The sequence below is a fragment of the Peromyscus leucopus genome, chromosome 4 (assembly GCF_004664715.2).
Source record: "Peromyscus leucopus breed LL Stock chromosome 4, UCI_PerLeu_2.1, whole genome shotgun sequence".
Taxonomy (NCBI): domain Eukaryota; kingdom Metazoa; phylum Chordata; class Mammalia; order Rodentia; family Cricetidae; genus Peromyscus; species Peromyscus leucopus.
In genome coordinates this window covers 127,189,818-127,332,405 of record NC_051066.1, presented here as the reverse complement: position 1 = coordinate 127,332,405, position 142,588 = coordinate 127,189,818, and the positions used below count along the sequence as shown (strand labels likewise).

General features: G+C 45.9%; 4 protein-coding genes and 1 pseudogene across 11 annotated transcripts in view; 3 read left to right on the top strand and 2 right to left on the bottom strand.

The window, feature by feature from the left end:
- Positions 1-9,247: 9,247 nt before the first annotated feature.
- On the top strand, positions 9,248-36,343 carry Rad21l1 (RAD21 cohesin complex component like 1). Of its 2 annotated transcripts, XM_028893433.2 has the most exons (14): positions 9,248-9,335; positions 11,682-11,857; positions 12,203-12,332; positions 14,004-14,097; positions 16,207-16,313; positions 19,536-19,706; positions 21,493-21,585; positions 22,442-22,555; positions 23,783-24,009; positions 24,382-24,478; positions 25,612-25,736; positions 30,163-30,252; positions 33,176-33,253; positions 35,783-36,343. In XM_028893433.2, the coding sequence occupies exons 2-14, from the start codon at positions 11,714-11,716 to the stop codon at positions 35,969-35,971; spliced, it is 1,659 nt and encodes a 552-aa protein (XP_028749266.1). In that variant the 5' UTR covers positions 9,248-9,335; positions 11,682-11,713; the 3' UTR covers positions 35,972-36,343. The 2 variants fall into 2 exon arrangements, with proteins under 2 accessions (XP_028749266.1, XP_037061182.1); XM_037205287.1 differs by lacking the exons at positions 9,248-9,335; positions 11,682-11,857; positions 12,203-12,332; positions 16,207-16,313 and having other exon boundaries at positions 14,011-14,097.
- A 2,043-nt stretch (positions 36,344-38,386) lies between these two features.
- Positions 38,387-39,911, top strand: LOC119087797 (annotated as a pseudogene).
- Positions 39,912-60,875: 20,964 nt separating this feature from the next.
- On the top strand, positions 60,876-104,283 carry Snph (syntaphilin). Of its 6 annotated transcripts, XM_028893451.2 has the most exons (7): positions 60,876-61,009; positions 61,211-61,317; positions 90,748-90,775; positions 91,547-92,210; positions 92,843-92,950; positions 95,920-96,069; positions 100,254-104,283. In XM_028893451.2, the coding sequence occupies exons 4-7, from the start codon at positions 92,029-92,031 to the stop codon at positions 101,419-101,421; spliced, it is 1,608 nt and encodes a 535-aa protein (XP_028749284.1). In that variant the 5' UTR covers positions 60,876-61,009; positions 61,211-61,317; positions 90,748-90,775; positions 91,547-92,028; the 3' UTR covers positions 101,422-104,283. The 6 variants fall into 6 exon arrangements, with proteins under 6 accessions (XP_028749284.1, XP_028749288.1, XP_028749281.1 ...); XM_028893455.2 differs by lacking the exon at positions 90,748-90,775 and having other exon boundaries at positions 92,114-92,210; positions 92,744-92,950; XM_028893448.2 differs by having other exon boundaries at positions 60,876-61,317.
- A 521-nt stretch (positions 104,284-104,804) lies between these two features.
- On the bottom strand, positions 104,805-125,087 carry Sdcbp2 (syndecan binding protein 2). Of its 2 annotated transcripts, none has more exons than XM_037205286.1 (9): positions 124,610-125,087; positions 115,011-115,065; positions 114,681-114,750; positions 113,832-113,932; positions 108,710-108,868; positions 107,946-108,121; positions 107,692-107,863; positions 105,562-105,653; positions 104,805-105,301 (listed from the first exon to the last, which is right to left on the bottom strand). In XM_037205286.1, the coding sequence occupies exons 2-9, from the start codon at positions 115,044-115,046 to the stop codon at positions 105,247-105,249; spliced, it is 861 nt and encodes a 286-aa protein (XP_037061181.1). In that variant the 5' UTR covers positions 115,047-115,065; positions 124,610-125,087; the 3' UTR covers positions 104,805-105,246. The 2 variants fall into 2 exon arrangements, with proteins under 2 accessions (XP_037061181.1, XP_037061180.1); XM_037205285.1 differs by having other exon boundaries at positions 114,993-115,065; positions 124,610-125,082.
- A 13,546-nt stretch (positions 125,088-138,633) lies between these two features.
- The window catches only part of Fkbp1a (FKBP prolyl isomerase 1A), a 19,757-nt gene continuing 15,802 nt past the window's right edge, over positions 138,634-142,588 (bottom strand). The window contains exons 4-5 of the mRNA XM_028893417.1: positions 140,686-140,850; positions 138,634-139,702 (exon numbers count right to left, since the gene is read on the bottom strand). Coding sequence (XP_028749250.1) covers positions 140,722-140,850 — 129 coding nt within the window. The 3' untranslated portion in view covers positions 138,634-139,702; positions 140,686-140,721. The remainder of the gene's footprint in view (positions 139,703-140,685; positions 140,851-142,588) is intronic.

The following is a 142,588-nucleotide window of genomic DNA, read 5'->3' as shown; positions in this document are numbered from 1 at the left end:
GCTAACCACTCAGGTGCAGGAAGAACAGCAGTTCAATACAAGAAACCCAGAGTGGCTTGAGGCAGTGGGGCAGGGCTCACGCTGGACTGATGATAAATGATCAGGTTGGGTCCTGGTCTTGAGCCATTCATGCATGACACATGACCATGTATGCATCAATGTGTACAAACTGCCCCAAACTCAAATGACAGCAATTGTCTTACACACAGCCACTGCTGACAGGTGTAAACCATCTCACCTGGGCCTGGGAGTTGCCTGGGCTCTGCCCAAGCGGGTCTCCCTTTGGGTCTCTCTCTCTCTCTCTCTCTCTCTCTCTCTCTCTCTCTCTCTCTCTCTCTCTCTCTCATTCTTTCTCTCTCTCTCTCTCTCTCTCTCTCTTGGTTTTTCGAGACAGGGTTTCTCTGTAGCTTTGGAGCCTGTCCTGGACTAGCTCTGTAGACCAGGCTGGCCTCGAACTCATAGAGATCCACCTGCCTCTGCCTCCCAAGTGCTGAGATTAAAGGCATGCGCTACCACTGCCCGGCCTCCCTTTGGGTTTCTCATGTGGTTACAGTCAGATAGGCCTTTGGCTCTACACATCTCAAAGGCAGATTCATTCGCAGGTTTAGCAGGTGACACTGGCTGTTGCCTAGGGCCTTATCTGAAGCTGTCACACATGACCCTCACATGGGCTGAGTTTCCTCGCAGCACAGGAATGAGCTCCTTTAATTCATAACTGGGATGTCCTTTCTAGTATTTTTTTTGTGCATTTTCTCAGTTCTTTCTCCATTGGCAATGAATTCCACTGTCCTGCTGTATGTGTGCACACAGTATATATGTGTATACATATATACACAGTATATATGTGTATACATGTTCATAGATATGCAGGTGTGTGCGCATGTGTGCAGAGGTTGACATCCTGGTCTTCCTCTGACAACCTTGTTGTTTTCTGAGACATGGTCTCTCACCAAACTTCTCATCGACTTGCCTAGACGAGCTGGCCAGCAAGATCTAGAACTCTGCATGTCTCTGCCCTGCCAGGGCTGGGGACACAGACACACACTACTGCCCCTGGCTTTTTTCGGGGATATGAACTCAGGGACTCATGTTTGCACAATAAGCACTTTCCCACTGAGCCATCTCCCTGACTCTCCTGTTACTTCTTTTTTTTTTTTTTTTTTTTTTTTTTTTTTTTTTTTTTTTTTTTTTTGGTTTTTCGAGACAGGGTTTCTCTGTGTAGCTTTGCGCCTTTCCTGGAACTCACTTGGTAGCCCAGGCTGGCCTCGAACTCACAGAGATCCGCCTGCCTCTGCCTCCCGAGTGCTGGGATTAAAGGCGTGCGCCACCACCGCCCGGCTCCTGTTACTTCTTAAAGTCGAAATCTGTAGAGAAGGAATCTGACTGGTCATCTCCACTTTTAATACATGGACAGGATGATGGGTAAGGTACAGGTATATCAGCTTCTTCCTCAATGTATAGGGAACAAAATCAGATCAATTAAAAATGAGGGTTTTCACACTGGGCTGCCTGAGTTTGAATTCCAAGCCTACTATTATAGGTTTTGCCATCTTGGGTAAGTAATAGAATTCTTAAATTTATTATCAATTTTCAAAAACTTGTGTTGGGGTATGCATGTGGGTATGTACGTGAGAGTACAGATGTTCACAGAGGCTAGAGGTGTGAGGCCTTCTGGAGCTGGAGTTACAGGTGGTTGTGAGCCACCTAGTGTGGGTTCCAGGACTCGAACTCAGGTCCTCTGGAAGAGCAATATGTGGTCTTTGACTTTTTTAACGTGAGTGTTTTGCCTGCATGGATGTCTGTGCACTACATGCATACCTGATGCCTATGGAAGTTAGAAGAGGGTGTAGGATTCCCTTGAACTGGAATTGTGGATGGTTATATGTTACCATGTGGGGGCTGGGATAAAACTCAGGTCCTCTGAGCCGGGCGGTGGTGGTGCACGCCTTTAATCCCAGCACTTGGGAGGCAGAGGCAGGTGGATCTCTGTGAGCTTGAGGCCAGCCTGCTCTCCAAAGTGAGTTCCAGGAAAGGCGCAAAGCTACACAGAGAAACCCTGTCTCGAAAAAAAAAAAAAAAAAAAAGAAAAAAAAAGAAAAACTCAGGTCCTCTGAAAGAGCTACAAGTGCTCATGAGCACTTAGCCAGCCTATCTTCAGCCCAAGTAATATAATTTTCCTGTGCTTCTGTTTGTTCCTCTGTAAAGTGGGTATAATAAAAGAAATGGCCTCATAGGACGCTCGAGCAAATGCAGTGTGTCAGCACATTCCTGGCACATAAGAAGAACTCAGTATATCTTTGGCCTTATTAACGGAGGATGAGGAGATGGCTCAGCCAGTACAGTGATTTCATGCATAAGGACCTGAATTCAACCCCCAGCACCCATATAAAAAGCTAGGCACAGTGCATACTCCTGTATCCTGACGAGGTGGAGAAAGAGGATATCTGAGGCTCCCTGGCCAGTCAGTCTAGCTGAATCATCAAGCTCCAGGTTCAGGGAGAGACCCTGCCTCAAAACATAAAGTGGAGAGCAATTGGAGAAGACACCAGATGTTAGCTTCTGGCTTTCACACAAGTGTACACATATGAGAACATGTACACATATACACAAAATAATGACAGCTAGCTTTTTTTAACCTTTATTTTATTGGGGGCAGGGCACATGTATGTCACAACTCTTATGTGGCGGTCAGAGGATAACTGGCAGGAGCCAATTCTCTTCTTTCATCATGTGGGTTCTAGGGATTGAACTCAGGCTGTTCTGATAGCCACAGCTTTTACCCACTGAGCCATCTCAATGACCCTGACAGCTACAACAGTCAGGATGATATAGCAGTTAAAGGTACAGCTTTACTGCCTGTCTTCCAATCCCAGCTCTGTCATTTACTAATTGTGTGCTCTTAGGCAAGCCATTAAACACTCTGTGCCTCAGTTTACTCATCTGTAGAACAAGGCTAATACTGCCTGTCCTCTGAGGTTGCTGTGAGGAACAAATGAATTAATACACATGAAGTATTCACACCAGTGTCTGGTACCTAATAAGGACTACATAAGTGTCATACAGGCTACTCATTGTCACCTTGAATCAGTCACTCTTACTTCCCATTCCATGTACAGCACTGGAGTGTGATCGTATTTGAACTGAACCCAATCAACATCTCCGCAAGAGTGATTTACAGCCCCATTTTATGGGTGACTAAGTGAGCGACAGGGTGACACAAAGTCTCAGCCCCATGTCCTGTCTAAACAGATCTCTTGTCATGCTGCTGAAGCTCTTAACAGTCACTGTGGAGAGGCATGCCACGGGATAGAGGAGGCAGAAGTGTCAGGAAAGCATGGCTCCTGTCCCTTCCTTCTACTAGCATCTGGGATAAAGTGGTCTTTGGCAATTGTAAATGGAACTCTAGGATGACAATGCTGAAGTCAGAACCTGGTGTCCCCAATGATGTCCCCTTTCTACCCTCAGCAACCTCAAATCCCTAGTTCCCGGGTGGCACCCCTGCCCTGCTCTCCTCTCTGTCCTGTTTGCCCCCCACCGCAGCCTGAAGTTCAGCTCTTTCACCGAGTAAAAGTCAGTTTTCCTAACCCAAGAGCCAAGTGTCGGCCAGGCTGAATCCCTCTGGAGGCTCACAGGGAAAACTTGTCCCTTGCCTCTTGCTGTTCATGGTGTTCCCGTTCCTGAGACCGCGTCACTCCGGTTTCTGCCTGTCTTCTGAAAGCTTTCTGCAGTGGGTTTGTGACCTCTCCCTGTCTTCCTCTCATGAAAAAGCCAATGGCTCATTTAAGAACTCCTTGCTGCCAGGGCTAGCACAATCCACATGCAGGGGACCCTGTACGAGGCACTGTTTGGAACTGTGAATGCAGCAATGAATAAAACAGGTAGAATTCATGTTTCCATGCAGCTAACACTCTAGCTTTCTGGTTTTTGAGTCATGCATCCATTCATTTACAAGTATGATTCTGATCATTTGTTTCTGAGACTACTAGGGCCTGGGGCTTCCTAAGCCATGGCCAGAGAGAGGATTCTAAAGACTAGAAGAGCCCAGGAAGGCAAGGGGGAGAGACCTGAATGGGACAGACTCCACTTTGTGGGACTTAGAAAATTTAGGTCTTTCGTCAGGAAAATGAATGTGATGTCGAAAATACAGAATGGGATTAGGAAGGGCATGGTGTGTTAGGATGAGGGCACCAACAAGTTTTAAAATTTCAAAAGCTGGTAAACATCACAAACAGCATAAAATATAGACATGGTGCTATGGCTGAGCTCTTAAATGCCACCCATGTGCTGAAGCCTGGTTAGCAGCCTGTAGCACTATTGGAAAGGAAGGGAATCTTTAGGAGACAGAGCCTAGTGGCAGGAAGTTAGGTGACTGAGAACAGTTCTTGAAAAAGATATGAGGACCCTGGATATCACCCCCCCCCACATCACTCTCACCCTCTCTATCACTTTCCCTCCCTCTCTCCCTCTTCCTCCCTCTTCTCTCCCTTTCTCCTTTCCTTCCCCCCAGACACAGTGAGGTAAACAGACCTACTGCTCTTCCAGGCCTTATCACCCTGTTCTACCTCACCAAAGCACCACAACAACATGGATTGAAACCACAGGCCAAAGCAAAACTTTTCTTCTTTTAAGTCGACTGTCTCAAGTATTTTGTCACATTGGAAAATTAACACATAGTTTTATTAATTGACTGGATGATATAGCTCTGTATTAATTTCTACTTTTTTGCTGATTAATCATGACAATGCTTTTGCTGTATTATTTTCTATAAAGAGCCTAGGGAAATACTTCTGTCCTACAAGGTTAAGTTTTTATGTGTGGATAATTTGACAGTTTTCTTTATATTGTAAAGCTTAATGACATGTTAATTCCTAGGATTGTTGTGAATTTGGAGAAATTGCTAAGCTTCTTTCATATTGGAATGCTTAAGTCTTACTGCATAGTGATTAATTCTAAATATTCTTTGAGCTGACAGCACTTTAACCAGCTTATTTCCGGTGTCCCCACTGTAATGATATATTATGAGCTGTCTGTTTTCTTCATCCATGCCAGCATTTCATGTCAAGAAATAGAAAAGCTTAACTCATTCTCAGTACATCTATGACTCACTCCTTTTTTTTTTGAGACAGTCTCACTATATAGTCCTTGCTGACCTAAGCTCATGGTGTAGACCAGGATGGCCCCAAACTAGCAGAGATCTACTTCCTTCTGCCTCCTGGTGATGGGATCAAAGGTATGCACTTTTGTGCTCAACCCTGATTCTCTCCTTTTAATTAATTAATTGATTGATTGATTGATTTATGAGACAGGATCTCACTATGTAACTCTGGTTGTCCTGAAACTTTCTGTGTAGGTCAAGCTGACTTTGAACTCACAAAGATATGCTGCCACCACCCGTGCAGCTGGAGCACGAAATCTGGCGAGGGACACCAAGGTTAACCAGCACTCTAGACACCCAGTTTCAGTTGTCAGGGAAGCAGCTCTCTTTATTCGTACCAACATGGGTTTATATACCCCTCCAACAGCAGGAGTCAAGGAATGGTTACTCTGTATCCGAAGGCAAGCCGGACACTGTTTTCCAAACAGGAAAAACCACAGGGGAACTGATCACCAGCACCCTCTGGAACCCAACTGCACATTTTTCACACAAACAACTGGGACAGGACAAAAAAGGACATTTAAAATTAAGACAGCAAACTTACTGCTGCTGACAGTATGCCTGCCTCTGTCTCCCAAGTGCTGGGATTAAAGGCCTGTTCTACTATGCCAGGCCTTCCTTTAAATTAATTAGATTATTAAATGATTAATAATATACTCATCATTTTGACTTGGAATGTATCTGCTTCTCTTAATGAATTACTAGTTCATTATGCTCTGCAGGACATCTCCTCTATAGGCACCAGACATTGCCAAGGCAGACACGCCACATAAGATTTGACCTACTACAATGAAGTCATACAACCAACACTCCTATTGGCTGCTTGTAGTATTGCTACATGTCTGTGCGCAGCAAGCACAAGTCTGTGCATTTTGGGTTTTGTTGTTTTAATTAGAAAGGAAGAAAAGTATGTATTACACCAATGACTGTATATGCTGCACTGCCAGATTTCTGTTGGGTGTGTCCATGCACATTTATATGTGTATTCCTGCATGCGAATATGGGTATGTTCCTGCCATGACAAGTGTTTGCAGATCCAAGTGATGGTTTTTTTGCACCCTGATAGGCCTCTCCACAGATGCAGCAATCCAAATCAGACCAAATTAGGAAAAGCCCCAGTTTAATGGGTAAAGTGTTCCCGGGTGATTCCCTGGTCCCCCGCAGAGAGGAGACAGGATGAGAGACCAGAAGAACCACATGTCTATTTTCTGGGATGCAGCTTATATACCCTGTGGGAGTGGTCTTGAGCCTCTCTGGGGGAGGAGCTGTGTTTGGCCGGCTTTGAAGGGACAGGTTTGGGGAAAGAAATGGGAGAGGGGAGTTGAGGTGGATCTTCCACCAGATCGTTCCAGACTCTTTGGGCATAGGGATGCCAGGGTGCCAGGGGTTGAGGTGGAGCTCCCACCCAAACACAAACGACAACCCCGGGAGTGAATCCTCACCTTCCATCTTTTTTGAGACAGGGTTTGTTGTTTTTCAGGCTAGCTGTCTGAGAGTTTCTGGGTGTTCACCTGTCTTCCCCTTCCATTTCTGCGTAGGAGCACAGGAGTTACAGACACGTATACCGTGTGTCCAGTTTTTACATGGTCCTGGGGATTTGAACTCAGGCCCTTACACTTCATGGCAAGTACTTTTACAGACTGAGCCCCAGGTTTCTGCTTTAACTGGCCTTTATGAGAGCCAAATCTTCTGCTTAGGTTATTGTGTCTGATGATGAGAAGTTGTTTTCCATAGACGAGCTTCCAACCTTGTTTCCTGCCCTGTGTACACACTCCTGATGCTGAGTATTAACATAGTTTTTGGCCATGGGATCCTCCTTCACATGGAGGTTGAGTCAGCTTAGTGTGTGATAGTTGTGTATCTAGAAGCCATTCCTATACTAAGATAGAGAGCAATGACTTAACCATAGATGGAAACTGACAGTGGCCCAAATGCATGGATCTCTTTGAACCTAAATAAAAATGTGCACTTGGCTGCTTCCTTTGTTTCACCAGTATAGTGGGACAGGGAGTTAGAGTGAAAAAAAAAGATATTGATCTTAAAGGATTACAGTTAAATATAATCCCCCAAAGCTTGCAGAAACACCTGGCAATGATGGTGTAGGCAGCATCAAGGATGTCTCCCAGATATTTGCTGGAGTAATGGCTGTAGCATCAACCCCAAGGTAGGAAATGGGAGCTATACTTGAATGTGAACCCTGTTTCTATCATTCCCAATGATGTGACCTTGGACAGTTTCGTTTCCTCTCTTAGAGATTTCCTTATTTCACAAAAAGAAAACTAATAACTACTATGTGGTTGTTTATAGAGTAAATGGAGCAATCTCCTCCTCCAGGAAGGAGCCTGGGCCATGTTTACAACCTCATACTGGCTATCATTGTTTCAAGATGTATTATTGATACTTATTATGAAGTTCAAGAGAATTAAATTAGCCTTAGATCATTATGTTCCAGTATGATTTTCCTCAGATTCAAGAAAATGGCTTTAGCTATTAAAAGTTATAATTCAGGCTGAAAATGTTTACTGACCACAAAATTGGGGAGAGGGTGAGTCAATGTGAATGATCTTTTAAATAATAATAGCAATAGTAGCCAAATTTGTTAAGCACTTATGACTGTATGTCCTTTACATACATCATCTCAATAATTCTTTTTTTGCAGTTCTCCTTGGTGTAGGTACTTTTATTATCAACATTTCCATTTTACAGATGAGAAAAACTGAGGTTCAAGGGGATGATGTCATTTTTGGGGGGGGGCAGGGCCTCCAGTGTGACAGGAGTAGCAAGGTGACTATGGTGACTCCATTTTGGTACCTCAGACGACCTTTGTCTTGCTGAGTAGAGTGCCAATAACTAACTGTAAGGGAGAATTTAAGAAAAACAATTCCGGGAAGAAAAACAACTCAAAGATGTGGGCTCTTGGCAATGGTCAGCCTGACCTCACCATTTTTGTTAATCACATATTTTAGTTTTTGAAACTATGTGCCTGCAGGTGCGGGAAGGGGACCTTAAGGACTTTCCAGCCAGGATGTAGTTCTCTTGCTTACATATGGACCCTGAGAAAGGCTCGGGCACACTTGGGTCCAGAATACCCAGGCACAGTCGTCAGCAGTCTGGAATAAAGACTTTGAATTGTCTCATAGATTGTGTTTGAGTGGTCTTCTCTAGTGAGAGCCTTGCAACACGAGCTTGTAAGTGGAAGCGATTAGCACGCAGCCTAAGGAAGTTCAGAAAGATCTCACCTTTCACAGTAAGACCATAGGGCCTAAAACCTGAAAACCTGTCTCCGCTCTATCTACCCTCGCAATTTTGTCAGAGATCTATTCCTTTTATTTTTATTTATATTTATTTATTTATTTATTTATTTATTTATTTATTTATTTATTTATTTATTTATTTATTTATTTATTTATAGACAAAGTATCTGCATGTAGTCCTGGGTATACTGGAGCTAGTGTAGATCAGGCTAGCCACAAACTCACGGAGATCAGGGGTATGCCACCACACCATCATGCCTGGCTCTGTTCCCAGAATTCAAGTACAGATCCTGAGCAGGTAGGCTAGGTCGGACGCCCACTCCTCACGCCTCAGCTCCGCCTTCCAGCCACCCTGTACACCGGCTCCTGCAGTCTCAACCTCTCATCCATCACCACACGGCCCCCACCCTCCACGCCACACCCTCACGACCCGCCCCCTCCACGCCCCCTCTCGCCCCGCCCTCCACACAACTCCTCCCACCTCTCATCACAACATGCCTGACTCAGCGCCACATTCTCGCGCCCCGCCCACCCCTCACGCCCCGCCCCTCCCACCTCTGGTCGCCACAAGCCTTACTCAGCCCCGCCCCCTCGCGCCTCCGGCCCTCTTAATCTCTTAGGCTCCGTCTACGTCACTTTACGCCACGCCCATCCACACCAGGCTCCTCACGCCTTGTCCCGCCCCTCCACGCCAGCCCCGCCCACCTCCCCTCAGCACCGCACACTACTGGGCCCCGTCCCGCCCCTCACTCACGCCCCCGCCCCGCCCCTCACGCCCCGCCCCTCACGCCCGCCCTCACGCCCCCGCCCCCTCACGTGCCAGTGCCCACTTGGAGCCTTCACCCGGCAGCCCGGAGCGGCGGGAGACCTGCGTCCGGGATCCCCGTCGGCGTGAGGCGCTCCCCAGCTCGGACTCTACCCTGAACGTAGGGCGGGGCCTGCGAAGCCAGGCAGGCTGGGGGCGTTAGGCGGGCTGGGTGAGTTGGGGGTGGGGGTGCAACTGGGAATTCTCTCGGCTCCTGGCGCCGAGCTCCCCTGAGGCCCGCCTGAGGAGAGGAGGACTTGGTCCTGCTCTGGCCTGGGCTTCCCGCAGCGAGACGTCTGTGGGGAGCACGTGACTGCTGCCCGCACCTCTCAGCGTTCCCATCACCCCTGGCTGCGGCCCGACCCTCAGCCCCTCCACCCCTGACCCCTTCCCTCAACCCCAGGCCCTCCTGTGGGGCCTCGCCCTCCCCTTGACCTCACACTCTCTCCTCAAGCCCTCACCATCCTCCTCACCCCAGACCCTCACCCCCAGGCTTGCTTGCCCGGCCCCTAGACACCTGCCCAGGCCACACCTCCCGGCCTTCCCTGCCCTCTCTTCCCCTCCCGGGATGGGTTTCCGGGAATCTGTCCCATCCCCTGCTCCCGCTTCCTTGTGTCAGCCTTGGCCTCGCCTTGCATGAAGTAATCTGTACAAAAACTAAGGGGTGTTGGTGGGATGGGGAGGAGGAGCACCCGCGGGTGGGGTGGGGATACATGCTCAGTAAAGCAGCGCCTCCAGAATGTAAAATCCCAGCGTTTGGCTTTTTCTCTTATTTATTATTTTAATCTATTGCTGAAAAATTGTTTTAATTGTCTCACACTTGAGAGCAATATATATATATATTGTAGGTTTGAGACAGGATTTTCTTCATGTAGCCCTGGCTGTCCTAAAACTTGCTCTATAGACCAGGCTGACCTCGAACTCAAGAGATCCACCTGTCTCTGCCTCCCGAGTGCTGGGATTAAAGGTGTGCGCCACCGTCTGGCTGGGAGCATTTCTTTTTAAACGTAGGTTTGGAATTAATTCCAAGACACTGAAGGGAAATAGAGCCATTGCAGGGCGGAAGCCATAACCATATCGAAGTGTCTCCCTGGGGACTGTGGTTTGGTACATAGTGTAACCTTTAGTTTGATTCTTGTGGAAATGGGCATTGATCAAAGTTGACCTACGTTTTTAATTCTGTGGCTGACTTTATATTTGTCTTCATTTTGGCTCAGTGTTTCTTTTTACTAAAACTTTGGGTAGGAAAAAAGTTTCTATGGGGCGGTTTCAGATGAGGAATGAAAGCAATAATTTGTACTCTAAAAGTAAAAATGATATGACATCTCTCCTCATTTTTTACTTTGAAATAAAACCTTATGGTCTCATCAGCAGTGCACACTATAAAAGTATCCATTTATTTCCTGTCTTTTTGTTAAGCAAAAATTATATTAGCCTTACTCCAAAATATTAAAATTCAGTGGTGGTTTCTTTTCTGACTTCTGATTCTTTTTCTGTGCATTCTTTTCTTTTTTCATTTTATAGTCCTTTGGAATTCTGTTGTTTTAGCTTCGACATTAATATATTTATTAATTTATTAATAATTATTAATAATTAATAAGCCAGGCATGGGGGACATATGTGTAATCCTAGCACTTGGAAGAAGATCCAAACCACCTTGTCTATAAGCAAGGCCCTATTTCAAATAATAATAATTAACAGTTAATAATATTTTGCCTCCTAGAGAAAAAAAATGAGGTTACACACCTGGATGTAAATTAATGATACGACATCAAATTCTTTTTTTTTTTTTTTTTTTTTTTTTTTTTGGTTTTTCGAGACAGGGTTTCTCTGTGTAGCTTTGCGCCTTTCCTGGAGCTCACTTGGTAGACATCAAATTCTTAATTGTTAGGAATCAGATGACCTGTTTCTGGGTTTTGTCCACTTCTTTTTATTGTTTCCTATTTCTTCTCTCCCCACCCAGAAACCTTGTAACTATTTTGTTACTATATTCTATGTAGAATAAAACAAAATTTGAGATCATTGATTAGAATACATTTAAACTGGGTGTGCTTCACAAGTTTCTAAACAGGGCTTTACTTTAGCCTTAGTTTAAATCATATTCTAAATGAGATTTTCTTTCTTTCTTTCTTTTTTTTTTTTTTTTGTTTTTTTGTTTTGTTTTGTTTTTTGGTTTTTTGAGACATGATTTCTTTGTGTAGCCTTGGCTATCCTAGAACTAGCTCTGTAGACCAGGCTGGCCTCAGACTCATAGAGATCCACCTGCCTCTGCCTCCTGAGTGCTGGGATCAAAGGTATGTACCACCACTGCCCAGCTGAGATGCTCTTTTTGAATGAGACAATAACATTGGATTAGGAGATAATTTGAGTATTATTTTGTAGAATTAATGACAAGTTTTGTTCACAGTAAATGAATACTAAAAAAGTTTTCTTATCAAATTTAAGACTTTTTTTTTGTTCTCTCCAGTTCCTTGAATATAATTAAGGAATACAGGCAACATGTTCTACACTCATGTACTTATGAGCAAACGAGGGCCACTGGCCAAAATATGGCTTGCAGCTCACTGGGAGAAGAAACTCACAAAGGCCCATGTGTTTGAGTGTAATCTAGAGATAACCATTCAAAAAATTATTTCACCTAAGGTATGTTACTGATTAAAATTATAATTTGTATTAGCCATGGCTGCTGTATAAGAATTAAAATACATTTCCAAGACAGTTTTGCTTCTCAGATGATCGTTTTTAATTCTCCCCTAAATTATTGTCTGCACAAAGGCACTCTAATATGGCATTTAAGTGAAGCATGGCTTTGCTAAATAAGCAAAAATAAAAGTCAGTCATTTTAGATGGTGAGGTGAAAAGTGGTTTACTTTAATAAGAATATAACATTTGCTTTTCAAAGAGAAATTACAGTTTCCTTAATTTTCAAAGAACAGAATTTACAAACCTAATGTTTATTATTCTGATGTTTTAAAAAATTATTCAAAGGTGAAAATTGCACTCCGAACTTCAGGACACCTTCTTTTGGGAGTTGTTCGAATCTATAATAGGAAGGCAAAATATCTTTTGGCAGATTGCAGTGAAGCATTTCTTAAGATGAAGATGACATTTCGCCCAGGTATACATACATTGTTCATTTGTGTCACTGTTGATTACTTTCATCACTTTTGTGTTGGGTGATCTCTTAATTAACCCCATGCTATATATAATGAATATAAACTTCATTTTGACTGAATCTTGTTTCCATAAAGATAATTATATTCTTTCCCTTGTTCTTTTTCTGTGTTTGTAGGAAATAGTCATACTGTCCAAAACTTTTATATTTTATGTATTAATATAAAAAATATACTTAAAATCATCACGATTGTATAAGAAACCAATACACTTTTTTTTTTTCTTTTGGTTTTTTGAGACGGTTTCTCTGTGTAGCTTTGCACCTTTCCTGGAACTCACTCTGTAGCCCAGGCTGGCCTCGAACTCACAGAGATCTGCCTGCCTCTGCCTCCTGAGTGCTGGGATTAAAGGCATGCACCACCACCGGCAGGCTCCAAATACACTTACTTTTAATGGGTCATGTAGTTTGCCATACCTCTTTTGCCTTTATGAGAGTGAAATTAGAAACTGACAAAATGTAAATATTGATAATTGTAATTGTTTTTAAAATTCTTGAAACTCTTAAATTACATGGTAATTATGAAGTATTATCAAAATCCCTAGACATTCTGCAGTGCTGTATATTTATATGTGTTATAAATATAATTCCTTAAAATTTTAATTTACATATTTGTTTTACTTTTAAGATATGCATCATTTTCTGCCTTTGTCATATTTGTTTAGATAAAGGTCTTTCCTCCATCCTTAGTCTTCAAAGCTACCCAAAGGAATCATCTTTATCATATACATTTTCCTGATCTCTTACAGTACCTGTGTTAGTGCCTTTCATATACCATCCCTACATCAACATTTGCAGACTCTGACTGATAGCTTTAGAATCTTTAGATAGATTTATATGCATACTGACTATGTTTTATTTGCTCATTTATTATTTATGTATCCCACAAATATTTATTGATTCATACTTTGTGATTAACATGTTAGGCTTTAGAATACAAGGACAAGAAAAATAAATAGTACCTTTTCAGTCTAATGAGGAACTCAGATAATGAAAATGTTTTAAAAACTTAGTATAATAATTACAGATTGTGGTCATGCTGGGATTAAAGGCATGTGCTACTGCACCTGTTAGTGGTCATGTTATAAAGGAAACTAAACCAAGATCTACACCCGAAAATAACAGAGGAGTTCATTTTATAGGTTAAGTTAGGGAAAACCTTTGTGAGGGCATAAAAGTTAAACTCACACTTGAAAAATGAGACGTACTTTGTACATAAGTAGTGACCAAGGGAATGGCAGTATAAGCAAACGGAACTACAAGTACAATGTCTTGAGTTGAAAAATGCTTGCCTTTTTCAGGGAACACAAGGCTAGTATGTCTGTGGAGTACAGTGATGGAGGAGAATGTCCATAGATGATGTATGATAAGAGTGCAGGGCTATAGAAGCCCCAGTCAGAAATTTAAATTTATTGTAGTGAGGAAGGTCTTTAAGCATGAGAATTACCTGATCTGTTTGCTTTTGGAAACTGATATTCTGTCTACTTCATAAGAAGTAGACTGCTGAGGGACAGAGTGGATATAGGGAAGCCCATGAGAGATGATAAAGATTTAACTGGAAGTTTAATGTTTCATGAAGGATTACTGCTTATTATGTTTCTTTTTCGATATTTTCAGGACTGGTTGACCTCCCAAAAGAGAATTTTGAAGCAGCTTACAATGCTATCACATTGCCAGAAGAATTTCATGATTTTGACATCTATAATATGAAGTAAATTATTTTGCTTTCTTTTTTCACATTCAGATTTAATGACAGCAACTTCAGTTAGATAACAAGTGAACAAGTACAGCTGACAAAGGCTTAATTATGGTGTGAAATTTGAAGGACCAAAACAAGAGTGTCTCATATTCACTGAGTGTCAGTATTGACAGTGTATTCGTCTAGTAAATACTTACTAAATAGATGCCTTTCCTATGCGAAGCACATTCTAGACATTGACGTGATAGCAATGAAGAAAATAGTTCCTGGCCTAATGAATCTTATATTTTAGTTGGTATAGATTGATAATAAATAAATATGCAATATGAAGATAAATAAATCTTAAAACAAACAATAGGATTGTCAGGAAAGGATTTTCTGATAAAGTAAGAACACAAGCCTGAAGGAGCTAAGGGAACAAACCTGTAGTAACACAGAAGAATGTTCCAGTGGAAACACCCAGTGAAGTAAAAAGTCTGAGGAAATAAGGCAGATGAAAATACAAGAACCGAGTGGAAAGGCTGTAAGGCAGAGTACACTGGGCATGTTCAGGAACAGCAAGAAAGCAAGAGAGATGGGGTGGAATGAAAGAAGGTCTGGGTAGTAAGTAAATGAGGTCAGAGAAGGAGCAGAAGATGAGGTGACAGGGTTGTAGGCTACAGGAGAGCTTTTATTTTGCTGGGAGTGGAAGCACAGGGAAATTTTGAATAGAGAATAGAGGAGTGACCAGATCTCACTTGGTCTCAGCATGTTCCCTCTGGCTACTTCACTATAATGGGAGGGAAAAGGAAAAGAAAACTTGTCCATAGGAAGTAGTATGTAATTAGTTTTCAAACTCCACTTCATTAAGATGGTAGCAGTCAAATCAATGGATATCTGTGAAAGGCAGAATAATAATGATATGTTGATGAATTGGATGTGGCCCTAAAGAAGAAAAGAATGACTGTTTGATTTGGAGCATGTCCTTAGTTCATATTTCTATTGCTGTGAATAGACACCAGAACCACAGCAACTCTTATAAAGGAAAGTATTTAATTGGAGCTGGCTTACAGTTTCAGAGGTTTAGTCCATTATGACCATGGTGGGAAGCATGGCTGCATGGCTTGAGCATCTGAGACATCAAAGCCCACCCCTAGTGACACACTTCTTCCAACAAGGTCACAACTCCTAATAGTACCGCTTCCTAAGAGCCTATGGGAGGTTTATTCAAACCACCATAGGGCATAAAATGGAGTTACCACTTACTAAAACTAGGATAATGAAAGATGATAGGTTGAAGAAAGAGAAAGAAGGAAGTAAATTAGGTTTGGACAACATATAATTTGGGTCTGAACTCATGTACATATTTCTCTAAGTTCACATGTAAAAACTTAAACCCCATGGTGATGGTATAAATGATGGGAGTCTTTGAAAGTGGTAAGGTTTTAAAAGGAGAGGGCCCTTTTTAATGAGGTCAGTGGCATTATAAAAGAGCCTGAGGAAGCTTTCTTGTACTTCCACTATCTGAGGATACAGTATCAAAGTGCTTTCTCTGGAGAATAGGCCTGTACTAGAGACTAAATCTGTGGTGCCTTGATCTTGGCCTTCCCAAACTCTAGAATAATATGTAATAAATTTCTGTTTATAAATTACCCAGTTCTTGTCATAGCATTAACAAAGGAAGACCAAAGTCAAGATGCCATAAATTTAGAGGCATTGCTTTCTGGTCTTACTACATCTTCACATGGTATAAGGATTAAGATGTTAGTGTGGGGCTGTACAAGCTCTGTTCATGAAAACAACCCTCATGACTTGGTTACTTCCTAAAGGCCTCATCTCCTAATAGCATCACACAGGGATGTAGATTTCAGTATTTGGACTTGGAGGGAACACAAACATTCAAGCCATAGCAAGAGTGACCCTCTATACAAATGCACAAGTAAGGTAACAACTAAGAACCACCACTGGACTTAATAATCTGAAAATTATTTGTATAGACATGTGTCTAAAAGTTCATGTGCATAAAAATACTATTGATAAAGTAAAAATCCTTCTATCATAAACTAATTTTAAGTTTTTTCCCAACATTTTGTAAAACCATAGTGTGCTATACATACATTTCCTAAATATGTTTCTCTATAGTGATATTGATGCTTCAGAGCCCATTGCTCAGAACCAAAGCAGACCAGAGGAAATTACACTTAGAGAAGAATATAGCAATGATCTACTTTTTCAAGATGGGAGCTTTGGTGAGAATATTTGAGAAACCAAAATTATAAGACGTCATCAATAATATTTACATTTTGTGAAAACAGTGGTAATAGAGATATCCATAGAATGAATGTTTTCATGTATAAATGTAGTCTCCAAAATTTTTTTTCTCTTTTTTTCTGTTCTAGATGCTAATACCCTCTATTAGGGGATATTTCTTTATCATTGTACAACCTTTTTTTGAATTTCTATTATATATCAGGTGCTGTCATAGACAAGAACAGTACTAATATTTAAAGATGTAAGTTCTGGGGCATGGTGGCATATGCCTATAATCCCAGCTAGGGCTTTATAGTATGACCCTGTCTCCCTTCTCTCCCCCCTCCCCAAAAAAAAGAAAAGTAGTTTGTGCCCTCAAAGGAGAGATATCTAGATTAACAGTTGGTATAGTTAATATATATGGTTTTATATGTATGCTGCATAAAATTCCTTCAAATGTATTTTGTCCAGTGTATGATGAGTATCAGTTATAAAATAACAGATTTAAGTCACCTTGAGAATGAGGAGAAAGAAATGCTACCACAGTAAATAATGTACAGCTTGATTATGAAACATGCAATGATTTTTGAAATGTTAAAATATGTTTGGAAAAGGCATATGGTTTTTTTAGTTTTTTGGTTTTTTTGCTTGTTGTTGTTTGTTTGGTTTGGTTTTTTGAGAGAGGATTTCTCTGTGTGGCCCTGGCTGTCCTAGAACTTGCTTTGTAGACCAGGCTGGCCTCGAACTCAAATCCACCTGCCTCTGCCTCCATTGCTGGGATTAAAGGCATGTGCTACCACACCCAGCTACTGATTGATTAAAAAAATATATATATCTGAACTGTCTCCCATATCTTTTTGCTTTCTTAGCTTCAATATTATACTGCCTTCCTGGAAATCTTCCTCCATTTCTTGTGATATTTTACACATTTCTGCAAGGCTAATTAATTGTCTTTAAGTACTTTTTTGTCCACCTTTTATTCCTCTCCCTAAGCACTTTGGGTTCCTGTGACTGTATCAAACCCCTGATATTCCTCTCCTCAGTGCCCTTTATCAATTTATCAGCCTCAACATAGGCATTTTCCTCTACTGAAGAGTATGTCTTACTATCTAACCGGTTCTACTTAGTTGTTCACAGTTCTGTTATCTTACATAATTCAGAAAAGTGGAGAAACATATCAGTCTGCAGTTCTAGATTTGAATCTGGACTGTTTTCTATCAGTTGGGTGTGTGTACTCAGCAGATGACCTAACTGAGCCTCATGGCCCTGTCTGTAAAGTTGAGATCCTACTAGCAACATCACAGATTATTTTCTTTATTCTTGCCTTTTGTCCTCTCCACCAATATGTGATTTTCCCCAAAAACCTTAAGAAATGTTTTATATTAATCTATCCTATTATTGATTATAATATAAAATTGAAGGTTATGATTATTTCTTCTCTGTAATCTCAGGTTAGATAGATAGATTGGTAGGTAAGTAGGTAGACAGACAGACAGACAGACACAAATGACAGCTTCACTACCTAACCCAGTCTTATGTGGAACTCAGATTGGCTTGCTGCAGCCTTCTGAGTGCTGGAATTATAAGTATGCAGAACAATAACCAATTTACTTTCAAACTTTTGAAATGCCCAACACTCAGAATTTAGTGTCTGTTCTTGAGTGTTATTCTTTGATTGAGGAAGGTTGGTTTTCCTTTTTGGAAAAAGCTGCCCCTGAATCATATAAACACGTTCTTAGTTCTTTTTCAAAAAGTGACTAAGTCCATTTAGTAAAACTGTTTTAAAAAACAGTTTAAATTTAATTTATTTTTATTTTATGAACATTAATGTTTTGCCTGCATGTATGTCTGTGTGAAGGGGTCGGGTCCTTTGGAACTGGAGTTATAGACAGTTGTGAACTGCCATGTGGGTGCTGGGAATTGAACCCGGGTCCTTTGGAAGAGCAGTTGGTGCTCTTAACTTCAGAGCCATCTCTCAAGCCATTTAGCAAATCTTTAATCCATTGTGATGTAGGTCTATATATGAATGTACAATATGGGTGATACTTCATTATTTTCTTTGCTGTATGAAAATTAACATGGATTATTGGGAGAGAAAACCATCTTCTGTCTCCAGGGTTCAGAATCCTGGACACAGTGACTTTAAAATCTAAAGGTTGGACCGCCGGGCAGTGGTGGCGCACGCCTTTAATCCCAGCACTCGGGAGGCAGAGGCAGGCGGATCTCTGTGAGTTCGAGGCCAGCCTGGGCTACCAAGTGAGTCCCAGGAAAGGCGCAAAGCTATACAGAGAAACCCTGTCTCGAAAAACCAAAAAAAAAAATAAATAAATAAAAAATAAAATAAAATCTAAAGGTTGGAAAGAACATGCCAGAGCTGACTTTGGATCCTCTGTAGCCATCAGTATAACCTAATGACAAATTAGATCTGGCTCCAAGCCTTTCAGTGATTAGTTTTATTATTTGTACAATGAGTATTATGCCTTCTATTACATACTACAATTAACTAAGTGCTCAGTTAATGTTAGCTGACTGGCTATGCTCTTTTTAGTGTTCTATCTCCAACTCCTAGTACATTCTATAAATATTTACTGAATTATTATTATAAGCCCATTCTTCAATATTTTAGCAAACATTGGGGCAGGGGGGATTTCTCTGTTTAGCTCTGGCTCTCCTGGAATTGCTCCGTAGACCAAGCTGGCCTCGAACTCCCAGAGATCTGCCTGCCTCTGCCTCTGCCTCCTGAGTGCTGGGATTAAAGGTATGTGCCACCACTGCCTTTTTGTTGTTTCAGAGACAGCATTTCTCTATGTAGTCCTAGGCAGATTTTCCAAATTCTTCTTAGGCATAAACTGTTCAAGCAGTTGTCTGTATAAAATTATATGAAATAATGCTTGGTCAAACAGAATGTGTCCTACATAATGTATAGGGAATCAGTCTACTCCCATGGCATTTTGACTTTCTAGGACATGACTAAACTATATTATAAGTACAAACTCTACTGAATGCTCTGGCATTTTTTCCTGTTGTATTGGGAGAGTATTAAATTTGAAATCTATGTTGATTAACTGGATGTCTTCAATTGGATAATTCAATAATTTTAAAGCTTTTATTTTCCTCATAGAATGAGGATGAATTATACTAGATGATATATTAGTTTCCTCTAACTCTAAAAGTATATGTTTCGGTGATTAGTTTGTCACTAATGGTATATATTTGTATAGGGGATGAACCTGAACTCCTCAGAAGACATAGCCTCTTTGATGACAACATATTAATGAACTCCAGTGGTCTTGTAGTTGAACATAGTTCTGGAAGCCTCATTGAGGAAAAATCTTTATTCTTTGACAATGGAGATGGATTTGGAGATGAAGGAGCTGCAGGAGAAATGATTGGTATGCTTTCTGGTCATAAAATATCAAATATTTTAATCAAATTACTGTAATATATCTGTTTTGTTACATTAAATTGAATTTTCAGATATATATATGTGCTTGTAGGCCAAATTATTCTCCACATATGTTTTCAAAGTCTATATATTTAGTCTAGGCCTAAGTTAATAGTCATCTGCTTAAAGACATTTCTATAGAAGCTATTAACTCCTGTCTATTTTTATTTGTATCCTTAAACTTTGGAAAGAAGTAAGGTTACTATACTCTTCACAAATGTACTAGACTATATGCTGGTAACATTGTCTTCTTTAATACAAATTGTGGAATAGATATTCTTCAGGGTCAGTGTAGCATTTTATATTAAAATTACAATATTAGTATAAAATATACATTTTGGAGAGACTGGAAAAACAAAAGTATGTATTTTAAAGATTATTAGTTATATGAAGTACATTTTTTTCAGTTTACATTAAAAGTCCAGTTATCACCCAGGCATGGCAGCTCATACCTGTAATCTTAGCATTTGGGAAGCTGAGGCAAAAGAATCATGAGTTTAAGGCCAGCCTGAACTATATAAGGAGTTCTAGGCCAGTTCAATACTTAATGAAACCCTATCTTGAAAGAGAAAAGGGAATAGGGAGCAAAGAAAAGAGGGATGGGAAAGAAAGAAGTGTGGTTACGCTTTGTGTAAATCAGGGCTTCTTAAAACCTTTTCCATCCACAACCCCCTTTTGTCCAAGAAATTCTTATGTGGTCCTGGGTATACAAAGTAAGCATGCAAGGGATTGGAGAGATGGCTCAGCAGTTAAGAGCACTGATTGCTCTTCCAGAGGACTGGGTTACTAGCACTCACATTAAGGTTCACAACTATCAGTAACTCCAGACCCAGGGAATCCAAGGTCTTCTATGGGCACTGTGTACATGTGGCACACAGATATACATACAAGCAAACACCCAATACACATAAAATAAAAAAACACATTGTAAAATTTTTAAAAAATGTCCATACAAACCAAGTGTTTACTGATAGTAAGCCAAATAAATTTATTCTAAAAATAATTGTTTTGTATACTATATAATTTTACCATTTATTAAAATAAATATTTATGAAATTGAGATATATGCTTTCATACTTTTACATTAGAAAAACTAGATCTCTGCTAAAGTTTTGATAATCCAGGATATAGAGCATTTTCAGTGGTTTTCAAAGTTGATCAATATTTCAATTTTAGAATTTGTAATGCTGAGAACAATGAATTGAATAAATAGTCATACAAGATGATAGAAGTATGTTTAGCTATAATCTAAAGATGTGCTAATTTGTGAGGAATGATGGTAGGAAAATATTAAATGTCTTTAATATTTTACTATTTACTATAACTAAGTCATGTTTCTGTTAGAACAGAAAATGTACATATAGTAAAAGCAATGCAATTCATAACATACATTAATCTTTAATCTGTGCCAAGATACTTCAGTCAGTGTGTCTGGCACTGTAAGGCACATGATAGCACACACAGTGCAAAGTGCACATTGTGTGTTCAGAACCAAGGCTGCAGTGAAGTGGCGCAGTGAACTATGGGTGAACACTGCCAGAAATAATTTTGATTTTTAATTGGTTTTCCTTGTTGCCAAAATTTTCACAACACCCCAACCCCTCCTAATTGAGTTATGTGACCCCCATATGGAGTGGAAACAAATAATTTAAGAAGGAGGAATATAATGTCTTGTGTAAACTAATGCTAGTAAATGTGTAGTGAATAAAAAGTATTTATTTATGTTTTTAAAGACAATCTATTGCAAGATGAGAATACCCTTTTAGAAGACATATATTCGAACAAAGAAACGTCTCTGCCTCCTGAGCTTCCTAGTAGTATAATGGGTATGTTGAAATCTTTTGCATATAAAAGGTATACATTCTGATGTTTGGAACTTCTAAGTTTCAGCAGCACTGTAATGAAGAACATTGTCCTTCAAATTCTCTTCACCTAATACTAGACAGTGTAGAGTGTAGAACAGGAAGTTAGATTCTGAAAAAGTTGCTAACCAGGATTGGCTTTAGTAATTCATATTTATTCTTCTCAAGCAGTATGCTTTCAAATCCTAAAAAGTAATATGTTATATCAGAAGAAAAATTATCACATTATGTGGCTTGACCATTGGTATACAGTTGAGAGAAGTTATAATTTTTCAAGTGAGCATATTTTTCTCTACTTCAAATTCTTACCAAACTATCTCAGATGAGTTGATGCCTTTAAGATTTTTTTTTTCCGTAAGTATTAAAAGTATAATTATCCTCTTTTTTGTTTTTTCACAATGTTTGATGTTACATTTCCTTTCTGGCACAATAATCAAAATAAAAAATATAAAAATTATTGGGCAATCAAAACTTAGCTATTGTTCTTTATGAGTCAATTGATGGCTCAATAGAACATAGATACTTTAGTTGTCATAGCAAATTTCTATCGGTCAGTTTTTTGTTTTGTTTTACTTCTGTGTGACTGTAGCCTGAGATATCTCATATGTAAATGAGGGTGATGCCACTTGACTCACTCAAATGTTGTGGGTCCCAGACCATTTATTACTGAACTTCTTTGCCTCTGTAAAATTCATGACTATAAGAATTTATGTATCATCCCAGCTAGTAGCATTTCCTCAATTATTTTTTACTTTATTTCTCATATTGTCTTCTAATGTGTAGTATAGTCGTCATATGCTTCTGTTTCTGCTTTTATTAGTAGAACCAGGTAATTCAGATGACCAATACCTACCTGAAGACGAAAAAGTAGATGAAACAACATTATTATCAAATGAAGAAGAAGGGTTTACTCTTGACCCAATTGATGGTTTAGGTAAGAGGTTTCATGTTTTTATTTTTATCTTTGGTACCCTGCTATCCTAATTGCTTTGAGATATGCAAACAATCCATAGAATGTTATAGAAGGCTGCCAGCATGATAATAGCATTGGGCATTAAATAGGAGAAGAGTATGAAAGAAATCAGAGATAAGTTTTTCATCACATCTAGTCCTATTCAAATCATATGTCCAGTTTGGGAAACTGGAAATTTTTTTCTTTATTAAGAAATTCTTTTATTCATTTTATATACCAACCACAGATCCCTCTGTCATTCCTCCTTCTGCTCCCTCCCAGCCTCCCCCATCCTCAACCTACCCCCCCCTCCCCTCCTCCACAAAGGTAAGGCCTCCTGTGGGGAGTCAGCAAAGCCTGGTATAGTCAACTGAGGCAGATCCAAGCCCCTCCCCCCCCTCCCCCCCCCCCCCCCCCGCCGCCGCGCCGCCGGGGCCCCCCACCCCCACCCCGTATCAAGGCTGTGCAAGGTGTCCTGTCATGGGTAATGGGCTCCATAAAGCCAGCTCATGTACCAGGCATAGATCCTGATCCCACTGCCAGGGGGCCCCTTAAACACCAACAAGCTACACAACCGTCTCACTCATGCAGAGGGCCTACTCCAGTCCCATGCAGGCTCCACAACTGTTAGTCTAAAGTTCATGAGTTCCCACTAACTTGGTTCGGTTGTCTCTGTAGAGGGAAACTGGAAATTTAAAAACTGAGTTCAATTCAAAACATTTTCAGCTTTACTAAAGAAAAGCTTGACTTCTACCTTCTGTGTGATGTGGAATTAGCTACCTACTTTGAATTCATATATGAATTTCAGTTTGGGGAGGTGAAGTACACTGGAGAGATACACATTAATGTTTTGAAACATTATCCTGTTACACATTTAAAAAAACAGAAAAGAAAGAAAAGAAAAGCTCCAGGTTCTTTAACTGCCCATTCCCTCTTTGCCATGTTTCTTTAGTTGCCCACTTAATTAACAAGTGAACAGAATCCCTCCTAAGCCCCTTCAAACAATACCTTGAAAAATGTATCAGCTTTTGACTGATCAGATACTCTAACTTTGCAAAAACCTTGCAAAGCTTATTTTCAGAAAACAGAAGGGTTTCTTCCCAGTGCAACTCTGCGGGTTATTTGTGGTATACTTTCCTTAGATATGTAGTAGCCTAGAATATCATTTTACAAAACTTTCTAAGTCCATTTATACCTGTTTCTCTCTAGACATCACTGAGAGAAGGAAAAGCAAAAAGAGGAGGTTGCTCGTAGATCCAGTGAAGGAGATAAGTAGCAAGACTATGCATAAGCAGCTTACTTCCTTTGTGGACACTCTCATGGTTCTGGACCTTGCACCTCCCACACAAAGACTGATGATGTGGAAGAAGAGGGGAGGAGTGGATACACTTCTGTCAACTGCGACCCAGGATCTGATTCATGATGAACTGAAAATGGTAATTGTTTCCATCCTTTTGCATGAATATGATGCTTGTTTCTAAATTAATGTGTTCATATTTATAATATAATTAGACATGTGGGAAGAAGAAACCATTATTTTAAAACTTAATTTGTGTAATAATTGTGTGTAAATGGCTTTTTTCCCCCAAGACAGGAACTCACTATATAGCTCTCACTATCCTGGAACTTACTACATAGATCAGGCTGGCCTTGAATTTACAGAGATACACCTGCCTCTGCTTCCAAGGAATGTACCACTATGCCCAGCTTGAAAAGTTGTGTATGATTGGCCTTTACTTTTTTAGCATATGAGCTTGTGCTTTATTGATTTGCTTTACTAATACAAGAATATAAATGTGTTTTTACAGTTGTTTGCAAAATGCTTCCTGTCCTTTGACTTTAAACTTGCAAAATTGATGCAGAAGGAGTCAGTAAGGAAAGAAGTGGGAACTAAAAACATTCTAGGTAAGATTTCCTAATTCTGTTAATGTCAAGGGGAATGTTGTATTAACAAAAATTGAACTTTATATTTCAGAATGAAAACTAGGCTCAAATACATATTTACAAATATAGCCACTATTTGTAGAAGAGTATTTTAAACTTAAAATATTACCTTAGTATAGCATTTTTCTGCTTTTTGTATTAATTTCTGCCCCGAGACTTCACTGAAAAGATGAAATATAGGCCATTCCTGGTGTCACAGGCCTGTAATCCCACCTACCCCAGCAGAAGGATTGCAAATTCAAGGCCTGCCTGGGTTATAGAGCAAGTTCAGAGCCAGCCTGGCCAACTTAGTGAGACCCTGTCTCAAACTAAAACACACTAAAAGGGGCTGGTGGTGTAGTTCAGTGGTAGAGTACTTGTCTAGAATGTGTGAGGGCCTAGGTTTAATCCCCAGTATCCTCTCTACACACATACAAAAGATTTTATTTATTTATATTCATATTTATACACACACACACACACACACATACACACAGTGTGGATAATTTTTCTCTCTCTAACCTCCTCCACCCTGAAGGCAGTATTCATCAATTCTTAGAAAAGAAAGTCTTTGTGTTTAGCAGAATAATATTTCATTTTAAAACAAGCTAAAACTCAGATAGTGATAAGAACAGTACATAAATATTACAACTACTCTGAGACAAATATCACCATCTGCCTAGAATAAAGTTCACAGAATGTTAATAATCACTCATTATTGCTGTGACAATTATAAAGTAATGAAACCAACTTATGTGATGAATAAAGTTCCTTTTCCCAGTGACCATTTCTGAAGTCATTGGTATTTACAGAATACTACACCACAATGAGCTTTAAACTGTGCCTGTAGTCCTGTGAGTGAATGTGTGAAAGTGAGTGAGTGAGTAAGGATGACTGGAGGATGATGGGGAGTGGAAATGATAAGGAAACAGAGGAGGGGAAAGAGAAGATATAAATTATGTGAGATGCAGGCGAGTATGAAAAAGTTGTGCACTCCTTATTTAAATTCTTGGATTCCAAGTTACTGGCCAGAAGTTTTCTTTTTGAATAGCCATATGCTAATTCAAGTTTGAAATGCACTTTCGTAACATTTTCTTCACTTCCTTGTAATTAAGAGCTCTCAGTGATAGAAGAGCCCAGTTCCCACAGAGAGTTAGATCAACCCCAGTCTTGGAAGGATGTGATTGTTGAATCTGTGGGTAGCTTTCAGGAAGACATCAATATGAATATTAACTCTGAGGTAAGTTAGCCAGAGATAATCATTGAAATATTTTTTATGCAGCTCTAGTGAAGTAATATTGAGAGGCTGATACATACTCTCACATATATTGTTCATATTTCATCTTATGTTGTTCAACAATTTCTCAAAGTGTCTTTACTGTTATAAGATAAAAATATAATTTTAATCTGCAAGACAGTATTCCTTTAAAGTTTAGGATAGTGAATCACTAGATAAGGTAGTTTTATACTGAAATAATATTTTATGTAGCTTAGTAAATGAGTGATTGTGCTTGAATCTGGTTGTATTTTGAAAACCTTACTAAGCCCTACATTGAATGAGTTATGGCATCTCCTAGAACTCTAACCAGATGTTTTTATATTGTTTTTCATCATAAATTCACCCATATTTTCCCTCTAGAACAACATTTTAAACTTCGCAACTATCTTTGCCTTTAATTTGAAAGACTATCTGAAAGTCTATGACCAAAACAAAATAATTTTGTCACTCTGAAGGAACAGGAAAACAAAAATTTTCTTTGAGAACAGTTTTTATTTGAAAAGCTTAACTATTTGAAAACAAATTTTTAAAAATATTTTAAAATATTTTTATACTAAAATATATAAATAAATATAATATAAATTTTTATATTAATTAAAAATATAGCCGGGCAATGGTGGCACAATCCCAGCACTCAGGAGGCAGAGCCAGGCAGATCTTTGTGAGTTCAAGGCCAGCCTGGTCTACAGAGCGAGATCCAGGAAAGGCGCAAAGCTACACAGAGAAACCCTGTCTCAAAAAAACAAAAACAAACAAATATATATATATATATATATATATATATATATATATATATATATATAAAGTATTTTCTCTGTTGGGCGTGGAGGTACATGCCTTTAATCCCAGCACTCAGAAGCAAGCGGATGTCTGAGTTTGAGGCTAGCCTGGTCTACAGAGTTCCAGGACAGCCAGGGCTTCCCAGAGAAACCCTGTTTTGAAAAATAAAATAAAACACTTTATCATTTGTCACTTAAATATTCGGGTCTTACTTATAAAAATAAGCCAATGCTTTTCAGCTGTGTTCCCTCATCATTGTAATTTTTTTCCTGTGAAAAAAGGAAGGCTTTTATTGGGGGTAAGGAAACACACACACACAAACAGGAGGCACAGTGAGAAAGACTCCCTGCAGAGCAGGGGGTTGGAAACTTGGGAAGCCGAGCCCTCATCAATGTATTTTGATAACCACTCAGAGAATTCATCCACATTGAAACTGGATGCCCTGGGAGGAAAGACAGTTTCAGAATACATTAAAACAGAACATATTCTACTAAATACTTGATAATATACTGCATACTGATATGGTGAGTTGCCATGCTATCTGCCATTTTGGGGCTTGGACATTTGCTAGAATGCACCTACTGAAATTAGGAAAACTTGTTTAATTTGTGATTTTGGGAAGGAAAATATAAGTGCAGTTATCAACTGCTTATTTGCAAGAATTAGATTTTTCTTCTTGTGCTGTACCAGTTCTTTTGACTCTTACTCCTTTATACTATGCTATGCTCTAATCTTCATTTCTGTTCTTACTTTGTTTTCTAAATGGTGAAGAAATAGGAAATATAGTAAAGTATGGGAGCATACACAGTGAGTTTAAAGGGACAGAAAAATGTTGATTCTGATCAATCATTTTAAAATCTCAAACAGAATTTTTGTATATAGTAATTATAAATTTGACATTACTTAAAATATAGAATATTCATAGATACTAGAAAAGACAAAATATATGCTAAAGAGTAAAGAGCAATGCCTTCTAGTCACTAAAATATTTAAAGCTGAAGTGAAAAAAGTATAATAGAAAATCCTCCTGTCTTACTCAAGATCAGAGATGGCAGCTGGGGAACAGGGCTTAGTGACAGGTTAAGGATGGAAGGGACCAATGCCTTACAGCAGTGAGAAGAGGAGGAGATGAGGGAGAGTAGAACATTTCTGGCCTTTTCTCTTTTTCCTTTTTCCCTTGTTTTTGCTCTCCTTCTAGAAGATACAGATCATTTTTTGTTGTTTCAGTGACCACTCATGTGTTAGTCCTGTCACAGTCCTGGTAGGGATACGAGTGCTCTAGCCCTCACTCTCACCTCCTCTGCTTGCCCATGCAGGTTTCTTTCCTGCCTCAGAAAGCTGGTGCTGGCCTGAGTAACCGCTAAACAAGATACTTCAAAGGAAAGCAATCTCAGCAGCGCAGCAGTAGAGGCTCCAATGTGGAGCCTGCATGAAGAGAAGAAAGGGAGAAGTAGTGTGCAGGGTCCTTCATTTGTGGTGGTTTGAATAAAAATGGCCCCCATAGGTCCATAAGGAGTGGCACTATTAGGAGGTGTGGTCTTGTTGGAGGAAGTGTGTCACACTCTCTTATTGCTGCCTGTGGATCAAGATGTAAAACGTTCAGCTCCTTCTCCAGCACCATGTCTGCCATTCTTCCTGCCATGATGATAATGGACTAAACCTCTGAACTGTAAGCCAGCCCCAGTTTAAATATTTTTCTTTATAAGAATTGCTGTTGTCATGGTTCACAGCAATAGAAACCATAAGACAGAAGTGATAGGCCTGACCATGCTTTTGTTTGGAGGAATGTGAACTTTGGGACCAGATTAGAAAAGCAGTTGAATTCTTAATTGAGGCTTAATGGGCCATCCTAGTAGGAGAATGGAAGAGAGTGGTGCTGAGGGCGATTTGAATTGTGAGGGCCTGGCTCAAGAGATGTCAGAGGAGAAGAATTTTAGTATGTGGCCTACTGCTCTTGTGGTATTTTGGTGAAGAATTTGTCTGCTTTCTGCTCTTGTCCATCTGCCTGGCGATAAATTGAAGAGTTTTGAATTAATTGCATTGGCAGAGGAAATCTCAAAACAACCTAATATGGACTCTGTTATGTGGACAACCTAATATGGACTCTGTTAGTGGTTATTAGTGTCCACTCTTATGCAGATTTATAATGAAAAAGAGAAAGCTGATCAAGGAAAAAATACAAAATGTATGATTTAAGGAGAAAAAGCACTAGGAAGTGTAAAAAGATTAAAGAAAAGCCTGATGCTAAGTGGAATAAAGGGAGTGGTGACCTCAGAGCAAGACCCCACCTAGCTTAGCTTCCAACTTGTGGAAAGGATTGAAGAAAGTGAAAAGCAATTAAAGAAAAGCTTATGGCCAGGCATAGTGGTGCACACCTTTAATCCCAGCACTCCAGAGGCAGAGGCAGACGAATCTCTGAATTTGAGGCCAGCCTGATCTACAGAGAAAGTTTCAGGACAGCCACGCTTAGATAGTGAAGGAAACCATTGAAAACAGAGCGCTAGTGAAGATGTAATTGAACGAAAAAGGCCATATTCCAATCCCAGCAAGCAGCAGAATTTGGCAGCTTTGGCCTCATGGTTCTGGCTTTAGAGTCAAAGATACCAGAAAGGGATTAGGGAATCTCCCTCCATGTCTAAGGAAAGTTGCCTAGCCGAGCATATCTCCGAAGTGTCCCTACATGGAGGCCTAGAGAGGCTATTATGTGAAGCTTGCGAAGTTGAAGCTTGGATGATTACCTTGGAGACCCCTAAATGTTGGAGATGACAGAGTTGTAGGATACCTGCCAAGAAAAGCTGTCAGCAGGGAATGGAACCAGGCCAAGAGGAAAAAGTATGTTGCAGTCAACAAAAGGTGAAAGAAGTTGGAGATCTGAAGAACATTTTAATATCAGACAGGAAGATGCAGAGTTTGCCCAGCTGGCTTTTGGGGGTTTTTTTTGGTCCAGTCTTTCCTCATTGTGCTCCCTTTTGGAATTGTAAGGTACATCCTGTGCCATTATACATTAGAAGTATGTGATCTGCTTTTTCATTGATTTTATGGGGAATTACTGTTAAGAGATTGCATGAGTCTCAGAAGAGACTTTGGACTTTACAATTTTAAGCAAGTTTAAGACTCTTATAGACTATGAGGACTTTTAAAGTTGGACTAAATGCATTTTTTTATTATGATATGGCTTCAAGCCTGTGAGGGCCAGGAAGTGGAATGTGGTGGTTTGAATAAAAATGGCCCCCATAGGACCATAGGAAGTGGCACTGTTAGGAGGCCTTATTGCAGGAAGTGTGTCACACTCTCTTCCTGCTACCTGCAGATCAAGTTATAGAACTCTCAGCTCCTTCTCCAGCACCATGTCAGCCTGCATGCCACCATGCTTCCTGTCATGATGGTAATGGACTCAACTCTGAACTGTAAGCCAGCCCCAGTTAAATGTTTTCCTTTATAAGCTATGGTCATGGTGTCTCTTCACAGCAATAAAAACCCTAAGTAAGACAATATGTTAAATTAATTTGAGAAATTATCATTTATGTTAATAAGTTATTTTTAAAAATTGAGCTGTTCATATTATAACCACTAGCAGAATTACCTGTAATTTCTGAATTTTCTTTAGCAGGAAATATTTGAAACAATTTCTCCACCTGCTGAGGGATTATCTTCAATGAATGCTTCCTCAGCCCAAGAAAATTGCCCAGTTGAATTGGTAAATATATTTGTAGTCTTTGGGTAATTTTTTCATATTTAATTAGTTATTTTTAGATTTAATGTAATTTTGGCAATTTCATATATATACAGAATGTACATGATAATCCTATTAACTCTATTATTCTAGCATATCCCCCACCAACTCTAGGAAACCTTAACAAAACTCAGTATATTTAAAAAAGGACATGGAGGTAGAAGGAGTGACTAATAGAGAAGAAAGGAATATTCTTAAAAGTTGTCTTCCTAAACGTTAATGTTTTATTTACTTAAAATTTGGTTTGCAAAACTGCTGTCTTTATTTATAAGTTTATAATTTAAATTTATGTTCTCAAGAAATACGTTTAGCGTGGCTTGGCGGCCCATACCAGGCAGGAGAATGAGTGTGAAGCAAACACTGATGACGTAGCCCAGGCTAGTGTGTTTCAAGCAACAGCTGAGGTATTTGTAAATGATTTGATGAGCTATGAAGAATTCCCACGACTTTTTCTCATACTTAAATTATTTTTGAGACTTTAGATAAAAGCAAGTATATAATTTTATGCTTAGCAAAGGTAGGGTCATGTTTTAAAATGTTGAGAATCATTACTGTTTTAAATCATTCTTGCCTTTGGAGATTATACTATATTCGGATATAACCTAGAGCATTTGAAGTTTTATTTTTTAAGAAATAGTGTGAGCATCTCTTCCTCAATATTGGCACAAAACCTGTGTCTGTAGGAAAATTTTAAAATCAGAAAGTGAAAATGCTTAAAATCAGAAAATGGTCTGCTTAAAGGGTCACATTTTGATAGCAAATCCAGAAATTAGACTCACTGACTCCATATGCATTACTACCTGCTTTTTTTTTTCTTTTCTTTCTTTCTTTTTTTTCCAAGATTTTTTTTTTAATGTACTCCTGGCTATCCTGGAACTAGCTCTGTACATCAGGCTGGCCTTGAACTCAGAGATCTGCCTCCCAAGTACTAGGATTAAAGGTGTTGCATCAACACTGCCTGTAGCTGGAGTTTTCTCCAATCCTGCCCAGCCCCACGGACCCCACAACTGCTTATAGAATAATCACTCAGAAGCTCATTTTAATTAAACTGCTCAGCCATTAGCTTAGGCCTACCATTGTCTAGCTCTTACACTTATACTCAGCCCATTTCTGTTCATCTATATGTCACCACGGGTTCCATGGCTTTACCTGCTGCCTTTACATGCTGCTCCCTGGATGGCAGACTGGCATCTTCTGACTCAGCCTTCCACTTCCCAGACTTCTCCTCTCTCTTTGTCACACCTATACTTCCTGCCTGGCTACTGGCCAATCAGCATTTTATTTATCAATCAATCATCCACAGCAACTGCCTGGCTTCATTTTTTTTTTAAAGATACATGCATGCATACACATAAAATAAAAATAAATCTTTTTAAGATTTAAAAATTTTTATATGTATGAGTGCTTTGTCTGTATGAAAGTACACCATATATGTTCCTGGCCCCTGGAAAGCCAAAAGAAGGTATTTGGTCCCCTGGATCTGCAGTTACAGGTGGCTACGAGCCACCATGAGGGTGCTGGGAACAAAACCTAGGTTTTCTGCAAGAGCAGCCAGTGCCATTTCTCCAATCCCTAAGTTACTTATTTGAACCTTATCCCACAGTACTGAGGGCATTTTTTAACTTAAATTTTATCAAAAGTTGTTTAGTAAATACTATCAAATCACCTATTAAGTCCTGATGTTAAATTTTTAGATTTATTATTTTTATTTATGTGCATGTGTGTATGCCTACATGAATTTATGTGCACACAGGTGACTGAAGAGTCCAGAAGAGGCTATTGAATTCCCAGAATAAGGGGTTATAGATAGTTGTCAGTTACCTGATGTGGTTCTGGGAACCTAACCCAGGTCCTCTTCAGGGGCAGTAAGCACTTTCAACTACTGTGCCATCTCGATAGCCTCTTAACTTGTTCCATTGTTTGTTTGCTGTTGCACACTATGGTCAGAGCTAGCCTAGGAAAACTGATAAAGTAGGTCAGAACTGCGGCTTCTCACTGGCAGCCCTTTGCAGCCTGTTCTGTTTTCCTTGTTGTTGTTGTTACTGTTGTTTTTTTTTTTATCAGACAGATCAATACCTTTCTTGCGACCCCATTCTCAACTCATATGGTGTTAGATTGTAAGAGATTAGACTAAATATCAAACTGTCTCTGGAGTGATTAAAAGACAAAAGAGAAAACCAATCTGATGACATGACAGGCAGTGAGTTAGTGTTATGTAGACGAAATGCCTCAAAGTCTGAAAGGTCTCTTAAACCATTTTTAAGGGTGTTTATGTCACCAACCAAGTTCATACAAAGACCTTGAAACAACAGATTTTCTACAGTTTTTCTGTTTACTCCTGTCACTGGAGTTCAGATTGGCCAGACTGAAAATCCTAGCCCAAAGCAGCTGAGTTTGCTAACTACTTTTCAAAGTACATAAGGGCACAAGCTCTGGGCTGCATCACAATAAAGACTATAGTTTCCTGCTTTGCATCTCTTTATCAGAAGGCATGCCTGGAGGCAAGGTACAACCCCAAACAAGTTTTTGTTGTGTGACAAAACTTTTGCTGGGGATACACAGTGCATACATCTACTCACCCTAGACAAAGAACCTACAATAGACCAAAGTACCACCAAAGCCTAGCTTGGTGAACCAGTGAGTTTTATTGGGATTACTTATAGGAGTATGCATGCCAGGTTACTTAGCTTTCCTGTTTTAATCTTGAGGAAGCTGTTATACAGTAGTTGTCTCATGTTTGTGTCATTCTTCCCTTCACCAAACCAGAAATTTTGGGGGCAGGATTGTGTTACAGTTGTATCTCTGTAGTAGCTAATGCAGTGCTTGGTGAATAGTAAACACTCAATAAAATTTGCTTAAATTAAATATTTATCAATCATTCAAACAGGAGTCATCAGGCAGCAAACAAAATACTGAGGCAGAGAAATGGAATCAAAGATTATTTCAGACATTATATGAATTACGGGTAAGATGGTATTTTTATTTTATTTATTTTGTGTGTATATATGCATGTGTAGTGTATGTACACATGTATATGCATGTTCTAGTATGGGGATACATGTATGTGTGGATGGTTGTGTATTGTAGGCCAGAAATAGACATCAAGTGGCTTCCTCAGTCACTCTCCACTTTATTTCCTGAGACAAGGCCTCTCACTGACCCCAGACTTTACTGATTCCATTAGTCTAGCTAATGAGCTTGCCTTGGAGATCCTCTGCCTCTGAGAATATGTGAACTCCAGTCCTTATAATTGCAGAATAAACACTTTATCCACTGAACTATTTCCCTAGCCCTTGATTTTTATACTAAAAAGTCAGTAATATATTGATTGAGGATCCAGATATTTATGAAAACAAAATATTTTTTATGTTTTGTTGATGACAACAAAAGCCACTGGAGTGAAATGGTTTTAAGTGATATACCTAAGGCTAAATATAGAAAGGTTATTAAAGGATGACTATCAGTTTCTATTTCAAAGATTATGTAATAATCAGTTTTCACTGAGGCTTCATAGTGTGATTACAATTATTTTCATGTAAATTTTGTGGCTGTGTTATTTGGTTTATTATCTCTTTTTAAAAAATAAAAAGTTTGTTTTGTCTGTGTGTATGTCTGGCATCGTGTGCATGTAATGCTTGCAAAGGCCAGAAGAGGATGTTGGGTCACCTGAAACTGGAGTTACAGGTGGTTGTGACTCTCCATGTAGGTTCTGGGAATAAACCTGGCCCTCAGCAAGAATAGCCAGTGCTCTTAACTGAGCTGTCTCTCTAGCCCTTTATTACATGATTGTATTTCCTTAATGTCTGTGTACCTATCTGTAATTATTTTTTCAAATTGTTTGCCAACTTAATAAAACCTCTTATTATGTGTATTGACCCATTAGTTCCCCACTTTGCCTCTCATTATACTCCTGTTCTAATTCCATACTAGTTACTCTTATGTCTCCTCCACAGCTTTTGTCTTGGGACATTCCTAAACCACAGACATAGAAAATTCCTTGTCTCCTCTTTGTTTCTCTGTTTGTGCTTTGATCTTTATCGTAAATCTTTTGTCAGTACTATATCACAACTTCTCAAAATAAATGGTGTATAGGAGATAGCAAGTTTTCAAACAAAGCCTAAAAATCTGTTTATTTTTAACTTGAGTTTGATTAGTTGTCTCTATACAACTTGGAAATACTTTATCTGATAAAGTTTTGTAACATATTTATGTTGTTATTGAAGCCATGCACTGTCTTGTTTTATGATCTTTTGTAGTGATCTTTATTTTCACTCTGGAAGCTTTTAGATCTTTTCTTTGTCCCCAATGCTCTGAAATTTCATGATGCTGCACTCTGAGGGGTTTTTATTTGCTTGTTTTTTCAAGTTTATTGTATTGCTTTGAATTGGGTAGTTTAAATCACTATTTTTATATTCTGTTTTTTAATTTTTAAATTTGAACTTGACTTTTTAAAATTTGAACTTCCTGGTGCTGAAGAGATAGCTCAGTGGTTTAAAAGCACTTGCTCTTGCAGAGGACTCAGGTTTGAATCCCAGTATTCACATGGTGGCTTACAACTATCTGTAACTCCAGTTCCAGGGGATCTGACACCCTCTTCTTGCCTCCAGAGGCACCAGACACACACAGAGCACAACATAAATGCAGGCAAAACACCCAAACACATAAAATATTTTTTAATTAGACTTCCTTCTTGTTGCTCATTATACAATGAAATATTTTACCTATTAATTTATCAAGTATTTTAGACTGTCAAAAGTTCATATTGACATTCCTAAAAGTACTTTGCAGTCATCCAAGGATATGATAGGTATAAGATACTGGCAAATTTTTGGTCCAGTATTTCTGGGTAAATAAAAACTATACTTTTGTAAGAATCTGATTCCAAATCCTAGTCTTCATTAAAGGTACTATCTTCCTCCATGATTTAATACTGTATCTTACTTAATATTGTATCTCACTTATTTTTAGTAGGTATGCAGGCATGATGACTCCAACCAGGAGATGTTTACATAGCTACATTCCCCTGCCACTGAAACTTACAGCATTTCCACATTTACCACAAAAGTTATTTTACAGGCATCTCTAATGCCTTTAAGGTGAAGACACACAATGAACTGATTATTCATTATATGTGAAACCTCACAAAGTCCTGTGAGTTTTTCCTATTTGTAAGACAAAACTAATTGCACTTTCCATAAGAGATATTTATGTTTCCATAAGAGATATATATATCACTTTTAAAAAACTAAAATTTATATAACATATAAATTTGTATAAAACTTAGTAGTTTTGTGTGCATTTTCTCTATAAAACAGGTTTGGTCTCAGTGACCTATGTTTTTAGATGTTTATTAGAGTCATTCTCTTTCTCTTTTTAAAGATATCATAGTTACTTATCAAAAATTGCCATATTTGTTGTTCATTATGCATCCACAGACTGCTTTACTTCTAATAATTTTTCCCTTTTCTTTTCTCTTTTTTAATTATTTTCCCAGGAATTCAACAAGATGGGAATGAAGTCCTTTAGTCTGATAAAGCTATGCAGAAATAGTGACCGAAAACAGGCAGCTGCCAAATTTTATACCTTTCTTATCCTGAAAAAACATCGAGCTATTGAGCTGAGCCAGAGTGTTCCCTATGCAGATATTATAGCTACAGTGGGACCAATGTTCCATAAGATATGAAAGAAATCCAGAGCATGCAGGTTTATGCCATCACTGGCATTTCTGCATAGACTGTTCAGTTTGCTGCAGAAGCTATCAAGAAGCAGCAGATGGTCTGGCCCATTTCACAGACAGTCTGGCCTCCCATTTTCTATCTAGAGGGCAGAACCAATCACAACCAGAATTGGAAACCTATGTGGAGATAGTTAAGTCACTTTTTAACTTAACTGATTTATCATTTCCCTGATCTGAGGACTACATTTAGATTGTGTTTAGCGTGCATTGTAAAATACAGTGTACCTTCAGGAAACATTCAAGTGTGTTTGGGTTTTTTTTTTGGTTGGTTGGTTTGGTTTTTGGTTTTTTTGAGACAGGGTTTCTCTGTGTAGTTTTGGTGCCTATCCTGGATCTCACTCTGTAGACTAGGCTGGCCCCGAACTCACAGAGATCTGCCTGCCTCTGCCTCCCGAGTGCTGGGATTCAAAGTGTGCACCACCACCTCCCAGCCTCAAGGATGTTTTATAAAAGACTGTTTTACATTGGATTATTAAAGTTTGTAGAGTTAATGAATAGTTAATATTTTTTTACTTGTAGACATTAGTTTATTTGAGCTACTTTGTATCATCATTGATAGTACCTATTTCTCTAATTTTAATCTAATATCTTAGTTAAAGAATTATAAAACATTTTAAATTACCTGAGTTACTTTTAGTCTGCTTATAGGCCATGTAACTTTTTCATTTAATATTTAATAACTTTATTGTCACTATTAATGTCTTAGTGAAACCAAAGCTGCTTATGTTAAAAACAAAATAAAACAAAAAACTGGCAGACACTTGTTAATGTTTTACCTGCACATTCAGTCATAGTGAAGACCACTGAAACAGGTGCTCTTTTAGTGTGTACTGAGCATTTTTACCAGTAAAATCATTTGTTTTTTTCTTAGTTAATGTTTGAGTCAAAATTTTTCATATGCTTTATGAACTGCAAAGTACACTGTAAAATGTGGCCTGTGTCACTGTAAATAATGGTTCTGAAGTTACACTGTGAACAGTTCAATTCTGAAGAGATTCTTTGAATATATTTAACTAAGATGCAAATAACAGAGTTGTCTTAAATATTTTTATTTTTAAATTAAAACAAAAAATTTGCTTGATTTTTGGTGTACAGGCCTATAATTTATATATGTGTGTATGTTTGTATGATAGATATCTCCATCACCACAGTCCAAACATAGTCAGATCATATTTTAAAAAATCCTTTTCATGTTATCTCCTTGTGGTAGTCCCCCTATTCCAATAGCTGGCCACTATTCTCCATGACTATACTTTTGTCTCTTTGGGATTGTTATATAAATAGAATTATATAGCATGTAACATTCTGAGAGTGGTTTCTTTCACTCAGTGTAGTTCTCTTGATATGCATCCAAGTTCTTTGGTCTATCATTGTTTTGTTCCTTTTAAATGCTGAGTAGTATTCTGTTGCCTAGATATATTAGCTCATTTGTACTTTTACTCATTAAAGACAGTTGTTATTTCCAATTTTGATGATTATAGAGCTATAAGCATATATAGTTTTATACAGATGAAAGTTTCTCTAAGAGTAGCATTTCTAAGTCATGTATAAATGTATATTTAAATGTATGACAAATTATTTGTTATAAGTTACACTATTTTGCATTTATACTAATAACATATGAGAGCTTCAGTTTACTTGTGATTTTGTTTGTTTGGGGAGACAGGGTCTCTCACTATGTAGCTATGGCTGGCCTGGAACTCTGCTGTAGACCAGACTGGCCCTGAACTCACAGAAATCTCCTGCCTTTACTTCCTTATTTCTGTGTAAAGGTAGTGCCACCACACTTGTAGGTTTTGATATTATTTTTGTTGAGTATTTTTGTATCTATGTTCCTTTTTTTAACCAAAATTTTCTTTACATAAAATATTGAGATACAATCTAATTTCTAAGATGAAATTGTATGTATACAGTCGTACATATAAGTATGCTAAATCAAAAGTTGTACAATAATGAGTAATATCAATGGGGCAAATGTGGGCACAAGTGAAAACACTTTTGAATCCCCTGTGTCATTGAGCATCAATCAGGGGTTGGAGAGATGGCTCAGGTGTTAAGAGCACTGGCTGAACTTCCAGAGGACCCAAGTTCAATTCCTAGCACCCACATGGAGGCTCACAACCATCTATATTTAACTGCACTTTCCTACACCCTCTTGTAGCCACCTCAAGTGCATGGTGCATATGCACAGGCAAATACTCATACACATAAAATTAATTAAAAAAAAACCCAACTATCAATCTCCAAGCAGTCATTGAAAGGAATCAATCTCTCTCTCTCTCTCTCTCTCTCTCTCTCTCTCTCTCTCTCTCTCTCTCTCTCTCTCTCTGTGTGTGTGTGTGTGTGTGTGTGTGTGTGTGTGTGCTCCCAAGTGTGTGGAAAATAGGATGAATCTCAACTCACTGAACGCCATTTGCTATTCTTTTCTTTCTCCCCCATGCCTTGAGTGTTAGTGGGCATTTGTACTTGGATTGATTTTCATTCATTTCTAAATCTTTACACATTTTTTTAGGGTTGGGGGTAGAGGGAAGGGCAGGAGATGGGGAAGGAGGAGCATAGTAATCAAAATGTAGAATGAGGACATGGAATTGAAGAATAGAGCCCTGGAGGAGGTGACAGCCCTTGATAATTTCCTGTGTGTGAATGAGGAAACTGGAGGTCTGGATGACACTTTTAAAAGAACTTGAGTTTCTGAGTTTGGTTAATATGGAATTATGTTCATTTGCTTGGCTTCTCAGCTTAAATAAATGTGGAAAGTTGGAACTTAGTAGCAATTTTTAAGTAATTTCCACTTAGAAGTCCTGGCAGAGAAGTATCTAAACCTTACCTACCTCTAAGAGGAAACAAAATCAAACTTCTCAGGGACCTCGTGGTGGTGGTGCACACCTTTAATCCCAGCACTCGGGAGGCAGAGGCGGGTGGCTCTCTGTGAGTTCGAGGCCAGCCTGGTCTCCAAAAAACGAGTTCCAGGAAAGGTGCAAAGCTACACAGAGAAACCCTGTCTTGAAAAACAAAAACAAACAAACAAACAAAAAAACCAACAACTTCTCAGTACAGTAGAAGCTTTGCAAAATCTTAAAAGAATTGAAGTCTTGAATTGTTTAACTGTAAGGTCACATATCTGGAGGATTACAGAGAAAGTATTTTTGAATTGCTGCAGCAAGTCACACACTTAGGTGTTTGGGGCAGGAGGATAATGAAACACCAGATGTGAAGTAGGAGGAAGAGGAAGAGGAAGCTGGTCCACCTGAAGTTTATGAAGAGAAAGAAGAGGAAGATAAAAGAGGTTCAGAAGTGGGAGAGGGAGAAGTAGGCCTCACACTTCATGAAAGAAGAAATTCAGGATGGTGCTGATTGTATTGATGAAGGGGAAAAGGAGGAAGAGGAAGGTGGTCTTTAGGGAAAGAAAAGGCAACTAGATGCTGAAGGTGATGGAGAGGAAGAAGATGACCAGATTATTCTAACATGGGATTGCCTAATGTTCCTGGGAATGCAGGAGAGTGATCACATTTTTTGTTTCTTCATGTATGATACCTATCTATAGAAGATGGTGTGTAATTTATTTTGAGAAAAGTATGTTTTTACTATTTTTGCCTTATTCTGATTAAGATTTACTGGTTGATTGATCGTAATTATGTAGAAAAGAATTTTCATTGACTTTGCCATTGTGAAATTCTCTAGTATTGTATTTAGAATCTTCATTTTTCTAATTCATATTTACTTACACGATCAGATGTTTTGAGCTCATAATTAAAACGTGATTGCTTTTACACAGGCATAGGGTTCATTTCATTCATAATGTATTAAACTTGTTTATAATTTAACAAATTACAGTCAGCTGTAATATGAAATGACAACAGTCTCCTGACTGATAAAGCTGATTGATTTAGAGGTGATCGGAAATCTTTAGTTTGAAGGCAGTTTTTGGGAGGTGGAGCTTTCTTGTCACAAGTTGGAAAGCAGAAGCACAATAAGGAAGATTCTGTTCAGCAGCATAGTTTATGGATTTAGGGAAGTTCTATTCAGTGATATTGCTCAGGGCTTTTTTTTTTTATGAAAAAAAAAATCATTTTTAAGGAACCTTGCTATGTCAGTCCAGAGGCTTGCAGGCAAGCCTTTCCCAGGCTGTGGATGATGCCAAACAGAAACATCGTTGGGTTCAGGTGTGCATTCTTCTCTCATCAGTTTCTCCGCCATCACTTCCATTCTTGCTTCATCTTCCCCACATCCAAAAGAAAGCTAGCAAAGTTGTGAACACTCGGGAACCTTTGTCTTGTATCTCAGTCACCAATTTTGATCTGTCTGGGTTTTAAACAAGTGAAGTGCAAGAAATGGAGTTGTTGAGATACAATGATGATTATGGATGAATCTTAGGAAACAGGCTCTGCTGCTGGATGTCTTCCTTTGACCAAAACTTGTGCACAAGCACTTTACCAGCTGAGTCCCCCACAAGCCTCCCCTGACTCATCCCCACTAAAATTTTATTGGCTTTTTTCAAGCATTTTTTGTTTCATTTCTTTTCTCTTGTTTTTCTATTTTCTATTTCATTGATTTCTGATCCTGTATACATTTTTTGTTTGCTTTGGGCTTATTTTTCTTTTTCTGGTTTTATTAATGTAGAAAACTGATTTGTAATTGCCCTTCTGATGCGCGCGCGCGCGCGCACACACACACACACACACACACACACACACACACACAGCTGTATGCTTTCCTCCAATCACTGCTTAGCTCTACCATACATTTTGACATTATATATTTCTTTTTTTTTTTTTTTTTTTTACTTTTCTGCTTTCTTTTTTTTTGTGATATATATTTTTTATTTTACAATACCATTCAGTTCTACATATCAGCCATGGGTTCCCCTATTCTCCCCCCTCCCACGCCCTCCCCATACCCCCAGCCCACCCTCCATTCCCACCTCCTCCAGGACAAGTCCTCCCCCGAGGACTGTGATCAACTTGGTAGACTCAGTCCAGGGAGGTCCAGTCCCTTCCTCCCAGACTAAGCCAAGTGTCCCTGCATAAGTTCCTGGTTTCAAACAGCCAATTCATGCAATGAGCACAGGACTTGGTCCCACTGCCTAGATGCCTCCCAAACTGATCAAGCCAATCAACTGTCTCACCTATTCAGAGGGCCTGATCCAGCTGGGAGCCCCTCAGCCTTTGGTTCATAGTTCATGTGTTTCCATTCATTTGGCTATTTTTTTTTCAATATATATATAGCCTTTATGGATCTATGGGTTGTGGTCTGATTGTTCATTTTATATCTAGAATCCACCAATGAGTGAGTACATACCATAACTGTCTTTCTGGGTTTGGGTTACCTCACTCAGGATGATTTTTTCTAGTTCCATCCATTTGCCTGCAAATTTCATGCTTTCATTGTTTTTCTCTGCTGAGTAGTACTCCATTGTGTATATGTACCACATTTTTTTCATCCATTCTTCCGTTGATGGGCATCTAGGTTGTTTCCAGGTTCTGGCTATTACAAATAGTGCTGCTATGAACATAGCTGAGCATGTATCTTTATGGTATGTATCAGCATTCTTTGGGTATATGCCCAAGAGTGGTATGGCTGGGTCTTGAGGTAGTTCGATTCCTAATTTTCTGAGAAACCGCCATACTGATTTCCACAGTGGTTGTACAAGTTTACATTCCCACCAACAGTGGAGGAGTGTTCCCTTTGCTCCACATCCTCTCCAACATTGGTTGTCATTGGTGTTTTTGATCTTAGCCATTCTAACAGGTGTAAGGTGGTATCTCAGAGTCGTTTTGATTTGCATTTCTCTGATGATTAAGGATGTTGAGCATTTCTTTAAATGTCTTTCAGCCATTTGTAGTTCTTGTTTTGTGAATTCTCTGTTTAGCTCTTTAGCCCATTTTTTAATTGGACTGTTCAGTGCTTTGATGTCTAGTTTCTTGAGTTCTTTATATATTGTGGAGATCAATCCTCTGTCAGATGTGGGGTTGGTGAAGATCTTTTCCCAATCTGTTGGCTGTCTTTTTGTCTTATTGACTGTGTCTTTTGCCCTGCAAAAGCTTCTCAGTTTTGAGAGGTCCCATTTATTAATGGTTGTGCTCAGGGTCTGTGCTGTCGGTGTTTTATTTAGGAAATGGTCTCCAGTGCCAATGCGTTCAAGAGTGCTTCCTATTTTCTTTTCTATTAAGTTTAGTGTAACTGGATTTATGTTTAGGTCTTTGATCCACTTGGACTTGAGTTTTGTGCATGGTGACAGATATGGATCTATTTGTAATCTTTTACATATTGACATCCAGTTATGCCAGCACCATTTGTTGAAGATACTTTCTTTGTTCCATTGTATAGTTTTGGCTCCTTTGTCAAAAACCAGGTGTTCATATGTGCATGGATTAATGTCAGGGTCTTCAATTCGATTCCATTGGTCCGTATGTCGGTTTTTATACCAGTACCAAGCTGTTTTTATTACTATAGCTCTATAGTAGAGTTTGAGGTCCGGGATGGTGATGCCTCCAAGGGTTGCTTTATCGTATAGGATTCTTTTAGCTATCCTGGGTCTTTTGTTTTTCCATATAAAGTTGAGTATTTTTCTTTCCAAGTCTGTGAAGAATTGTGTTGGGATTTTGATGGGGATTGCATTGAATCTGTAGATTGCTTTTGGTAAGATTGCCATTTTTACTATGTTAATCCTACCTACCCATGAGCATGGGAGATCCTTCCATTTTCTGATATCTTCTTCAATTTCTTTCTTTAGAGATTTAAAGTTCTTATCAAAAAGGTCTTTCACTTGTTTAGTTAGTGTTATCCCAAGGTATTTTATATTATTTGTGGCTATTGTAAAGGGTGATGTTTCTCTGACTTCTTTCTCAGCCCTTTTATCATTTGTGTATAGGAGGGCTACTGATTTTTTTGAGTTGATCTTGTATCCTGCCACTTTACTGAAGGAGTTTATCAGCTGTAGAAGTTCCCTGGTAGAGTTTTTGGGGTCACTTATGTATACTATCATATCATCTGCAAATAGTGAAAGTTTGACTTCTTCCTTGCCAATTTGTATCCCTTTGATCTCCTTTTGTTGTCTTATTGCTCTAGCTAGAACTTCTAGTACTATATTGAATAAATATGGGGAGAGTGGACAGCCTTGTCTTGTTCCTGAATTTAGTGGTATCGCTTTGAGTTTCTCTCCATTTAATTTGATGTTTGCTGTTGGCTTGCTATAAATTGCTTTTATTATGTTTAGAAATGTTCCTTGTATTCCTATTCTTTCTAAGACCTTTATCATGAAGGGGTGTTGGATTTTGTCAAAGGCTTTTTCAGCATCTAGGGAGATGATCATGTGGTTTTTTTCTTTCAGTTTGTTTATATGGTGTATTACATTGACTGATTTCCGTATGTTGAACCATCCTTGCATCCCTGGGATGAATCCTACTTGGTCGTGATGGATGATTGTTTTGATGTATTCTTGGATTCGGTTTGCCAATATTTTGTTGAGTATTTTTGCATCAATGTTCATGAGGGAGATTGGTCTGTAGTTCTCTTTCTTTGTTGCATCTTTGTGTGGTTTGGGTATCAGGGTAATTGTAGCCTCATAAAAAGAGTTTGGTAGTGTTCCTTCTGTTTCTATTGTGTGGAACACTTTGAAGAGGATTGGTATTAGTTCTTCTTTGAAAGTCTGGTAGAATTCTGCACTGAAACCATCTGGTCCTGGGCTTTTTTTAGTTGGGAGACTTTTGATGACTGTTTCTATTTCTTTAGGGGTTATTGGTCTATTTAAATGGTTTATCTGGTCTTGATTTAATTTTGGTATTTGGTATTTATCCAGAAAATTGTCCATTTCTTCCTGGTTTTCCATTTTTGTGGAGTACAGGTTTTTGAAGTATGATCTGATGATTCTCTGGATTTCCTCATTGTCTGTTGTTATGTCTCCCTTTTCATTTCTGATTTTGTGAATTTGGGTGCTCTCTCTTTGCCTTTTGGTTAATTTGGCTAGTGGTTTGTCTATCTTGTTGATTTTTTCAAAGAACCAACTCTTTGTTTCATTGATTTTTTGTATTGTTCTCTTGTTTTCTATTTCGTTGATTTCAGCCCTCAATTTGATTATTTCCTGGCGTCTATTTCTCCTGGGTGAGTTTGTTTCTTTTTGTTCTAGAGCTTTCAGTTGTGCTGTTAATTCATTGGTATGGGATTGCTCCATCTTCTTTATGTGTGCATTTAGAGCTATGAATTTTCCTCTTAGTACTGCTTTCATAGTGTCCCATAAGTTTGGGTATGTTGTACTTTCATTTTCATTGAATTCTAGGAACTCTTTAATTTCTGTTTTTATTTCTTCCTTGACCCATTGATGTTTCAGGTGGGCATTATTCAGTTTCCATGAGTTTGTGGGTTTTCTATAATTTTTGTTGTTATTGAGTTCTAACTTTAAGGCATGGTGGTCTGATAAGATACAGGAGGTTATTCCAATTTTTTTGTATCTGTTGAGATTTGTTTTGTGTCCAAGCATGTGGTCAATTTTTGAGAAGGTTCCATGGGGTGCTGAGAAGAAGGTATATTCTTTTGTGTTAGGATGGAATATTCTGTAGATATCTATTAGGTCCATTTGAGTCATAACATCTGTTAGGTCCTTTATTTCTTTGTTAAGTTTCAGTCTGGTAGATCTATCTTTTGGTGAGAGTGGTGTGTTAAAATCTCCCACTACTAATGTGTGGGGTTTGATGTGCGTTTTAAACTTTAGTAGTGTTTCTTTTATGAATGTGGGTGCTTTTGTATTTGGAGCATAAATGTTTAGAATCGAGACTTCATCTTGGTGGATTTTTCCCGTGATGAATATGTAATGTCCATCCTGGTCTCTTTTGATTGATTTTAGTTTGAAGTCTATTTTATTAGATATTAGGATAGCTACACCAGCTTGTTTCTTAGGTCCATTTGCTTGGAAAACCTTTTCCCAGCCCTTTACTCGGAGGTAGTGTCTGTCTTTGGAGTTAAGGTGTGTTTCTTGTATGCAGCATATGGATGGGTCCTGTTTTCTTATCCATTCTGTTAGCCTGTGTCTTTTTATAGGTGAGTTGAGACCATTGATATTGATGGATATTAATGACCAGTGATTGTTAATTCCTGTTATTTTTTTGGTTGTGTTGTGTTGTCCTTCTGTGGTGTATGTTGGTGTAGGATTATCTATTGCTTGATTTTTCATGGATGTGTTTAGCTTCTTTGGGTTGAATTTTCCCTTCTAGTGTTTTCTGTAGGGCTGGGTTTGTGGACAAGGTATTGATTAAATCTGGTTTTATCCTGGAATATTTTGTTTACTCCGCCTATGGTGATTGAGAGTTTTGCTGGGTATAATAGTCTGGGTTGGCATCCGTGGTCTCTTAGTGTCTGCATGAGGTTTGTCCATGATCTTCTAGCTTTCATAGTCTCTATTGAGTAGTCTGGTGTTATTCTGATCGGTTTGCCTTTATATGTTACTTGGTCCTTTTCCTTTGCAGCTCTTAATATTTTTTCTTTATTCTGTGTGTTTAGTGTTTTGATTATTATGTGGCGAGAGGACTTTTTTTTTGGATCCAGCCTATTCGGTGTTCTGTAAGCTTCTTGTATCTTCATAGGTATTTCTTTCTTTAGGTTAGGAAAGTTTTCTTCTATGATTTTGTTGAATATATTTTCTGTGCCTTTGAGTTGGTATTCTTCTCCTTCTTCTATCCCTATTATTCTTAGGTTTGGTCTTTTCATGGTGTCCCAAATTTCCTGGACGTTTTGTGTTAGGACTTTTTTGTCTTTATTGTTTTCTTTGACTGACGAATCTATTTTCTCTATCGTGTCTTCAGCGTCAGAGATTCTCTGTTCCATCTCTTGCAATCGGTTGGTTATGCTTGTTTCTGTAGTTCCTGTTCGTTTTGTCAGGATTTCTATTTCCAGCAATCCCTCAGCATGTGTTTTCTTTATTGTCTCAAATTCATTTTTCAGATCTTGGAATGTTTCTTTCATCTGTTTAATTGCTTTTTCTTGGCTTGATTTGATTTCTTCCCATTTTTTGTTCGTTTTTTCTTCCATTTCTTTAAGGGAGTTTTTTATTTCCTCTTTAATGGAGTTTTTCATTTCCTCTTTAAGGGAAGTTTTTATTTCCTCTTTAAGGGAGTTTTTTATTTCCTCTTTAAGGAAAGTTTTTATTTCCTCTTTAAGGTAGTTTTTCAATTCTTCTTTAAGGAAAGTTTTTATTTCCTCATTGAGGGAATGTTTTATTTCTTCTTTAAGGGTCTCTATCATCTTCTTAATGTCATTTTTAGGGTTGATTTCTTCTGTTTCTTCTGTCATGGTATGTTTAGGTCTTGCAGGTGTAGAATCACTAGGTTCTGATGTTGCCATATAGGTCTTTATGTTGTTGCCTGTATTTTTGCACTGGCGTCTACTCATCTCTTCCTCTGTGAGGTGCAGGTGGTGTCTGTGTCTGAGAGTGCCTCTCTTGCTCTAATTTTTAGTCTTGGTTTAGTAGTGGTTCTTGGTTAAATTGGTGCTATTGGGCTATTTCTTCAGGGGCAGTTGATTTCGATCGGTGAATTATATACTTATGATTCTGGTGATCTGGTTTGGTGTCTGGGTAGCGCCTTCTTCTGTGTTCCCAGGTCACGTTTTGTTCATTTGTCAACTCCTCAGCTGATCTTGTTTCTTCAGACTTTAAACTGTAGGCATCTGAATCCTCTCCCAGAAGGGTTTCAGCTGAGCAGAGTAGTCTCACCAACACCTCCAAGTTGTTGGGTTTCACAGGACCAGCAGCTGGGCCCTGGGTTGTCCTCAGACGGAGTGTTCAGATTCGTTCTGGTTCTGACCCACCGAGATAGCTTCTTCCCCAGATGTTGGAGTTAGGGGTGTCCCTGTTCCAAGCTGCGTCTGCTTGTCTCCGTCCCTGGGCCTGTTTACCTCTGCAGTCCGCCACCGGGCCTGTATGTCCCTGTCAGCTGCCGCTGGGTCTGTCTGCCTCTGGGGGCTGCCACCTGGCCTGAATGTCTCTGCAGGCTGCAGCCGGGACTGAATGTCCCTGTTGGCCTTTGCCGCCGGGCCCGTTTACCTCAGCGGGCCGCTGCTGGGCCCGACTACCACCACAGGCCGCCGCCACAGGCCTACCTGCGTCTGCTTGTCTCTGCTGCCGGGCCTGTCTACCTCTGTGGACCGCCGCTGGGCCTGAATGTCTCTGCCGGCTGCCGCCGGGCCTGAATGTCCCTGTCGGCTGCCGCCGCTGGGCATGTCTACCTCAGCGGGCCGCTGCTGGGCCCGTCTACCTCCACGGGCCCCCGCCGCAGGCCTACCTGCGTCTGCTTGTCTCTGCCGCCGGGCCTGTCTACCTCTGTGGGCCGCCGCTGGGCCTGAATGTCTCTGCCGGCCGCTGCCGCCGGGCCCGTTTACCTCAGCAGGCCGCTGCTGGGCCCGTCTATCTCTGTGGGCCGCCCCTGGGCCTGAATATCTCTGCTGGCTGCCGCACGGGCCCCCACCGCAGGCCTACCTGTGTCTGCTTGTCTCTGCCGCCTGGCCTGAATGTCTACTTTTCTCGACATTATATATTTCTACTTGTATTCAGATTAAAATGTTCTTGACTTTCCCTCAGTTTTTGCTCTCTAGCCATGTTGTTTAGTTTCCAATGGTGATTTTCTTGATATTTCCATCAATATATTTCCAATCTAATTTCCTTTCTGTCCAGAGAATATACTTTGGATGATTTTGATTTTTTTAACTTTGTTAATATTTGATCAATGATATAGTATAGGGTAATGTCTTGGTGAGTGATCCAGGGGCATTCTAAAAGGATGGACTCTTGTTAGGTGAGTGCTAATCATGCCAGTCGGAACTAGTTGTTGTCCATGTTGTCTTTTCCATTTCTTTAATGTGAATATACAAACTAATGTGATTTGTTATGGCATCTTCACATGTCTGTGTTCTTGCACTTTATTCTTTCTTGTTTCTACTTGTTCTCTGTCTCCTGTTTCTCTCTTTCATCTTCTCATAGGACTTCCTACTATTCCTGTCAGGCTGCTGCTATTAGACAGATGATTTTTCCGGAAAGCCTGCATGCTTAGACTATGGCACAAATCCATAGGCTACAAATTTTGAACAGTATATTTTCAGCAATCGGAATCCTGTTCCTGGAACTCAATGGAAACTAATCCTTCAGCAGATCACACCCTGTAACCCGAGTTTATGTGAAGCCTTTGTCTTTTCTACTCTGTGACAACAGTTGGTAAGCTGCTGTTCAGCAGTGTTGACTCTAATTTACAAAGGACATTCTTGGGTGGGATTGCTTTAGTTGCTAAAAGAGGAGCGTTTAAAATTATTTCAAATAACAATATTACATCAGGGAAAAATCCCAAATTATTCAGAGCAACAAGAAGCATAAATTGGGGCTGCAGAAGATGGTTCAGTCAATAATGTGCTTGCCATGAAACCATGAGGACCTGAACCTCAGATCCTCAACACTCAAATAAAAGTCATGCACACACTATACTTACAATGCCAGTCCTGGGGACATAGAGATAGGTAGATCACTAGAGCTTATTGACTAGGCGGCATAGCAGAGTTGATGAACTTCAAGTTCAGTGAGAGACCCTATCTCAAAAAATTAGGTGGAGAGTGACAGAGAAAGGCACCCAATTTTGACTTCTGACCTCCACACATGCACACATGGATGAGCATACCAGCACATGTATGTGTGTATGAACAGATGTGTCATTCTTTTATATTAGTTTATATTCCACTATATAGACATGATTTGTTTATCAATTCATCCCCTCAGACATTTTTATTTTACTGATTTTGTTTTTTGAGACAGGGTCTCTCTTTGTAGCCCTAGATGTCTTGGAACATGCTATGTAGACCAGGCTGGCCTCAAACTCACAGAGTTTGTGGTGACATTGTGTTCCCCAAAATATTGTGCACCCTAATAAACTTATCTGGGGTCAGAGAACAGAACAGCCACTAGATACAGAGGACAGAAAATGGTGGCACACGCCTTTAATCCTATCACATAGGAGGCAGAAATCCATCTAGATCTCTGTGAGTTTAAAGCCACACTGGAAACAGCCAGGCATGATGACTCACGCCTTTCATCCCAGGAAGTGAACCTTTAATCCCAGGAAATGATGGTAGAAAGCAGAAAGGTATATAAGGCATGAAGACCAGGAACTAGAGCTGGTTAAGCTTTCAGGCTTTCGAGAAGCAGTTCAGCTGAGATCCATTCAGATGAGGACACAGAGGCTTCCAGTCTGAGGAAACAGGATCAGCTGAGGAATTGACAAGATGAGGTGGCTGTGACTTGTTCTGCTTCTCTGTTCTTCAAGCATTCACCCCAATACTATGCTTCAGGTTTGATTTTATTAATAAGACTCTTTAAGATTCATGCTACAGAGATCCAATTACCTCTGCCCCTAGAGTGCTGTAATTACAAGCATGTACCACGCACCCTCTCCCCCCCACACCTTCTCTCTCTCTCTCTCTCTCTCTCTCTCTCTCTCTCTCTCTCTCTCTCTTTTCAATACATAGGGATGTTTTTATCTGTATTAGTCTGGGTACCACATGCATTCCTGGTGCCAGCAAAGGCCAGAAGAGAGTGTGAGATTTACAGTCAATTGTGAGCAGCCATGTGGGTGCTGGGGGTCATGGTATTGTTGTTTTCTAGCTTTTGTTTGTTTTTTTTCTAAAAATAACATTTTTATTCTATTGATAGATACTGTTTTCTTCTGTAAATACCTTTAGCCTGAGCTGTTCAAGTAGATATATGAGGATGCCTCTCTGTGGCCTTCATTTGCCTTTCCTAATGACCAATGGCAGGATCATTCTCTGTGCTTTTTTGCAACCCATATATCTTTTTTGGTGATGTTTCTGCTCAGATGTTTTGCCCTTATAAAAGGGCACTATTGATCTTACTGAGTTGCTCCAGTTTCTTACCTATTTTGGATTCACATTCTTCATCAGATACTTATATTTGGGGAATATTTTATTCGAGTCCATTGCCTATCTTCAAAGGCCTATGGGAATTTCACACTCAGTTTGAAAAAACAATGTCCCCAAAATCTCATAATAATTTAAGTAAGTACACCATTTTGTGTTGGGGCACATTCATAGTCACTATAGGTCAACACCTGGACATACCTGGAAGGCTCAAGACTGGAGATACTGATTGTGGTACTTTGAATGTAATTAGCCCTCATATTCCCAAAATCTTATAAGGAGTGGCACTATTAGGAGGTATGGCTTTGTTAGAGTAGGTATGGCCTTGTTGGAAGAAGTGTGTCACTGTGGGGGCAGGCTTTGAGGTTCCTATGCTCAAGATACTGCCCAGTGTTACAGTGTTTCCTGTTGCCTTCTGATCAAGATGTAGCCAGCACCATGTCTGCTTGCACACTGCCATGCTCTCCACCATGATGATAATGGACTGAAGCTCTGAAACTGTAAGTCATCCCAGCACTGGGGAGGCAGAGCCAGGCAGATCTCTGAGTTTGAGGCCAGCCTGGTCTACAGAGCGAGATCCAGGACAGACACCAAAACGACACAGAGAAACCCTGTCTCAAAAAACAAAAAACAAAGTGCCACCCCAATTAAATGTTTCCTTTATAAGAGTTGCCATGGTCATGGTGTTTCTTAACAGCAATAAAAACCCTGAGACACTGATTGAATTGATGGTATTGGCACCATCAATAGCTAGTTTTATATTTTTCAAAAGCAGTTATTTAAGGAATTTTCAAAGGGGACATTTTTTCTTAAATTATCTCATACAATACATCCCTACTGCCATTTCCCCTCCCTCCATTCCTCCCACTTACCCCACTTCCCCTCTCCCCCAGATCCACTGCCCCCTCATCTCCCCTCAGAAAAGAGCAGGCCTCTCAGGGACATAAACCGAACATGGCACAAAAAGATAACAATAATACCAGGCATAAGCCTTCACATCAATGTTGGGCAAGGCAACCTAGTAGGAGAAAAGGGGTCCCAAGAGTAGGCAAAGAGTTAGAGACACTGCTGTGGGATGTTCTGTATGGCAAATGTGTTGCTCTGATTGGTCAATAAATAAAACACTGATTGGCCAGTGGCTAGGCAGGAAATATAGGCGGGACTAACAGAGAGGAAAAAAGAACAGGAAGGCAGAAGGAGTCACTGCCAGCTGCCGCCAGGACAAGCAGCATGTGAAGATGCCGGTAAGCCAGAAGCCACGTGGCAAGGTATAGATTTATGGAAATGGATTATTTTAAGCTGTAAGAACAGTTAGCAAGGAGCCTGCCACGGCCATACAGTCTGTAAGCAATATAAGTTTCTGTGTTTACTTGGGTTGGGTCTGAGCGGCTGTGGGACTGGCGGGTGACAAAGATTTGTCCTGACTGGGGGCCAGGCAGGAAAACTCTAGCTACAAGACACCACCACTCCCAGTCTGGAGTTGCACAGAAACACCAAGCCAACAACCTTAACACATGCAGAGGACCCAGCACAGACCCATGCAGGCTCTGAGACTGCCGCTTCAGTCTCTGAACCCCCATGAGCCCTGCTTAGTTGATTCTGTGGACTATGCTCTCTAGATGTCTGCAACCTCTCTGGTTCCCACAATTCCTCTTCTCCCTTTTCCACAGGGTTCCCCAAGCTCCAAGGGGAGGGACCCAATGGAGACCTCCAACCTGGGCTCTTTTTCTCTGCCTAATGTTTGGCTGTGGATCTCTGCATCTGCTCCCATCAGTTGTTGGAGGAAGTCCCTCTGATGATGACTCGGTTAGGAGTATAGCAGAACATTATTAGGAATCATTTAATTCAGTTTTTTGTTTTGCCAGCTGTGTTTGGTTCTACCCCAGGACCTTGGGCTCTCCAACCTTCATTACTGGTCATCCAGGCAGTGTAGGGCATGGGCTCCCTCTCATGGCATGGGACTCAAATTAGAGCAGTCATTGGTTGATTACTCCCACAAATTCTGTGCCACCATTGCCCAGGCACATCTTGCAGGCAAGACAGATTGTAGATTGAGGGTTTTGTGGCTGGGTTGGTGTCCCAGTCCCACCACTGGAAGCCTTTCCTGGTTACAGAATATAGCTTGTTCAGATTCTGTGTCCCCCATTACAAAACTAGGTGTCCCCTAGTTTCCACTAAGGTCATCCTTGTAGATTCTAGGAGTTTCCACTGCACTAGGTTTCCACATTACCGCCCCCCCCCATGCCCTCTAATTCCAGTTGTCTCTCCCCATACTCTCTCCCTCCATCCCTTCTCCCTGACCTGGTCCCTCCTATTCCCAACCCCACCTGCCCCTAGTCCACCCACAAAATCTGTTCTATTTCTCCTGAGGGAGATCCATGCTTCTTCCTTAGAGCCCTCATTACTTCATTTCTCTGGGTCTGTGGATTGTAGCATGATTATCATCTACTTAACAACTAATATCCACTTATGAGTACATACCATGTTTGTTGGTGGTGGCTATTTTTTTTCTTTTGGCTTTTTACTCTTTGCTCATTGGGGGCCTCACCACCTAGCTCCCAAATAAATCACACATGGAGGCTTATTTTAATTATAAATGCCCAGCCTTAGCTTGGCTTGTTTCTTGCCAGCTTTCCTTAACTTAAATTATCCATTTATCGTTTGCCTCTAGAGGGGCTTTTACCTTTCTCTTACTTCTGTAAATCTTACTTTCACTCTTACTCCGTGGCCGGCTGGCTGGGTGGGTGGCTGGGTGACTGGCCCCTTGTGTCCTCCTCTCCTTGTTCTCTTGCTCCTCCTTTTCTTGCTCTCTTTCCCTGGATTTCTCCTCTTTTTTCTCTCTGCCTGCCAGTCCTGCCTATCCTTTCTCCTGCCTCACTATTGGTCGTTCAGTTCTTTATTAGACCATCGGGTGTTTTAGATAGGCAAAGTAACACAGCTTCACAGAGTTAAACAAATGCAGTATAAACAAAAGTAACACATCTTAAAATAATATTCTACAGTATTTCCCCCTTTGTGTCTAAATAAAAAAGAAATGTTTTAACTTTAACATAGTAAAACTATACATAACAAAAACAGTTATCAAGAATTAATTTACAATATTCTTTCCATTTGTAGTTAGCACTCAGAGAAACTAATGCATTATCTATCCTATCTTAGTGAATCCAAAGTTTTACACCTAATTTACTTTCTATCATAACTAAGGAAAACTGCAACTATAACTATCTAGTCTTCAACTCCATCAAAGACCCAGAAGGATGTAATGTTATCTAACAACAGAGACATGTGGCTGCCTGGACAGTCACCCAAAGTTCCTCTGCAACATTGGGGCATCCATCTTCAGCCTACAGTCCTAGGGTATCTGGCAGATTTTTCAGTGAAACAGGAAATTTGAAGGACTGTCCTGCATTGTATTGGCAAAGTCCATCAGTCACTTCCCTTTGTGTTCTGCAGAATATCTGGCAGACTCTACTGTGAAACAGGAATTTTGAAGGACTGTCCTGCCTTGTTTTGGCAAAGTTCAACAGTCTTTCCTGTGTGTCTTGCATGTCCAGTCTTCATAGCACATTGTCAGCAGTCAAAGGCAAGAGTAGTTTCTTTGCCCAGTGGCTAACCTTGCCACAGTGAAAGCAGTTTCTTCAATGCCCATCATCTCTGAAGTAAATTGGTGCTGCCAAGAGCAGATGTATCTCATTGTCATGAAAAGCCCTAAGTTAACAAAACATTTTAAATACCATATTCTATAGGTCTCTGATGTGTTTGAAAACCATTTATCTAAAATATATCTCTATATGATCTTGAAAACATACCAAACATACCTACAAATTTGATTGTTATAGATGACTAACTACTAATCTGTGTTTCTTGATTATCCTAAATAGTTCATAATAATAGCTTTCAAAAACTAGAATTTTACCTTACATTTTAAAATGAACTGCATAGGTATAATACCTTAAACAAGAGTAGAAACATATTTACAATATTTTATAACAAAATAACCTTAAATTTGTATCAATATATAAAAATCCTTTACATAAGAGTAGAAACATATACAGTATGTTATAACAAAAATTACCTTAAATTTGTATCAATATACTATATTCCCCTAAATTATAACAAACATCCATAACCCACCAAATAACCAAAGACCATCCATACACCCCAACTCTTGGGAATGTGGACGTCATTTTCTTCAAAATGCTTCCTGCTGTCTGTGGATGAAGTATCTTTATGGTCCCAGAGACAAAATTTGAGATAATGGCCAAGTCCTGGGAAGACCAGCTATAACATTTGTTGATAGATATCACCTATCAAGGTTCAGGAGGTCTCCCTTGATCAAACCTGATCAATATTATTTCTGAAGGAATCCACAACCTCTCATCTCCTGTGGGAGCAAAACTCCAAAGCATTTTTGTTTTCCATTTGACAAATTTACTTTTTTACTTCATTTTTAAAGTTAAGGCATTTCTAAAGTATCTAGATTGGTTCAGTTAGCAGTCCAGTTCACAACCCCATGTCTCTCAGCAGCCATTGTCTGCTTGTCAGCATTCAAAACACTCAAAACCAACACAATAACATACAGAATCCAGAACCCCTGTGTATTTCCCATCTCTATGTGGCTTTTTCTTTTTTATTATTTTACTTCTCTCTTAAAAGACTTTATTTTATTTTTAAACTATTTCTTTCTTTCTATGACTATCCACACCTCTTTTCTTTCTTTTTTAAGCTATGTACATTGTAAAACACACTGGAACCTGTCTAGAGGGTTTTTTCCACCTCTTTTATTGCATATCTTTTAGCCTTTTTTGACCACACAAGCAAACTTTAGACTGCTAATCTACACTTGGATCCTCCTAGCAGCTCTCAGCTCTGCCCACTTCTCAGGCTTGGAAAGTCAACCAGGTCAGAGGTTTGTGACCAGGAATTACATTAAACCTTTCTAGCTATGGAAGCTGGCACTTGCATTGCCACAGCAGTTTTTACTTAGCTTGCCATTTTTATTTAGCACTGCCAGCTGAACACCAGCGCCTCTTAAAGGATCTGTGTCCTTTTTCTTTTCTTTTCTTTTCTTTTTTTTTCAGCTTTCTCAGGACCTACATGGAAATTTGGGCTCATATTGGAACACCAAAATGTTGTGGTGGTTTTTTCTCTTTTGGCTTTTTACTCTTTGCTCTTTGGGGGCAATGTTGAAGCAGAGACTCAAAGTCTCTGGAACGCCTTCAACATTGTGAGGAGTTTGGTGGCCCTGGGAGGCCTGGGCTGTCCTGCTTACCCAGAGCTGCAGACCTCTTAGCAAGGACTCCTTGTGGCTCATGGAAGGGAGCCTGAGCTGACAGCTTTCAGAATGGCAGCAGCAGGAGCCATGGCATTGACAGACTGTGAGACTGGTTGGGCTGAGGTGGGACATGAAGGCCCAGGTCCCTCCTGCTCCTTGTCACCCCTGTGCTGAATGAACCAAGTCTCAACTCCCTCCTCCTTCAGGCCAAGGGAGCCAGGGACTTGCAAGTTTCCACATCAGGGCCAGGGTCCATCTCAAAATGTGTCTCTAGTCCCAGTTCTTGTAGCCCTGAGGACTCAGGATGCAGGAATCATAGGAACTCCATGATTCTCCCATCCGGACTAAACAAGTTTCAGGGATTGGTGCCAAAATGAGTCTTTTAAACTTCTAAATATTCTGTTTTGTCCTTTAATTCACAATATATAACTCATGACAAGGGAAGTGTTTCCTCTTCCTTAGTAAGTGTAGCAAACATGGATGGAGCTGTATCAGATTGCAGTAATGTACAAAGACCTCATCAGGCAGACGTAATGTTGCTGTCAACAGTCAAAACTGCCATGGCATTGTAAAGATCAAGAGAAGGGTGGTCTGTTGTTCAATATTAGTTAAAGATGTGTTACATTCTTTTATGCTGTGGAACATTTGTTTAATGATGCAAAGATAGGTTTCATTCTTTTATGTTGCATTTGTTTAACTCTGTGAAGCAGTGTTATTTTGTCTGTCTAAAACACCTGATTGGTCTAATAAAGAGCTGAATGGCCAACAGCTAGGCAGGAAAGAGGAACAGGCAGGGTTGCCAGGCAAAGAGAATAAATAAGTGAGAGAAGAAGAGAGAAGAGGGAGGAGTGAGAAAAGGAGAAGGAGAGGAGGATGCCAGGGGCCAGCCACCCAGCACACAGCCAGTCACAGAGTAAGAAGTAAAGAAAGGTAGATAGAATAGAGAAAGGTAAAAGCCCAGAGGCAAAAGGCAGATGGGATAATTTAAGAAAAGCTAGCTAGAAATAAGCCAAGCTTAGGCCAGGCATTCATAAGTAAGAACAAGTCTCTGTGTATTTATTTGGGAGCTGGATGGTGGAGCCCCAAAGAGCAAAAAGAAAAACAAAAACAAAAAGCTACAGTGGTCTACTAGAGTTACTTCAATAGCTACCATTTCCAGTGCCCTCCCTTCATGATGCTTTTCCTCATGTACCTTTTGTCTGAAGACCTGTCTTCAGTTCTTTATTACTATTTATTTTAATTTTATGTGTATTGATATTTTGCCTGCATGTATGTCTGTGTGAGGGGAGGGTGTCTGATCCCCTGGAACTAGAGTTGCAGTCATGAGCCACATATGTGTTGCTAGGAATTAAATCCGGTCCTCTGGAAGAGTAGTCAGTGCTCTTAACTGCTAAGCCATCTCTTCAGGCCCTCCCTTCAGTTCTTACCAGCAAGGCACCAGTGGTACCTTAAACTTCCCTTTCTCTCAGAATGTCCTTGTTTTACTTTCGTTCTTAAAAGATATGTTTGCTAGGTATTACAATCTGGTTGACAATTCTTTAACCATCCATTAAGTTTGTTCTCTTTTCTTTTGCCCTCCATTGTTTATGATGAGAAATTACAATTATTCAAAACATTAATCCTAAAAAAATCAATGTATCTTTTTCTCTGCCTTTTCAAGAGCATCATCTTGGTTTGGTGTTTACCAGTAACAAAAAGTATTGTTTCTATCATGGCCATTATTGGGGATTCATCAGAGACCTGCAGCTGAGAGCTGTATTTGCTCTGTTCTGTCCTGCTGCCAGCTTCCCGCAATTGCTCCTACAAATGGAGCTAAGGGTGAGACCACTAAGAAACAAACGTCGTAGAATATTATTTTAAGGTGTGTTACTTTTGTTTATGTTGCATTTGTTTAACTCTGTGAAGCTGTGTTACTGTGCCTGTCTAAAACACCTGATGGGCTAATAACGAGCTGAACAGCCAATAGCAAGGCAGGAGAAAGGATAGGTGGGGTTGGCAGGCACAGAAATATGTAGAGAGGGAGAGATCTAGGAATGAGAGAGAAAGAGGAGGACTCCAGGGCCAGCCACCCAACTGCACAGCCAGCTACAGAGTAAAAAACAAAGAAAAGTATACAGGAATAGAAAAGGAAAAGCCCAGAGGCAAAAGGTAGATAGGATGATTTTTAAATAATTTTTAAATTTTAATTTTAGTCAAAGAAAGCTGGCAAGAAAAAAGTCAAGCTAAGGCTGAGCATTCATAATAATAATAAGACTCTGTGTGTGAATTTATTTGGGAGCTGGGTGGCGGGCCCCTCAAAAACAACATTCAAAATACCATCAGGTGCTCACCTCCTGCAGGACCACGCCTACTCTTTTAGAGTAACTTCTCTTCCCTTGAGTTTTAGCCAGCTGCAGTTTCCTGCTGTTCCAACGGCCCTGGCAGGATTGCCTGAGAACTGAGTTGTGAGAAAATGGAGAAAGAGCTGAAAAGAGAAATCATTTCCCCCACTTATACTGAGCATCATATGTCTCCTTTCCGGAATCTTGAGGCAGAGCTGAAGGGGCTGTTTGGATGTCTTGTGCTGGTTCCAGCTTCAGGGTTTGTAGTCTTGAGACCAGGCTGGAAGATATGCAAGGAAACAAAAATGCGAAATTCCTGACACTCCAGAGACTTACCACCCTGTTGCCCTTCTCCAGTTAGCCCTGCCTCCCTGAAGAATCCTCACATAGCTCCCATGTGTATGTATTTTGTTCCGATTTTATTGCTGCATTCAGTGAGAGCAGGGTGCTTACCCAGAAGTGGAATGAAATTGCTTTTGAAACTGAAAGAAATTTAAATATTCCCTAATTAGTACAAAACAAAATTACTGATTTCTTTGGAATAATTTTATCTTGTTTTATGTTTATAATCTTCATTTGTTGCAATTTACATTATAACTAAACACTGATTCTCTTCTCAATTACCTGCTTTCTAAGGCTCAGGAGAATTCTTTACTGGCTGACACCATTCCAGATGGGAGTAGTGTAGGTGGAAGAGTTCTTTTGCTTTGGGGACATTGCTAGTGAAGACTTCTGGGAAATGTAGTCTTCTAAGTACCAAGTGGGAGGGGGAAAACAACAGGAAAGGAGATGTGGAGTAGATAACAATCTCAGAATTTTCTCCCTATAATCCATGATTGCATGGTGTTCTTTTAAGTATGAAGAAGTCACTCGTTTAATTTAGGTGGTCATTAAGATAGACAAAACATGTCATCAATTAGCTCTATAGAGTCACACTAGATATTTTTTAGACATTCCCATGACCTTTTCAACTGCAATGTATTGTTCTTGCTCATTTGTGTTTTTCTAAAATGTATATATAAAGATGGCAGTTTGACAGGACAATTCAATTTAGCTGGATATTTAATAGAGAGAAAATGTAACAAATGCCCCCAAATTTATAATAATAATTTTAGGTATTTATTGCAGAGAGAGAGAGAGAGAGAGAGAGAGAGAGAGAGAGAGAAGAAAACCCTGCTAGATTTACTGTAAATATGAACTATATGAACTATAGAAAAAAAGATTCGACTTCATAAGAAATAGGAAAATTAAAATGATAATTTCTTCATAAACATTACTATTTACAAAGCTACTTTTGGAACAACAGGCCAGCACTACAGAGTCTTAATGTAAATCAGTAAAGTTGCTTTGCAAATTCTGTTGGAAAACTCAGCTTGGATATCGAGTAGAAGGCACCAAGTTCAGCTTTGCTCTTGGTCTCAGTCCATATTTCTTGACCACCTACCATGTGTTAGATTCTGTTCTAGGCACCAGGGATATAGCAAGAGGAAAAAAGTTCTTCCCCTCATGATGTGTATGTACATTCTAATGGAGGCGGTAATCTAAACAAGTAGTCAATAGACTGTCTTTTTCCATTACAGATATTTAAAGACAGCAAAACTCAGGCATTAGTGCATGGGGGTGGGGGATGCTGGGGAGACAGATGGTTGTGCTTTCCAGCAAGCATGAGGTCCTGAGCACCCATGAAAAAAGCCAGACATGGCAGCACTAGTCTGAGTCAGGGAGCTCCAGGCACGTTCACTGAGTGACTGTCTCCACTAAGGTAGAGAGTGGTTAAAAAATCCTGGTCTACACCCCCTCCCCCACCGTGAACACACATGCACACACACACACACACACACACACACAGTAAGAAAAAGTGAGTGAGGGGGGTTGGGGATTTAGCTCAGTGGTAGAGCGCTTGCCTAGCAAGCACAAGGCCCTGGGTTCGGTCCTCAGCTCTGTTAAAAAAAAAAAAAAAGAAAGAAAGAAAAAAGTGAGGGAAGAAGTCAGTGTGTTTTGTAGGTTGAGGCAGAAAGGTATATTACTTTTCTTAACGCTGTGACCAAACATCTGTCAGAAGACAGCTTAAGGAAGGAAGATTGATTTTGGCTGTGGTTTATACAGTGGCTGTTTATATATTTGGCTGTGGAAATACAGTCCATCATGACAGAGAAGACATGGCAGAAAATGGATGCCCCAATCAGGAAGCAAAGAGATAAATGCCCTTTGCTTTTCTCTTTTTTCCCCCTTTTTATTCAGCCTGGGCCCTAACCCACATGCAAAGTGAGCTATCCTTAGTTAAGTCCCTCTGGAAACCCCCTCTCAAACACAGCCACACACGTTTCCTAGGCGATTGTAGATGCAGTCACGTTGACGGTGAAGATTAATCATGGCAGAAGGTCTCCCTGAGATGCTGCTTTCTGAGCAGAGACTTGAAGCAAAGGAGCAAACCGGAAGTCTAGGGTGTTCCAAACCCATGAAACGGCAAATAAAGACGTGGGTGTGGAGGCCCAGCAGGGAACAATTTGCTGAGAGTAAGATGAGTGATAGTCATTTGAGAGGACACCAGAGAGTTGGGTAGAGTAGGGGCAGGTGGCAAGATGAAGAGAAAACTCCCAGCAGGCTATGAGCAAAGGCGCAGCTGATCAGACGGGGCTGGTTCAAGAAGAGGGAGCCCCTTCCCACTCTACCTAGTGGAGCAGGCAAGGAACCAGGCCAGCACGTTAATACAGTCACAAATGGGTGGGCTGGAAATGGACGGTCGAAATCCAGTTTCCTGGACTTTGTGGTCTCCTGGGCCTCTGTAATGCCAGGTAAAATGCAGGGGAGAAACCCACAACAAGGATCTTGGGTTGCGATCACTTAGCTTATCACTTATATTTCCCATCTTTCCAGCTTGCTCTTTTAATACTGGAAAGGATAACGTTTCTTAAGTGTCCTCGGGTGGTTAAGATTCCTACTATCATTTGTTTAGAAAGCCAAGAGCTGTTTACATTAAATAACTCGGGCACTCACAAGTTGGTTTAGGGGATCCAAAATGTTCCGAAAGGTGTCCAGATAATATTACTACTTGTCTGTGTGTCAAGGTGTGAGACTGGCGTGAGGACACTGAGGCCCAGAAAGTCAAGGGACATTCCCAGGGTCACATCGCAAGCCAGTGGATTGACACCCTTTGTACCCCTCCCCATCCTCCAGCGCTGCGCAACAGCTAGTTGTGGATAATAAAGGACCCTGTGCTGGCGTGCGATCGCCCTGGCTTCAGGGCTCCCAGAGCGAGACCAACTATCTCTTTAAGAAGGAAAGTGAAGACGGGCGGCTTACGCAGCTGCCGGCGAGCTGCCGACTGGCTCATCCCCTCCATCCACCTCTCCTCCCCCGCCCTCCACCTCTCCCTCCCGGCAGCCCCAGCCCCAGCAAGCACCCGGCTAGCCACCTCCAGCTGGGGCTCCGGAGAGCAATCTGGCTGCCCTCCTGGGGCAGCCCAAACCATGGAAGCCTTCGCAGGTGATGACAAGGACCCCGGGGACCTCCAGGCCCACCGCCCAGCCGCGCCCGCCGCACCCAGGAGTGCAAGTGCGGGGGTGCGGGGCGCCGGCCCAGCACAGGAGCTGCCCTAGCCCGTGGCGGGCAGCGAGTCCTCCGAGCTTGCAGGCTGCGGCCGCCCGTGCTCACCCGCCCCTGTCTCTCTCTTCCCCACCGCCGCAGGTTGCTGATCACCGCCAGGCGGCTGCTGCAGCGACTGCAGAGGCGCTGCGCCAAGCGGCGCGGGAGTCGTGCGAGCCGGCGGGACTGCGGAGGGCGAGTGGACCCAGGTGAGAGGCCGCGGCGGAGCGGGATGGGGGCCTGCGCGGCTCCGCGGCCGCCGGGGGCGGCTTGAGACCACTTGCTGCGGCGCGATCCCGTAGGGGCATCAGCCGAGGAGGGGATTAGTCGTGACTCATTCCTACCCTCCCTCCATTCCCCTACATCCTCCTAAGCACTCCTCTCCCTCGCGTGAAATTTACTAATTAGAGGATGCTGGTTTCAGTAGGGAAGACGCCCAAAGGTCTTCCTTGACATCTAGGAGGTGGGTCTTAGGGAACTAACCCTTCACCCTTCCTATTTGTTTTCTTCTTCTGGTATTCCACAAGCAAACATGTGAGCTTCTGTTTGGAACCGCACACCCACCCCAAGGTCAAGTGTCTAGGACTGCTTCCTTCCTATCTTGCCCGCTGAGAAACATCGGAGCTCTGCAGTAGATCTGGCAGAATTTCCCATAATCCCTAGAGTGGGAAATTTGCCTCAGTCTCCCTGGAGCCTCCTCGGTATATGCTGTTCTCTCTTTCCACTCCCTAGCAGGGAGCCAGACGGCTTGCAACACCTGCCAGCCCGAAAAGTCCCACATTCCCTGCCTCAACTCTGCAGGGGTGGGAGGGCCGGTCACATGCTGCCGGTTTCCTTGCCCTTTTCTGCCCATCAGGGGATGGAGGCCGAGCTGGGCTGCAGGAGTTTCCCAGAAAATGCTGCTCTCTGCAAGTCGAGGAGTATAAGGAAGTGCCAGAGCCTGAGGTTCTGGGCTTTGGTTGGTCCCAAGTAGCCATCTTACTGTGTTTTGGGTGTGGGTGTCTGCTTGTCTGTTCAGTGCGGGAGCTAAGCTAGATGATTTGTACAATTTCAGTACACCACTTGAGCATGGCTTCGATAACTCTGAGACTCGTCTGTTAGAACAATTTAAATTTAGGTCCTTGAAATAATTGGGGTCCCCTTGGTTAATCTCTTTCAACTCTGGACTTCTCAAGTGAAATGTTGACCTTGTGGGCCTTTCAGCATGAAGGCATCAGTCGATTCTGTGGTGACATTCCCTGCACTGACAAGTTACTTATTATCTCCCCAAGCCTTAAGTCCCTCATCTGTAAACCTGGGGAGAAGGGTACCTGCCTCAGAGGGTTGTCCCAAGATGAGAGTCGTATGGAAGTTCTTGAGACAGTATTGGCTTGACTGACACACAGCAGATTCTCAAGGATTCAGAATTTGGAGGTAAATTAGGAGAGAGAGTAGTTCTCCTCTGCCCTACCAGACTCCTCCACACCCCTGTAGAAGGTGTCCCTGCAGGGGTGGCGGGAGGAGGTAGGGGGTAGTAACTAGGAGAGGCACACATCTCCAACACAAGAGCTGCAACAGTTCTAGCAAAGGATGGTTGCCTGTAGGCATGTATAACCCAACCATGGGCGTGGAAGACCCTGGCATCCTTGGGCGGCATCCCTCAGGAAACAGAAGTACCTGAGTCTTGAGTGTGGGCGGAGAGCAGGAGCCAGGCTTGCAGATCTCACACCTATCCTTGCCTTCCCTGAGCAAGGGTCAAGTTCCGGGTGCCCACATTTCCTATTCCCTAGTTAGTTCCTTCTCGCTGTCATTTCAGCCGACCATCCCTCCGGTCTGGTTTTAGTTTATTCCAGATACCTTGTGCCTTTTGACAGCAGCATAAAGGAGGTTCCCAACAGGGTGGGGCGGAGCCTTTGCTGCAGCACCAGTTAGGTCAAAAGAAAGTGTGATGCACCCCACCCACCTGCTTCTGCCCTAAATCCCTGCTAGACCACCAGCTCCTCCTGGCAGAGACCCAGGCTTTGCTTCTCTGCCTCCAGCCGCTGGCCCGTGACAAGGCATAAAGTAGGTGCTTAATAAGTGTTGAGTTAAATACATTTGAGAGGGTGATGCTTTCACACCAACTATTGGAAAAAGCTGTAGTGAGTTGCCTTTCAAAGGTCGGGTGTTGGTTGCCATTACATTGAGATTCCTGATATTCATTATTGTCATCAGCTGTGGCTACCAGACATTTTATCTGCACTCCCAGGCTCCTCGTTAGGGACAAAGGGGGCAGGTGTACCTAGGGACTTGAGGTTGGCAATCAGGGTCCAGTTGGCACTGGCTAGTGAGCCATGGCTCTGAAGGGGACTGAGTGAGGGAGGGAGGGCTGAACAGGAGAGCTAACCAAGCCAAGAAAGCAAGCAGTTGAAGGTCAGAAGACCCGGGTCCCAGACGCCATTCAACTGCCATCTCAATGTCTGACCTTGGGCCTAATTCTTTAGTGTGTGTTCATCTCCATCTGTATATTGAGGAGACTGGACTAGAGGACCCCTCGAGCTCCTCCTGGTTCTGAAATTTTATTAAGACTTTTAAAAACAAAAATGGATGGTTATTTATTGTTCCCAATATCATTTATGGAATGCCAGAGCATGGCAGGTGGCCCTTATAGCAAGTGTGTCTATTAGGAAGGGAGGAGGCTGAGGCTTAGCGAGATTAGATGTACCTAGGGATTCCCAGGAGGAAGTGGTGGTCTGTCTGGCCCAGAAGCACGGCCCCTTTCACATATCCTGCTGCCTCCCACATATACCTGGCGTGCGTGAGTGCGTGCGTGCGTGCGTGTGTGCTTGTGCGTGTGCGCACTTGCACACAGGCGTGACGTTAGAGTCAGGAAAGCTGTGAAGGACCATGAGGGCAGGTCAGGCATCTCCCCAGAATGACTGCGGCAGAGGACGTGCTGGGCTGAACTGAAGAGTGTGTGAGTCAGGCCTGCAGAGCTCTGCTTAGCTGATGGATGGAGGGTTCCCCTCTCTCAAGGAGAATGCCTAGGTCTGAATGACAGTCGTGACAAATGTGCTTCTTGAGTGCTCCCCTATGTGCTAGTTTAATGTGGTTTCAATTACGGACTCTTCAGACCATCCTAAAATATAGACTCCGTACATCATTTTACCCATTTCACAGTGAGGAAGCCCAGCAGACAGGCTGGGAGTGTTGTCCAGAGCTGGACAACTGATATACTACAGAACCTGGGGAGTATGGAGCTGGGAACACATTGGTTTGGGAGTCAAGGAGGTGATTTAGTTTGGGTCACCTTGGGTAAGCCAGTCTCCCTCTGAGAGTCAGCGTCCCCACTGCTCCAGCAGACTGAATGCACTGGCTGGTTCTAAAAGTCTAAAGGTGACCCTATTCCAGCACAGGGTGGAGGGATTCCCAGTCCTTTTGAACAGCGCTCACTCAGTGTTTGTTATCATTCATTAGCTAGGCTCTGGGCCAACTGCATGGGTATGGGAAAGAGCAGGAGCCAATCCTGAGTTTCAATAAGCCCAGTGCAGATATGAAAAGATGTCTAGGAGGCAAACTGACACATATCATAACTGGATGGGGGGGCAGAGAAAGAGCAGGGGATGGTCCTTCCCGCCCAGTGAGTCAAGGAGACCCACAGGGCTGATGCCATTGCCATCTTCTTTTCCTGTGCTAAATTTGGGAATAATGATACTAAGATTCTTCCCAGCTCCAGTGTGAGAGGCCTGTGAGTTCTTCTCCCCAGGAACTTAGAAGGGAGCAGCAGAGTCTGAGGGACCACCAACGACACTCGGTGATCCTGCTCAGTTGACTTATCCAGTTGTCTCAGGTGGATCAGACCCTTTCCTGTCCTTAGAGGCTTCTAGAAGCAGGATCTGCTAAGTTTTTTTTTGTCTTTTGAGACAGGGTCTCAAGCTGACCTTGAACTCCTGATCCTCTGCCTCCCAAGTACTGGGGTTATAGGTGTGTGCCACCACGCTTGGCAAAAGTGTGACTTTTCTATGTTGTTACAAAGTCTGTCTGGTGCCGTGACTACCTGGGAATTTCAGACGCTTTTCCTCAGTATCTCAACCATGAAGAAGAACCAATCACCCTGAGAAGCGGAGTCATTGCTCAAGGTTTCTCAAAGGGGCAGGGGCAGAACCATCCAATAGGAACTGCATTTCTGAGTCATATGGGCTCTTTCTGTGTCTAGGCCACCCAGGCCCTAGGGGTGGGCAGCTGGTGCTCAGTGCCGATAACACTGAGCCAAGAGCCCTTGCAGAGGGAAGTCTGTGTTCCAGGCTGCTCCACATCTCTTAATGGATGGATATTTATGAAGTGTTTGTCACATGCCCAGCACTGTCCTCTGAATTGAGGTGCTGAGCCAACCCTCAAGGAGTATCTGGGGGGCAATGGAGAGAGCCAGAGCAGGGCTACAGTGGAAAGAGGCAGTGTAAGAAGTCTGAGACTGGGGCCCTCCCTACACCCTGCTGTCCATTCGCTTGGGGGCCTGAGATCAGGCCTCTTCACACCTGCAGAGTAAGAGTTAGAGGTGGCAATGGATGAGGGTCCTTCAAGCCACGATGGGCTAAGGACTTCACAGCTGTTTTCCTCTGTGTCCACTTTTGGGGGGGGCGGTATATGTGGATAGGAAGCAGATGCCTGTAACCTGAGGAAGATTCAGATAATGTAACAAGAGGCGGGAACAAACGCTCTGTGGATTTGCTAGAGGGATAATGTTTGGGAATGGCTCCATTCAAAGCCACCTCTTGAAAGATAGAATGCTACAGATATCAATAGATGGATTCCTGTGTGTTCAAGTTTGAATCAGGAGGAGCAGCAGGAGCCTGACGCCATATGGGGTCAGGCTGGCTATGTAGCAAGTTTACAGAGATCTGTATTTTGGGGAGTCTAGCATAGCTTGGCCAGCTTTATATTTTGCCAGATAAGGACATTGCAGGTGATATTCGGCATTCTGTTTATTATGATAATCGTAAGAGAAGAGCCACTGACTACCTCCAGGCCCCATACCAGTATGAAAGAAAGATACCATGCAAACAGTATATTTGCTTTCTGAAAAACTCACTGTAGGCTGGGGGCATAGCTCAGAGATGGAGCATTTGCCCACCATGCACAAATCCTCAGCACCACAGATGTTGATGATGATGATGATAATGATACATTTTATAAGTATTTTATTTTTAGCATGGGTGTTTTTCCTGCCTGTGTGTACCATGTGAATGCCTAATGTCCACAGAATCCAGGAGAGAACATTAGATCCCCTGAAACTGGAGTTACAGATGGTTGTAAGCCACAATGTGGGTTCAGGGAATCAAACCTGGGTCCTTTGCAAAATCAATCAATGCTCTAAACCACTGAGCCATCTCTCTAGCCCCCATAATAACATATTTAAAAGCCCTAACTCACTGTCCATATTCGGCTTACTTTGCCCCCAAGACAAGTGTCCTTGTGTTGTTGGCTAGAGTCAGGCTGCTTGAATTTTAATCTCTCCCCCCACCCCACCCCCGCATTCCCCAGGTCTATTTCCTTGTTCTGTGAAATGGCAATAATGTGCTCTGTTTGATGAAATCATTAGGAGGTTTATTCACCAAAATAGAAGCCAAAAGCAAGGGGCCTCCCTTCCAGTTCTCTGCAAAGGCCCAGCAGACTGTCTGGGCTGTAGCAGCTCCACGTGCTCTCTGGAAAGAGGCAGTTGCTGCCCTGTCCTGCCTCTCTGGACTGTGAGAACACCAGCCTGGTCTTCTTAGATCTGCTGGTCTGTGAGGCCGAAGCCTGGATAACCGCTGTGACGGTGCTCAGCTTTAAAAATGGAACCCGTGACGCAATATTCCCAGTGCACATATTGAACTATGTCTGTGTTAGGTCATTGGCGGCCTCTGATGGAGATTTTCAATGTGAGGCCCACAGTGCTCAGCAGTTGCGGGCTTGTCTTCAGAGAGAGAGAACCTTCTGGCCGGCACAGGCCAGGGTAGGCCCATTCTGCAAGGCTGGGACTTTGCCTTGCTTTGGTTCTGACCCCCTGGTTTCCAAAGCCCCAGTTATGCCCTTCATTTTCAGCAGCACTATCTGGACTGCCTGGGGACTGAGGCCTGCAGTACCTCTGTACCCACTTGAAACCGGCCCTAGCCAGGCGTCCTACCATGGAGGCTCCAAAAGCTTGGTGGGCAGCCTTAGCAGAGGGTCTTATTGAGTGGCCTGTGAAGCCTGATACAGCCACTTGAAGGGGCTCTGGCAGGCCCCAGCATGGCAAACATGGCTCTGGCGGCCTTTCCCTTCCCCATCCCCTCTCCCTTGCTAAAAAACCATTAGATTACATTCCTAAAGCTAGCTACCAAGGTCTAGTCCCTCATTTGACCACTTCCTCCTCCTGAGGCTGACTGCCAAGGTCCAGCTATCAAAGTATTGAAGTCCAGCAATCAAAACCCCCTTTGGCTCACCTAATTAACATACCCAATCAAAACAAACCAACTCATCATAACACGAGGTTCCCCTTTTCCCTTTATAAACTCATTTGCCTATGGGCCATGTCTGTCTCCTCTCTGTCCCTTCCCCCTGCCCTCTGTCCCTCTGGGGCAAATAAATCTGATTTGTGCTGAGCACTTGGCCTTGGGGTGTCTTGTGCCGATTTTGGGGTCGAGGAAAGGCCCCTGGTGCAGTAGTTTCTGTCTTTGGAAGCGGAGGTAGGCTGTCCTCTGCTTCAGTGGAATGTGACCGGCCAGCAGGTAGGCAGTCTGCATGCTGCTCTGTCAGATGGCCACTCTGGCAAAGTGGGCTCTGGCTGCAGAGGAAGCCTGGAGTGTTCTAAAAGAAGGGCCCCTGAGGAACTTATAATTAGCAGAAGGAACCCCACAAACATGGATTCAAGGCCTTCCAAGATTCAGACGAAACCACTGAAGGCAGTTTGCAGTCTTGTGGCCCCAGTTAATCAAATATTCATCAAGCAACTTAATGTGATAAGGCTCTGTTCCGGACATGTCAGGAGAGGCAAAGATACATCTATTCATTTACATCCGTTCTGCTGAGTGTCTGTCTCAGGTCCAAGGTGTGCTCCCTGCCCTCGGGGAGCCTTCTAGCCTGGCTGAAGATGAGTGGACAGATGATACACACAGAAATGCTACCAACAGCCACCAGTGGGCTCTGCCACCAGAATGCAAGTTTTAGAGAGCACATGGGCTCTGCATGGCGTTCGGTACCATGTCTGCCACTCAGTGAAGTAGCCATGGTACAGCTGGCCTGGGAGCTCTGGCAGACCCCGAAGAAGGGCAAAGTACAGACTGGCCGGAAGAAAAGCAGCCAAGCTATCCAAGGACTCAGGGGCACGGGTCAGAGGTGCGTTTGTGTTTAGTAGACCATATCTGGACCCAGTGTTCAGTACATGCCTCCCAAAAAACACCACCTGCGGCCCCTTACCTGAGGTTATCCACACTGTATAGTGGAAAGCACTGAGACTTTGAGAACAGAAGCTGTTTGCTCAGGGTTACATACCTGTCATGTAACAGAACCCATGCTGTTTTGGCATGGAGGCTGTGTTCTCCCTCTAAACTGCCTCCAGATAATGATTCCCTTGATGACCACATGGACCAGTGCTACGACTTCATGGGTAAGCATGTTGTCATAGTTTAGGAAACTGGGACTCCTAGAGAGAAGAGCTGGCCCAAGGTTCTGTACCCATAGTGGCAGGGTCAGGACTCTGACCTCCTGGCTTCCTACACTGTAGAGACAGAAAAGCACCCTGCAGGGAAGGACCAAAGAGGTCCTCTGCAGGTATTCAAACCCCAGTCACAGGAGGCAGCCTGTACACCAGACAAGGCAGACCCTAGCCCAACACTTGCTAAGGGCCATCAAGGGAGGCAAATTCTAGCACAGACCTGAGCATGTTCTCAATAATAACCATCTAGCAATAACCATCCCCCAATAATGGTGCATTTGGAGCTGAGGAAAAGGCTTGACCATTAGAAGCAGGTGCTTCTCTTTGAGAGGACCCACGTTTGATTCCCAGCACCCACATCTGGAGGCTCACAACTGCCTCTAACTGTCTGGGGGGGGGGTTTCCAACACCCTTGATCTCTGTGAGCATCTGCACAGAGCCCTCCATTACTAAAAATAAAAGAAATCTACAGAAAAAGAAAAAAGATAAGGTACCTTTAGAGCTAGGTTCAGGCATTAGGGCTGCCCACATAGGCCAGGATGTCCTAGAGGAGCTCCAGAGGTGGCATGGCATTGAGTGGCAGCTGTGTATGACTCGTCCTGTGGTGCAGAGGATCTGGAATTCCAGGACAGGACACAGTGATGCAAGCACTCAGCACCACTCACATTTCCGAAGGACAACCGTAAGCTGGTATTTCCAGGAAGGCTTATTGGAGGAGGAGGAGGACCCAAAATTCTGGCAGAGTAAGGACTGAAGGGAAGAAGAGGAAAAAGCAATGATCCCCAGCTTGATGCAAAGGGGACATCCCCGTCCCTCTGGCAGTGGGGACACTGGAAATCCTAGGTCTGCCCCAAAGTCTCACAGGAAAACCAGTTTGGTGCCATTTCTCCCGTCCCCACACATCCCCCTCTTCCTTGTACTGTGTTCTCTCTCTCTCTCTCTCTCTCTCTCTCTCTCTCTCTCTCTCTCTCTCTCTCTCTCTCACTCACACACACACACACACACACACACACACACACACACACCACCTTCCCTTTCAGAGGTGACAGACTTGAGACACTGAGCTAAGTGCGAGAGGTCCGCTGAGCATCATCTCTGCAGTGAGGCACAGGCTTGTGACAGAGGCCACCTCTCTCACCTATGGGGTCCTGAGCCTGTGGGGAGGAGCCTTGGATCCATTCTCTGAAGTGGCCCTGGCTCCTCTGGAGCTTCTCACCGTTCCAAGTGAGCACTGGCTTCAGAGTCAGGTCTGGCTCACTTCCCGGTCTGCTGTTTGTTAACCTGGGACTTGACACATCGTGTGACCCCACCCTTGGCCACGTTCTCATCTACCAGAGAAGGACCAATTGTTCCTTCCAGAGAGCAGATGGGACACTCTCCTGAGAGCCTATGTGAAAAGGGCCCAGTGTGCATCAGGTAGCCCCCAGAGCTGCCCCCGGTTACCTTCCTCCCCTGGCCTTAACCTCCCTCCCCTTCTCAAAGCCCAGGGGACAAAGAACACTACTACCCATGCAGGCCCAGGTACGTGGGATCTTACAGCCCCCTCCTGAGATCCCACTAGGGAAAGCATGATTCTCCAAAGGGATGCTGAGTTATAGGGAATTCAAGCAACTGGTCCAAGGTCCCACACTACCACCTGGAGGCTACATCTCCAAACATCTGAGTCTAGCCCGGTCTACCTCTTTTTCTTTTGCTCGTTCTCTGCCTCATTCTATTCTTGGAGGAGACTTGTGGATATCCATTCCTCACTCTTCAGCTCTCACCCGGGCTCTTCAAAGTAGGAGCATGACCAGGGCAAGCTAAGAAAGGACTCTTTTTTTTTTTTAATAATTTATTTAAGCTTATCTTATGTGCATTGGTGTGAAAGTTTCTGATCCCCTGGAATTTGAGTTACAGACAGTTGTGAGCTGCCATGTGGGTGCTGGGAATTGAACTCAGGTCCTCTGGATGAGCAGCCAGTGCTCTTAACCTCTGAGCCATCTCTCCAGCCCTAAGAAAGGACTCGTGATGGTGTGTGGCCCCAGGAAAGCCCCCAAGTGGCCCTGGACTTGATCTATTCCATCCAGATCAGCAGTCTCCCTCGACTGCTTCCTACCTCTATTATTTTACCCACCTGCTTCCTCTGTATGTTACCCTCTTCCTGCTGATGTCTGCTTGTGTTCAGGGCCCAGCTCAAATGCTGTCTTTTAGGAATCCTCCCCCGAGCCCCACTTAGAACCCAGGCCCTTTACAGTCATGCTAGGTTCTGTGTGGTCAGCAGTGGGATGGCCTCTTGCTACCTCCTAAGAAAAAGGTGTCCCTTTGCAGAGCTCCAAAACTGAGGGGAACTGGCCTCTGGGTCACTTAGGACTGAGAGGAGGTGAGTATTATAAGGGTCCCAAAGATGAGCTGTCACATTGAGAAGAGGGCTCACGTTGAGGCCTTTTGTCCACTCTCTGAGTGGTCAGCTATGGAAAACACCAATAGTCTCCTGGTCAACCCTTTTAGCCTCTACTATGAACAAGGCACTACATTTGTCTGGCCTTGTTACCTCATTGGTAACTGGTCAATGTAATTGAATTTAGCCTCACATGAGCCAAACTGAAGTAAAATTAAACTCTGTTGGGAACTCCATTTGTGCTCTACACAAATGGGTTCATCCCATAATAGATGCACAGAAAATTCCAGGAAAAAGTTTGTGACTCTTGTCTCCTCATGTCTCTTCCGTTGACAGTGAGCTTGCTCCTCACCACAGGGGTTTAAACATGCCAGGTGCCTGCAGAACAAAGAGAAAAGGTCACTCAGAGAAGCGTTTATTCAGAGACAATCACTCTGGATGGTGGGCTTTGGGGCCCTCGAGTTCTTTCCTGCTCTGAACTTCTGTGACTCTGTGAAGACTTGATTCCCATTAGTTGATTATTAGAAGTCATTTGGAGCCCGGGCGGTGGTGGCGCACGCCTTTAATCCCAGCACTCGGAGGCAGAGCAGGCGATCTCTGTGAGTTCAGCCAGCCTGGCTACCAAGTGAGTTCCAGGAAAGGCGCAAAGCTACACAGAGAAACCCTGTCTCGAAAACCCAAAAAAAAAAAGAAGTCATTTGGGGTTCAGCCTGGATGTCTATTTAACAATGATAAAAGGCAGAATTCTGTTACAGTCATGAGCTAATTGAAGGTTCTCTTCCAAGAGGTAGCAAGCTTATAAAATCCCAACCATGAAGAGCTTCAATGGAGTCCGGGAAGGAAACCCAGATGGGGTGGTTGGAGCATGTGTCTGTTTCTGTTAGGTTTGGGAAGGATGCATCATGGCTGCTCGGATGGATTTCCTGGGGCAAGAGTATCCTCAGGAAATACTCAGCCTGGCGTGAGTGTGGCACACAGGAAGTACTCTGAGGAAATGACAAGCGGCTTTAGCATCTCTATCAGATGAAGATAGAGCCAGCAGGGTTTTCAGGCTACCCCAGAAGCCATGTGGCAGCGTCATCCTCAGGGAGTGTGTGTGTGGTGTGTGTGCTCCCTAAGTCTCCTGCTGGCCGCCACTGTTCCTCCTCCTTCCATTTCTCCCACCCTCTCCCCTCTCCTCCTTCTAGCTTGAGTGAAGTATAGTCAGCAAACAGTGAGCTGCACATATCTAAAGTATACAGTTAGGTCATTTTGGCAAGTCACCCTCGTAATTAAGGCAATGATCACCTGCCTCATCCCCAGAAATTTCCTCTTGCCTCTGTGACCAATTGCTCTCTATTCCCATCCCCTCATGCCTGTGCAACAACCTACCTGCTTCCCATCACTGGTGTTTCCAGAAGTTTCTACAAATGTGATCCTACAGGGTATATTCTGTAGGGCCTGCATTTGTTCATTCAAAATACTTATTTTGAGTCATGTTGTATATAGGAATAGAAGATACCTTTGGGGCACTGGGGAGATGGATCAGTGGGCAGAGTGCCTACTGAGAGATCATGAGACTCTGAGGTGAGATGCCTAGAACCCACGTAAAAGCCAGGTGGAGTGTGCACATCTGGCTAGCAGAGGCAGGTGGAGAGTGCATATCTGTGGCTCCAGCATTGTCAGGCAGGGGCAGGTGGAGTGTGCACATCTGTGGCTCCAGCATTGTCAGGCAGGGGCAGGTGGAGTGTGCACATCTGTGGCTCCAGCATTGGCAGGCAGAGGCAGGTGGAGAGTGCACATCTGTGGCTCCAGCACTGGCAGGCAGGGGCAGGTGGAGTGTGCACATCTGTGGCTCCAGCACTGGCAGGCAGGGGCAGATGGAGTGTGCACATCTGTGGCTCCAACACCGGCAAGCAGGGGCAGGTGGAGTCACTGGGCAGCAAACCTTGGCAAAACAGTCAGGTTCAACTAGAGACCCTGTCTCATAAACTAAGGTAGACAAATGATAGAGGAAGACATCCAGCATTGACCTTTAGTGTCTACATGTACACCCACAGGTGAGTACATCCACAAACGCATGTGTACACACAGGCATACATTACACACATGCAGGAATGGACACAGACACACACACACTGAAAAAGAAAAAAAATAGTTCATTCCATGTTATTACTGAGTAGCAGTCCATTGTATGAGTAAAAGATCAACCATGATTGGTTTATCCACTCATATCTTTTTGGCCATGGTTTGTTTGTTTGTTTGTTTGTTTGTTTTTGCTGCTACAAACAAGGTTGTTGTGAACATTTTTATGCAGATCTTTTGATGAACACACACTATTTTCTTGGTTAATTTCTGTAACTAAAATGGACATATTATTTGATAAGCAAGTATTTTACTAAGATACACCCAGTTCACAGTCCCATATCAGTTCACAAGAATTCTGGCTCCTCCATGTCCTCTCATACACTTGCGGTGGTTGGCCTTTAACTGTTTTAGTTGATGTGTGAGGATGCCTCTCTGTGGCCTCCATTTGCCTTTCCAAATGACCAATGGCGGGAACATCCCCTGTACTTAATTGCAGCCCATGTATCATTCTCGGTGAGGTGTCTATTCAGATATTTTGCCCATAAAAGGGGGCAACAGCTGAGTTGTTGTAGTTTGTTACTCATTTTGGATTCATGTTCTTTGTCAAATGCATACATTTTGCAAATATTGTGTTTAGTCTGTGGCTTACTCTCCAGGGCCTATGAGAGTCTCATACTCAGTGTACATGTATAGAGGTGGAGGAAGCCTGGGCTGCACTCAGTGTACATGTATGGAGGTGGAGGGGGGCTGGGCTGCACTCAGTGTACATGTATGGAGGTGGAGGGGGGCTGGGCCACTGAGGACTCCAGCTTCTGGATCTAGTGCTCCCCCATTGCCTTTTCACAGGTGTGCGCAATCTTTTGACATTTCAGCACAATGCGGTCCTTTCTGTCTTCAGTTCTACAAAGTTCACACTCAAGAACCACACAATCCATTTATCAAAAACAATTTCTCCCGAACCTCATAATACTTGAAGTACATACACCATTTTGTATTGGGCCACAGTCATATCTATCTTGGGGTGGATGCAGCTCAGGGATGCAAATTGAACACCCCTGATAGTCAGCACAGATCAGCATCTGGACATATCTACAGAGCACAGGTCCTTAGAGCCTCCTTATGCAAACAGGAACCCCATGGAAGCTTAGTCAGAGCCCATTCATGGATGACTTTTCAGGGAAGAGGGCCAGAGCTGCCTCTGATGACTGTAGGCAAGTCTAGTGACTTTTCTGCCTCCTTTATCCGTAAGATGGGGACAGCAGAGCCTTGCTGTGGATGAGAGGTGGGGGGCTGACTCTGCAGCTGTCCATCTCCACCCAAGGATGAGGAGTGCATGTCTGCACCATTGCCCTCCTAAGGCCTCTGGGTGGGAAGCAGAGGAGGGCCCTGTGCTCATGCAGAAAGGTCTGTGGAGCTTGGCCCTGGCCTGGATAGGACAGAACGTTGTCTGATAGCCTCCTTCGCTGTGTTCTGGCTCTCTTGAACAATAGCAGCATCCTCCTCTTGCAAATGCTCTTTCACAGCTCTGTGGCATTGTCTAGGCTCAGAAGCCAGCTCCAGGTAGGGCTGTCCTCTGAGGAGCATATGTAACAGGGCCACAGGTGGGAGCTGTGAAGTTGACCCCCTCTGGGGCCACCCACAGGCTTCCCTGCCTGAATGACTGGCAGGCGAGCAGACCTGACAGGCTCCCAAGAGCCTTTTAGGGGGCACTGCCTGGGCAAAGCTGTGACTCCACGTGAACTCAGTCAAGGTGGTTGGGAAGAGGGCTTGGGTATGAGGTTGGGATGTCACAACAGCTCTGAGAGGCAAGAAGTGTAACCTTCACTTTATAGATGAAGATACCAATGTAGGAAGAGGTCAAAAGATGTGTGGCCATAGGCTGAGGTGGATGCCCAGGAGAACAGAGGAAATTCCAAGAGGCCCCTTCCTGGTGCCCAGAGTACTCTTTGGGGATCTCAGGATGCCCAGGTTATATGTAGACTGCTTAGCGCCCCTCAGCAGATGTTTGATCTGCTAACTCTTGATTCTGAAGGCAGCCCTGTTCCAGGTACTGCAGAAGACTCCGCCTTTGAAAGCATGGCCCTTCTTACTCACCCTTTGCAGATGAACAGCTGGCCAGGTCCTCAGGCCCCAAATGTTGCGGCACATAGTTCACAGATGGAGCTGCCACTGTGTCTTACATACAGAGTTGGGGGTGTTTGTATAGATGCTTTGAGCTGGGGACAATTTTGTTCATCTTTGGGGTTCTGCAACAACAACAACAAAAAGGGAGAAGGAGGTCTGAACACTGGGAGGTGGTGATTGGTGTTCATGGCCTCCCAGAGGCCTGGTGTCCTCACAGCCCCTCTCTTCCCCTTGTCCCTCATGGGCCATATCTCCTGGGCCCTGAAGAACTGACCTCCTGAATTCCTCTTGAAGTCACTTCTGCTTCTGGCCCCTGCCCTTTCGTCTTGTTTCAGCTTTCCACGGCCGTCTTAAATACCTGTCTCTTGCCTGCTCCATTAGAGTCCCTCCTCGTCATCTCTGGTGCCAGGCCACCTGTCATGATTTAAACCTGACCGGCAGCATTAACCCTGACTTGACGTTAAACCTGCTAGCACTCACACCCGCACCTCCTGGCCCCGCTTGCTCTCTAAAGCCCCTCTGTTCTTCCTGTGGGAGGAACATTAACTGCTGACACCCCCCTCCCAACGGTCCCGCGCTTAAACTTGGAAAGCTCCTATACATTCTTCGGAACCCTGTTCAAGGGCTCCCTTCCGACTCCTGCAGACACACTCACTTGTGTGCCGTGCCTCTCCCAAACCTGTGCCTTGATACTTTGGACTATGGCATAGAAGGCCAAGACACACCAGACACAGATGCTTGCTAAGTCCTGAGACATCGGGAGGTGCTGTGACTGGAGGGTAGGGACACCGTGGTGGCATGTTTGCTTTCAGTTTGAGGGCTAGGTCAGTTTTGAGCTTGGCCATAATTTTCCCGCTTGCCACATGGATGTGAAGACACTCGCCACAAGGGAAAACAGAGAGCAAATTCATATTGAATGGCTCTTGTGTCTGAGCTTGAATTTGCCCTTTTAGGCTTTAGTCAGGTCCAGTGGCTTTGCCACATGGAAAACCTAGCCCTTCAAGAAATCAGCTTGGCGGAACGTTCAGACTTGTTGACCCTGGAATCCACCCAAGGATCCACCCTGAGGAAATAACACTAAATGTAGAACAATATGGACAAGGATGGCAATTATTGCGCTGGCTTTGATAATGAGAAAGTACTAGTGTTCAGCAGAAGGGGAAAGTTAACCATCGCGGACCAGTGATGGAAGGTTATGCAGGCCATAAAACGCTGTGTATGTGTGCATGCTCATGTGCACGTTCTTTGTTAATGTTGGTATGGGCGTGTGGCACTTGTTGACGTGTGTGAGTCTAGGCACAGCCGTGCCCCAGAACTGGTGTGGAGGGCAGAGGACAGCCTTGGGTGTCGCTCCTCACCCTTGCTGCCTTTGCCTGGTTGCTTAGCCTTCAAGCTTCTAGAGATTCTCCTGTCTCCACTCCCTTCTCACTAAGAGCTTGCAGATACGCATTCACGTGGGTTCTGGAGATTCCAGCAGCTCTTCACACTTACACAGATACCCACTGAGTCATTTCCCCAGCCCCCACAAAACACACTTTATAAAGACTGCGCCGTATGGACAATTCTTAAACCATGTTAAATTTTTTAAAGATGCAAAGTTGTATATATACTATGGTTAGAACCATGCAAAAACAATAACAACATCCTTCTCACAAAAATACTCTGTGCTAGCTGGATGGCGCATGCCTTCAATCCCAGTGCTCAGGAGGCAGAGGCAGAAGGATTTCTGAGTTCGAGGCCAGCCTGGTCTATATAGTGAGTCCCAGGACAACCAGGATTACAGAGAGAAACCCTGTCTCAAAAAGAAAAAGAAAAAAAAATACTCTGTGCTTTGTGTGTGTATGGAGGGGGAGGTTTAAAGTTGTATACTACTATATTTAGCTTAAAAGTGGTCCAGTCATGGTGGCTCACGCTATGGCCCCAGCACTTGGGAGGTGGAGGCAGGAGGATCAAGAGTCCAAGGCTTGCCTCAGTTTTAATTGAGTTTGAGGCTGGTCTGGGTTATACAACACCTGACCTCAAAAAGACAAAAGTTGACCTGGTCCAAATGAAGGAAGGCTCCTGCAGCGTTGGAAGGCCCGTAATCTGGCCTCCGAGGGGTGTTGAGGTTCCTTTTGGGCATCACTAAACGGGTCTTTGCAGCTGACCCTCACTTGGCAGGCAGGGAGAGCTGAGGTTCCTATCCAGTCCTCTGCTGAGAGTTAGGTTCCTGGCTCAGTCCTGTCCTAGGACAGTTCAGTTCCTTCAGTTCTCTTCCTACCATACTGGAGTCCCTGTGACAAGACTCCTCTGTACTCTTAGGAAAGGGATGTGCTAGAGCCCAGTGTCAAAAGAACCAGAGAGGGGCGAGTTGTTTTCCGGAGTGGGGATCACGTGTGCCAGCTGCTGGAAGAGAACTTTTTCCCGCAGCAGTCCCAGTGGCCTTGCCCTTTCAACCCAGTCCAGCATTTTCACCAACTTCTGGCAATCGCCAAAAGAGCATGCAGGGATGACCTATCCCACTGTGCATCACGGCACCCTGGTTTTAAACCACAAGCATACGCTCCAAACCCTAGCTCTACCACTGATGGCCTTGGAGCCTTGGACAAGGGCCGTCCTGCACCCCATACTCGGATCCTTTGCCTATAAGATATCTCTAAGAGAGAGAGCAGAAATTCTTAGCCTGTCAGGAAGCCACCAAAGCAACCAGACCATGAGGCAATCTCCTGTCAGAGTCCTGGGAGGAGCCACTTCCCAGCCTCAGCCTCCATTGCTGTTCTGGAATATGCACACAGAGCTGTCGGGTCTTTGATTGTTCAAAATAAGCCAGACGTAATGGATTTCAAAGAAATAGGAAATCTCTTAGTTTATCAGTGTTCACTGTGTACAGACCCAAGGCAAAGGGAAGTGGCCTGGAGCGTGACACTGCTTGGTATAGGCTTGGGTCCCCTGTGGGTGTCAGCATCTGAACACCTGACTCTGACCCTCAGGCCATAGACTCCTGATGGACAGTCACTGCTGGAGCCAGGGCGTGGCAGAGCCGAGGAGGAGGGATGGAAGGTTTGGTTCTGCTCGTCCTCCGGGCTCACTCAGGCCAGATACTGTCTTCAAAGGCTGCCTTGCCACCTGCTGGAAGTCCTGCCCCAGCGTGACATGCCTCCTGTGCTAAGAGCTTCTGTGGTGGGCACAGTGGTTCACCTTCATGACAGTGGCTCACCTCAGGTACACTTAAGGAAGGTGGCCCTGAGCGGGACTGGCCTGAGGGCCCGCAGCTACCCTGACTTACCACCTGAGCGGGCCCGCAGCTACCCTGACTTACCACCTGAGCTCTTGCACTACAAGGACCCTCTGGTACTGGTGCCAATGGCATCGTTTTGTACCAGGCCTGGAACACACTAGATCCATCTTTTACACATCTATGAAAAAAACTGTGTTTAATAAGCTGTCAGATTTGTGGTATTATATTTTACAAAGTTGCGACAAACTCTAAACTATCTAGTATTGAGCCACTGTGATTAAAGGAATCATGGGTAGGTTTCTGCAGGCCTTGGTCACATTTTCATCCACATATAACCTTGCCTCATGTGAGTATCTGTTTATAACTTATTTAATACATGTTGATTCATGTTATTTAATACATGTTGATTCATGGACATACAGCCAACAGCACCATGGCTCATGTTTCAGTGAAGTGTTTCTGACCAGTGTATTTCTCAGTGAGAGAGCCTTCCTATGCAGAGAAACACCAGATGGTTTTTTAACATGAGGTTTGGAGCAGTCATTTCAACCATGAAATCATGAGCAAAAATGTTGAAAATCTGGCTATGCATAGACCTCGACTAGATCCTGTTCTTATAATAGAATAGATCAGCCAAGAAGCTACCTTGTTGGTCTAGAGATGGCTCGAGCACTGGCTGCTCTTCCAGACCACTGGGTTCAATTCCCAGCACCCACATGGTAGCTCACCACCATCTGTAACTCCAGCTCCAGGGGGTGCAATGCCCTCTTCTGGCCTCCATGTGCATGTTGAGCAGACAGACATACACGCAGGTACAACACTCACATAAAACAAATCTTTTTTACACAACATTAAGAAGATGCGTGTGGTCCACTGAGAACATAGGCATCTAGTAGCTCAAACTTTCTGTTGCCCATGCCTATCTGTGAATGACCAGGGAAGAGTTGAGACTATAAATATCAGCAAGTGGGTGACTTTACAAATATACAATCCATGGATAATGAAGAGCAAGCATAATTGTTAGGTGTTGATCTTAGGGTCAGGCTTAGGGATTGCTGATATACCTAATTAGATTTTACAAGAGCAGAGAAGTAATTTGACTGGGGGGGGGGGGTTGCAGCTGGAATGACTTCTGAGTTCTGGACTGAGTCCCTATACTGCCGAAGATGAGGCGTGAATGAATAGAAGGCTTGTGGGGCATCCACTCCTCATGAGCAAACAGCAGCCTTAAAAAAGTGCTGCTTTCATTCTTATCCTCAAGATTCAGTTATTAGTTTTGTGCTCAGGTCTCTGCCAGGGAGTAGAACCAGCCTAGAAGGAAAGATAACCCACCACACAATGCACTGTGTGCAGAAGGGACTGTGAGCGAAACATTCCCAGCTGTCTCCATGGCTGAGAAGCTTGCATTACCCCAAGCAAGTGCAGACTCCCCTGTCATTCAGCAAGTCTGCATCGGACACTGGGCAGATTGCGGGTCCCAGTCTAAGGACTGGGAACACAGTCAAGAACAAAGTAGGCATATGTCTTCACTTCCCTGGTACTTATAAAGATAATAGACAAATAAGTGCATAAATATGTTAGTAGTTGCTAAGAGGGATGCTGGATATGGGAGCTTGTGTCATAATAAATGAGGTGCACTGAAAAGATGCCCTTGGAACAGAGACCTGGGTGAAAGAGGAAACGCTGAACAGAGGTGTGGGAGAGGAGCATTCCAGGCAGGAGAATTGTCACATGCGAAGGCCCTGAGGTGGGGCCGTGTGAGGAGGTATAGTGGATGAGGGGAGCAGTATCGGAGGTCAAAGACAGTAGATGATGAGAGGAAAGGGTGTAAAAGACTTTAGATCAGCCAAAGTAAGGGCTTGGCTTCTGTCCCGAGATGGGAGACATTGACTGGAGGGGTGCCACAATCCAATCCCTGTTCTGAAGGGAGGGACCCCTCTCACTGCAAGGTTGTAGGGGCTAAGAGGGTCGCTGTGTTCAGACTGTGGTGGCTGAGTATGTGGATGGGCACTGGCAGTTCTGAGACGCGTTGGGTTCTGGATATGCTGAGCAGGAAAGGGAGGCTGGCACAGCTCTTCTGAAGCGTGTCAGAGAATCATGCGATGAGGCTGGAGCAATGGGGTTGCTATGAATAATAATAGAAGGAAAGCCTCAGAAAAACAGATTCCTGAGGAAAGACTAGAGAGTTGTGCTTTCGGGAACGTTAATCTTGGTGTGCCATCCTACACCCAAGTGGCAGTGTCCTGAAGTGCCATTGTTTGCTAGACAGTTATTGACTTCTCTTTTTCTTTTGCCCCACCCCAACTAGAACCAAGGTGAAAGAAATGTTTGGAGGGGGCTGGACCGGGAGATAGCTCAGTCATTAAAGGACTTGCCTGCAAGCATGAGCTTGACCCTGTGTCAAAACCTGAGCATGCTGACACACATTTATAATCCCAGTTCTGGAGAGTTGGAAACAGATGTCATTGGCTGGCCTAGCCTAACCTGGGAGCTCCGAGTCCCAGTGAGAGAGACCCTGTCTCAAAAAACAAGATAGATGGCTCCTGAGGAATGACACCCAAGGTTGACCTCTAGCTGTCATATGCACACATGTATGTACATCAGCGCACGCGCACACACACACATACACACACACACTGCTTCAGGAACCTCTGAAGTACAAATTGTTCTAACATTGCACATTAAGATTTTTGAATTGAGAGGGCTGGGGAAATGGCTCAGTCAGTAAAATTCATGTTCTGCAAGCTGAGCATGTGGCCCCCAGCACCAGTGGGAAAACCGAATGCGGTGGCCATGTGTCTGCAATCCCAGTGTTGGGAAGACAGTCAGGAGCATCCCTGGAGCTCATTGGCCAGCCACCATCGCCTAATTGGTGTGATCTAAGATCAGTGAGAGATCCTGTCTCAAAAAATAAGGTAGAGGATGGTTGAGGAAGAAACCTTTGTCTCCACACATACACATGTGCAAACATGCACAAACCCACATGACATATATGCCCATCACACATACACATATGCACACACAGAAAGAATTAGGATTGGGATAAAGATCAAAATATTTGAGCTACATTAAAGTGGGGCTGGAGAGATGGCTCAGCAGTTAAGAGTACTGGCTGCTCTTCCAGAGGACCTGGGTTTGGTTCCTAGCACCCACATGACAGCTCACAAGTATCTGTAACTCCAGTCCTAGGGGACCCAGTGCCCTCTTCTGGACACCATGGACACTGCATGCAGGTGGTACACAGCCGTGTCCATCCACACATATAAAACAAGAAAGGTGTTTCTAAGGAGAGTGGCTGGGGAGATAGCAGTCAGTAAAGTGTTTTCCAGGTAAGCACGAGGGCCCGAGTTCAGATCCCCAGCACCCAGGACCAAATCCAGCCATGGTGATTGCATGGGGTTATACTTTTGTAACCCCAGCACTGGGGGACAGGGTAGGGGGATCACCAAAGCTGGGTGGCCAGGCAGGCCAAACAACTGGTGAGCTCCAGATTTTAGTGAGAGAGCCTGTCTCAAAAAGTACGGTGTAGAGTGATAGAGACACGTGATATCAACCTCCAGCCTCTATGTACACACACGCACATGCGCGCACACACACGCACACACACGCGCACACACACGCGCACACACACACACACACACACACACACACAAGTCAAATAGTGCCAGTGAAATGGCTCAACAAGTACCAACATTTGTTTTGTAAGCCCGACAACCTGAGTTCTGGCCATGGATCCCACAGTAGAAAGAGAGACCCTGCTGCTGAACGTTGCCTTCTATGTGTGAGTGCGTGCACCCCACACATACCGATAATAATAATAAGTTGGAAATAATTATAAAGAGAATAGACTCGGGTAAATGAGTGCAGTGGTCCCTACTGTTTCTAGAGAGAGTCCTCTGTGTCGGGGCTCTGCCAGCATGGAGCGGGCATTATTGCTGATGTTCTTCAGGGCTGTTCCATGTACAACTGTAATCAACCCCATTTACAGAAAAGGCACCTGAGACTTAGACATACACAGAGGCATTAGGAGCCCGAACCCAGGTGCATTTGATCCCAGCACCATGCTGTTTCTGTTAAGTTAGTTGGTTTCTCCATGAATAAAAACTTCCTGAGTCGGGCGTTGGTGGCACACACCTTTAATCCCAGCACTCAGGAGGCAGAGCCAGGTGGATCTCTGTAAGTTCAAGGGCAGCCTGGTCTACAGAGTGAGTTCCAGGACAGGCACCAAAACTATGCAGAGAAACCCTGTCTTAAAAAAAAAAAAAAAAAAAAAAAAAAAAAAAAAAAAAAAAAAAAAACTTCCTGAGACAAAAGACTTTTGAGTGGCAGGACAGCTTCTCTGGAGAGGGGTTTGTTAATCCCTGGCCCTTATCCAGCAGCGTGAGCAATTCTGGGCCTTCCTGAAAGCTGAGGATCTTCCTGAAGGTGAAAGGTTTCCGCATGATGTGGGACATGCCACCAGCAATCAGCTGGACAGGGACCAGCTGCAGAGCAGGCCGGGCAGCTGGCAGCTGCAGATGAGCAAGAGCAGCAGAGGGTGGAGGATGCTGCAGTGAGAGACATGACTCGTGGGCAATGCAGGGCACGCTTGGGTGAGCCATGCTGCATCTCTGTGCTCAGCCCTCAGGCCTCAGGGACACAGATACGACCTGGCTCCGAGCAGAAGCAGCAGGGGCTGAGTGCTTGTGGGACCAGGATGAGCTGGGTCATGCCTTCTGATACTGTTGCTCATGCTGGGGACGTCACAAGTCTCCGGTTTTCTGCTAAGAGAAAGTGACCATTGGACTAGAGCAGTAGTTCTCAACCTGTAGGTCACCACCCTTTGGGAGTTAAACGAACCTTTTACAGATGTTGCATTATCAGATATCCTGCATGTCAGATATTTGCATTATGATTCATAACAGTGGCAAAATCCAGTTATGAAGTAGCAATGAAAATAATTTTATAATGGGGTCACCACAGCATGAGGAACTGTATTAAAGGGTCACAGCATTAGGAAGGTTGAGAATCACTGGACTAGAGTGTAATGAGGAGCTGGTGGGATCAGGGAGATCGGTTGTTGGAGTATGTTGGTCCTGATTTGACTTCCCCATGTGGCGGAGGCTCTCTAATCACTGATTGGTGGAGGGCTGTCCCCATGGAAAGGGCCTGTGGTCCCAGGTAGATCTGCTGACATCTCTGCATCCCTTTGGTCCCTGATACACAGGCCCCATGAACAAAACAGCATTTGAAGTTTGGCTTGGGTGAGTTCTGGAGGTACCGCCTCTGCTTTCTCTCAGGTTCCTCCCTACAGACCCCCCATGGAGTAGGTTTCTTCTCCTGCAGCAAATCCTATGCAGAAATTCTTCCTGAATGTTTAATTCACTTAAGAGATGTCTTTATTTTTCCCAAAGCGTGAACCTGCCCCTCATTGACCATAAGAAGACTGACCCTAAGTTCCCTGTTTAAATCAGTGGACAGGATGCTTGGGATTAAACCACTCCATCTGTACTCATGGTCCTGTGTAGTGATCCCCTCTTCCTTGGGCCTCAGTCTCACCTTCTAGTGATGTGTGACCTGCCTTAAAGTTGGTAGAGCACTTGTTTTACCCCTCAGCTTTTTCTTCCTTTGGAAAATCTCTCCTTTGTTCTCATTGAACTCAGGCTTGCTTTTAAATGGGGATGGGTGGGGGATGGGCAGAAGACCTTTCTCTGGAATCCAGCTATCAGCCCAGACTCTGTCTCCCATTTGCTGGTCAACCACAAATTACCTGCCCTTGCTGGATTTTAATTTCTCTGTGGATAAAATGGTGACAAATTCTCCCTGAGGTGTCTTCCATCCTAGGCTTCTGAGACCACATTAGCTCCTGCCGGTACTTGGGATGGGTGCTGGCCTAAGGAACAGTGAGAACCCAGGCTCCCAAGAGCCAAGGCCCAAAGAGCAGAGAGAAGCCACAGAGATGGAGGTCCACCATCATCCTCTTCCTGTGCTGCTTGAGAGGAGGAGGGGCAGGGGAGGAGCTGCAGAGATTGACAGCTCTATCAGAGGCCCAGGAAACATATGCTGTGGCCAGGGCTGCTGGCGGCCTCCATCTGCCAGGAGTCATTTGCCAAGTTGGCTACCAAGCTGAAGTTGGCACCATGGCCTCCCTGTTCCCACACCTCTCCCTGGTGTCTGCAGAGAGTCTATCCTGGAACAACTGGCATTGGAAGGAATAGAACCAGGGTTCCCCTACTGCTCCCTGCCCCTGGTAGATGTCTTTGGGCAGCCAGCCTGGAAGAGGGTACCTGTAACTTCAGCTCATGCCTTCTCAGACTCTGAGAGGTATACAGGTATATATACAGGTATATACCATAAAGAAGAGCAGATCCCTTTAAGAGGCAACGATGGATATGATGAAGCATCCTGATTTCCCAAGAATTGCCTATCTCTCCCTTTATTATCATGGTTGGGTCCCAAAGAGACTGGTATGGACAAGAGGTTACCGCAAGGCTTGAAGTAGCTGTACTTGAGAGAAGAGAGGCCCCAGATCGCCACCAGTGATCATGTAATGTGACTCTGAGCTGCCGAGGGTTCAGGGCACTGCTTGCCCGGTGCCTAGGCTGTAGAAAGGAGGGACAGTTGGGAGACGCAAGAGCAGAAGTCTCTGGATAGGACTTTGCTTTGTTCACAAGAACAGGAGCAGTCCTACCCAGGCTAGAGAGAAGCGCAGGAAGAATTCCTTGGAAGCAGCCTAGATGCTGTGCTTGCCTCTGGTCTCAGGGGAGGGCAGAGAGCTGGCTTTCTATCTTGTCCTGCTGCCACTGCTGAGCATTCTGGACCATTCCCTCCCTTATGGACCATGCCAATCCTTTAGCAACTATTCATTAAAAATAGAGATTATGTGGATTTGTTTTGACTGGGTTTTTTTTTTAATTGAGATGCAGTTCACAGGCCATAAAATTCAACCTTTGAAAATATACCACCCCCCAGATTTGTAGTACATGCACAAAATTGTGTAGCCAACCCCATTATCTAATCCCCAAACATCTGCATCATCCCCCCTTAAGAGTCCCCATTCCTGAGGGCAGCTGCTTCTCTGTTTCTTCTTCCCTCCATCTTGACAACCACTAAGTGGCTCCTGTCTCTATGGATTTGCCCGTGGTGGTATTTTGTGTAAACAGAGTCATTCAGCACTTGGTGCTATTTGCATGTGGCTTCTCTCCCTTAAGGTCAGGGTCTTCCAGGCTCACCAGTGTTGTGGCACATGTCACTACCTCATTTCTTCTATGGCTGAAATCCTGGTGCATGGGTGTCCTGTGCATCACTCATTCCCACCTACTGACGACCACTGGGTGCTCCCCACCCTTGGCTGTTGGGAATAGTGTTCGTAGCAACCCTGTGCAGTGTGTCAATGCCCGTTTCATTCCTCGGGAAATCTATCTAGGAGTGGAGTTGCAGGCTCCAAGGCCGTCCTGTTTAGCATTGTGGGGGGACTCCCAGGCTGTTTTCTGTGGGGGTATCACCACTGTGCATCCCTAGCAGCTGTGCGGGAGAGTTTCTGATAGCCATCCTAGTGGATATGAAGTTGTATCTCGAATTTTTAACCTGTAGTCACCCCTCTTGTTTGGGGGTAGGCAGTGCTTGGGGTTAAGCCCAGAGCCCCCCACATACTCTGAAAGCCCTCTGCTATTAAGTTGCATCCTCAGCCCCCAAATCCTTCTTTAAAATATGGTCTTACTCTGGGTTTGGTTCCCAGCACCCACATGTGGTTCACAACCATTTGTAACTACATTCTAGGGGATCCAATGCCATCTTCTGGCCTCCATGGGCACCAGGCACACATATGATGCACATATATACATGTAAAAACTCATACACATAATAAAAATAAATTTCTTTCAATTAAAAAAAGTAAAGAATTTGAAAACAGCAACAACAACAACAAAATGGTCTTTCTGCCCTGGGGAAATGGCCCAGTCAGTAAAGCCCTTGCCATGTAAACCTAGGAACCTAGTTTGGACCCCCAGCTGGGCATGGTGTACACTGTAATCCCAGCCCCTGGGAGGCTGAAATGGAAGGATTTTTGGGGTTTGCTGGCCAGCCAGTCTGGATGAACTGGAGAGCTTCAGATTTGGTGAGAAACTCTGTCTCAAAAAATAAGGTTGAGTCATTGAAGAAGACACACACACACACACACACACACACACACACACACACACACAGGAAAAAAGTCTTCAAACTTTCTGTTGGTCAGTTTTTTGTCCCTGTGACTAAACATCTCAGCAAAATGAAAGGTGGGGACGGGATTCATTTTGTGCCCAGCTTAAGCAGTGTTAGCCTACTGGACAAGGGAGGGCACGAAGCCACTGTTCACCTCATGCAGCCAGAGAGGGGAAGAGAGGAAGAGAAAGACAGACTGACAGGCAGAAAGAGAGGATACCCATACATACGGATTCTGTTCCCTTTTATTCTGCCGTGGGGCCCCGCCTCTGGCATGGGGGTGCTTTCCTCATCCTCAGTGCTGACAGTCAAGATTAATCAGCACACAAGTAGAACAGATACGAGCATCCCATTGGCTGAAATGGAGAAGGAAGCCTGAGCACACCCTGCCCAGCAGTCCAGAGCTAAGTTCTCTTAGGTGATGTGTAGACCAGGGCTTGAGACCAGTGCTGAGGCATCTGAGACTTGTCACTGGAGGCTTCCTGTGGAGCTGCCTCAGCCCTCCAGCCTTTCCTGGTTGCCTTGGGAACCCCTTCAGCATTTGGCCAAGTTATGGAACAGCCCTGCCACTGTACTGGGTTTGCCACAGTGAGAACATAGAATTCAATGGCTCCGTTGAGTGGTTTCAATCCAGGGAGTGGCTTGTGCCAGAGACAGGAAGTGAGCTGGAGAAGTGCCCCCCACCCCAAGTACAGGAAGGCTGGGCTTGAGTGTGCTGGTGGGGGAAGATGAGGCCGACCTGAAGGCTGCAGAGTTTTCCCATCGCCTCAGTGGAGTCGCCCTAGTGGTCTAAGGTTGGAGGGTGGCTGCTGGCAAGTGTCCTGGCCCATTCCCATTCCCATCTCTGCATTAGCATTCAAGGAGCACAAGTTGCTGTGTTTGCCTAGGAAGAATGTTCCAGGTTCTGCTGCTGTCTTGGCAGAGACACGATCCCCCCCAAACTCTGGTTGCCATGCTCTGCTTTGCACAGCTGTTGGGGGCTGAGTCATCAGCTCAGCCTGTTCTGTTCTCTGGGATTTCAGGGCTGCTTTTTTTTCTTTTGTTGATAGCTAATGCTTTGAAAAAGACCTTCAAAGGTATATTCTGGGACTTTCCCTTAGAATACTGGGTTGACCTGACCACCTGGCTGCTCCCCTGTTGAGTAAGATGCCAGGATCTCCCAAGAGAGATGCAGCTTCCTAATCTTAGAGCTGGGGAAACTGCTACCCAGGAGCCTGGTCATTGAAGAAGAAAGCATCATTTGCAAGTCCCTTGTTTCATAAACAGCCCTAGAATCAGAATGTGGGACCCGGAGTTCCTCAGAGACCATCTAGTCTAGCTCCGTGATCTAGCACAGGTTTTTAAGCCATTGTATTATGAACCATTGTGTGTTAACTGTGTTTGTTCCTATGGAGTACAGCAGGAAGCTTCAGCTAAGGGGTTAAGACAAGAAGGGATGGGGGCTGGTCCCTGAAGGAAGGCTGCAGAGCACACCCTGAACACACACAGTCCTGGGGATGCTGTAGGCTGGCAGAGAGCTCAAGCAGAGAGATGGCGGTGCTTTGTCAAGCAGAGCTCCCGTTGCACACATACACACACGTGCATACACACACAAACATATGTGTGCACACGAGCATGCGAAGAGGGGGAGGGAGAAGAAAAAGAGGAAGAGGAGGAGGAGACTGTTGTAAGTGGAAAGAACTTGATCACCAGATTAAGTGTTTTCCCTTTATTCTCTCATAACCATGAGCTTCTGATAGATTCCAAACAGGGTCCAGGTCCTTTCTCTGTTATTCCTGATGCTGCCGAGACCCATGCCCTCCTAAATTCACCCCTGGAAGACCCAACTTGGTCTCCTTCCCTCTGGTCCTGTCCTTTCCCAGCACACTCTAGAGGGCTCCCCACCCAGGGCTTTCTCACATGTGCCTCCTCTCCTTTGTGGAACAGATCTGTGGCTCCCTGTGGCCCTCTGGACAAGACCCTGGCTGATCAGGTTGTGAGCCTGTGGCCTGGCCCCGTCTCGGCTTGTAGCCTCACCGCCACTGTGCCTCACCAGGCACCAAGCGTCCAAGCCACTGTTGAGTTATTTACAGCCTCTGGCCATGCTGCCCCGGCCTTCCCTCTGGCGGACTCCTACTCATCCTTCCAGACCCAACACGAGGTTCTGGTTGGAAGAGGCTTTTCTTGGCCTTCCTGAGGCCACCAAAATGTCTTGTGTCTCCTCCTTGAAGGTCATCTCACACTTCACTTGTTTACTTCCAGAACACTGTCTGTCCCTGTTCGTTTAGCGTCTCCTGTGTGACAGAGCACCCATCCATGCCATACCCATGCTCTGCTGCATGTTACTCTCACAGCACCCAGAGGGGAGGTGCAGCCCATGGCGGAGGAAAGGCTGCAGTAGCCAGCAGTAGCCAGACTCGATGAGGCATGCAAAGAGTACAAGAACCAGAATTCAACCCCACATCTGTTGGACCCCATTTCTGCATCCTTTCAGCTCTCCTTCCCCATTTTAGGCCCTTCGGCAGCATTAAGCATGGGAACGACCAATCTGAGAGGCAGATGTTTGTGCGGTTGCTATGGAGTGTGCACAATGGGGAAACAGAGGGAACTGGTGTGAGAGGGACAGGCTTCCTTGGGGTTGAAGGGATGAGAGATTGTTGGCCCTGCTCCCGTGGCTTAGGATTTCCTTTCAGCTTCTTTTCCAAGTGGCTGCCTGGGGACAGGCCTGTGGGACTCCAGGCTGAACAGGCGGCGGCGTGGCGATAAATGTCATGGCAACATGCCTCCTCTCCAGGGCTATGATGAGGGGGCGGAGCCAAGAGGGCACAGGACACACACTGGGACCCCTGAGCAGGATCCTGAAGAGGAGGTGCCCTGTGGGCCTGGGTGACTTCTGCCTTCCCAAGAGGGCCCCTGCCTGTGAGGTCCCATCCCAGCAGGGGAAATGGCACTTCCACTTCTGGCCTGAATTAATGGCTGCTTCTGGTCTCCCAGGAGACTGTCAGCTGCGTCCGGGTACAAATACCACCCCGTTCCCACCCACAGCCAGGGAGGAAGGAACAGAGAACGCAAGAGGGGGGTGAAGGGGGCTGCCAAGCAAGGTAGTAGCAGGGACAGCAGGGACAAAGCTTGCATTGTACCGGGGCCACATGGGGTTCCCATCTCACCTTTCTCACCTGCCTCCCAAGACCTAGCCTCCGCCAGCTCTTCAGCCATGTTCACCCAAGCTGGCTGTGGTAGAGAAGCTATCCGGGAGGTGAGGCCTGTGGAAGGTGCTAGAGCCAGCCTAAAGCCAAGAGGCAAGCAGTGATGGGAGCGTGGCCAGTGAAGCCAGGGTGACATGGACTAGCAAGGGCCCGAATGAAAGAAAGCTGCTAGCAGGCCACCTGACCTCGGAGGGACTCGCTGTGCGGCAGGTTGTCCTCTAAGATTTGTCCACGCATGAGCAAGGGCCACTGCCCCCTCCCTACCCCACTCCAGCTGCTCCCACAAGACCCTCCTGTGCCCATGAGGCAGGGACCCTGCGTACCTCTCTGGACAGGTATGCAGCCCACGGATGCCCACCCTGTGCTTGCCCACAGCCTCTACTGTGGGTCTGGCCCTGGTGTTGTTTCCAGAGGCTTTTCTTGGGTGACTGAGACTGGTGGAGGAGAAGTGGTGCCGAGCTGGTTGGGCAGCTCAGGTGACGGGCATAGTGTCAGCGGCTCTTCCAGCCCAGTACCTGACACCTCTGGGCAGACAATGCGGGCTGTGTCCAGGCCCTCTAGGGGAACGGGCCGTGTTCTGTGTCGCAGCCAGGAAACTGGCCATCTGAGTAGTGCCTTTGTCCACTCAGGAGATGGCCCCACTACTGTCCAGGAGCAAGCTCCTGGGGACCCTACGTGGGAAGGAGGTAGTCCCTGGGTCAGGAACTCTGGGGTTTGAGATCTCAGTATCCGATGCTGGTCTGGTTCAAATGCTGGTCCTGCCACGCAACTGGGGTGTGACTTGGGCAAGTCCTTTTGCTCATGGTGGCCCTAATTCCTTATTTATAAGGGGGGACTAATCTCAGGCCTTCCTCATAGGGTTGTTGGGAGAAGTCAATGGCGTAATGTACGTAATCGTGTAGCACGGGCCGGTGTGCGGTGGGGCTTAGCTTGGCGGCTGCTTCTCCCCCAGCATGAGCAGAAGTCCAGGGCATGGCATTCTCAACTAAGCTTTCCCAGGCTATCGTCCACAGTTCCTTCTCTGAACGTGGAGTCAGGGGCTATGACCTCTAGAGCTGGCTCAAAACTACCCACTGGCTATAGAAAACCTAGATTTCTCTCCATTGATCCAGGGAGCTCTGGGCTGATGTCTAGTATAGCCCTGATCTCAGACAGTTACACCCTCTGCATGGGGCCTCTCCCTCCCCCACATCCCTGAAGACATCCTGCAGAGCTGTCCTTGACACTCAAGTCCCTGCTCAGAAGAACATCCTAAGGACCCAGCACAGGAGTCAGTGGGCCTGAGTCCACCAGCCCCCTTCTCAAGTCTCCTGGGCATGTGAATGCCTCTTGCTAGACCCACCCACGGTAGGACACTCAGCAACTAGGGAGGGCTTCTGCTCTCTTGACCTTGGCCTCCTGTGCATCAAGCCTGTGCTCACTTTCCTGGGATGTGCTAAAATAAACACGCACGTTTATATGACAAGAGTCTAGCCTGCGTGCATGTATGCAGCATGAGAGTCAGAGGGCCTGGCTGCTTTGTCCTGCCTTGGGAGCAGGCGCTTGAGCATGTACATGGACATGTGTGTGACACATCTTGGAATGACCTATTTTGTCTGTATCCATTGATCTTTCTACACGTGTGCTGGTATGTCCGTCTGTCTTGTCTCCTTTGTAGCCAGGAAGCCCTGAACCACGTGCCAACTGGGAAGGTGATGGTCGGCGAGACCAGTCCGGCCTAATCTGGGGCTCCTACTCCTGCACCAGGGGTCCTCCGACCTGCAGCCCCTGCCACAGAGGGAGGCCTGGAAGTGGGAGGCGGGCTCTGAGGGGCAGGGACCTGGGGAGAAGCAGGCTTGGCTGGTAGAGTAGAAGACCCTTTTGCTGCACTGGTGGACAGGAGACCCTTGTCCCGCTGTCCCCGTGACCGTGGTGGGCTCTTCACCCGCTGGGTGCCTTCACTGACCTGGAAGATCTGGGGTTGGACTGATGACTTCTAGCCACCCATGAGGCTCTGAAAACTAACTGAGACTTTAAACCGGGGTTAGCAGTCCGTGCCGAGCCCCACTGAATTTATTGGCGGAGGCGGCCGCCCGCAGCCTAGCCCACAGGTCCTCGCTTGATTCTGGGGTGTCGTGCCGAAGGGCAAGAGGAGAAGCCATGCCAGGCAGTGGCCCCAGTGAGAGGATGACATGGCCCGGCCCTGCCCTCCCTACGCCCCCCACAACCCGCCCTCTCTCCTCAGCCCCGGGAACACCGCCCATCCCACCGCTAACCAGGACCCGCAGCCTCATGGCCATGTCCCTGCAGGGAAGTAGACGGGCCTCTGCTGGATCTCGCAGGTGAGTGAGTCTCTCCCTTGTCTAGAGCCTGAGCTTCAGAGGCTCGGCTTTGTCTTCATCTGCAGCAGACTTGCCATGTGCCTCTCAGCAAATCGCGCCCTCGGTTTCCCCATCCTTAAAATAGGCTGGTTGATCCATGCCACCTCCAGGAACTATTTAAGGACCTAAATGACATGGTGGATGTAAGAGTTATCTGAAGGTTCCCATCAGCACCAGCCCTGCCATTATGGTCCCTGCAGTAGATCTCCTTTGACTGTCACCCCGTGGGTCCCTCCTCCAGTCCCCTCCTGTCTGCCCCACGATACTCCCCTCTGTTTCCGTTCACGCATGGATAGCCTTCCCGGGGCTAAGAGACCCCGGGGCCCGCCATTTGTCCACAGCCATGTCTAGCCTCTGTTCTTGACCCTGGGGAGCTAGGAGGGTCAGCCACCTTCCGGTTTCTATCTTGATTTCTACTGTGTTCTGTCACCCTTGTCTGTGTGTGTCTGTGTCCCTCCCCGCCGCCGCCTTCCTTCCCTGCGGTGAACCCGAAGCGGGGGCACTTTAGGCCGTAGTGGCCTGGCAGTGTTCGCCCAGTGCCCACAGCTGCCCGCCAGCCAGAATGAGCAGCTGCCTCTTCTCCCCGCCTCCAGGCGTACTTCTCCACCTGTGAGTGTGCGGGACGCCTACGGCACCTCTTCCCTCAGCAGCAGCAGCAACTCTGGCTCCTGCAAGGGCAGCGACAGCAGCCCCACACCGAGGTAACCCGCTCCTCCTCCCAGCCAGGCCCGGCCGCCTGGGAACCTGGTGCCCAGGAGATGGGGGGAGCAGCACCATGTTCTGACGTCCCAACTCTAGCTTTCTTACTGGCTGTGGCCTAGAACATGTCACGGCGCCCCCTCTGAGCCTTGGCTCCTCTCTGTAAGATGGACATGAGCACTGGCGATGAGATGTCAGGGACAGAGACAGGCAGCTCCTGAAACATCACAGACCCCACCTGTTCCTGGTCACCATCCATGTGAGCACCTTTTGTCCTAATTATTCCAAGATGGCTCCTGGGCCACCAGCCATCCCGTCAGTAAGGAAGACGATACCCCCTTGTGTTGGTGGCTCTGAGAAGGGACACTTGCCCTGTGAAATTTCGCCCCGATTTCATTGGTTAGAATTGGGTCACGTGACTCACTAGCGACATATCCAGTTAATTCAGAGAGGATTAGTGTTTCTTTCCCAATGGCGCCACCCCAAACAAAGAGGAAAGGACTAGGTGGATGTGGGGCATTTGTCTCAGATACAGCTAGTCGTGGTGATGAGCTGCAAGTGTGGCACGTGCTAACTTATGGTCTACATACAGCAGGCAGAGACCTGAAATGCAGGGTCACACTGGAGGGCAGGTAAAGAAGAGCTGTGGGTCCTTGATTCTATCCAGGGGGTTAGAGTCAGGGTACTGCTGGTGTGGCATCCTCTTTCCTGGGTGCTGGAATACATGTAGGCACTAGGGGGTTGTGGGGAGCCTCGGGCTTTCCTGTCTATAAAATGGAGCTAATAACACAGATGCCAGCGAGTTGATCTGCGCACTGCCTGTATGTCCTGGACCATAGTGAGGCTTGAGGGTTATGGACAGGGGGTGAATCCTAACTGCAGACCCACAGTCAAGCTCCTCCCTGCAAGCCGTGTCCTGCTCCTCTCAGCAGAGATGTCGTCTGTGTTCAGTGATGTCCAGAGCCATTAAAGCCACAGATCTCAGTTTTTCCCACCAAGGTGTGGACGGTGGGTAACAGTCATATGCAGGACCTGTGCCCAGCTTTTCTAAGCGATTTATATCTTGAAAGCATGGAATTGGAAGCATACAGACTCTTCTATTAGTAACAGTTTTGTAATACATCTCCCATCTGAAGCCCTTGGGGCAGTCCCGAACTGCAAGTTGAGCACCTGTAGAGAAGTCCTGTTGTCCAACAGGAGGCCTGCTACCCCTGGAGAGGGGCAGGAGAGTACCGTCTAAGGGCCTCACTGCAGCCACCATCTCTATCAAGATGTGTATGATCACATTTCTCTTTTTTAATACATCATACACGTGGGGCGGGAGGCTACTGGTAAACATGTGTTAAATGTTATCTTGGAAAAACCGCCCGCGAAAGCACATGAGAACGTTCACTCTAACCCTCGCTCTCACTAGTTCAGCATTGGCTTTTCCACCTCTTGCCCGGCTGAGAACGCCTCACTGACACAGGTGTGTGTTCTCCTGCCGGATCCCTTGCAGGGCGGGACAGATACAGGTCCGAGTGGAGGAGGCTGTATGGCTGCTTCTCCTTTAGGGAGATCTTAGAGCAGGGTGTGAAAGCCCAGGCAGCCACCACGCCACCCCTTGACCCTTGCAAGGTGGAAGAGAGGCTGTGTGATCTGCCCTCCCCCCCCCCCCCCCGCCACCTTCTCTCTAACACGTCACAGTCTACAGTAAACATGACACAGTTTCCACGAAACTTTAAATCTGCCTTGAACCCGGCCACTTCCGCAGTGGGCCGCCACAGGACCTGTCTCTTCCAGCCCTGTGAAGCGTCTGTGTGAGGCGAAGTGTCCCCAGCCCCTGGAGCAGCAGAGGGATACAATGGCAGGCCCCAGTCTCCACTGTGTGGGAACACTCCCAGGGTTTAAAACCAAGATCCGAGCAAGGTTCTTAAGAACAGATCCTGCAGCCAGGAAGCTGTGGGGGGAACCGTCTGAACCATAGTCTGTTGTGGAATCAGGGAGCTCTCCTTCCTAGGAAAGCCTTGGCCAGCCTCCGCCCTGAACCCAGTGGCCCTCCGGGAGGAGGCTCCTCCACAACGGCGTGGTATGATGCACTGTATTGGTTGTAGGAGGCGTCCAGCCAACTGCTACTCAGGGCCCTGCTGCTAACTGTCCACACCTAGCAAGTGTCCATTTGTGTGCTCACACATGTCCCAGAGCATGGGTACGTAAACATGGCTGGTGTCCTGGACCAGGCAATTACCTATGAAGGCAGCATGAAAATGGTGTATCTACACCCATGAGGACGTGCAGATGCACATGGCTGGAGACACCATGAGTTTCCTGAGAGGAAGGAGTGGCCAGGCCTCCCAATGTGTACATGTAATGTAGACCTGTCCTGTATGTTCCTCGAGGTGGGTGAGGAGAGTGCATCATGCTATCTGCAGAGACAGCCGTGGCTTCACACCTGTGTCTGTGCCCCCCATTCCTGTCCCTAGGCTAGATAGGCTTTCAGCTGCAGGGAGGGGAGTGTCTCCCTCCCAGGAAGATGTCACCTCCTCTGCAGGTGAGTCCTTATCCTCCAGGCCCACTTGGAACCTGCCCTTGCTCCCTAATCTCACCTCCTCTGGTGAAGACAGGCAGCCGGGGTTCAGGAAGCACAGACTACATGGAAGCTGGTTGAAGAGAGTGTATGTCTGTAGGACAAAGGCTTCCCTGCACCCCACACATGCTGTCATAAGGCACTGAGCACACGCAAGCCCCCTGAGGTCCCCTCTTCCCTAGGCAGAGGTATCGTGAGTCCCCTAGCCAACTCTTCACTCAGAGGAACTTCATTAAAACTCACCTCACAGAAGGCTGGCTGGCTTTGTGCCATGCCCACAGGGCCTGCCCAGGAGGGCGGGTGGCACAGGCTGAGCTGAAGATAGTTAGGCTGCTCCCTGGCCCAGCTCTGGATCCGGCCTGCCCTCCTCATCCCCGCCCCCCTCTGATGGACACACTGTTGCAGGCGCTCCATGAAGTATACACTATGCAGCGACAACCATGGCATCAAGCCCCCCACCCCAGAGCAGTACCTGACTCCACTGCAGCAGAAGGAAGTCTGCATCCGGCATCTGAGGGCCCGGCTCAAGGACACACAGGACCGGCTCCAGGACCGGTGAGTGGCAGCCAAGGAAAGCCCTGGGAACACCAACTAGCTACAGTCTCAGCAGAGCCAGGGGCCTGGGCCATCCCCTGGGAAGGAGGAGGGATGGGCCTTACTGCCATCTACCTGAGCTCTCCTCTCGGCAAAGTCTCGCTTGGGCCCATTTGTAGAGGCTCCAGCCCCTGACACCCCTTGACTACTTTAGGCAGGTGCTTGGGGCCAGTGGGAAAGGGTCCCTGTAAGGGCTATCAGTCACTGTCCTTCTGTGATCCTCTACTGACCAGAGCCCTGCACCTCCTTTGGATGGCGGCTTCTCCCCTGGATCCTGTCCTCTCCAGGAGCTGGAGCATCTCTCTGGCTCCCTTATCCCTGGGGGTGAGAAATAGACCTTTAACCCTCCTGTGCCTCTACACAGAGGTCTTAGCCCATCGGACCAGGCCTATAAGCCTTCCTCCATGTCTGCTTCCTCCCTATAGAAGATAGACGATCAGGAGATGCTCTGGCTGAGGTCCGGCTCAGCCTGGGGGTCTCCCAGGATCTCAGGTCCAGCTGTGCTCATTCTCAGGTCCTTGTAGACACTTGGTGCTGCCCCCTCCCGGTGGTTTCATCTTTAAGAGCCACACTTCAAAGGGTTGAGCACTATGGCACATGGGGGTCACCCCAGCACCCAGTAGGCTGAGGAAAGATTGTCAGTTTGAGGACAGCCTGGAATGCATAGTGCGACCCTGTCACAACACACAACAAAAACCCTGTATTAGGGTGGGGTCCTCATCTCTGATCACCTTTGCCAGCCTCCTCTGAGCCGTGTCTGTTCTGAGCTGGACCAAGCTGTGCAGGGCACTAGAGCTCAGGGCAGGCATCCCCACGGCGCCTTTTCTTTGCTTCTACAGCAGCTTTTACACCCACCGGAAGTTACTCTACGTGCCACAGAACTGGCCCTTCTAACCACTGGATGGTGTGTAGTGCCCTCACAGAGTTCTCAGTTTCCACAGTCTGATACCTCTTTGTTGTTGGTGGTGGTGTTTATTTTTGTTGGTTTGTTTTTACATCCCAACCAAAGTTTCCCCTCCCTCCTCACGCCCTCCCCCCTCCGCTCCCCCTCTTCCCTCGGCACACCCACTCTTCCTCCTCTGTGTCTCTTCAGAAAAGGGCCGGCCTGCCATGGTTATCAGCCAGCCATGGTGTATCAAGTTGCAGTGAGACTAAGGCACCATCTCCTCTCTTAAGCCTGGAAGAGGCAATCCAGTAGGAGAAATGGGTCCCCAAAGCAGGCAACAGAGTTAGAGGCAGCCCCTGCTCCCACTGTTAGAGGTCCCACGAGAAGACCAAGTTACACGGCTGTAACTTAAGCGGAGGGCCAAGGTCAGTCCCATGCAGGGTCCCTGGTTGTCCGTTCAGTCTCTGTGAGCCCCTGTGAGCCCAGGTTAGTAGGTTCTGTGGGTTTTCTTGTGGTGCCCTTGACCGCACTGGCTCCTTCCATCTTTCCTCCCCTTCTTCTGCAGAATTCCCAAGCTTGGCCTAATGCTTGGCTGTGGGTCTCTGCATCTGTTCCCATCAGTTGCTGGGTGGCCTCTCTGATGGCGGTTGGGCTGGGCATCAGTCTATGAGTACTGCAGAATATCATTAGAAATCGTTTCATTGACTTTTTTTGTTTTTTGTCAGTCATGTTTGGTTCTATCCTGTCTTCCGGGTATGTCCCCTCTGGGTCCTGGCCCTCGGGGGTGAGTTCCCTCTCACGGTATGAGTCTCAGGCTGCAGCAGTCATTGGTTGGTCACTACCACAATTTCTGCACTCTGATACTTCCTTTTGCCACCCTCTTCCCCTTAGCAGTCATTCCCCATCCTCTCCAATCACCCATCGGTCTTCTTGTCTCCATCCATCTCGGGACATGCTATAGTGCAGCATGCATGACCGGACTCTACCAGTCCAGACTGGGTCTGTTGTGGTTTCAGAGGTCGGGGTGATCTGTGGGCTCCACCATCCTTGATTTAAGGTTTCCCTTTTGGGTTCCTGCCCTCTTCCCAGTGATGCTCAGGGTCTGATCGCCCTTTGGCACTGATGTCCATGAGGAGCCAGAAGCCCACCTCCCAGCTTCTTCTCTGGACCAGCCAGCAGTGGCATGTAGGCCATCTACCTGTTTTTGACAGAACATCCTCTCATCCCCAACCACTGTTACCTTTGAAAGGCCCGCAGCAGGCCCGCCTTGGCATACCGCCTCTCTCCTCCCACCCTCCAGGTATTATTTAATATCCACACTTCCTGTGCCAGCCTTCCCTCTACTTCTCAGCCACCATGTGCTTCGACAACCCCCTCTGTGCTTGTGGACACTGTGTTCCCACACTTTGAGGTGTCTTTTCTTCCATCTTGCATCCTTGCTGGCCCCTTCCTTTAAGATACAGTTCACATGTTATTCCTATAGCTCCAGGCCAGCTCAGGTTGGGGACACCATTGTCCTTGAGGTCTAGCTAGCTCCAAGGAGAGAAGCATAGGGGTGGCTAAGCTGAGCATGCCCAGCTCCTTCTTACAGACTCACCTTCCGGGGGGCAGGGGGGTACCAGTGGGAAGTGGAGATGCTCCACCCTGAGGAAGAGGAGGGAGATCAAGGACCCCATGGCTGTTATCTGCCTGCTGATGCCACTTAGGTAGCTCCAGTTCACTGCCCTCCTCTAGCCCACTGCTGAATTATACCGTGGTCAGACCCTCCTAGAGGATATTGCTTGACCTCCGGAGCCTCTTCCCCAGTGGGATTTCCAATGTAACTTTGGAAAATCTGTGGTTCCTTATGTGGTGCAGTCACTCTGCTAGGCTCAGAAGCCCCCTAGTGGTAGCCATGCCATTGGTGGTTTATTCACATAAGCCAGGCTTCCAGCTGAGATGTCCCATGTGGATCCCATCGCTAAGGTGGTCCTGAAAAAGAGTGCCTGCACAGGATGGCAAGCCCCGTGAGTGTCCGCCTTTCCCACTGCCTGCCGTCAGTGTCCACCGAGTCTCACCCTGATTTTCCCTTTGGCCACTGCGGCGTGGTTCCCTAACCACCTCCCTCTTCATCACCCCCGGGTCCATCTGGGACTCAGCGACTTGAAAGGCTTTAGCCTTTCCGGGTGGAAGCCTCGCTGCTGTTCTGTTGCTGGAGCAACCCTTCTGGCTGTAACTGCATTCCCCATCCATCTCTTCAGCCTCTCCTCTTGACAGTAAATACAAAGAAGCTTCTAGCATGCATACAAGAGAGCCACCCACCCCTCCTCTGACTCCTTTCACTTCTGGTCTTTCTGCAAGAGGAACACTAAAGTCATCGGCTGCCCCACCAACCCCAAAGGCTGTCGTTTCTCTCGTCACCGTCCCCTCTCTCCCTGGGGGTCCGGGGACAAATGTCTCTCCACTTAAAACACTCACACGCTGCTTCAGTAGGAAATCATACCCCTCTCTCAAGTTTGCTGCTTTGCATTAAGAGTTTATTACATTTTTATAGCAATGGGCTCATCAATTAAGGATCTGGGTAGTGTCTTCTGGAGGTGATGACGTGAAGGGCGTGGCTTAGCAGTGACATGGGGATGTGGTGTAGCTAGAGAGTTTTCTCTCTGGGTCCCGCCAAGCCCCGGCAGTCCGACAGCCCACTTATAAAATAAACACACAGATGCTTATATTATTTAAACTGTTTGGCCTAATGGCTCAGGCTTCTTGTTAACTGTTCTGATATCTTCAATTAACCCATTTTTATTAATCTATACTTTGCCACGTGGCTCGTGGCTTACCGGTACCTTACATCTTCCTTGTCATGGCGGCAGCTGGCAGTCTCTCTCTGCCTCAGCCTTTCACTTTCCAGAATTCTTCTCCTCCTTGTCCCATCTATACTTCCTCCTGCCTGGTTACTGGCCAATCAGTTTTTTATTTATTAACCAATCAGAGCAACACATTTGACATACAGAACATCCCACAGCAATGTGGCTCCTGCTGCCTTTTTTTCTCCCTCTCAAGGGAGCCTCTCCTGTCTTGGCCCCTGGCTCCTCCACCCACCCTTCCTCCTCCCTGTGGGATGGGAGGAAGAAGACGCTTTGAATCTCCTACTGTCATCTCTAGCTCCGAGCCGCCCTGCTCTGGGGCCATCTGTGTCTGGCGACACCCCCTTGCCTCTCCCCAGCAGCAATGACAGGGAGGAGGGCAGGCCGTAGAGCAAGTGTGTTTCCTTTGCTCACAGGGACACGGAGATTGATGACCTGAAGACCCAGCTGTCCCGCATGCAGGAGGACTGGATTGAGGAGGAGTGCCACCGCGTGGAAGCCCAGCTGGCTCTGAAGGAGGCCCGCAAGGAGATCAGGCAGCTGAAGCAGGTCATCGACACTGTCAAGAACAACCTGATTGACAAGGACAAGGGGCTGCAGAAGTACTTCGTGGACATCAACATCCAGAACAAGAAGCTGGAGACACTCCTGCACAGCATGGAGGTAGCCCAGAATGGGGTAGCCAAGGAGGACGGAACTGGGGAGTCGGCTGGCGGGTCCCCTGCACGCTCCCTCACCCGCAGCTCCACCTACACCAAGCTGAGTGACCCAGCTGTCTGTGGGGACCGCCAGCCAGGGGATCCCTCCAGCGCCTCTGCTGAGGACGGAGCCGACAGTGGCTTCGTCGCTGCCGACGACACACTGAGTCGGACGGACGCCCTGGAGGCCAGCAGCCTGCTGTCGTCAGGAGTGGACTGTGGCCTCGAGGAAGCCTCGCTGCACAGCTCCTTCAACCTGGGCCCCCGCTTCCCTGCCAGCAACACCTACGAGAAGCTGCTGTGCGGCATGGAGGCTGGCGTGCAAGCCAGCTGCATGCAGGAGCGGGCCATCCAGACAGACTTCGTGCAGTACCAGCCTGACCTGGACACCATCCTGGAGAAAGTAGGCCAGGCTCAGGTGTGTGGGACAGTCCCCAAGGACAGGCACTCAGAGCTGGATCCCTACCCCTCAGGGCCCAGAGACCCCAACTCAGCAGTGGTGGTGACAGTGGGTGACGAACCCGAGGCCCCAGAGCCCATCACCTGTGGGCCAGCTACACACCGGCCTGCGGCCAACTCCAACCCGGGACTGCCAGTGAGCGTGGTGTGTCCTGTGGAAGAGGAGGAGGAGGCAGCTGCCACCGACAAGGAACCCAAGAGTTACTGGAGCCGCCACTACATTGTGGATCTGCTGGCTGTGGTGGTGCCAGCTGTGCCAACAGTGGCCTGGCTCTGCCGCTCCCAGCGGCGCCAGGGGCAGCCCATTTACAACATCAGCTCCCTGCTGCGGGGCTGCTGCACAGTGGCCTTGCACTCCATCCGTAGGATCAGCTGCCGCTCGCTGAGCCAGCCGGGCTCCAGCTCAGCGGGCGGCTCCCAGCTCTGAGGAGGCTGCCAGCTCCCACTTTTGGCAGCCTGACCACTGATTGTAGGATGCCATTTGCTGCCCACCCCTCCCCCATCCCCATGGGCATCCTCTCATTTACTTTCAGGTCTGGAATAGTGCCCCCACCCCACATGTTAATAGTGTCAGGGATTCAGAAAGGCATCCCAAAGCTTCAAGAGAAAAGGTGGCCAGTTGAAGAGGGAGAAACTGGGAAGAGCTCCCCTCTGGCCCCTCTGGCCGCCCGGACTTCAGACAAGGCAGGCCCTGCTCAGAGAGTCTCCGGCTGTGTTGATCTGGGGAATCCTCCTTTTCCTTGCATCCTTTCCAGCACTCAGTCCACCTCCATGTCTTCTCTCCCACGCCACCCCTTGTGCCCTCCTCAGGCTCCTGGACCAGTATTACCTCCTCAGATGGAGGCAGCCAGGACCCCAAATGCAGAGAAGCACTCCAAGCAGGGTCTGGCTGCCCCAGTCCCACTGAAGTTCCAGCCTCTCCTCCTCCCTTGCCCTGGGATGCAAAGTGTGATCCAGCTGGCATGACCAGCTCAGGCAGGAGGGGCAGAGGGCAGGGTAGATTCTGTGTCTGTCTGTCTGTCCTCCAGGCCTTCCCCACAGTCTGTTTTCCTTTTGGCTTCTGGGTGTGTTAGATCTTCATGAGCTGTCCAGTGCCCATCACTGTCCTGACACAGTAATCATGGGATTGGGAGGGAGCGCCAGTACAGAGAAGGCAAGGCCAGCAGCTCTAGGAGCCGTTTGCCTTCTGAGATGAGTCATCTCATCTGTAGCCTAGAGGTGCCTCAGCGAGTTGGGAAAGTCAGAGGCCGCCTGCCCCAGGCCCTTCGTCCTCAGACCCTGCCTATGTTTGCTCTTGGTTCCCTTAGGGTCTTGGTTTCCTGCCCATCCCAGAACCCCCAGGCTGCTTGCTCTCTGGGATGAGGACTTCTGAATCTCTGACCCAGCTGTCTCCAGAGGAAGGTGGCCATCTGGAGGAATCTCCAGATAGGGTTCTGAAGCCACAGTATCTGCCTATCCATGCCAAAGCAGGGTCCCCTGAGTGTGCTTCCTAATCGGGGGCATGGCCAGGTGGTGGGAGCCCGCCTGGGATGCTCCTGGTCCAGTCAGCCTGGGAAGATGCCCTGATCCTCACCTCCCTCTTCCCAGAGAGGTCATACCTACCTGACTGGCCCCCGCCCAGGGAGTTGGTAGAAGCCTGCATCTCACTCTCTGGCATGGGAGCCTCTCTGGTTCTCTGCTAAGGTCACTTTGCCCTCACCGATGCCCCGGTAGCCACTACTTGACTCCTGAGTTCTGCCCCTCCACTCTGTGCCCTCCCCAAGGGCACCTGCATGCACTGGGAGTGGGCAGCCAGCCTAGCCATCAGGGCAAGAGCCCTCTGCCACGCGCTTTGTGCCTCCAAAACTCCCCCACCTTGGCTGGGGCCTCAGACCAGCCATCCTTGGTGGAGCACCCCTACCCCGGCTGATCCAAACCCAAATGCCTGAGGCCTCGCTGGGGCTGCCCCATAGGACACTGGGGTGGTGCCATGGAGAGACAGGGGATAAAACTGATCCAAAGTGAAGCCAGGACTGGCCTCGGACCCAGCCTCCTGCGCCGTGCACTCATGGAGCTCCATATGTCTCCTTAGCAACAGTCGAAGCTCTGCTGAGAAAATAAATGTATGAACTATATTTGACAACATAAAATCCATATATTTTTCACCATTGGCATTTAGTCCAACTTCGCAGCCCCTCTGTTCCATGTCTTGCTGTCTGGGCCGCCTTGTCGTGTCTCGTGTTTTGGTGGACTTGGGCAGGGCTAGGACTGTGGTCCGCTCTGCTCCCGCTGCCGGAGAAGCCATTGTAAAGCGTCCAGGTCTGTGGAGGCAGTAAGTGAAGCCGACCATTCACCCTGCTCCTGCTCGGACCCTAGCCCTGCCTCGCCTACCGCAGGGGTCCTCTTTTGTGAGTTCTGCCTATCGGAAGAGCTCTGCTCCTTGCCAGTGGAGCGAGCAGGTCATTACCCAGCCCCTGGATGACCCTGGATCCCCGCAGGCTGGGGGACAGGTCCTGCTCCTAAGTGTATATAAGCCCAGAGTCCCGTACCTGTGCCGAGGGGTTGCAATCCTGTGCAATCCCAGGAAGCGGGCTTGGAGGTAGACACTTCAGCAGCCTGCTGGTTCCAGATCTGGAGGAGGAGGAGGTTGAGAGCAAGGTGGGACTGGGCCAGGCTCCCCCTTTGATGCTCGCCCCCAAAGCTCCCCCTTTCCTCCCAGTTGGCCAGCCCCCACAGGCTGCGATTTGCCCTCTTGCCCTTGGCTCCTGGAGCAGAAATGTTTAGGGTGCTCCTTTCCCACCTCCAGTCAGAGCTAACAAGGCCTTGAGGAAGTGTCCCCGGAACTACCTTCTAGAGCTACTGAACCCTTGGAGCGCAGTGGCTTGAAGTAGTGGCTCCTTCGTTCTGGAGCCCTCTGTCAGGGCTCGGTGAGGACTTCTAAACAGAGGCAGCCTTGAGCAGAGTTCACAACCAATGTCTTCAAGCAGGTAGCCTACATAGCTTTTCACTGAGACCCCTTCCCACCTGCACAGGCATCCGGACGGCAGATCCCAGGCTCGAGGGCCAAAGGCTATTGAGGGGCCTCCACCCAGGGCACTCACAGCCCCCTCTGAACTAGATGACAACACAAATAGGCCACCGTGCACGCTCACATTAGGCTATTCCCTTGACAGGAACTTCAGGGGGACACAGGAGGGGGGCCGTGGGGAGGGGTCTTGACTCGCGGTCTCCTTTGTCTTTTTCTTCGGGCAGAGTTGTGCCTGTAGCAGACAGCTCTGAATTAAAGCATGAACACACGCGCAGCCCCTCGGCCTGGCGTCTTTGTACCGTGTCCTTTCTCTGCGTGTGTTGGCGTCGGTGAGAACTCACCATGGCACCCAACACAGATGGAACCAGCCACTGGCTGGCTACGCCACACCAGGCCCTGCCGGGTAGGGCTGGGGCCTCTCTGCCCGTCTGGGATCAGGTACGGGATCTAGAATCCCCACCTGGATCCCAGTCACATCCTGCCTAGCACGGGGAGAATACTCCAGTTCTTCCCAGGAGTCCTGAAATGGCTTCTTCGGCCCATTCTGTAGCTTCAAAAATGGCCGTGACCACTCCAGCCGGGGTCCCAAAGCTTCCCCTATCCCTGCCATCCCACAGCCACATGACCCCCAGTGCCAATGTCCCTAGGACAGACTGGCAAGCAGCCCCCGGTACACAGACGGACCGCTGCTCTCAGACGCACACAGATAAGGCCTTGGCCTGGTCTGTCCAAAAGCAGAAGCAGCCCTGGCATGTCGTGGGTCCAGTGATTCTGGAATCTCCAGGAACTTTCATAGAAGGGGCTGTGTTTAAGATCCGCTCTTTATTCAAAAGACAGTAAAGGGTTACACAAGTAATCTATATACAATCTGTGACAAAGACCAGTGAAGGCAAAGAACACAATGAGGAATTCCTCTGTCGAGTCAGATGGCTGACTTTCTAGAAGAGGCAGAAGTCTGCAAAGGGACCCAGCTGCCTTCAGTGACATTCTGCCGTTCTGCCCAAGTGCCCAGCAGCTAGGGTACAGAGCACCAAGTGCCTCGGCCCCTCCTGTACCTCAGCACAGCGAGGAGTCGGGATCCAGGGAGGCCTGGAAACGGCAATGGCAGACTGGCCCATCCAATATGCGTCCCCCTGGGGCCTGGCCCCTGCGATGCCCAGACCCAGGCAGCAAGCCAGCTGCAGCCTGTCATCTGAGGACCGCTGTCCGCTGCAGGGTGGCGGGAGGCCCGGGCTGCCCGTGACTTCAGATGTCTGGAATGGAGTGGTCCATGGTGTGGTGAAGCAGCAGGGGAGACAACCTGGAGAGGGCAGCAGTGACAGTGGCTGAAACCGGCCCATCCGTCCGTCCTCCGTCCCGCCCCGGTCTGCGCACCCCACAGGGGCTGCGTTCGCCCCCGCTTCTAAGGACTTCAAGTCGCGAGACACCACTAGCCACCATGAACGGGAGAAGAGTCGAAGATAGAGCAGAGCAGACCTGTGCTCTGGGTCAGCCCTGAGGCTGCCAGGGCGCAGGAGGGGGACAGGAAGCAGAGTGCGGGGGTCGGGTTAACAGGCTTACTTTTTGACCATATGCTCGTAGATCACAGTGGGAATGATGGTCAGTGTGACGACGCTGCCGGCTGAGGTCAGAATCTCCGTAATCTTTTTGTCCTAAAGAGGAGGAGAGTGACCGGTCATCTTGAGGAACGGGAATAGCACTGCCACCTGACTGGGAGCTCCGCGTGGCTGTTGCTAGAGGACACCACCTACACCTCACACCTGCCCACAGCGGCTGGCTGCTGGGGCCCTGGACATCCCAGGCGGGGTATTGTTGCTCTCATTTGAGATCAGCAGGGTCACGGGAGCATGGCACTGGCCTCCCATTCTTGAAGGCCAGCCATGTGGGCCTTACAGCACTGCCCCACGAATGTGATTCTCCTGTCTCTGCCAACTTCGCTGGCCCCAGTTACACTTAGGCTGCTGTGGGAGACACTGGGTCCACCTGGGTCCTCAGACTCCTGCTGGCTCACCAGCCTGAGCCAGCCACATGGGTCCTCTCCCACACCTCACCGACTAGTAAGAAAAGCTTGTAGAAACTGCTTAGATCCTGAAGAGAGCAGACAAGCTCCATGCAGACGGTGTCCACCAGTCGAATGACTACCAGTGTGATAAAGGGCCTCTGGTCCCTACTCAGCTCCTGGTGACCATCATTTTGCATATGTACAGGATCTGGTTCTGTACTTTCTCAGTTGTTCCAGAATAAATGGGAGAAGAGATGCCCCATAGGACAAGTGACGGCCGCAAACTTTGAAAGATAACTGACTTCAAAAAGAGTAACTACTAGGCACTGCTCCAGAGCACAGACCTAGTTAGTCCCTGAGGGTCTCCTGGTGCCATAGCCAGGTGGAGTAACCTGTAAGTTCAGGATGCCTTGGGCCGTCTGTGCAGCTGTGTGAACCACATCCAAGCATGGCTACTCTTAGAGTTAGGAATGGACTGCTGTCTTTTCAAAGAAGCAATCCCTAGCTGCTCAGGAGTGGCATTACTGCACTCAGCTTTTCAAGCACAGACTGTGGTGGCCTTTTGCCCGGTGTGCTTGACCACAGAGAAATGGGAGAGGATTCACCAGGAGGGATCTCAGACACAGGAAGAACTTCCTGATCACAGGAGTACAGCCACCAGAATACGTCTCCCCAGAAGGTGAAGGGAGACTGCCAGGGACAAGGAAGCAGACACGTGACTGGAGTGGCTTATGCCCTGTGGTGATACATTTATCTGTGTCCCCCAATAAAATTTATCTGAGGATCAGAGGATAAAGGTCAGCCACTATTAGTAAAAACCATAGAGACCTGGAGGTCTATATAGACAGGCAGTGATAAGGAAGTGAGGTAGCTGGGCTAGATAGCCAATGAGAGGGCAGAACAGCAAGGCAATAAAGGTGGGGGTAAGACAGGAAGTAACACACATTTGGAAGCTGCAGAGTTGGTGAGGTAAGGTTGGCTGGTGGCTTCTCTGGTCTCTAAGGCTTTCACCCCTATATTTGGCTCCGTGTCTTTTATTTAATAAGACCACTTAGAAATCCGTCCACAGCGCCCACTGTGGAGTGAGATGCCACCACCTGCCCCATGAGCACCAGTCGGGTGGACAGGCGCCCCCTCTGTAGCGGCGTGAGTCAGGACTGACTTGCCCTCACTTGTTCACAGCTCCCTACTGCCCATTCCCAGAAGACACCCCTCTTCCCACATCTACAGCATGGGCCTAAAGCCACTGGGTACCTTCTTAGTTTGTAAAGAGAGGATTCACCTACCCTCCCTAAATAAGCCAAGGCCAGCAATGGATTTCCAAGTCACAGTTTTCTAAAGGGAACCTCGGTACTGAAGGTGATTAGCATCCAAAGAGAAGCACCGCACGGAGGAGGAGGTGTCCTTCTGGCCAGCAGCCATCTGGGGATCCCGTGTCCTCGCACATTATGATACCCCTCTGGCACATCTTGCATGTTAGCGAATTCTACTGGGCACTTACTCACTCTGATTGACAGCTGCTCAGAGCTCCACAAACACCGTCATACTGGAGTCCCCATCTACCTTGGGGTGGGGGTGTTGAGACTCTGGCAGGTTCTAGAGCCTATGCAGACAGGAGCCGTCCCACCCCCACCATCATCTCCACAGTGCCCGCCCGCGTTTCCTGGCAGAGCTACACCCCTGCCTACCTTTAGCCCGATGACGTTCTGCCCGTTCACCTCACACACGTAGTGGTTGGTGAGAAGTCCATTGCGGGCTGCGGAGCTTCCCTTTACCACGGATACAATCTTCCCCTTCTTGATGAAAAATCCAACCTGGCCTGAGCTGTCCTTGTGCATGGTGACGGTCCGCTGGAACGGCCTGGCAGAGAGTGACAGTGAGCTGGGCTCGCGGGGGTGTGTCTGGGGCCGAGCAGGGAGGATGCTGGGACCTGGCTACTGACCTGTCCCGAACAATCATGACAATCTTCTCCTCGGACGCCTTCTTCAGTGCTTTGTGAGCTTTGGATGTGCTCCACCCAGCACAGTCACACCCGTCGATCTGCAGGATCTGGTCCCCAAAGCGCAGCCCCACGAGGGACGCAGGGGTGTTGGCCTGGACCAGCTGCACAAAGAGCCCCTGGGAAGCGAGACTCCAGAGTCAGCACCCCTGGCTGCCTGTCCCAGGCCCCTCCTTTCAGATGTTCACTTCCCCCTACCCTGTGAGCTTACAGTGTAGTGGGACCTAAGGTCTGCAGGCGGATACACAGGTTACGCCTATTTTCCTGGAGGAGGAAACACACCAGACCACACAGAGTCCGCTGAATCAGGATTTCAGCATCACAATCAATTCTCCTGTATCACCCTTCTCAAGGGCATCATCTGGCTGGCTTTCGCTACAGTCATCAGGAAGCCAGACCCAAGGGCATTGGGGTACAGGAAACAGGGGCTCTGAGTAAAAGGAGCCTTGTATGGGACTTAAAGAGGATCCTGCTGCAACTAGGCACAACCTTGAGGCCTTAGGTATTATGGTGCCTGCTTGGAACCCTCCTTACTGTGGACAGAGACCCCCTGAGCCCTGGAAGGGGAGGCCCTTATACTCTACGTCATCTCAGACTGCCGGGCAACTGTATCCCTGGGGAGCTCGTATCCCTGGGGCTGTGACAAGTGCTATTTAGCACCAGAGAGGCACACTGTCCTCCTGGGGACCTCCACAGATCTTGCTTACCTTGTCAACAGCCTGCAGGCGCAGTCCAGTCTTGCCACGCTCGTCCTTGCACAGGTGGATCTCACGCATCCCAGGCTTGATCTCTGCACGCAGCACACCCAGGTTGTTCCCAGAGACTGGTGCTGTCACCTGGCCAGCCCCAGGGCTAGTGACCACCGTCTGCAAACACAAGCAGGGGCGGGTGGTCAGCCAGGCACCGGGGGGCCCAAGCCTCCAGGGTCTCTGGGTTCTAGGAAGGGATGAGTATGAGGATGGAACAGTCCCTGGGTTCCACACACAAACACACTTGGCAGAGGCTGAGCGGGAATGGAGTTCGATGATGCCACTAGAGGGCGTCAAAATCCATACCCCAAAACACGAGAGGAAAGGGAAAGGAAGCCAGGCTCAGGAAGGGGTCCCTTTATTTTCCAAAGGAAATGAATGTCAAGAAAAGATCCACTTAAAACAAAGACATTTCACAGCAAGTAATGAGCCATGGGAAATGAAAGGCTAGTTTTGACTTTGTCTGGAACCAAGAATAAAAATTAACAAATGATTTCTCCTGGGAGACAGAAGAGAAGGACGTCCAGTCTCAGGCACAGAACAGTGAGGCAAGAAAATAGAAAAAGGCACACAGGACAGGAAGGAGATATAATTACTCCTGTTGATAAATGGCATGATGGTCTACTAGAATATCCACAGAAATCTAAAAACAAATTGCTACCTATAAGTAAATACATACAAACATTCAAAGACCTAGAATTCAATGCCAGCATATTGAAATCAATTGTGCTGGGCATGGTAGCATGCATCTGTAGTCTTAGCTACCAAGAAGGCTGAGGCAAGAGGATAACTTGAACCCAAGAGCTGGAAGTCAGTCTGAGCAAGACACAACTGTGTTTATCTACACTCTGACCAAAAAAAGGGGGGGCAGGAGAAATGAGATATGTATGAATCTAACAAGACATGTGCAGAAATTGATAAAAATCCTGATAAACATCAACAAAGACCTAAGCAAATAGCTTTCCAGTACGCACACCCTGGAAGAGCTAGCAAAGCTTGTTGACTCCTCAGGCCGACGCACAGACACAGCACATTTCTATCAACATCCTCCAAGCCGTTTCGGTGAAGCAGGTGGGATAATCTAGCTTAAGGCAGAAAGGCAATGGGGTGTGAATAGTGAAACCGATTCCGACAAAAAGAACCAAATGTGAAGAACTGCACAGACACATCGAAGTTTCTCTTGCCACAGTACCCAAGGCAGCAGGTACTGGACTCCTCAGTCAACAGCCAACTAGGAACTCCAGAGAGATCCTTACCATGGAGAGGACAATTGCTTTGTGACAGAGGTCAAGATCAGTTGGGATATGGGGCTATCTCAACAAGATTCACTGCAGCAATTGATGGCCAGGGGAAAATAGGAACTACGACGTAGGAACCTTCCCTGCTGGTGGCCCTGCCAGAGCAGCAGGTGGCAACTGAAGTTCAGGTGTCAGCCCACCAGGAGGAAACTCACCGATGGGTGAATCCCGGATAGGCAAGGTCCCGAGACCACAGACTCTAGAGTGTCTTTTGCTCCTGCTGAGCCTTTACATGTTTGCCGCTGCCATCTTTCTTTGGTATCTGGCATGGTGTGAATGGGCATGGGGAGATCCCCACTGTCTGTAATGTAGTGTGCTTATCTCATGGAAACATCCCATTCACCTGTGGATTATTATGAAGATGATTTCTTCCTAAGCTGTACTGTCTAATTGATTATAATAATAGTTAGTTTAAATTGAGTTTTGATGATAAAAAATAAAACAAGGAAGTGTCACACAGCTAGAACACATGAAGGAGCTGTATAGACTGTGGCTTAGGCTAATGGTTAAGAAAAACAGTTGAGTCCTAGTAGGCCAGATAGTTTAAATTCTTTTAATCTTAGTGTTGGGAGATGTGTTCATAGGTTTTGGAGTGCATCATGGCTAAAACAAAGCTTTGAAAATAACTCAAAGTTAGACTAAGATGTTTTGTCAAATAGCTTTGAGGTGAAAAAACATCAAGAATCAGAGAGTTAGGAGGAGAACATCGATAGAGTTAGAAGGAGAAGGAAAACATCAAGAGAGACAGAAGGGGCATTTCTGGATAGAGAAAGAAAAGAGAATATAAAACACAGAATGAAGAACACAGAAGAATAAAGAAGGAAACCATCAAGAGAGAGTGGGAGTGTCTTTCTCCCTAGCCTCTCAGATAATGAAGTCTAGTAGGTGCCGACTCTGTGGATTTCCCTTTGAACCCTGAGCTGCTGGAGGCCGGTTCCCCAGGCAGCAATATTTTTCCAAAAATCTACTCAGGTTTGATTATAAAGTTGTCTTAGTGAAGGTTTCTATTGCTGCGACAAAACACTATGACCAAAAAGCAAGTTGGGGAGGAAAGGGTTCATTCTGTTTACACTTCCATATAGCTGTTTATCACCCATTATCAAAGGAAGTCAGGACAGGAACTCAAACAAGGCAGGATCCCGGAGGTAGAAGCTAATGGAGGGGAGCTGCTTACTGGCTTGTTTCCCCTGGCTTGCTCAGCCTGCTTTCTTATAGAACCCAGGACCACCTGCCCATGGATGGCACCACCCACCATGGGCTGGACCCTTCCCCATTGATCACTAACTGAGAAAATGCCTTACAGCTGGATCTCATGGAGGCATTTCCTCAAATAAGGCTCCTTCCTTTTTGATGACTCCACCTTGTGTCAAGTTGACACACAAAACCAGTCAGTACAAAAGTCAAATGTAAAACAAAACTATAGCAATTTCAGAAGAATGTAAAAGAGAAAATCTTTAGGACCCAGGGCTTGAAGGAAAATTCTTTAGACAGGAAATCCAAGAAAAGAAAGGGGAAAATATGAAAAAATATATTTGACCTCATCAAAATTAGAGGCATTTCCTCTGCTAAAGACTCTGTGAAGGAGATAAAGAGCTAAGCCGAGGAAGACCGGGAGATGGTATTTACAACCCATGTTATCTGATGATGATCTCAGATTATAAAGTGTAGTCACTAAACTCGACCTTTAAAAGTCTAATTAATATGCATGAAATGAGCCCCGTGATGCGGCTCAGTCAGGATGGTGCTTGCCTAGCATGCTAAGGCCCTGGGTTTGATCCCTAACATCACACAAACCAGGTGCAGTGGCACACATCTGTAACCCTAGCACTTGAGACATGGAAGCGGAGTGGGGGGGTAGGGGTGGGTGTCAGAAGTTCAAGGTCACCCTCAGCTATATTGAGTTTGAGGACAGACAGGGCCAGATCTTGTCTCAGGTGGTGGGGACATAATAAGATATACCACACCACTAGCCATTAGGAAAACGCAGATGAAGACTTGTCGTAAGTAGTGATGACACTGAGTGCAGGTGAGGATGTGAAGACACCAGGCATTTGGCACCATTGGCAGGAGAGATGAATGCACAACCCCTCCAGAAACTAGCCTGACAGCTGCCTACAAACCAGATTTATCACATTGTGTAACAACTGCAAATTCCGGCCTGTTATGCCGAAAAGGAAATTTGTATCCATGTGAAAGCCTTTACACAACAGTTCTGCGTGTAATAGTAAGAAACTAAAATCACCCTTGGCAGGTAAGAAGTGGCAGCTATGCACACATGAGATCCTGAATTCAGATTCTCAGAACCCACATACAAAGCTGGGTATGTGACCACGCATCTGTCACCGGTGCTGGGGAGCTGGGGAGACAGAGACAGGAGGATCCCTGCCATTCATTACCCAACCTGGCTCAACCAGGGAGCTTCAGGTTCAGTGAGAGACCCTGTCTCAAAAAATAAGGTGGAAAGGGATAGAGCAAGACATCAACCCTAGTCTACACACACACACACACACACACACACACACACACACACACACACACCAGACATACAACTAACACATGCATAGAACACCCTAAAAGAGTCATAGTTTCTGGTTTCCATTTACACAGCATTCTGAAATAAAATTATACAGCCAGAACCAAGGCTGGGAGTGTGACACAGTGGTGGGACAAGCTATCACCCATGAGGTCCCCAGTGCTGCCAAAGAAATAAGAAGAAAGGGGGGAGGAAGGGCAAGCAATGGAAGAAAGAGAAAGAGGAGAAGGTTACAGGGGTTGGGGAGGGCTGGAGGAGGGAGCAGGTGTGACCGCGAAGGGGTGGGAGAGCTTCCTGAGGAGGGATGGTCCTGCCCAGAGCTATGGACACTCCACTAGTGTAAATTATTCGTCCTGCTACTGTTCTGTGGTTATGGAAGCAATACTGGTGAAACAGACTTCCTGTCTTTGCAAGTTTCCCGGAGTCTACTATTTAAACACAAAAAAGTTGACAACATTGAAAGTAATTACATAATAAAAACTGTTGAGTATGGAGCTGGCTCAGCAGTTATGAGCTCTTGTTGCTCTTGCAGAGGACCAAGTTTGATTCCCAGTACCTACATGGAGGTTTACAACCTTCTATAACACCAGTTCTAGGGATCTGACACCCCCTTCTGGCTTCTTCAGGTACCAACCACACATGTAGTGCACACATACATACAGGCAAAACAATAATATACATAAAAATAAAATAAAACAGATCTTTTTCAAGAACATCCAGGAAGCTGGGTAGTGGTGGCTCATGCCTTTAATCACAGCACTCAGGAGGCAGGAGCAGCATGTCTACACAGCATGGTCTACAGAGCTAGTTCCAGGACAGCCAGAGCTACACAGAGAAACCCTGTTATGAGAAAACCAACAGCAACAACAACAAAAAATCCAGGAGTGGTGGTGCATGTCTTTAGTTCCAGCACTTGGAAGACAGAGGCAGGTATCTATCTCTATGAGTTTGAAGCCACCTGGTCTACATAGCCAGTTCCAGGCCAGCCAAGGCTACAGGGTGAGACCCCATGTCAAAGAAAAAAAAAAAAAGAAACCCATCATAATTTAGGGTGAGTGCATTTGGGTCCCAGTTGCTGTTATAAAGAATGACTGTGTTGACACATATATCCATACACACATACACATACACACACACACACACACACACACACACACACACACACACACACACACACACACCTTTTTAAATGGCAAGACCAAGAGGTAGGATGTTTAGTGGCCACCTGAGGCAGGGGACAAATACCTACATTGTCACCATCTGGAATCTGAGGCAGGCTCTTCTGGACTTCTTGGCTAGAGAGGGACAGTCCCATATAACTCTCCAGTTCCGCCAAGTTTGGGTACAACTCTGATGGCAAAGAAGAGACAAGGGTCACTCAGAGGCTTGTGCAGAGCCACCTTGGCTGGCCCAGGCCACTCCTTTTCAGTGAACCTGGGAAACTTCAAGACACCCTGATCCCCTGACCATGCTGTGTGTCCCGGGGATGCTTGCCAGTGGCATGGACCAGCTCTGCCAAAGGTTCGAAGCACCTCTGTCTAGGAGTAGCCTCAGACACTGAGTCTCTCCTATACCCCTGAGGCCCTCAATTCAACTGCTTTGACAGCTGGCACAAAGCCAGAGCAGGAGCAAGACGACCAGAGGCCACAGGCCATGGTGGATGGCAACTCGGGGAGACAGCAGAGCACCGAAGGGGGAACCATGGGCCCTAGTTTAAGCTTCTCTCATTAGACTGGCTCAAGATTGCTATGGGCTTCTCTAAGGGCTACCTCAAAATCTGGTCTCCCCAGACGGTCTGCCTATGGCGGCACCAAATCAGGCAATTTCGGCCTCACACGTCAGTTTCTCAATGTTTCCTCAAAGGGGGAAGGTTAATTATACATGAGTCCCACAAGGTGACAGGTGAGAAACGGGCATTGAGAAGTGGCCGGAATGCTGGGCCACGTTCTCAGAGTCGGTACATGGCACACCCAGGAGAGGCGGGCCTGCCCAGGGACAGGGGCCTCATATTGCCTTCCGTGCCTGGTGAGAGACCCAGCAATGCTGGGCTGTGTGACGAAGCTGGAGCTGTCATGACGCTGGGGTCAGGTTCACTCACCTGAAAGTGGGGGTGCAGAAGCCATCGGGGCTGACGGAGTGAGCATCCTGGGTGAGGCTCTGGCTTGGGCCTAAAAAGAATGTGAAATGTTGCTCAGTTGTAGCTGGGACTCTTGGATCGTTCAATCCCCAAAGGGGTTGCCACTCACAAGTTGAGAGCCACTGCCTCAGCCTCTGCACTGTGTCCCAGGGCTTCCAAGAAATTCCCAAGGGCTTCCAGTACCCAGAACCCCCCAAGACAAGCCTTAGTTACTAAGGTTAATTCCCAAGGTCACGATAAGGGACTCTAGGCAGATGGAGACTAGTTCCTTACCTGGATGACTTGGCTCACCTTCAGGTCCTCCAGAGATGGGTATAGGACAGACATAATTGCTCCTTGAAGCACCCTGCAGAGCAGAGAGGGTGAGGAAGGATGAGGATGCTGCTCCTATCTGCATCCAGAAAGGCTTCAAGGGTGCTGGCTAAGATGATCCAGCCTCACAGACTACTCCAGTCAGGACTTGACCATAATTCTAAATTTTCTTTGGGTCCCTATAAGATTACTAGTGCCCCTAATCAGCAGGAAGTAGCCTAAAAACTATGTTTGCATTCCCAAAAAAATGGATTATGGATGTTTGTCTTTGTTTAGAATGTTGGTTGCAAACTGTTATGGATAATGGTCAGGAAAAAAAGCTAAGCAAAGAAAGATTAGATTTAGGGTTGTTTTGAAAGGAAAAAAAGGGAAATGCTGTGGGATAATGCTCATGTATACTGTAAAGATGTGTCACGCCTATTGGTTTAATAAAATGCCGATTGGCCAGTAGCGAGGCAGGAAGTGTAGGCAGGGAGACCAGACTAGGAGAAGGCTGGGAAGAGGAAGGGAGAGGCACAGTCACCAGCCAGACACAGAGGAAGCAAGATGAGAATGTCACACTGAGACAAGGTACCAAGCCACGTGGCTAAACACAGACAAGAATTACGGGTTAATTTAAGCATAAGAGCTAGTTAGTTATACACCTGGGCAACAGGTCAAACAGTTTATAATCAGTACAAGCCTCTGTGTGTTTGTTAGGGACTGAACGGCTGGGGGACCAAGCGGGACAGAAACTCCCTACACCTATCTTTCTGAAGAACGGTAGGACAGCTGCTCCTGCCACCTGGGCCCCACAGCACTCTACGACCAGCACCGGGAGTTACCGTCCCATTTCAGAGATGAAGAGCCAGGATTTACGCCAGTCTGTCTGCTTCTCAAGCTCAATCTCCAGCCACAAAATTCCACATCTGACTGACCCTGGACCTTAGAAACCAAACCTAGTGGACCATCCAGGATGTACCCACTAGAACAGATGGGTGAAGGGCCATGTGTCAAAGGTCAGATGGACTATGAGGTTTCCTCATCCGGTTCAGCAGGTGCACACGGAGCAGCTGCTGCACACCAGGTAAGGCTGGGAGCTGGCACAGCATCACTCACAACTACAAGCAGGTTGGGACTTAGCATTTAAACAGAAAGGCAGGAGACGCTAGAAACCCTCCCAATTCCTTCCATCCTGAGTATTTCAGCTCCGCAGTGCACCAGCTGTCTTAGGGTTATTGTTGCTGTGATGACACACCATGACCAAAGCAACCTGGGAGGAAAAGGGTGTACTTCGCTCACACTTCCATATAACTGTTCATCACCAAAAGGAACTCAAACAGGACAGGAGGCAGAAGCTGAGGTGGAAGCTATGGAGGAGTGCTGCTTATCGGCTTGCTCCCCATGGCATGCTCAGCCTGCTTTCTTGCAGAATCCAGAACCACCAACTGAGGGGTGGCAGAACCTACATCGATTAAGAATACGCCCCACGGGCCTGCCTATGACTGGAGGCATTTTCTCAACTGAGGTCCCTTCTACTCTGGCTTGTGTCAAGTTGACATAAAAACTAGGTAGTACAATTGACCCCTTGACAACTTCACACACACACACACACACACACACACACACACACACCACTTATTAAGCAACACTCTGTGTTCTTTCTCAGGGCCAGGCCAGAACCTCACCTGGGATGCCCACTCTGTTGACCCCGATGGCTTCTGCACCCCCACCTTCAGGAGAGTGAGCCTGACCCCAGTGTCCACACCATGACGGCCCCAACTCCTTTCTTGTTGTCCTCATTAATTAACATTAATACTGCAATCAGTCTTTACTAATCCAAACACTTTAGAAGTTCAGTCTCTTTAAAAATCCAAGGGCTCCTAAAATTCCAAAATCTCTTCAGAAATTCGAAGTCTCTCAACTGTGGGCTCTTGTAGCATCGAAAACAAGTTAGATCCTTCGTTACTCCATAGGGAAGAGCCGAGTGGTGGCGCTATTCATGGCACACTGGAGGCCCTGGGTTCCACTCTGGCACCACAGTCCTCTCTCCTACCAACACACAAACTTGGGGCACTTAGTATAACCCTGCTCCACGGGGAGGAGGAACCAAAGGTGCAGGGGTACTGCACACCCACACCCACACTTCATCATCCCACCTGAGAATCTGCAGCACCTCTAAGCGAGGTGTTCAAAGCAGCTCAGACTATCAACCTCTTAAAATCACTCCATTCCCTCCCCAGGTGAACTATCCAGGGGGAATTTGCCCTTCTGGGTTCTTCCCTTCACAGTAACTCCTGGCTCTGTCATACTTCCTGCCCTCTGTGAGGCAGGCCACTCCAGCTAGATACCCCACCCTGCCTCCCTGTCACCTCCCCCTTGCTGGACCCGCCTCCCAGGGTAAAGGTCACTTGCCCTGTCACACTGGGCCCTGTCACCAGGACAGGCTCTGAGCTATTCACCCACCTTGAACTCTTCCGTTACCCCGTGCCTTTCCAGCTCACTGCCACTATTCACGGTCAAGGTATGTCCTTCTTGCCCACATGTAGCAGGAATGTCAGAGGTGACGTAGAGAACTGATTAGGCTGTACCACGATGTGGGAACCAGCCCCATGACCCTGTCTGACCCACAGGCACTGAGGGCATTCCCATGATTCACTTCTCCCTCTGTACTTGCTGCCCCCACCCATGTCCTTAACTACCACCCCCACCATCCTTCTCCTGTGTTATCAAGTCACCTCTCACCCGTATCCCTGCCATACAGACCTCTTTCACTGTTCTGTCCCTCGTTAGTGCCACAGCACCCCCCAAATAGGCCATGGACTCCTCTTTCTCTGCTCCCCGGACGGTAGCCACCAGGCCTTTTACTCACGAGGCCAGGATGTTGTGGCTTTGCTTAAAGCCCCCTGCCTCTTGAAGGCAGGAGTTGATGCAGAGGCTTTGGGGGGCTGCTGCTCTCCATGACCCCCTCCCACCTTCAAAACCAGTACCACCTGGGTGACTCTTACACTGCCGTCCAGCTGTGGCACCACGGTGGCTGAGTCGAGAACACAGCGCTATGTGCCGACTCTCAGGAAACGCTTCCCAGACGTCACCTGACTGGGGCTGGTCTTTTTTAATCACCATTAGTTTCGCAGCCCCAGCTGCCCAGCATCTATTGTCCCCGGGAAGGATGGTTTTACCTCAGTGGTGCTGCTCTCTTACTGATCACAGCTGAGTCCTCAGCCCCAGCTGACCAGAACCACAGATTCTTAATTCACAATATCAAACGAGCCTTTGCTTCTCTCCGAAACTCCCCAAGCCGGGCCTCCGTCATCTACACTACTTCGGCACTATCCTCTAACCTTCCAAGTTCTCACAACAGCTCACCGAGCTTTGAACACTCAATGGCTTCTCCAACCCAAAGTGCCAAAGCCCTTCCACACTCCTCCCCCAAACAGCATGGTGAGGTAGATCACAGCAATGTCCTAAGGGACCAACTTCTGCCTTAGTCAGGTTTATTATGGCTGTCATGAAACACCGTGACGAAAAGCAACCTGGGGAGGAGAGGGTTTCTCTGACTTATATATTCTGAATCACAGTCCATTGAGGGAGGCCAAGGCAGGAACTCAAACTGAATGGGAATCCGGAGGCAGGAGCTGATGCAGAGGCCATGGAGGAGTGCTGCTCACTGGCTTGCTCCTCATGACTTGCTCAGCCTGGTTTCTAATAGCACCCAGGACCACCAGCCCAGGAGTGGCCCTACCCACAATGGGCTGAGCCCTCCGAAACCAACCACTAATTAAGAAAGAAAATACCCCCACAGGCTTGCCTTCAGTCAGATCTTACGGAGGCATTTTCTCAACGGAAGTTCCCTCCTCTCAGATGACCCTAGCTTGTGTCCAGTTGACATGAACTAGCCAGCACACACACCAGTAGCTCCCCTGGAACCTAGCCTGTATTTCCTAAAATGGCCCACAAGGGCTTCTTGAATCTTCCCTGGAATATGGAACTGGTGGCCCAAGGGCCAGATGTAAAGAAACTGTATTTGACCTTGCAGAATACTTAACAATTTGTTTGCAGATGCTACACTAAACAGATTCTGACTGATCCTGGTGGGGAGAGGAAGCTTTGGCACCCATAGTATTAACTGAACACCCACAGGCTCCAGTGTGCATGGCCCTACCACGCTCCACTGTCTCTTACACCCAGGCCACTTTAGTCATTGGCATTGAGTTCCAGCAGATTGTTTACCATTTTGACCTTACTCCTCAGTTCACATCTTTCCATGTGCCTTTCTCCAACCCCTACTTTCAACCGCTGCAACAAGGAAATACACTCAGATACTGGGATGAACGTCTCTCTCTTGTCTCTCAGCCTTAGAGTGGTAGTCCCCCTGTCTGGCATACTGTCTGGATCACAAGCCCTGGTCCTTGCCCATCTCATTCCTAATAATCCTGAAGTCTAAAACCATAAGATCTTTCTCATAGGAAGCCTGCTTTGGATGGGTGCACATATAGTGCTCCCCCGTGTCCTTACTCCTGTTTATTAACTAGTCTTGTAGTTGACTCTCCTTGCCCTGCTGTTTTATTAGACTGGGAGTCCCAGGAGGGCCTTCCCATTGGCTGCAGAATCTCTCAAACCCTGTGCACAGAGGATAATGCAATAATATGCCAGAGGCAATATATTTGGTCCTTCCATCCTTCCCCTTGTAAAGCAGAGTTCTGGTATTTCAATATTATTCCCTTCATAGAAATGGAACCAAGAACCAGAGGTCTAAATGCACCTTTGTGAGCCGATTTGTTTTTTGTTTTTAATGTGCATTGGTGTTTTGCCAGCATATATGTCTGTATGAGGGTGTCAGGTACCCTGGAACTGGAGTTACAGACAGTTGTGAGCCACCATGTGAGTGCTGGGAATTGAACACGGGTCCTCTGGAAGAAACAGCCAGTGCTCTTGACTACTGAGCCATCTCCCCAGTCCCCACCTTGTGTATCTTAATCCTGCGTAGTTCCTTAAATATGAATTGTCAGATCATGGGCCTACCCCTTTAAGATGATCACTCTAGGGGACCAGATCCCGAACCTGGCTCCTCCATGCTGCTTGTCACATGTCTCTCCTAGACTAAATCATGTGGTGTGGCCCTTTCTGTCATTCCCCAAAAGGATATAAAACTCAAATACTTTCCCATGGCTCACACCTCCCCCACTCTCTCTATGACAGCGGTCGCTCTAAGCTCTCTCTCTCTCTCTTAATGCAGCTCCTCTCCAGATTTTGAGGGGAACTCTCTCCTGTCCTTAATCACATTGTCTCTGATAGAAAACAGCATTCCTTCTTAATGCTTTCCCTCGTCAAGGCCTGATCATGGCTCCTATGGTCTCAAGGATCTTTCTCCTAACCAAGTTCATCCCTGAAGGGTATTTTTGTATAGGCTTCTTTCCAAACCCAACCAACCCCCCCGCCCCAACTCACCCATCTGCCTGCAGCCCTTCTTCTCTGACATGAACCTGTGCTAGCATTACAAAATCTGAAAATAGGAAGTTCATTGCTAATTTGTACTGAAAAATATAAACAGTTGACAAGGTAAGTCACACAGCCAGGACTCCTTCGTAGATGGGCTGTACCAGCTTCCCTGCGGCTCAAGTACCCAGCCAGCTCCTTGCTGATTTTGTGTTGCCTCTCTGGCTGCTGGAGGAGACCGCTGCAGTTCTCGGTCCTAGGGTAGTCTTCAGGGCAAAAATGACTATCCTAAGACGAGAATTCCCAAGAGGAAGGGCGAGTATGATTCTAACCTTTTAGATCAGCTAAGGGAGGAGACCCCTTCACCTGGGACTTGCCCTACAGTGTACCCTCCAGGTGGCTTTTAACCCTGAAATAACGCTCAGCAGTTACCATATACTAAATTATGCTTTGCCACCAGGAGTATGCACTGCGCATATACAAACGTAAGAGACCACCCTGTCTACCCTTTTTTAACAGTACGGCAATAGAGGAGATGCATTCTGCAGCTGCCCTCTGAGAGAAAACAGGCCCAGAGACCCACCTCCTGGAAACTGCTTCCAGACTAAAACCCTTCACCACTGCCCTTACAAGGGGCGGTGCATATTGTTTTATTGCAGGCTGCTGTTCTTCCCCTCACTACAAGGCGTCCTTGCCCGGGCAGTAACTCAAGACGAACTCTGTAACCCGTCCCTTCTCTTTAGAAACAGGAGCAAGTAGGCACGGACTCGGCACACTTCACGCGCTGAGTACCCGGGAGAGTCCCAACTATCCGGGGGACATCCTCTGTACGACCCTCCGTCACACGGGTCCACGACCCGACCCGACCCTCACACCCACAACCGCCTACACTCTGCTATTCTAAGGCTCAGAGCCCGGCCGGAAGCTGCGTCTTCCCGGTCGGCTACAAATCCTGCACAGGGATCCTTCTTGCCCACGTGCGGTGCCTACAGCGCATGCGCACCCAGCCTGCTCGCAGTAGGCTCCCAGGATGCCCCGCGGCTGCGGAGCTAGCCGGGTATCCTATTGTCACCGTGTTGCGGACGGTGTGTGCTACTAGAGTGCACCCTGCTTCGGGTTTCCTGCAGGCGCCCGTATCCAGAGTCCAGCCCTGCAGCGGAGTACGGGTGGGAAGACTACCCGGGCTCCCGCCCTCCTCGCGTGTACCTAAAGAGACTCAGCCGGTGGTTCTCGCGAGAGCCCCTTGTTGGGGTCGTAGCTCGTCACCCGGTTTGACTTACTCCGCACTAAGGCAGCGATGGATGGGAGGGAGAGCGGAGTTCACGCGCGCCCCGCTGCTTGTTCTGAAAAGGAGATTCTCCTCTCCCTTTAATTTAGAAGCGACTTCAAATCCCTAGGTGTTGCTTCTGATGTCGCCCTCTCTCCCACGCTCTCGGGATTCTGGCATGGCCCCGACTCGACCTGTGCTGCTTGAAAATGCACCCCCACCACCCACCCACAGGCCCTAACCATCAGTGATGGAACCAATGGACATCTGCTGCCCAGAGAAGTGGACTTGGCTGAGAGATCACTTTCCACAGAAAAACAGACCGATCGCCCTTTTAAGGGACCTAGGCAGTGGACTCCATGGGGTGCAGGAAAATAGCTGGAAAAGCAGGGAAGCAGGGCAAAGACCTGTCTACGACCATGAAGGATGGAAAGTTTAAGCTAGTGAAAGTAAACTGTGCTATTCCTGGATAGGCAGGCCCAGGCCTGAGTTCCACCTGCTATTTGGATATTTCTAACCTTCAAGAGATCATTTCAAATGATTTGCTGGTTCTAAAACTCATCCTGCTAACCCATGTCTTCATGCTTTGGCACTGCTGTTCCCTCCGTCTTGAATGCCATCCACAGTCCATGTGGTGAATTGTTCAGTTCTAAGCCTGCCTCTAAATCCTACACCCACACAACCCCCAAGGATTGTCAAACCTCTTCTGCCTAGACCACAGCATCTCACGTATTCCCTAGTCATTATTCATCCCCCAAGTGTTTAGGAAGCACTGAGCTAGGCCTTTCGAATTGCCTGGATTGAAATTCCACCATGCTGTGTTTGTTTGCCTGTATCCTCACTGGCCAGTGTGAATTCCCAGGGCCAAGCCCTCATAAAGTTACAGGAGGAGAAAAACAGACAGGGTAGAGAATTCTGAAACCTAGTGGGTAGCCATTTCCTCTCAATTGAAACAACATTCCCTCCTGGAAGGGAGTGGGAGGACTCGGGAACCTAAGGAAGCATCAAGACTCCAAGAAGCTCAGAGTTAGGATTCACAAAGCCCTCCTCACCCCCCACGGTTCTATAAGCCGCACCGAACAATTGCCAGGGGAGAGAAGACTCTGGGGGAGAAATCTGCAGCCATTGCTGGGGTGGGCTCTTCTGTGATGCAGCTGCCTTTGCGTCCTAGGCTTCTCCAACCCCACTAAACGCCTTGGTTTACCACGGAGACATGGCGTCTTTTAGTTGCTCTGTCATTGGTTCTAAGGTGAACAAATGTTTGTTCATGTCTCCCCAGAAATATCACCTGACACCTAGATAAACATTCTTCCAATTACCACCTGTAGACAGTCCTTGGGAGACTAACTGGGTGTAGAAAGGGAAACTGCAGCCCCAGCGAGGTACACACAGCCGAGTGACAATGGGTTTGTTCAGTGCCTACAAGTTGCTGGCGTCTTCGAAGGGAGCCCATCCAGTCCTTGCTCCCGGAGGGTCTTCCCTTCCCCACACCTTTCAGATTTCCATCCCAGAGCTTTCTACACCTCTTCATACTGTAAGCAATAATAACGCCCACAGCCTATCAGCAGGCCCTGTGGAATCAGCCCATCGGCCCCCATCTTTGAACTTAAAGAATGAGAACATTTTGTTCCAAACTGCTGGGGCTCAGGGACTCCCACTTGTTCCTGTGGACAACTCATCCATCCTTCAGAAAACAGAAGCGTGGGTTAACGCGGTGGAGTAATAGCTCCTGTAAGGCCAAATTAGCCCAGGGATCTGGTGAATCGGCAAGGAGGAGGCTGTTGCTAAGCCGCAAGCATGTGCTCTCTTCTTTCAGGGCTGTACTGTGCCACAGGGAACTGGACTCAGAAACTGCTGTTCCCTCCGTGAAGGGCTAGGGGAGGCAGAGCAGAAGCTTGGACTTTAGAGAGAGGCTCGATCTACTACCTGCTCTGGCTGTGAGAGCAAAGACTGGGCAAGAGCCTACGTCATTTCTTTTGTAATAACAGTAATAACACTTTCACCACAGTCATCCGGGCATTAGAAGATTATTTAAAAGAGATGCACATAGAGGACATTTAGCACAGTACCTAGCACAAACAGGCAACTCCATAATAGCTTTCTGCTCATCCCACATGCATTTATTAGCACCTCATAAGTCCAGGTACTCTTTGGGATGCCAGCAGTAAGAAGTGACAGGGGTTGGGGATTTAGCTCAGTGGTAGAGCGCTTGCCTAGCAAGCACAAGGCCCTGGGTTCGGTCCTCAGCTCCGGGGGGCAAAAAAAGTGGGCAAAATCATCACTCTGAGGTAGGGGCTTCGTATTGAAGAGCTGGATTAAAGCTTGTAGGCTGTGTCGGGTGGTGAAAGAATGGGGAGGAATACGAGAGTGGCAGTACAAGGAGGGGGGCTGGCAAGACCACTCCAGGGAGCCGGTGCCACTGCGCAGACCCTGAGGTGAGGTGAGAGTGCTCTCTGTTTAGGGACACCTGACCCCCTGAGACTGGAGTTAGCTCTTCAAAGGACTCTAAGGGAGGAAACCAGAGAAGAGGGGAGAAGTCCAGATCCTGGAGGGCTTGAAGGTCTCGGTGAGGATTTGGGCCTTTCTTGAGAGAGAACCACTAGGGAAGTCTGAGCATCAGAGAGCCACCTTTGGGACCTCCTGGCTAATAGCTGTGGGATAGATTAGAGTAAGGGGAGAAGCATAGAATAGTGCAGAAAAGCATTCATCTTTCAAACCCTGCCAGGGCCTGGGGTCGGAAAAGGAGAGCTTTATTCCCACTTCACCCCAAGAGAGAAGCAAGTTTTTAAAGGACTACCCAGGAAGTCCTAGAAGATAGGACAACAGGGGAAAGAAGTGGTTGTGAGCAGGTCTAGTTTATATCTGTCCCAGCCAATACAGATTCTGTTCTTACCTGCTGGCCAGATGCTCTGTATCCGTCTCCGGCCACTGCAGAGTCTCTTGGGATGTGCTGGTGGCCTGTGTGCCAGTTGGATTCCTGCTCCGGGAAGGGTGGTGCCCGCCCCTTGTTCAGCTGACTCACAATAAACTGGGATGGGCCCAGGTTAGGCTGTGTGACTAGGTAAGCAGAGCAGTCACCAGGCCCACATGAGTGAGGCCTTTGCCTTAGTCTAGATTCGGAGGTGGAGTTAAGGACACACAGCTGATATGAGCTGTTGGAGAGACAAATCAGGGCCACTTGGCCCTATGAGGAAGTCAGCCCTAGCTGTGGAGGCCTCACTCCACCGATGGGGAAAGTCAGCTGACTGGAGAGCAGTGAGATGGATGCCCTGGGTTTTTTAAAGTGGCCACATTTTGTAACCTAGTATATTTCTTAGAAATGTACTACAATGAAGTCTCTGGATCCATCACTGTGTTTCTTTTAGTAAAGCCAATCTGGAAATCCCCAGATGCCTGACACTGGTTAAACGAGTCACCAATCTATGGAAGATGACAAAATTATTAAATCACTTAAGGAAGGTGCCAGAGGAAATGGGACCATGATACTAGTGAGACTGTGAGAATCACCGTTGGGGGGCCTCCCATCTGGTTTTGTTGTCAGAAGTTTGTTTTCCTGCAGCAGCTGAGGAAGAAGTGTTTAAATGCTGAGTGGCTCTGGATGGGAGCCGAGGTTGAACTTTTTTCCCTTTCTCTTGTTCATCCATTCTCTGAGATGCTAGGGATCAAGCGAATGCTAGCCTGGTATCTCCAGCCTCTGGTGGGCTTTTCAGTTTGTACTTCTGTATGGGTTCCAATGAGGACAGGTGTGTGTGTGTGTGTGTGTATGTGTGTGTGTATGTGTGTGTCTATCTACCTTTGTACCCCTAGTGCTGGGGTTACAGATGTGTGCTGCTGTTCTCAGCTTTCACATGGGTGGTGGGGTCCTCACTACCCTCTGAGCCATCCAGCCAGCCTTGCTTCTGATTTTCCTGAGAGCAGTAAACAGGTTTTTGGTTTTGTTTTTTGTTTTTTAATTGGATGTCTCCTGGAAGGGAATTAAGGAACTGTGTTGAGGTAGTGCTCGGGTAGGACAGAGTTTCTTCCTGTCTTTCTTTTCCTTTGTCACTTTTGTTTGTTTGTTTTTGGTTTGTTTGTTTGTTTTGACACAGGGTCTCTCTATGTAATCTTGGCTGACCTGGAACTGACTATGTAGACCAATCATAGAGCTCTGCCTGCCCCTGCCTCCCAAATGCTGTGTTTAAGGTTTGTGCCACCATATCCAGTCCTTTGTGCCTTTGAAATTTTGAAATGTATATTTATCCCCGTAAATAACCATATGAAAGTCAAGTTCAACAGAAGAGGAGGAGGAATTCCTGGTGGGTATAGTTGGATGTTGTCTAGGGAGGGACCTAGGAGTCATGTGCTAGGCAATCCCCTAAGGAATGACGCAGTGCATCGACCTACTCAGGGTGGGGTGAGTATCAGGGATGCTTGCCAGGCAGGCTCACTTCACAGTTCCCATGATGAGCCTGGCAGGATTGTACTAACAGCAGATCCTGAGGCACTGCGTGCCTGTGGGGAGCCTACAGCCCAGAGTGCCACACAAGGAACACATCCTAGGAATGGTGACACCCCTGTCCACGTGGTAAAGACCTCTGACTCTGACAATCATCATCTTGTATTGCTTATGTTCCCAAAAGGCTGAAAATTCAACCTGTGGTTCCTTGAATGCAAAGCATACGTGTTAGATGTACAAAGTGTGTTCTCAAAATAAATACTAGAACCAGGGCTGTGACCAGGATTTATTTCTGTTTTTTATAGACTTGCATGAATAATTTTAATAGGTTTAAAACATTGGTGGCTAAATGTGCAGGATTCAGAAACTCTCTGACAGCACTGTGGCAGATCTGAGCAATCAGCCACTGCACCTTCGCTCTTAGCCTATGGCTTGTTCAGAATCCTCCATGCACTCAGGGCAGTGGTGGCGCACGTCTTTAATCCCAGCACTCGGGAGGCAAAGGCAGGCAAATCTTTGTGAGTTTGAGACCAGCCTGGTTACATAGTGAGTTCTAGGACAGACAGAACTACATAATAGAGAGATCCTGTCTCAAAAAAAAAAAAAAAAAAAAAAGAAAAAGGAAAAAAAAAAAACCACAAATGAAGGTGAGGTTGATGCCTAGAGAAGAGCATTGCTTTGGCATACATGTGCTGACAAAACCACTTGAGTTTTACATGTGTCCTGTAGGTAGACATGTTGGAGAAAAGAATATTAAGCTTACCTGTAGGAAGAAGCAATGAAGAAAATGGAGTTGGGTACAACTGATTCCATTGTGAAATAGCAACAAGATGGACAGTTTTCTTGAATCAGGTTGGTCATTTCTCTACTTACCAGGTTATTCATATACTTTACAGAGTTGTAAAATATGAAGCTAATTTTGAAAATATTCCTAAAGCTGATCATGGTAGTGTGTGCATTTGGGAACTAAAGTAGAATGATTTCCTTGGGTTGGAGACCATCTTGGACTTAGAGTGAATGCCAGGCCAGCCAGGGATACATAACAAGACTGTCTCAAAACAGCACACATGGAGGGTGGGGAGAAGTTCTGTGAAATGCTGTCCTCTGGACAGAACACTGCTGCTGCACACAAGATCCACCGGAGCTGTGGTTGCCTGTGTGCATTCAAGCCAGTTAAAATTCCAATATGGATCACGGAGTGGCCTGCCTGAGGCCCTACCCAGAGCTGAGGAGCTATTGGCAACTGAGGCAAGAGTACTTCTCTCCCTTCTCCCTCCCCTGCCTTTCCTTTCTTTTTCCTTCCTTCCTTCCTCTTGCCTTCCCTCTCTCCCCCACCTTTCTTTCTTTCTGAGACAGGATATCACTATGTAGCCCTGGCTGGCCTGGAAATCACTATGCAGACTAGGCTAGCATAGGACTCGTAGAGATCCACCTGCCTCTGCCTTCCGAGTGCTGGGTTAAAGGTGTGTGCCACCATGCCCAGTCTGAGAGCTAATTTTATTTGGAAAAGCCTTTTAGCGAACTTGAGACCCTTCAGAAATTAATGGTTATGTGAACATCCTTCTAAGCCTTAAGCTTTTAAACTCAAGACATGGTTAGGGAGTATATTATGAAAATCTGAAGACTGACATTTTTAGCTGAAAATTAGAATTTCAAATGAAAATGAAAGTTCTTCAGCTGAAGTCTGAAGAATGTAGGAAGGATGAACTTGTTAGTCGTGTGGACTGTGGGCTGGTGGCTCATGGTGTGGTGACCTTTTCTTGCATGAGTGTCAAGTATGTGACCTCGTGCTTAAGAGACTAACCTCCATATCATGTAATCACTGTGACCATGGGTTCCCGACACTGACAGCCTCTTTCAGTTTGTCCCAGACAGTACCTTCAACTGCGATATTTACTGGATAATCAAGTGAGGGCAGCATGTCTAGTGGTGGCCTCCAAGCCTTCTCTTTCTCAAGGTTATTAGTATTTGGGAGCTTGTCTAGGAACTTGTCTGTTTACAGCAGAGGAAAGACAGGGGTTTATGAAGTCTGACCTTCCTTGCATGCTGTGTCTACTGTTTATTTAATAGTGGCCAGTTACTGTACCTAGAGATTTAATGGTTTTTCCTTATACAAATTATAAATTTACCATAAAGTGGAGGAAAAAAAAAACCCTTCAGACATAAAAATGTCAAGGGCACTCTGGTAATGAAAGTCAAAAGATCACCAGGATTTCAGTGACAGCATTCTCTACTGCAGGAAAGGAGAGGCTGCTCAACAGGGAAGGAGCTGCTGTGCCCTCTGACCCACCCCTGGAACTTGGAAGGAGCCTTAAATCCAGGCCAGTGAGCCACAGCTGCACCCGTCCCGCTGGGAGGTAATGGTGGGCCAGGTGCCTTCGCGGCATTCCGATAAGCTGAGTGCTCTCCTTGACTGGTCTCCAGTGTTCTTCAGAAATCTCCAGCTCACAGTAGCACCTTGTTGGGGTACACAGTCAAGCTTGGTTGCAGCAGAATGCAGTTGCCTGGCTCCCAGCCCCATGCAGCTGGGCTACATACAGCCTTTTACCTAGAAGACGTCACTAGGTCTAAGCAGCTTCAGCTTTAAAGGGTGGCAAGAATCTCACTTCGTGGCCACATGCACGGGAGGCCAGGAAATGACATCTTTTGGCTAGGCTACTACCAAGTAACGCTGGGGTTCCTTTAGCAAGAAAAGGGAGGCCAGGCGTGGTAGTGCACGACTTTAATACCAGCTCTCAGGAGCCAGAGGCAGGCAGATCTCTAAGTTCAAGGCCAGTCTAGTCTATACAGGAAGTGCCAGGCCAGCCAGGGCTACATAGTAAGACCGTCTCAAAAAAAAAAAAAAAAAAAAAAAAAAAAGAATTAGAAGAGGAGGAAAAATGCAAAGCAAAGGGAGGAACATGAGCATGAGGCAGGCACTGCACAGCCTTAGCCACCTTTACCCAGGTGTGCATAGGGCCTGAGCTGATTGATCCTGCCTGGCACTGTGCCTGTCTGTCCTTCCCAGACACTTTCCTGAGAACATCTGCCTACAAGAAAGGGCATGGTGCTGGGCGGTGGTGGCGCATGCCTTTAATCCCAGCACTCGGGAAGCAGAGGCAGGCGGATCTCTGTGAGTTCAAGGCCAGCCTAGTCTACAAAGTGAGTTCAAGGACAGCCAGGACTGTTACACAGAGAAACTTTGTCTCGAAAAACCAAAAAAAAAAAAAAAAAAAAGGGCATGGAAGAGTCATGAGTGGGGACTGTTCCTAATCTGTTTCATCCTTCTGCAGGCCTCCATCTTCCTATATGTCAAATGGAGATCATGACTGACAGATTTCTGACCCCATCAGAGAGAGCTCTGCTTCGGGAGTTCTCTGCCAAAGCACACTATCAAGTCTTTGTTCTCTGAGCCTCAGTTTCCACATTTGTTCAAGGAACAATTTGGATGAATTATCCCAGATTTCCCCATGCTCTCTAAGGTCCTCAAAAGGGCCACACAGTGCCACCTGACTCCCTGTTAGGAGCCACAGATCCATGAACTGATCTCAGACAACCAATGTCTCTGCATTGAGTTTGTTCTAGCAGGGTAGGCAGGCATGAAGGTACAAAGTCTTCCACACATGCATGCTGCATGGAGATCTCCATGTCTCTATGCAGTTCAAGTTGTAGAGCAATTGCAGCTCAAGACGAAATCCCATGACATATGAGCTTGTAGTATGAAGCATGAGTGGAGCAATGGAGACTCTGCTCTAGACTTGCTTTATTCATAAGGAGAGGACACCAGGATATGTACGGAGCTTCTCAGAGAGGAGGGGCTGGTCGAGCTTGTTACACAAAGCTGCAGAACGATGCAGCATGAGACGAGAGAAGCAGAGATAACAACGAGTGCGCTGGTGGGGGGATCACACATGTAAGATGAAAATTAAAAAACATAGAAAAAAAAGAGAAAAAAATAACAGTAAAATGAACCATTTTTGAGCACTTAGCTGTACACCAGGACCTGAGTCCCTGTATCCAAGGGATTATCTCAGAATCCTCACCCTAGCCCTAGTGTAAGTCAAACTTGACAGATGAAGAAATTGAGGAACAGAGTTTAGGTTTCACACCCAAGGTAAGAATTGACAGCCAGATTCGAATCCAGGCAGTCTGGTTCCAGAGCCTGTGCTCTTAACTGCTATTTTTTTTTTGGGAGGATGGATATGTGAGAGAGGGGGTCCCATTTCCCTCTGGGGAGGCTGTCCCAGTTTTCTCCTCCTCTGCCTCTGATGCCAGGAGGAAGGAGGAACCAGGTCAAGCACAGGCCCTGCATTTCACCGCCAAAGATGGAGTATTAGGCAGAACTGGCCAACTACAGGGAAGTCTAGAAGCTTCCAAGTGGAGAGGACCCCAGGCTGTAGATCTTACTGACCACCATCCTGCCTCCACTGAGCTGAGCCCCTGCAGCACAGGGGTGAAGCGCTTTAGTGCAGAGCCACTCAGCTGTCTTGTACAGAACCACGGGGTTCTGGGCTGTATCCAGAACACCTGTCTTTTGTTGGCTCTCCTAGATTCAGTGACACCAAGTTGAATTTTAAATAAAAATACCAAATCTGCCTAATAATAGTGTAACTTTTAAACCAAATTTGATGTACCCTATTTAAAAGTTCATTTTTTGTTTATAAAATTGCACTTCATAGTCCCCTTAGGGAGGTGACCAAAGTTCTTCACATCTAAACTTCATTTAGCAATTTTTGCTATAATCACAAACTATAGAAATGGTCCCTGAAAGCAGAGTCTAGCAGTCTGTACTTCCAAGGGTGTTGCCTGGCTGTGGGAATGTCTTCTGCACACTCTATCTCCATGTGACATCATTCCAGATGATGAAGTTATAAGGGATCCAATCTGGTGAAATGCCTGTTTCCTGCCTGGTGCCCAAACTGGAGAGCTGACAGTGATGGCGCCTAACTCACCCTCCACCTGCTGGCTGTCATGTTCCTGCAATATTAGTCATCAGACACATCCTCATCCCAGAAATATTAAAGACAGTGGGGCTGGGAGGCAGTGTGTAAGAACTAGTCATGACCCAGGAGTTCACTTTCCAGGAGACAGCTACTGAGCCCAGCAGGACAGAGATGTGACGTTAGGCTGGTGACAGCACTGCTTTTTTAAAAACATAATTTATGTGCATTGGTGTGAAGGTGTTAGATCCCCTGGAACTGGAGTCACAGGTGGTTGTGAGCTGCCATGTGGTTGCTGGGAATTGAACCTGGGTCCTCTGGAAGAGCAGCCAGTGCTCCTAACATCTGAGCCATCTCTCCAGCCCCAACATCACTGCTTTCTAACAGCAACTTCAAGTAACTTCTTTCTGAAATTAAAAAGTCCAGAAGAATCACAGGCCCATGTCCAAGCACATGGCCATCAGGGGCAGGGGTAGAATGGCAGCCCCACCCCCTCCTCGTGTGGCTCTTATACTTTAACACCGTTTTATATTTTTTATTACCTTTATTACAAAGTACGTGTATGGATGTTTTGCCTACATGTATGTATGTGCACCACGTGCATGCCTGCTGTCTATGGAGGCCAGAAGAGAGCATCAACACCTGGAACTGGAGTTACTGATGGTTGTGAGCCGCTGTGTGGGTCCTGGGAACCAAAGCCAGGTCCTCCAGAAGAGCAGTAGAGCCCCGTCTCCAGCCCCGGCCCTCGTATTTTGGTGTTCTTCCTCATATACACCCATCCTAGCCTGGCCTGTTGGATCCGAGAGGCCCTTCCCGGCACCTGGTCTGGGTGTGCCTCATGGCCGAGGACCAGCACTTGCTTGCTGTTTCTGATGTTGACTTCAGAGCCGGATCCAGACTTTCTCCACTCCCAGCCACGAAAGCTTTAGCCCGTTCCCCCACATTATTGACTGACTCCATTGTTTAAAAAAAAAAAAAAAGGCTATGGTATCTACCTTATGGTATTGATATTAAGTTTCAGAGAAGGGTAGCTGCTGTGGGATGGTCTGTATGTCAAATGATCTGATTGGTCAATAAATAAAACACTGATTGGCCAGTGACCAATTGAGAATTGAGAGAACAGGAAGGTGGGAGGAGTCACTGCCAGCTGCCACCATGACAAGCAGTATGCGAAGATGCTGGTAAGCCACGAGCCACGTGGCAAGGTATAGATTTATAGAAATGGATTAATTTAAGCTATAAGAACAGTTAGCAAGAAGTCTGCCATGGTCATACAGTTTGTAAGCAATATAAGTCTCTGTGTTTACTTGGTTGGGTCTGAGCGGCTGTGGGACTGGTGGGTGACAAAGCTTTATCCTGACTGTGGGCAAGGCAGGAAAACTCTAGCTACAGGTAGCCTCACCCCCTCTTCTCTACACAACATAGTAATGGCCAGAAAATACAGACTGAATTTTTTTCCTTGTACTGGATTTCACATTGTGTCAGTCTAAAATAACCAAATAAGCAAACACAGTATTATTATTTGTGGTGTGTGTCCATGTATAGGCCAGAGATCAACAACCTTGGATGTTATCTATCAGGTATCATCTACCTTGTTTTTTGATACAGGGTCTGGAGCTAGTTAAGTAGGCTAGACTGGCTGGCAGTGAGTCCAGGTATCTGCTTATTTCCCCTCACTGGAATTACATGTGTGCATGCTACCATGCCCAGCTTTCTCATGTGGGTTCTGGAGATCAAATGCAGGTTCTTTGCACTTGCACAGGAAGCACCTGACCAACTGAGGCTTCTTCCCACTCTCCATAAACACGGTACTGTAACAGAGTCTCCCCCACAAGAGGAGAGAACACATTAAGAGTGAGCCTGTGCGGCCCATGTGGCTGGCACACAGAGGGGCAGTGCTCGAGCTGTAAATGCTCTCACAACTGCATGTGCTCATTCTTTTCATCCCGTTTTTGTTCTTTAAAGATTTTTATTTTACACATGTGTACTTGCACATATGTGTGTGCACCACGCACCAACCTGCACAAGCCAGAAAAAGGTGTCAGACCCGCTGGAACTAGAGTTACAGATGTTAGTGAATGGGTGCTGGGAACTGAAACTGGGTCCTCCTTAGAGCAGCAAGCACTCCTGACCCGAGCCCTCTTTCTAGCACCCATCACTCCCCACCTTTTCTTGGGAGTGTCTCCCTTTGTAGTTGTAGTTAGGTTGGACTTGAATTCACAGCAATCCTGCCTAACCTTCCCAAGTGCTTTGGTTATATACGTGTACCTCAACACCAGGCTTTCCAGTTGTTTAAATGCAGAGGTGTGGAAAGCACAGGGAAGAGGGGACTATGCCAAGTCAAATGAGCTGTTCCAAACCGTCACCAGTGTCCAAGGCTGAGTCGATGCTAGGGCCAAGCATAGATGGGAAGTCTGCCACATTAGCTTTCTTATAGACTCCAGTATTACAGGAAGCACTGTTAAAATATGCTATCATTAAAACTGAACAGGGGCCACTTCGCTGGAGTGCTAGTTTACAGCTGCTCACACCCTCCCTCCCCACCTCCTGAGGTCACTTTTACTACTCTGAACAATTATTTATAGGGCCAGGAAGGCGTGCTAAAGTATTTTATCGACCATTACTGCACTGTCAGATGCTCTTTTTTGTGGATCTGAGTCACTTACCTACATCATGTCTCTCCCTGAAGAATCTCTTCTAACATTCCTGGTTAGTTGAGCTGAGGGTTTATTAATGTTTTCTGTTTCTGTTTTCTTTCAAAAAATCAACTCAATTGATTCTGTGTTTTCCTTGAGTTTCCATTTCATTAATTTCTGCATGTTCCTTATTATTTCTTGCCATTTTGCTCGTTTGACGTTTGGATTATATTATTCTTAGTTCTCTAGGACCTTCACTTGACTTCTCTGGTCCCTAATGCAAGCTCACAGCTATGAGTGATCCTTTTGGATCCGCCACAGTTGTAGCATATTCCAAAGGGCCTGCTAAGGTGTGTTTTCATCTTCACTTTATTCTTAATTTTCTTTTCCCTTGACTCTCCAGATTTCCTGTATTGTGTTCAAGAAAAGCATGAGAATCCTTTAATCTGCTAATACCTTGGTACTACCCTATCAGTGTCAGTGGCCCATACAGGGGCTAATGGGGAGGCCTGTAAGGACCAAATCATCGTCCTTTTAGAATAGTGAGAGCTGTTACTGTGAATTCTGTAGGGAGCTGAAGATACGTGGGCCTTCCATTTTTTTGTCACTAGGTCTGTGTCCAATTAAGGGGAAAGATACCCAGGCATTACCAGAAGTATTGGAAAAGAATACAATATTCCATACAGCATTAAGGTGGAAGGAGTTATTTGGCCACTGGAGTCTTGCCAATGGCCATAATCCAAGAGTTGGAGACAAATTGTCTAGATTATGTGTTAAAAACAGAGTAGAAAGCCCCACTAACAAGGAGAAAATTATTGGTCCTACCAGGGACTGCAAGATTTACCCAAGGCTCTGTAATACTAATGGAGATGGTCAGAGGCCAACTGGAGCCAAAGGTTTTCTCATTCCAGGCACAACATCTGGGATCTGGACCATAAGTCCATCAGTCTTCGGGAGCAGTCAGCCCTCCAGTGTCGTCTTGTCACACTGAGGGCAAGAGGTCTTAGAGGACATAGGTGGGTAGTTTCCCTTCTGTGACCGATCTGACATAGCATTTGTCAGTTTATTTCCCCCAGTAGAGGAGCTGGTTGATCTGAGTGTGAGTCCTCACACCCTTGTTCTCCCAGCTTTGGGCTCTGTGTGTTCCCACTTCCTCCTCTAGATTCTGGTTGCAGAAAGCAGAACTTGTATATAGCAGATGGTTCTGCTATATACAGTAATAACCAACGATAATTTTTGTAATTTTCTTCTGATCTCAGAGTAGATTAAATAAGAAATCTGTCCTGGAGATGATTTCTTCAGGAAAGAATGAACACTTCTGCAGCGTCTCCCAAAGGCACTCTAGAAAAGATGTTTTCATTAGGCTCTGGGTCAACAGTTAGTTGCCACTTTGATTCCTGAGTTTCACTGATCATTAGACCCTCAAGAACACAGACAATCAAGTGTCACCATTGCTGTGTGACAATCCCACTCTGGAGAACCTGGTCCTGTAAGGCAGTTAGGATTATCTTGTGTAATTTACATGCATATTATGTAGGCCCTAGGCTTTATTCTAGTCCTCCCAGTTTCAGACCTGTCCATCATAATGTTGACATTCCAAGGAAGCTCATTATTTTGGGTGAGATGCTGAAAATACTCTAGCACCATTCAAAAAACTTTCGCCAGGCATGCCATGCCCTTTAAATCTCAACACTCAGGCGATAGAGGCAGAAGGCCCTCTGAGTTTGAGACCAGCCTGGGCTACAGAGCAAGTTCCAGGACAGCCAGGGGCACAGAGAAACTCTGTCTGGGGTCCTGCTTGATAGAGAAGGGTTCTTGGGCTTTAATGAGTTCTGGTTCCCCATCAAACTCTGTAGTATAAAGAATCTGCCTTTGGGCACTAGGCTGTTTGTCTAACAGGCAGTAATGTCAATAAAGGCTTTAGTGCACCCAACTTGTTGGATACCCCAAGGAGGAAACATTCTCCAACTGAGGGATGTTCTCATTCTTGAAGGCCATTATTCCTGGGTCCAGTTTCTATTTGGCATAAATCTGGGTCTTAAAGATGATGATAGCTCAAATCATTTGCTAAACTGTCTACAAAGAGGCTCAATTATAAATTAGTACTATAACTATTTCCATTTCATGGGTTGGGGCTGGAATTTCCTGCCTGTTCTATTTTGTCCGTGTATTTTGGGGTAATTGTGTGGGTACACGTGTATGCATGTGGAAGATAGAGGTCAGACTTGGCCGTTGTTCCTCCTCCTTGCTACCCACCTTGGTTCCCTGAGCCCCTTGACAGGGGTCTCTCATAGCCCTGAAGTTTTGCCAAGTAGGTTAAGCTACTTCACCAGGGAGCCCCAGAAATAACTGGCCTGTCTCTACTTCCCTAGCACTGGATTACAGACACACACAATGACTGGCTTTTTATATAAGTTCTGGGGATCCATCACAGAGCCCAGAGCAGTAACAAAAGTGAACCAAAACACCCATGTCAAGGCTATATGAGATTTTACCTGTTAACATAGCTGGTCCTTCCAGTAGATGAAGCTTCTATTCCTTCATCCCTTCCAACCTGGGATGGCCATAGGTCTACCTTGACAGAGAACACCAAAAGTCCCACTGTGTGCTCTGCAGCTTTGACAGTCTTGGAAGCTCCTTGTCTTGGGAACTTGAGGCCACAAGGCCCAAAAGCCTGGGCATGTTTACTGAGAGGTAGGCCACACATGCCTGGGACATTACCACAATAATATGCTATAAAAATCTTGAAATTTAAAACCAATCTGAAGTATTTTTTTTCCCCTAGAAATGTAGAATTTAGGGTACAAGATTTTTGTTAAGTTTTCAAAATTCTATTATAGCTCACTTTTTAAAAGAAATCTAAAATACGTACAGTGGAGCTGGAGATTCGCTGAAACCCATAAAAGGCCACTATAGAATTCACTGACCTGTGACCCTTGCTAGTCCCTGTAGTCTAACTGCTGCCACCAGCTAACACAGTACAACAGCCCTCAGAGCCTTCATAGTTGGTGTTCCATTGGCCACTCCCTGCTCCCTGCTGCACTCACGGTGCATACAACCATTTACTCCCCTGCTGGTTCTCTTCACTGGATGTTAAGAGCCTACGCAGGCAGCACTGTCCTGTCTCAGGCTGTATTCACTCCTAGCACCCAGCATGCACTGGGCTACAGGACTGCATAATAATTACAGGACACTCGGCAATTAACTGGATATACTTTCCTTAATAAACCTTGGGCAAACATTTTTGAGGAGTACTAGAAATTTATGTTAAAATGAGAGTGCCCATCGGTAGGTAGATCTGACCTTGTATCAGCCACACATACATCAGAATATTCTTCAACCTTTCCAAAAGCTGACAGTGGTTTAAACGTCTGTGTGCCACATAGCTCAAAGTTGGGCAAACACAGACTCCAATGGGTACAAACCTCAGCAACGTGGGGCATACAGCTACGTGGAATCTAACTTAGATGATCTCATCACACACTCTGAGAATGCTATCTTTGTCACTTTAATTTTAGTGCATTTTAAAAAACTTCATGAGTGTTTTGTCTGCACATATGTCTATACACCACTTGGTGCCTGATCTCCACAGAGGCCAAAAGAGGGCACTGGAATGGCTGTAACTAGAGTTATAGACACTTGTGAGCCGCCATGTTGGCTGGCAATCAACCTGGGGTCCTCTGGAATAGCAGCCAATGCTTTTAAACACCCATAACTACAGCTCTATGGGATCCAAGACCCTATTCTGGCCTCCAGGACATCTACACACATGCTGCTCTCACACACAAACATACATGAAAAAGTCTCTTGGGGGTATGGTAGGATATGAGTTGGAAATGGCATGAGACTTTTCTGGGTTGACAGTGATCTTGATGGGGCACAAAAATGTAAACAAATACTGCCCTCTACTTTATAAGTGTTTGGGGAACTGGAGTGAAATGTGACAGAAAAGATGGTATGTATCAAGCACCAACAGTTTTTAAATAAGTAGTCGCTAAAAATATCATTTTGACAAATCTGATCAAATAACTTTGAGGAAAATTAATATGTAATTCTAGGCTACTACTCCAGAAGTCTAAATTGAAATAATTTAAGGAAAGTATTTTTGAAAACCATTATTCAGGCTAGCAAGATAGCTCTGGATGAAGGTGCTGAATCCCCAGGACCCACACTGTAGGAAAACTGGCTTTTGTAAGCTGTCCTTTGACCTCCACATCAATGTAAAAAATAAAAATCAACCATTATTCCAGTGCTTGACAACCTCTGTATTTAAAATGACTCATCAGAACTTTTTTTTTTTTTTTTTAAAGAGACAGGGTCTCAATAGGTAGACTAGGTTGGCCTGGAACTCACAGAGATCCACCCGCCTCTGCCTTCTGAGCACTGGAATTAAAGGTGTGCGTCACCACACCCAGCTCCAGAGCAACTTTAGAAGGTGTCTGTCAAGGTATTAAGGGATCTTGGTAATCACCATTAACTCTTAGTAAGAGAAACATTACTGGCACTTACTGGATGGGGGAGGGTAAGGGGAGAGGGTAGGATAGGAAAATTACAAGGTAGTCTTTCCATACTATCTCATGCAGGACAGAGATTATATCCTCTCCATAATCCTTCACACATTTGCTTATAAAACTTCTCCATCTGGACTCCCTGTTGAAAACAGGTTGATCTACTTCTCTGTGCCTCCAGAACGGTTAAGGGATGTGAGAGACAGGAGAGCAGGACCCATGACTGCCCTAGCCTGGCCCCAGGCAGTTCCTTTAAGTTAAGCCTACTGCTCCCACACACACACCCCAACATGGCCAAGGGGGAAAAGCTGTTGTTCACTGCTATGCAGTCAAGATAGAACCTTGGACCCTACATACCTACCAATCTCTGTGCTAAAAGGGGTATGGGGCATGTGCGAGCAACCACCACGACACAGAGCTGAGAAAAGCCAGCATAAAGCACTTTTATTGCAATAATAAACTTGAAACGCATATGTGGTGCAGAGGGCTGGGGACAAAAGCGTACTTTCTCTCACCAAATCACTACACAGGACAGCAGAGGGTGAGAAGCAACTGGAGGAGGAATAGCCAGGAAGCCGAGATTAGCAGAGAGAGCTAAGCATCAAAACCCAGGAGATGCTGAAGCTGTGATGACCAGCATCATTTTCTTAGAGAACACTCAGGATTTGTAGTGATGGCCGGGCGCCCGTTGGGTGGTGAGTCTACAAACAGCACCTTCAATTTAAACTTTCCATAAAGTTCTTAAAATTTAGGAAGTGGAGCTTGGATAGTTACAAGATTACAAAAGTCCTGAAAATCCACTAGAAAAACCATAGGATGAAAAACAAATTAAGCCAGGTCACAAAGAAGGCTTCAGAGGTCCCTACCGACCCTACTGTAGTGTCCAACACAGCAGTAAAGGGACCTGCTTTAAAAGGCAGACGGTTTCAGAAGGTGGGAGGACTGTCAGAAGCAAAGGCTTGCTCCCTCCCTTCCCACTTCAGTTTGGGTAGGGCTTTCAATTTAACAGGACCTCCCTCACTGGAGAAAAATCCAGCCCTCAACAGCATCTCGAATCTGCTATGGCTTTGCAGCACAGCAGCAAGAATGTCTTAATATATAATAGATAAATTTTTCATCCAAAAAAAATAAAATAAAATAAAATAAAAATTCTTGCAAATCCCACCCCCAACACCAATTCCTATTCTAAAGTTAACCCATCGCTTGTGCTGTTAATACTTGACAATATACTTCATTGGAAACCTAGATCTGAAAGACTGAAACTGAATCTTCACCCCAAAACAAAGTAACTTGAGGTTTATGGCATATAGTTTAAGTCAACACACATACAGAAGGGGAAGAGGACATGGAGGTGTCCGAAGCAAAGCTGAGTGACGGAACACATTCAGTCGGGTAGGTGTCTATACAAAGAGTGGTGGGACATCAGGAAAAGCTCCACATGGATTCATGTGCACCCGTCTGGAGGTACCAGATCCCTCCATGGCAGATCTGTTGGGGACAGAAAATCTGTGAGTTCCAGCAACTCATTGTTCTCTTCGTAGACAGCCACAACATTATCCACCATGCCAAGTCCCATGCTGAGCAGCTGAGAGGTCTTTTGAGATCAGGCCACTTCTAACAGCTGGAAAAAGCTAATAGATTGATTCCGTTTCCTAGCAAGTAACCTTCTTGTGCTCAACTTGCCATGAGTAGTTCATATATGGCTTTTCTCTTGTTAACCTAACATTAAGTTTAGCTTGCTAAGAACAGAAGGAGGCTGCCCCTACCACCCGCCTCCCATCCCCAGAGCTGCTGACAACACAGTGATCACCAGGATCCAACTTGGCTTCAGGTTTCTAAAAGCATCCTCATTCAGCCCCTGGCTATGGCAGGGGGGCAGAACAAATAGGAACGTCTGGGCCAGTTGGAAGGGTGACATTCATGTGTGAAGAGTCTAACAGTCACAAGAAAAATGCCATACAACTAGGATGCTGAGCTTAACGTTCTAAGAATGAAAGAAGAGGGGACACAGGAAACAGGCTTCAGATCTACTTTGCTACCACATGGCTGTGACTAGGAAGGACAACCCAGGATCCTAAGGTCTCTTCCTAGGACTGCTTGACTTCAAGGCTTCTTCCTTGAGGCTGTTCAAGCTGACCTGCTGCTCCTATAAATGCTTTTCTTACTAGCTTCTAGAAGCACAGGACAGAACAAAGCCAGAAAGTTTTACTTCTAAAAGTCCAAAATGCTAGCACTAGGAACTTGGCCTGTGGTTCAAAAAACCTCAATTCAATAAGCTACATATAAACAGTTGCCATCCCCACGAGCTCCTTAGAAACATGCCATCCTTTCTTAGAACGGCCAACAATGACGGATGTCATAGAGAGGGGAGGGGGGCTCTGTAGTATTTTCTGCCCTCACCTCTACCAAACACTGGCCTAAAAAGGAAACAACAAAGGCAGTTAGAGTCCTTCAGCATTAAGTACTCTTACCCATGTGCAAGGAGCCAAGGGAGGAGGCCACTTCTGTCATTCCAGTTTTAGAAGCTCCACATCAAAGACCAGAGTGGCATGTGGAGGGATGATGCCTGGGTGCCCAGTGGCTCCATAGGCATAGTCTGGGGAGATTGTCAGTTTGGCTCTCTGACCCACACTCATCTGTGAAAAAAACAAGGATTAAATTCAGCCGGACAAACTCCCAATCCCTTCACAAGCCAAGCTGGCTCCTGGGTGTCCCTACCTAGGACTGTGTTGACCAAGACATTCCAGTGACTGCAGCTGCCCATCCAGCAGGCAGCACCCATACTGTGAAAAACTTGGGAGGCTGGCAGTTAAACTAGATGGAACCCAATGGCAATTAAAAACCCCTCTTGACTTTTCAGAACTTACTAATGTCACACAAACAGTTCTCATACCGTATTATTTAGATAATTAACAAAGGGGGAAAGGCAGCATGCATTTATACAGATGCAACCTTTTCATTTATGGTTAATGTAATCCACGGATGTGGCAACTCTGTACACAGAGCTAACTGTACTTTGATTAAAAAAATCTTAAACAAAAACAACAAAGATTAGTATCTGAGGATAGTCCACCATTCTATACTATATTTAGATCCTTTTTTTTTGGGTGGGGGGTAGCATTTCACTCTGTAATCTAGTGTAGTGTAAGCTGGCCTCAAACTCACAGTAATACCCTTGCCTCAGGGTAAGTTAGGGTTACAGGTATTTGCTACCATATTTATACTTACCATCTCATAGTGAGACTCTTTAAATGTAGCCCTGGCTAATCTGTAATTTACTATGCAGCCAAAGCAGGCTTCAACTGTGATTCCCTCACTTCAGCCTTCCAAGTGTTGGGATTACAAGTATGAACTACCAGCTGGTCGGTGGTGGCACACACCTTTCATCCCAGACTGGGGAGGCAGAGGCAGGCAGATCATTGTGAGTTCGAGGCCAGCCTGATCACAGAGTGAGTTCCAGGACAGCCAGGACTGTTTCACCAAGAAACCCTATCTCAAAAAAACAAACAAAAAAGTATGAACTACCATGGCTGATTCAAGCCCATGGCTTTATCTAATAAAATTCAAAACAATCATTCCATTGACTCAACAATTCTACTTTCTTGGATATTCTGCTAACAACCTATACATGCCCATGACAAAGGATAATGACTTCATACACATGCCCATATCACGGATTAGCCATCGGAAAGATCCCAGTGGGCTTTTAAGATACAACATGGAAACAGTGGCCAAACCACTGTCAGATGAAAAGGGAATCTTGCACCTGTGGCAGGACCTGGTCCCTGGAAACACTGAGCTAAATAAGCATCAAGAAATGGAGACAAGGATCTGCCTCCCCCACCCACTCTGTCTTTTTCTCTCTCCACCCCTTCTGTCATACACAAATGACCTAAAGATTGATGGCACCTTTACTACCTGGTGACACTTCAGTGTATAACTTTCTCGAACTTGCCCTTCAGTAATACTTGCACACATGTGAAACAAAAACTGCAAAACAGGTATGCAATATTGTTACTGTACCAAAGTACTAGGAAAGACTCAAATGGCCTTCATTAGAGTTCTAGTAAACTAATTATAGCACCCATGTCCCCCAGAGAGCATTCAACTGCATGGGTCCTGTCATGTTCAGGTATGGTCAAAGTTAATGAAGGAAGAAAGTAAACTCTAGGCAATTTTGTGTATGTAAAGGCAAGGAAAGTGTGCCGAACTATTCAAGAAACCCCATGGGACTGGAGAGACAGCTCAGTAGTAGAGCACTGACTGCTCTTGCAGACCTGGGTTCTGTTTCCAACACCCACATGGCAGCTCAAACCATCTCTAGTCCTAGTTCCAGGTAATCCAATGTCCTCTTCTGATCTGATGGTACCAGAT

Coding starts and splice junctions, on each gene's coding strand:
- Sdcbp2 (XM_037205285.1), bottom strand. CDS start 115,046: ATGTCTGTCCTATACCCATCTCTGGAGGACCTGAAGGTGAGCCAAGTC. Junction 114,751..114,992: donor AGGTGAGCCAAGTCATCCAG/GTAAGGAACTAG, acceptor CATTCTTTTTAG/GCCCAAGCCAGAGCCTCACC. Junction 108,869..113,831: donor AGATTCCAGATGGTGACAAT/GTAGGTATTTGT, acceptor TTGTGTTTGCAG/ACGGTGGTCACTAGCCCTGG.
- Rad21l1 (XM_028893433.2), top strand. CDS start 11,714: ATGTTCTACACTCATGTACTTATGAGCAAACGAGGGCCACTGGCCAAA. Junction 19,707..21,492: donor AGCTGCAGGAGAAATGATTG/GTATGCTTTCTG, acceptor ATGTTTTTAAAG/ACAATCTATTGCAAGATGAG. Junction 33,254..35,782: donor AGACATTATATGAATTACGG/GTAAGATGGTAT, acceptor TTATTTTCCCAG/GAATTCAACAAGATGGGAAT.
- Snph (XM_028893451.2), top strand. CDS start 92,029: ATGCCAGGCAGTGGCCCCAGTGAGAGGATGACATGGCCCGGCCCTGCC. Junction 92,211..92,842: donor GCCTCTGCTGGATCTCGCAG/GTGAGTGAGTCT, acceptor CCCCGCCTCCAG/GCGTACTTCTCCACCTGTGA. Junction 96,070..100,253: donor CAGGACCGGCTCCAGGACCG/GTGAGTGGCAGC, acceptor CTTTGCTCACAG/GGACACGGAGATTGATGACC.